The sequence below is a fragment of the Raphanus sativus genome, chromosome 9 (assembly GCF_000801105.2).
Source record: "Raphanus sativus cultivar WK10039 chromosome 9, ASM80110v3, whole genome shotgun sequence".
NCBI lineage: Eukaryota > Viridiplantae > Streptophyta > Magnoliopsida > Brassicales > Brassicaceae > Raphanus > Raphanus sativus.
This window is the reverse complement of record NC_079519.1, coordinates 10,176,265-10,320,443: the sequence shown is the minus strand read 5'-3', so window position 1 is coordinate 10,320,443 and position 144,179 is coordinate 10,176,265. Positions and strand designations below refer to the sequence as shown.

At 35.4% G+C, this 144,179-nt stretch overlaps 11 protein-coding genes and 2 non-coding genes across 25 annotated transcripts in view; 9 read left to right on the top strand and 4 right to left on the bottom strand.

Moving 5' to 3' along the window:
• The window catches only part of LOC108823328 (transcription factor TRY), a 1,320-nt gene extending 224 nt beyond the window's left edge, over positions 1–1,096 (top strand). Inside the window, exons 1-3 of the mRNA XM_018596506.2 lie at positions 1–32; positions 314–401; positions 814–1,096. The exon at positions 1–32 is cut by the window's left edge and continues 224 nt beyond it. Coding sequence (XP_018452008.1) covers positions 1–32; positions 314–401; positions 814–985 — 292 coding nt within the window. The 3' untranslated portion in view covers positions 986–1,096. The remainder of the gene's footprint in view (positions 33–313; positions 402–813) is intronic.
• A 23,258-nt stretch (positions 1,097–24,354) lies between these two features.
• On the bottom strand, positions 24,355–27,634 carry LOC108826171 (transcription factor SPEECHLESS). The gene is made up of 3 exons (XM_018599554.2): positions 26,846–27,634; positions 25,966–26,559; positions 24,355–24,749 (listed from the first exon to the last, which is right to left on the bottom strand). Exons 1-3 carry the CDS (start codon positions 27,251–27,253, stop codon positions 24,684–24,686), a joined length of 1,068 nt encoding a protein of 355 aa, XP_018455056.2. The 5' UTR covers positions 27,254–27,634; the 3' UTR covers positions 24,355–24,683.
• A 37,277-nt stretch (positions 27,635–64,911) lies between these two features.
• On the top strand, positions 64,912–65,502 carry LOC130500034 (uncharacterized). Its single transcript, XM_056994732.1, has one exon. It carries the CDS (start codon positions 64,912–64,914, stop codon positions 65,500–65,502), a length of 591 nt encoding a protein of 196 aa, XP_056850712.1.
• A 449-nt stretch (positions 65,503–65,951) lies between these two features.
• On the top strand, positions 65,952–69,788 carry LOC108824724 (uncharacterized). The gene has a single exon (XM_056994731.1). The coding sequence runs from the start codon at positions 65,952–65,954 to the stop codon at positions 69,786–69,788; it is 3,837 nt and encodes a 1,278-aa protein (XP_056850711.1).
• Positions 69,789–85,965: 16,177 nt separating this feature from the next.
• On the top strand, positions 85,966–86,604 carry LOC130499645 (uncharacterized). Its single transcript, XM_056993929.1, has one exon. The coding sequence runs from the start codon at positions 86,005–86,007 to the stop codon at positions 86,521–86,523; it is 519 nt and encodes a 172-aa protein (XP_056849909.1). The 5' UTR covers positions 85,966–86,004; the 3' UTR covers positions 86,524–86,604.
• Positions 86,605–88,674: 2,070 nt separating this feature from the next.
• Positions 88,675–91,296, top strand: LOC108827205 (probable disease resistance protein At4g33300). 12 transcript variants are annotated; one of them, XR_008938586.1, is made up of 6 exons: positions 88,675–89,108; positions 89,552–89,607; positions 89,725–89,826; positions 90,038–90,555; positions 90,620–90,722; positions 90,824–91,296. XR_008938586.1 is itself a non-coding variant. In XM_018600565.2 (2 exons), exons 1-2 carry the CDS (start codon positions 88,871–88,873, stop codon positions 89,242–89,244), a joined length of 294 nt encoding a protein of 97 aa, XP_018456067.1. In that variant the 5' UTR covers positions 88,675–88,870; the 3' UTR covers positions 89,245–89,478. The 12 variants fall into 12 exon arrangements, 1 of the variants encoding a protein (XP_018456067.1); XR_008938585.1 differs by having other exon boundaries at positions 89,514–89,607; XR_008938587.1 differs by having other exon boundaries at positions 89,485–89,607; positions 89,725–89,790.
• A 1,507-nt stretch (positions 91,297–92,803) lies between these two features.
• On the top strand, positions 92,804–93,460 carry LOC108826274 (arabinogalactan protein 22). Its single transcript, XM_018599659.2, has 2 exons — positions 92,804–93,031; positions 93,166–93,460. The coding sequence occupies exons 1-2, from the start codon at positions 92,914–92,916 to the stop codon at positions 93,237–93,239; spliced, it is 192 nt and encodes a 63-aa protein (XP_018455161.1). The 5' UTR covers positions 92,804–92,913; the 3' UTR covers positions 93,240–93,460.
• Positions 93,461–98,244: 4,784 nt separating this feature from the next.
• Positions 98,245–99,703, top strand: LOC108824011 (plastid division protein PDV1). The gene is made up of 2 exons (XM_018597341.2): positions 98,245–98,638; positions 98,850–99,703. The coding sequence occupies exons 1-2, from the start codon at positions 98,324–98,326 to the stop codon at positions 99,336–99,338; spliced, it is 804 nt and encodes a 267-aa protein (XP_018452843.2). The 5' UTR covers positions 98,245–98,323; the 3' UTR covers positions 99,339–99,703.
• Positions 99,704–102,621: 2,918 nt separating this feature from the next.
• LOC108828725 (ubiquitin-conjugating enzyme E2 10) lies at positions 102,622–104,195 on the bottom strand. Of its 2 annotated transcripts, none has more exons than XM_018602489.2 (5): positions 104,044–104,195; positions 103,847–103,941; positions 103,475–103,602; positions 103,292–103,396; positions 102,622–102,995 (listed from the first exon to the last, which is right to left on the bottom strand). In XM_018602489.2, the coding sequence occupies exons 2-5, from the start codon at positions 103,914–103,916 to the stop codon at positions 102,852–102,854; spliced, it is 447 nt and encodes a 148-aa protein (XP_018457991.1). In that variant the 5' UTR covers positions 103,917–103,941; positions 104,044–104,195; the 3' UTR covers positions 102,622–102,851. The 2 variants fall into 2 exon arrangements, with proteins under 2 accessions (XP_018457991.1, XP_018457992.1); XM_018602490.2 differs by having other exon boundaries at positions 103,847–103,939; positions 104,041–104,190.
• Positions 104,196–107,906: 3,711 nt separating this feature from the next.
• Positions 107,907–107,996, top strand: LOC130500556 (small nucleolar RNA U31b). The gene has a single exon (XR_008939177.1). It is a non-coding gene; the product is annotated as a small nucleolar RNA U31b (small nucleolar RNA).
• A 66-nt stretch (positions 107,997–108,062) lies between these two features.
• LOC130500522 (small nucleolar RNA Z195/SNORD33/SNORD32 family) lies at positions 108,063–108,148 on the top strand. The gene has a single exon (XR_008939143.1). It is a non-coding gene; the product is annotated as a small nucleolar RNA Z195/SNORD33/SNORD32 family (small nucleolar RNA).
• A 10,365-nt stretch (positions 108,149–118,513) lies between these two features.
• Positions 118,514–121,253, bottom strand: LOC108824722 (probable inactive receptor kinase At5g53320). Its single transcript, XM_056994730.1, is given in 5 exon segments — positions 118,514–119,239; positions 119,333–119,759; positions 119,761–120,471; positions 120,474–120,632; positions 121,194–121,253. Coding segments are annotated over 5 exon segments (1,959 nt in total). The 3' UTR covers positions 118,514–118,637.
• Positions 121,254–132,913: 11,660 nt separating this feature from the next.
• On the bottom strand, positions 132,914–134,111 carry LOC108827296 (putative F-box protein At3g22650). The gene has a single exon (XM_018600671.2). The coding sequence runs from the start codon at positions 134,062–134,064 to the stop codon at positions 132,928–132,930; it is 1,137 nt and encodes a 378-aa protein (XP_018456173.1). The 5' UTR covers positions 134,065–134,111; the 3' UTR covers positions 132,914–132,927.
• Positions 134,112–144,179: the final 10,068 nt, after the last annotated feature.

The following is a 144,179-nucleotide window of genomic DNA, read 5'->3' as shown; positions in this document are numbered from 1 at the left end:
GCAACACAAAGTCACTCTCCATGACTCTGAAGGTTCCTCTAATTCCATATATTATTCTTACATGGTATTTTACTTGTTTGCATAATTGTTCATGGGTTACACATCTTGAAAGCACTATTTGCCATCGACCTCAAATTTTATCTTAGAGAGCATTTGTAGTAAACAACGCAAATGAACACATCGCGCCAAGTAACTGAAAAAACGTAGCAAGATTAAGTTTCCAGTTTTAACCAAAAACAAAAAGTAATTCCTTTTTTTTGTTAATATAATATTTGTTTTGAGTTTAATTGGTTGAATATAACTGCTCGTGCAGAAGTGAGCAGTATTGAATGGGAATTTATCAATATGACAGAACAAGAAGAAGATCTCATCTTTCGAATGCATAGACTTGTCGGTGATAGGTAGCAATTTCTTCTTCTTCTTCTTCTTCTTCTTCTTCTTCTTCTTCTTCTTTTTCTTTTTCTATCAATTTATCTCGGCCCAAAGAGAAACGGTATTCTATACAATGATAGGTAAATAATTTAATATGCTTGTATATTTCCAGGTTACATACGTTTATTTAGGCATGTACTTACGTTTTGTAGTTGTACAGTGTACGATATTCTAGAGGAAAGCACATGGCGTCCACTAATTTTCTTAAAACATTTAGTTTTAAAGCTATCACGTTCATTAAATTATATACATATATTATATATAAAGTCGAGAACCTAATATATACTTATGAATAAATGCTTGTCTAGCTACAAATAGAACCCGAATTGACAAAATAAATATATAAAAGTGTAATCAGGTGTGTTTATTTTTAAAATTTAGGTGGGATTTAATAGCAGGACGAGTGCCAGGAAGACAACCAGAAGAGATAGAGAGATACTGGATAATGAGAAACAGTGATGGCTTTGCTGAGAAACGACGCCAACTTCATCACTCCTCTTCTCACAAAAATACGAAACCTCATCGTCCACGTTTTTCTATTTATCCTTCTTAGTTTTGAATGTCATTATATTTTATTCTGTTTCTCCCCCACCACAAAAAGAAAACGAAAATGTATATTTGCAGTTTTATTTAGCATTATGAAATTGTTATGCTTTGTGTTGTGTTTTATATTTTAATATTATAGGTTCCAATGAGTAAATAACTAGTGATCAGTGTGGTTAAGGTTATAAATCCATTTACAATCAATATAAACAGCAACAGAAAGAAGCGATTTATTATTGAGTATATTAAAAATTGGAATGATTTAAACTTTGATGTTCGATCAAAAAAAAAAAAACTTTGATGAAATTGTAGAAGATTTTTGGTGAGTTGTTATGATTACTTTTAACAAAAAGCCTTCAAAGTGTCAGCTAAAACCAGAAGTTTTCTTTTATGCACTTTAATAACTTCAAAAAATAATCTAATTTCAATTCAAAGTGAGTGATTAGCTAGGATGCCTCGTTTTACAAAGTTGTCTTTGTCAACAGCGTGGGTTTTGGATAGTGACTACGAGTCTAGGACCATAACAACTTGAATCCTCAAATAATTTGAGAAATCATTCTTAATATAATGGTTAAAATATACATTCAGTTATGGCTCAACCAGAGTTTGAACTTGGCCCTTGTTTAAAGAAGCCTTTGCTGATTAACTTTTATTATGTTATAGCTAATTATTTGATATTCTTGGGTTCATCCCCTAGGGTGAACCTTTAGGTTCATCAACCAATAAAAACTTGTCATTTTAGATTCAATATCTTTTAATTAAGGAAACAAATAATTTGTCAAATTATATTATTTTTTCAAAATAAAATTTAAAAATAAATAAAAATAGTATATAAAAATGAATTAAAGAAATTAATGTTGTCAACAAAACACTAAACCCTAAACTCTAATACTACCTAAACTCTAATCATAAACCCTAAACCCTTGGGTAAACCATAAACCCTTGGAAAAAACACTAAACATGTTGTCAACAAAACACTAAACCCTAAACTCTAATCCTAAACCCTAAACCCTTGGGTAAACTCTAAACCCTTGGGTAAACCCTAACCCTTGGAAAAACACTAAACATTTGCATAAATTCTAAACTATAAATCTTAAACACTAAACTCCAAATCTTATAAATAAATATTTTTTTAAAATAATCTTTATTGAGAACTATTGTTATTTTTATTTATTTAATCTTTTTATTTATTTTAAAAGCATAATATAATTTGGCAAGTTATTTTTATTTCCTTAATTAAAAGATATTAGATTTAAAATAACAACTTTCTATTGGTTGGTGAACCTAAAGGTTCACCCTAGGGGTGAACCCAAGAAAAAGTCTTGATTATTACAATCGGGTAACAAAAAATCATAAGAACAACTGAAAGCAAAAATAAGGTTTTAGATTGTATCTATTTCATTAGTTTTTCACATTTTATAACAATTGAATTTATTAAAAGCATCGTTCAAAACTATCTTATGAACCTTTTTTACAATGCCTCATGCCTCTGTAAATCCTCGCACAAAATTGTCGCGACACATCGGTGACAATAACGTAAAACACTAACCTACATGTAGTGTTTTGAAACCCGACCCGGACCTGTGGTTGAACCGGTAAATCCGGTGACCCAAAATAAATCCGGGTTGGGTTTTGTGAAAAACCCAAAATTTAAAAACCCGCTAAAACCCACTAAAACCCAAAACCCGGTACCGGTTGAACCACCGGTTGAACCAATATATAACTTTTTTAGTTGTTAATTATATTTTTAATTGTGTTTTATATTCTAAATTTGCAACTAAAAATATAAGTTTTTATTGCCGTCTTCTTTTTCCTCTTCGTCTCCTTACCTCTACTGGTTCATTTACAATTTATTACAATTTGTTTTACTTTTAGTTTATTTTGGATTTGAAGTTTAATTTATTATTCACATTAGACATAAATATTTATGAATTTTATTCTTGATTTTTTAGATGTCATAATTCTTAACTAGTTACATGTAGTAAACTATTTTTGATATTTTGTATATCAAATAAAAATAAAAATATAAAAGTTAAGTTAAGTATTCTAAATGTTTATTTAACATAAAATATATAAATATCCAAACTATTATTTTATGTTTTAAAGATATTTAGAAAGTAATAACTTTAGTTTCGATATTTTTATTTTTACTTATTAGCTAATATATTATTATATAATAAAACTAATTCATTTATTAATTCACGGTTCATCCGCGGTTCATCCGCGGTCGACCCAGTGATCCGGTGGCCCAGTAGTCGTCCGGTTCAGTGTTCTGGTCGGTTTTCAAAACATTGCCTACATGCATAATATGATTTACAAATATACATTCCCAACGCCTTTCAAAAGGTCGTCGCATTCCAGCTTGATCTCCCTCTCATATTATTTTTTACCAAGTGTTATTTGTAAACGATAGAGAAACTTCGAAGGGTGCATTAAAAAAAAAAAAAAAACGCTGAAGAAGAAAGTTTTTTCTTATTTTCTTAACTTTTCAATTTACCTTTTTTTAATATCAAACGGTTGTTCTATTACTCAAACAAGAGGTGGTATGTATAACCAGACTGAAATAGAACAACCAATAAAACATAATTCTCTATGAAAAGACCTCGTAGTCCTAGCTAAAGAGTCCGTAATCCGATTTTGCGCTCGTGGAATATGGGTGATCTTGAAGTCCGGAAAGCATATCTGCAGAGTCGCAATCCTCTCTAGTACTGTTGCGAAGCTTCGCCAGGCGTTTGGCTCCTTGATCATGGCAATCAGGTCCTTGGTCCTTACAATCTGTTCTGAAACTCTGATATGTCAAGTGAGGAACATGTTCTCCATCGCCCACTGTAGTGATCCCAATTCTGAATGCAAGACACTCTTGATTTATTAAGTTTCGAGTCCCCATGAGCTGTACCTTTCCTATGATATTACATCTTATCTTTATCATCTAGTAAACCTTAGCACATAATCTAAGGCAATATAATTTATTCGTTGTGGTCATACAATGAGCCGACATTTGAGTCATTGCAGTAGTAAGTGTAACATTGAACACATTTATCATGAGCAGAGGAGAGTAAGCTGGGATGAGATTGGAATCTCAAGTTGGATTCAACGTTTGATCACATGCTTTGTTTTGAGATCCATTAAGATTTAAGTTGGAGCAGACGACTTCAGCTTTCTTTTGTTAATATGCCCCTTCAAACTTGGAATCAGAGGTAATGAGATACCAATTTTTTCATGCAATTTAAAATGGATCCTGAGAAAAAAATTAGTAAAGACACAACAGGCTGTAAAGAGGCTGAAATAAGTTTAACCTGCAAACCCTTAAGAGTCACTCTATCATGACTATAATGATAGTCCACATCATAATGTTTTGTATTTTTGTGGAACATGAAGTTCACAGACAAGCAAACATCAGACATGTTATCACATAGAAGCATATGTGTAACCTGTTGTTGTAATTCCATTAATTTTAACAAATTTTATAACCATGTAATTTCAGAGACATCAAGAGATATCGTTAGTCTGTTTCGGTTGATGACTTGGACACAATTTCATATCTTTTAAATGACCATGAGATTAATTTGGAACTCAGTAGAGTACATAAACCACATGTGGAACGTCTTGTTTTCTTACACCCAGCCCAGTCAAAATAGCACAAAAGAGTGGAATCAGTGTTATCCTTGATACTTATACCCATCTCCAATGTTTCTTTAATATAACAAAGAATGCGGTTCAGTATGTGAGAGTCGGACTGTGTAGGAGAATGCATTTGTTGGCATATATAGTTGACAGAGAACTGAAGACCTGGTCTTGTGATTTTAAGGCACTGCAGCTTCTCTGCCAAACTCCAGAAGTAAGATGGCTCAGGAAAATATTCATTGTGTATGGCAACCTGATCAAGTTTTAAAAGTATTGGGGTTGAAATTAGGGCACATTCTTCCATTCCAGCTATACAAAGAAGATCATGAGCGTATTTGGCTTGGTTTAGGAAGCGACCTTTAGCATGTTGATGGACTTGAATTCCAAAGTGAACATATCTTTCATCTTGATGTCTTTGTTGAGACTGAGCAGCAGTTGATCAAGCAGTGTGCTGTTATTGCCTGTCAATATTATATCGTTAACATACATAAGTAGATTATGTAACTGTAGTGATAGACAAATAGCGAAGGATCCAAGAAGTTGTATTGGAATCCAAAATCAGGAAGAAATGTATTGAACTTGTCAAACCACAAACTTGGAGCCTATTTCAAACCATATATAGCTTTCTTAAGCTTACATACATAGTCTGGCCTGTTAGGATTTTTGAAACTAAGAGATTGAGTCATGAATACAATTTCTTTTAAATCCCCATGAAGAAACACATGCTGGATATCAGGTTGTTTTAGAGGCCAATGCTTGATGACTACAAAACAAAGAACTATTTGAATGGTAGATGTACTATCACACATCAAACACTCAATTAAAAAATTAAAAAATAAACATTCATCTTTTCATCGTTGTTAACTTTGTAAATTACTGTTTTAACCACAAATATATATGAAACTATAAAGCAAATTTCAGAAAAACAAAACTAAAATAAAAACAAATAAATAAGTAAAGAAAATAAAGATAACTCAGGAAAAAAAATAAAGAAAAACGAATTGGGATAATAATATATATATATTTTTAAAACAATCGTCTAAATTACGTAACCGGTTCAGAGAACCAAACCGGTGCAGTAAAATCAACATAAAGCATAACTGAATAAGAACTCTTCGCACCGCATGCAAACTTGTCCGCCAAAGTATTTTGTACTTTTGGAATATGTTTGATTCGGAAGTTAGGGAAGAAAGTCTTACTGCGGCTGAATTCTTCCATATGTGTAAAAAAACCTGGCCATTTTCGGGCATCGACACCATCTTCACTAATTGAGAATAATCCGTCGTAAAAACTACATCTGAATTATAACTTATTCATGCACTCCATTGCACAAATTAATGCTTCAGGAAAATGTGGACACAAAGTTATTTTATTATAACTTATTTCTTTATAAAAAAGGTAATGATCACAATCATCAGATCTATCTATACAATTATTTGTAAAGTGATTTTTCGGATTCGAACTCTCAGGTTAAAGCTATACTTGTTAGTGTAATTTTTACACTAAATGAATTTTGTATGTAATTTATTATATAATTAAAAACGAATTTATATTAAAATTAGATTTATATCTTATATTAGATAATTTTTTATAGATAATATATATATATATATATATATTATTTTATCTGAAAATAATATTATATCATATAAATCAAAGAAGTTAAGATATTAATCGCTTTATAATTAAATATAAATCAATGAAAAAATAGTATAAAGATATTTTCTAAAATATTTCTACTAAGTGAATGATTTAAATTTTAACATAATATAAAGCTATATATTTTGATGAAATTTTATCATATATATATAATTTGATGTTTTGTGAAACCATAAATAATAATTTATGCTGATTTTTAAATTAGTAAAACATAAACTAATAAATGTTCGTAAGAAAATTATGCATGCATGTGTGGAAAAAAACACAAGTAATATCAAACATCACTAAACTATCAAATAAAAATTATTATCATACATATTTTCCTTTTCGTTTGACAATTTTTAAGTTTATTATTAATTTATTGTTAAATTATAATAGTTTATTAAGGGTATTAAAAACATTAACAGTTCTAAATTTTAAGGTTTTGATATATTATAATTTATTAATATTAGATAATAAAATGTAATTACAAAATATATGTTAGATCCATCCAAATATTGGCTAAATGTATAGTGTAACAAAATCATTACGTAATATAATTTTTGGCCAATCTACAAAAAATTAAAACATCACTTTTAAATATAAAGAGGAATATCAGTTAAGATTAAAGTATTAGTTTACAGTTTATTAGTGTTATAAACATTTTTAATCTCTTAACAATTTTATTATCTTTAATCAATAATCAATAATTTTTTCTTTGGATCAAATACGGAAAAAACCATATCTGCTGTGCGTAGCCACATGTGACTTAATATAGAGTGATCACCAGTTTTCTTGGATGGGTGTTTTCGGCAGGTTCTCTGCGGGGCACGCTAGTCGGATTCTCTCGAGATATCCGGATACCAAAATCATAAAAAAAAGAATCAATAAATTTTTAATAAAAATAAAAATTAAATATAAATTATTCATTAAAAATGACATAGACTTTAACCACTTCAAACATCAACGTAAGTACTCAAAATACAAATAACAAACCGTCCAAAATGCATAGATTAAATAATTTATTATTATTCTTCATATATATTCAAATCTAATGTACACAAATTTATAATTATTTATTTTACTTCAATTAGTAGGATATACATGTGGGACAGGGAAATGAAACAAAATATCCGCATTAACCTATAATTTTAAATTTAAATTTATATTAAATTATCTTCCATCCAAACCAAATAAAATTATAAATAAAGATATATATATATATATATATATATATTAGTTTTCTTTGGCATCAAACGGTTATTCTATTAGTCAAACTTGAGGTGTTCTAGGTAACTAGACCGGAATAAAACAACCAAAGTAACACAAAGATCTATGGAAAGTACGAGTAGTCCTAACTAATGAATCAGCTATCATATTTTCTGTTCTTGGAATGTAGTAGATCTTGAAGCCCGAATAGCACATCTTGAGAGTTTGAATCATTTCCAATTCAGTTGAGAAGCTTAGCCAGACTTGTGGTTCCGTCAACATTGTAATTAGGTCTTTGCAGTCTGTACTAAATCGCTGACAATCTGAGAGTTGCAACATTGTTTCTATTGTCCATTTTAAAGTTTCCAATTCCGAGTGTAAAGCTGACTCTCTCCTCCTCAAGTTTCTCGTCCGTAGTAGTTGGATATTTCCCCTGCTATCCTTCAAAACCCATCCAATTTCACTAAACTGATCCGTAGAGGTCCAAGAACCATCTATCATGCATATGTCAACCAAGCTTAAGGCTTGAGACTTTTGAATAACTTGATTCGTATTCATGTTCTCCTTGGCATTGTGCCAAGCTTAGCGTTCACTCTCTGCATGCCTGACTAGTTTCATAGGATCCCTGAATAGCTTATCTTTTTTAGCCTTCCATATGTACCAAATAATCCATGGATATGGATCCCTATCATTTTCTGGCTCCATTATGCTATTCTTCCTCCAATACAAATAATCCATATTATTGTATATGCTCGAGGTAGGGAATATTTGTGGACTGGATGGTGTTGATGATAACGCCCATGTTTTTTGAGGTGATGGACATTCAAAGATTACATGAGAAACGGTTTCTTCTGGTTCTCCACATCATGGGCAGTATTTATCACAGCGTATGTTTCTTCGTACTATGTTCCTGGTAACCGCTACTTGTCCTGTAATCAATTGCCACATAAGATGGCAAATCTTTTGTGGAGCATTAACTTTCCATGTAAAGGCTTGGAGTTTAGTTATGCTGGGTTCCAGAACTTATTTTTCCCCGTCATCCTTCAATATGTTTGTGGCTATCCAATATCCAGATTTTACTGTGTATTGACCATTTTTGTTATAGTTTCAGCAGAACTTATCCGGTCGATGAGTTGGGCTTATAGCCAAACTCTGTATATTTGGTAAGTCCTCATGATGAACATACTGTTCCAGCATTCGTATATCCCACTCTTTTGTCTCAAAGTTAATAAGACTACTAACTGTCATTTTCGGATGTACCACTGGGGCACTAGGTCGAGCTGATATTGCTGGCAATGATGGGATCCATGGATCCTGCCATACCTTAATCTCATATCCTGAATGTACTTTATTTCGGATACCCAACAACAATAGCTTCCTTGCCGCTATGATACTTGTCCACACATAAGATGTAGTATCTACTGAACATATTTGCAACGACGAACTCAGTCGATAGTATTTGCCTCGTAATATCCTTGCCACTAATGAGTCTGGAAACTGAACAAGACGCCACAGCTGTTTAGCTAAAAGGGATAAGTTGAATTCATGGATCATACGGAAACCAATTCCTCCTTCATCTCTAGGTGCACACATCTTATCACATCTAGCCCAGTGAATCTCTCTTTTTGGTGGATTTGAGCTCTACCAAAATAGTGCAATGGCATTTGCGAGGTTCACGCAGATCTCGAGAGGGAGTAAGAAGTTAGACATCACATACGTCGGGAGAGCCAGTAAGATAGACTTAATCACTACTTCCTTTCCTCCTTTTTATAACCATCTACCAGTCCATCCATTCACTATGTGTAACAGCTTCTCCTTTAGGAACGCAAATAGCTTGCATTTAGACGCACTGATATCCTCTGGTATGCCTAAATTCCTCCTTCGTTTTGGATGCTCAGTGTGTCTTTGATATGTTGACGTTCATTTGCTGGTATCCTCTTGCCAAAGAGTAAATAATACTTTTCAAAATTTATGCATTGTCCAGATGCATGCCTATATTTCCTGAATACTTTCATAACTTCTTCACATTCACGGGGCTCCGCCTTACAGAATAAAAAGCTATCGTCAGCAAAAAAAGGTGGGATACCGAGGGGCTAACGGGTGTGACTCGCACCCCCGTTATCTTCCCTTGATTCTCTACTTGACTAAGAAGGCTAACGAGCACTTCCATACATAGAATAAATATGAAAGGAGACAAATGATCTCCTTGACGTAAACCTCTCTCTGGAATTATATGTCCCCTGGGTTCTCCATTTATCAAAACTTGGTACTTGACCGAGGTGACACATCTCATAATCCATTTAATCCATACCTCGGAGAAGTCCATCTTTCTCATGACTGCCTCTATAAAAGACCATTCCATTCTTCATTCTTTCGTAAACTTTACTCATGTATGTCTTAATGTTCATTCTCTTAGCTCGTCCTACTGGCTTGGTTTGCAAAGCATGGAAAATTTCATGTGCTATCATGACATTATCTGTAATCTGTCTCCCTACCACAAAAATTGACTGAGTTTCAGAAATCAATTGTGGGAGAACCTGCTTCAATCTTTGGCATAAGACCTTAGATATTATTTTATAGCTGACGTTTCATAGACTGATCGGTCTAAACTTTGTCATCTTGTTCAGCTGTGTTGTCTTCTATGTATGAGACAAATATTTGTGTCATTTAACCCCTGCGCCATTGTACATTGAAAGAGAAATTGATTAACCATATGAGTTAAATCATCTTTCACAATGTCCCAAAACTTTTGATAGAATATAGCTGTCATCCCATCTGGTATAGGAGTCTTTTCTGGATGCATAGCAAAAAGCGCTTGTTTAACCTCCCATTCTGATACTGGCGCTATGAGATCTTCATTTATTTATCCAGTAATAGTCATCTTAACCTCCGTAAGTGCTTCTGCTATATCCTCTGGGTTGGATGATTCAAAATTTTGCCTTAAATAACTAGTAGCAATGGCTACCAGTCCTTCTTCATCTTCGACCATGTTTCCATTTTCATCTAAGAGTTGTGTAGTCCTACTCTTTGCTCTCCTCTGTTTCACTAGTTGATAGAAAAAATTTGCATTTCAATCTCCCTCCCTTAAATATAGTACTCTGCTCTTTTGCCTTCAGAACATTTCTTCTGCCTTAAGAGCGGTAGATAGTTCCTTTAGAACGACAGCTATTTCTTCAGATGTAGCATTATCATCTGAGTACAACTACATTCTCTTTGAGTTCCTCTACTAACTTTTATGAATTCACGTTATTCTCTCTCCTCCATTGGTTCAAAGCTTTCCGACAGCTAACAATATGATCCATAATACTTGCTTCAGGCGGTAATTCCTCTGACTTCCATCCTTCAAGAATGACTTGCCTTAGCTCCTCAATATCTAGCCATCTTTTATAAAATTTGAATTTCTTTTTCCTCCTCACTGGTCTTTTCCTCCTCACTGGTCTTTTGAGAATATCTGTTAGGACATGACGATGATCCGAGCCCCAAAGCCTGAGGTATCTTGCTGCTGTGTGCGGAAACTTCTCATGCCAATCTTCATTTACCACTGCTCTATCTAGACGGCATCTTATTGTTGTTCCTCCAGATATTTTTTCCCACCCATGAAAGCTTATTTCCAGTGAATGGGAACTCTAGCATGCCACAATTACTTAGCATATGTGTGAATGGCAAAAAGGAGCTATCAGAGCGTCGTCTGCCTCCTTCCTTCTCACTATGATCAATTATTTCATTAAAGTCACCAATCATAAACCAAGGTCCATTTCTAGTTGTTGCAAAGCGCGTAAAACGCTCCCAAACCTGATCCCTACGTTCTAAAACACGGTCTCCATAAACAAATGTCATATAGACTTTTATTCCATCAATGACTGCCTCAATATCAATTATGTTATTCGAAAATAAAACATTAACTTGAAAATCATCCATAAATAAAAGAGCTAAACCTCCGCTGAGACCAAGTGGCTCAACAGTAAACAAACTATCAAATCCTAAGTCGGCCTGAATGTTTTACAACATCAGCCTCCTATTCTTCGTCTTAGATAGAAACACTAGTCCTGGGCGATGCTTCTGACACATCTCTGTAAGGCGTCGAACTGTGAGGTTGTTCCCAATCCCTCTACAGTTCCAACTGAGTGTCTTCATGGATGACCTCTGGAGGTGATATTGGACCTGATATATGGTGTTTTATACATCATTATATATATGTTTTCTAATTGATTTTCAAGTCTTTATCGAGTCTTTCTAGTCCTTTTCGAGTCATTACAGGTCTGGAGTTGCACTGGATGGGAGATGGACCTGCTGGAACAAAAGAGACAGAAAACAGTGCAGTTTGGTGATTTTCACGCAGAACAGTCTGATGATTGTTCCTGATCGAGCGGAACAACCCGAGTGATTGTTCCAGCGGCAGAGATTTTTATGGAAACCACTATTATTTCGGGATTTGCCCTAATTATCCTCTTTTTCTCTCCCAGCCGCCTGTGGCTTTGATATATCATATTTTCTGTTTTTCTCATTATCATTCTACGCTATTTTAGACACAAGAAACCATTGGAGACTTTTAGATTATTGGATTTGCTTATTGTAAAGGGAGAAGGCTCCATCTCTCTCTCCATAGAGAAGATTATCCTGAACCCTCTCTTTGTTTCTGTTATTTTTATGAAGTATTATTCAGTATCCATGTCTTTGATCTCTTGTGTCATGGCTGAGTAGTCGGCTAGCTTGTCTAGGGTTCTAGGGTGTTGATTTCGTGAGCTAAACATAGATAAGTGAATCCATTGATTGTCTTCATTCATAACTGTTCTTATTGCTTGCATTAAACTGGCCGCTTAATGTTAGATCATAGGTTTAACCTGTTCATTAACCGTGTAATAGGTTGCTAGATTTGTTTTGAATGAGCATTGCATCCCTAATCAGCGAAAGTAGATATTAGGGTGTTTTGTGAACCTATCGGACCTGATCTCTATTGCTTTCGATCGCTTCTCACCTCAACGACAGTTAGACGGTGAGATCGATCAGCGTAAGGAGCATTGCTACGACAGTGGACTGTTCTACTTGAGTGATCCGAGTTCTAGACTGTTCTTATTAGCACTTGAATAATTGTTTGGCTCACAAGTATTAGCACCCGATGAAGTAACCCTAGGCTGGCTTTTCTTTAATCTGAATTCACATTTATTTTATTTTATTTGCTGCTTTGCACGTTACAACCAAATCAAAAACCCCATATTGTCTTAGCTTAATTTTGATCCCATAGAAATAAAGTGTAATAGTTGGTCTCTGTGGATTCGATCCTAAAGTGCTACATCGACATACCATTCGATTGTGGTAGTGTGCACATTAGGTTAATTGGTGTGCGTTTCAGGACCCCTCCAAACCATTACCCTTAGAAGAACTTGATTTCGATGCCTTTGAATTATGACGACGATGAACAGATCGATTAGAGCCCCTTGACGAACCTGATCTTTGTTTTGGAGATCCCCGACGAATGAACTCAGCTTTCTTAATTGGCAGACCCAAAGGGATCACATACGTTCCCCCTCCCTTCGCCTTTTCTTTTACCGGCTGGTCAGCTACTGTCTCCACCACCGGAGCTGAAAGTAACCTTCCCTTTTCCAGCTCCATCAGATCCTGTCCAAGCAAATCATCAAAATCCATCATAATCTCCTTTCCATCATCCATCTTATTATCTACGCCAAGCTCCATCTCTCCTAGAGCATCTATCATTTGAGCATTTTGTGGAAGGACTTCCTCCGTAGGAGAGAAAGTAATAGATCGAGCAAGTGATTTACTGCGTTTTGTGACGTTGTCATCTTGTTCCATTAGCTGTCTTGAGGAGTAATAATCACACTTGCTATCTTCTGTCCACTTGAAACTGGTGGCGCACTCTCAGCTGCATTCTCCATCAGTGATGATGAAGGCCCAATGTGAAACTGTTTATCTTGAGCATACGGCTCCCGAGTAATATTCATTGTCTCCGTAGTAGCATACTGCTGCCTAATAGCAGTAGTAGACACTGGTTCCCTTTGTGATACAGCTTTATCCTTTGGCATCCATGATTTATGTCCATTCTTATCATAAGGGGCATATCTTGAGCCATAACGCCTCATGACTGGTTTGTATCTATCTTTTCCACCATGGCCTACAAACCAATCTGATGTGTCCTCCTTGCGCGTATGGCCAACATAGCCTGACTTCTGATAGTCCTCTGAGATTCTCTGTGATGATTGTAGCCCACCACTACGATGATGTGAACTCTCCCTCTGATCATGACTACTAACCCGCTCATAAGACTTTTGTGCTCGCAATAAAGGCTGTCGAGCTGCATCGCAAATAGGTGGCTGAGCCCGTGAGAAAACATCCCTCTTCTCCTGTTGTCCTCGCGTCCCATGTTCTCTTGGACAGAGAGATAGCTCATGACTTAACATACCACAAGATGAACAGTGTTTAAAGAGAATTTCGTACTTTATCTGAATAGAAACTTTGTCTCCACCCGGTGATAAGATCTTCCTAGTGAATACAAGAGGCTTCCGAGTGTCAACTTCAATAACCATTCGACCTTCCGACTCTTGTATATTATCATCATAACCATGACCTAGCTGAGATCCTATCTTTTCAGATTCTTTGACGTCCAGAGATGTAAGGGAATACCAGTAACCTCAACCCAGAACGGTATAGTCCATGGGTAATCGTCATGGACGATTGGTTCCCAACAAAGAAGAACAAGCATGCAGAAGTTGTAATGAAAGGGCCCTTGCTTGAGTACAAACTGCAGATCTTGTTCGTTTTCAAAGTTAAATAGGAACTTTCCGTTATCTAGATCATTAGCCGTGATTCGATCTTGAAGGTTCCATTCTGTAGGCATATGCTGGATTAGCTTCACCAAGTTATGTTTCTTAGGATACAGAACTTTTCCTATCAATGAGAGATGATGATCTCGTAGTGCATGAGAATCATCTTGATCCGTTTAAGTGAATTGGCTCATCATCAATTTCATGGGAAATCCCCTTTCCTTTTCGGTCTGCCATATGAGCAGAGCCTAACTGAGCTGAGTGCTGATACATATGATCAAAACAGTGACGACGAGAGTCCGAGGTTGAACCCTAACCGAGATCAGAACAATCTTCAGAAGCTGTAGAACCGGAGACAACAACGAAACAGGATGAACCGGAGACGACTAAGTCTGTGACGACGATAGAAAAACAAACTCTAGGGTCGCAGATAGGAGACCGTCGAGGAACAGTAAAACCAGAGACAAGCGAAGACAACACTGAAGCCGTAGATGGACCGGAGACGACGAGTGAAAACGTGTAAACAGAAACCGGAGATAACGCCGAGATTGACAAAGATCAATCTAAAAGTGTCCACTGAACCACCAGATGGTGGTTTGAAGACCAGAGATGATGAGCGCACTAGAGTTTCTCCATTACCGCTGTCAAAACGTTGAAGGAGATGATGCCTTGGCTAATAAGAAACCTTTGAATCGAGTAAATAAGGAATCAAACCCTTCGTCAGATGACAAGGAAATCAATCTGAGAAAGAGTAATCGACCACCAAAGAGTGAATTGAAGCCTGGAGATCATGATCTCGCTAGCGCGATCTCCATTGTTGCCGTCAGAGAGAACTTTAGGGTTTTTCAACTAACCTGCAGGGGAAATACAAGTTACAGAAAAAAACATAACATTATGTATATTTTAGTTATCCAAACAGATGACGGGATAGCCAAATACTTATATATCTTCATATATGTTCAAAATCTAGTGTGATTTTAAATGTATAATTTTATTTATTTATTTATTTTTACCTCAACTAGTAGAATACATTTAAAAACATTTGGCACTGACCTCAAATTTAAAATGCTTAGTATGTATAGATTCGCCTCCAAACCATCCAAAAGTATATATGTATGGATTGTCCTATCTCAGGGGCTGATCTTAAATGCGAAGCCTACTCTCATGAGTCTTGCCATTTATTTCAGTTTAGTGTTTGCCAAATGTAGTCGGTATATGTCAATCATACGTTCCTTTATTTGCTTAGAGCAGTGCTGGATCTGAAAATAAGCAGGTCACAAACATTCTAAAGTTAATTTTAATAACTTGTTTTGGAGTTATATGATCTATGTAATCTATGTATAGTATTTCTTTGAAATTTAAGAGGCAATGCGAATGATTCATCCGGTTTGACCCAAAACCAGTCCTAGCTTAAAACGAAGTGTATTCTTTCTTTTTAGTGGTGATTATTTTTGTTTTAGCTACCGATTAAAATCATCGTAATGGTGTAGTAAGTAAACGGAGAAGTGAGTTTTTGTTTGGTGGTTAAGAGATCGGTTTGTTGCAATTTTTATCATGAGGTTCTCTTAGATTGATCGAGAGCTTAAGCTGGTTTGACACAATTGACATTTTCAAGTCTCTCTCGACCGTCATGCACCGGCCGCGGGAACCAAAATGGTTTAGGATTTTTTATACTAGCAAATGTTAATGATTTCAGTACCACGACTTGATGATTCGCAAATGATCAATGTCCTAATAAAATTAATCTCAAAGCATTGTGACAACGCCCTAGTATTAAAAATTAAGCAGCTTTGGTTTTTGTGACAAAAAAAAAAGCAGCTTTGGTTTATCGATCGGATTGTAGTTTTGCATATCATTATTGATTAAAACTGCAATCTGATTACAGGATGGCTGGTGCGCAAGTCAAGAAAAGTCCCCTCTGAAAACAATTTTGTAAAGACATAAATTATTTGCAGTTCATAAGGTTTGTGATACTGTGATCATTGATATTTACTGTAATATATAATAGTTTTAATAATTTATTTTCAAGAAATTACTAAAGTATTAAACTAGAAATTTCAAAACAAAAATCAGATATATCAAAATCTATATTAGACGTTGTCCTAGTCTCTTTGAGAATGATATTGTTACGACATCAATTATTTGTGGTTCATCAAATTGTGGTACTTATTACGGATAGTTAATTTAGGAAGAAAAAGCTCTAGATTAGCATGATGCTGATCTCTTGTTTTTCATTTTCGTCTTCTGAGTCAGATGATTCCTACTTCTCCGAGTAAAAAATGAACTTTCAGATAAATATGAATATTTACATATTTCATGATATGATTGAATCTCTCCAAATCTAAGGGGAAATTAAAGATTTATATTATCTAGCGATATTTAAGAAAAAATAAATATTATGTTATCTAATGATATATATCTATATATATATATATATTATAATTCTAAAGTATGCACGATTTCTACTATAAATATAAGTTTGTTCAACTCTAAAGAAAGGAGTTCAATTCGTCCAACTCAAGAGGTTATCTATTCAGCCACCAAGGCAGGAAAATGGATCCAGATTACCATTTTCAACGACATGTCCATATTAGGCTGATCGCCGTGATTACTACCAACCATACCAAAGTATCTACTAAGCATATCACGTCCACAATTTTACTTACTGGCTCATGCCTTCATAGGGGCTCAAAAGCAAAACAACACCATGCTCATAAAGTACATCGTCAAATCTACCATCTGGTCCAGCCATGTGCCTTTTAAATCAGATGACTCCTATCAACTCTACAAGACCACATGCCCATAAGTCCATGTGCCCACAATAGCATGAACTACAACTTGTTTGATCTCGAGTGGGACCAGCACCAAGGCTAATGAGGCAAACCCCACGTTGAGTGCAACTATAAACCCAAACACATTCCATGGTGACATGATGTCTCTTGATTTTGCATTCTTCTGTCCATCATTTTGATTCTCATTTTGGTGAATTTAGAGTTCATTTAGGTGCATATCGTTTGTATTTATCAGGTGTTGTAGTTATTTCTTCTTGAATTTGGAGGTGACTGATGCATTTTAGAGAAAAAAGAGTGAGGAATGAAGCGCAGAGGGATTTTTTGACTAAGTGTAACAGTGGTAAGGGCGTAGAGACGTTGAGAGGTCCCTATATACGAAGTTTGATCCACAAAAGGAAGTCGTAGTGACATGGCAAGGTTGCTACGAGAAGGAAGCCCAGAAACAAAGAAGTTTTGTAGCGACCAGAGCGTAGCAACATCAACAGATCGCTACAGAGATGGGAAATTGGACACGACTGAGTCCCATAGTGACCAGTGTATAACGGTTTGATGGAGCTGCTAATTTTGGAGTGCGACTCAGCCTTAGCGACATCATTAGGTCGCTAAGAGACAAAAAAACATGGGAGAAGCCAAGTACCATATCGGCCAACTCGCAGCGGGCAAACAAAGTCTCCACCAACCTAACGACCACCCATAGCGGCTTTGTGTGCTCACCATGGGAAAAAGATCTCACCCTTTTATACTTTATTTTGGGTTGAACCAACTAATTTTTAGAAGACCTATATATACTTTTAGAGGCCAAAATTAACCATATAGTTTCTCTTGTTTTGTCTTTAAACACTTGACACTAACTCTATCTTTAATATATTCTCATCTTTGATTATTTTGTTTATTGAGTTATTCTTGCTATCTACTGTGATTAGTCTTAAACTTAGCATGTGTTTAAGGTTCCTCATGATATGATTAGTGAGTAGGCTTCTTTTGAGTCTATGGGCTTTGTTAGATTAGGATGATTAAGTGACGATCTAGGATATGTAGTGTTATATCCTTCTTGTTATATTCTTTACTAGATATAAGCCCCTTGCATTGCAATGGGATTTTTGATGTTTTAATTTAATAACGAACATAAAGTAATAATAATTTTATTATAATTTTATGATTGATTTGTATATGTTGTGTGAGATTTATTTTATAATTAAAATTTTTACATAAGTTCAAGTTAAAATTTTTATTTTATAATCATGATACATAAATGAATTTTATTTATTTATTTAACAGAAATAGTTTTTATTCATGATTTTTATTAAATAATTTATTATATTGTTGAATTTTATAATTTAATTTTGTTGAATATTTTTTTTTAAGTTTCTTGGTTCTTCAAAGTTGATAATTAATATGATGGCAATTATATATTTAAAATGTGACTTGTTCTAATATATCTCATAATTAAAATAATATATACTAAGATAATAACCAAAACAAAATTTTTAGAAAGTAATTATTAATATTATTTAATAGTAATTTTCCATTTTTGAAACCCTAACCAAATATAATTGCAAAAGATTATTTGATAACAATTTGTTTTCTAATATTGTGACATGTGTTTTAAATATGTAATGATTAAAAATATATGTACCATGAAAATAAAAAACGAAGTTTGAAACAACTAATTTTAAAAATTATTTAATGTTAAAAACACTTTAAAAACAGATTTGAAAAATAATTTATTTAATACTAATTTGTTTTTTCTAAAATCTTAATGAAATCTTATCATAAAATACTAATATTGCGCCTAGTTTTTCAAAATTAATAGGTAACATGATTGTGACACATGACAATTATATATTTAAAAATGTGATATGAGCTAAACTATCTCATAAATAAATAAATATATACTAAGATATCAAAAATGATTTCTGTTAATAGTTTATCATAAATATTATTTGAGAGTAATTTCTATTTTTAAAATTTTAAACAAAATATAATTGCAAAATAATATTTGATTATATTTTTATTTTAAATATTGTGAAATTTGTTAGAATATTTTATGGTTAAAAATATATATACTACGAAACTATAAATTAATTTCTAAAAAAATATTTTTAAAATTATTAATATTATATTTAGATTTTAAATTATTTAGTAGTAATTTTAAGATAAATTATAGTTTTAAAATATTTATAAAATAGTTTATTTAATAATAAATTATTTTTTAAAAAATATTATTTTTCTATTTACTCTAGTTTTTAATGCACATTTATCCTAAATTTTGTTAAAGATTTAGAGTTGAGAGATAGAGTAATGTTAAGGGTTTAGGTCTAATATTTTTACATATATAAAATTATATATGAAGTCTTTAAGATAATAATAATTATTTTAAGAAACAACATTTGCATTAATAAACAAATATTTTTATAGAGTGACAACTATTACTGTACAAACGCCTAATCATTATTGTGGCAATAATTTACGTAGGCAGCATGACAATAATAACAAAGAAATCGACATGAGTTTGTAAGAAGAAAAGAACATGCGAATAATTGACATGTGTCGTGATCGTACTAATTACTAACTTTGAAGTTTGAAGAACCAAACTTTATTATAATAAGTAATTTTTTTTGTTTAGGATTCTGAAAAAAGGAAAAATTCTGAAACAATTAATATTAAATGAATTTTAACTATTAAATAATTTTTACAATTAGATTATTCAAAATTCGTATTTATTATAAAAGTATATATATATTAGTCATTATATATTTGAACACATGTAAAAATATTAGAAAAAATTATTATCAAATAATCTTATATTTTTTTGTTTCAAAAAAATAATCTTCTATATATATATTTAATTATGAGATATTTTAACAAATATCAAAATTTTAAATAATAATTGTCATGTGTCACAATCTTGTTAATTAATAATTTTGACATGTGTTTTAAACTAAAATCAGTTTCTACAATATTATCTTTTGTTTAGAATTTTAAAAATGGAAAATTACTATTAATAATATTTATAATAAAGTTTTTTATTATGAGATAGATTAACACATGTCACAATCTTAAAGAAGGAAAAATTCTGAAAAATGATATTAAATAGTTTTAACTATTAAAAATATTTACAATTAGATTATTCAAAATTCGTTTTTATTATATAAGTACATATATTTTTAATCACTATATATTTAAATACATGTAAAAATATTAGAAAAAAATTATCTAGTAAAAACATATTTCACAATTATCTTTTGTTTAGAATTTTCAAAATGGAAAATTACTAATAATAATATTTATAATAAAGTTTTTAATTATGAGATAGACTAACACATGTCACAATCTTAAATATTTTGTATAGAATTTCATAAATGGAAAATTACTATTAATAATATTTATAATAAGGTTTTTAATTATGAGATAGATTAACACATGTCACAATCTTAAAGTTTTAATTGCCATGTGTCGCGATCATGTTAATTAGTAACTTTGAAAAACCAAGCTTTATATAATAAGATAAATATTTTGTTTAGAATTTCATAAATGGAAAACTACTATTAATAATATTTATAATAAGGTTTTTTAATTATGAGATAGATTAACACATATCACAATCTTAAAGTTTTAACTGTTATGTGTCGCGATCATGTTAATTAGTAACTTTGAAGAACCAAGCTTTATATAATAAGATCTTGTGATCCCAATGCTATTTTAGGTTTGATCTCCCTAATCTGAATTCCAAGCATTTTATGACCGAAATGTGTTTGATGAAATACTTGAATATCTTTATATATTGTTCTTTGGTTGTTTGACCAATGAAGATTGATGTTACAGAAGCTTAGAAAGTTAAAATACTTATCAATCATGCATACTTTATTGTATTAAACCAGTGGGAGTTGACGTTTAGTGTTTAATTAGTGTAGGGATTAGTACTATAGAAGTGGATTAGTCTATTGCTTGTGCCTAACATTTTAGAGTATGGGTGATTGTTTGCCTGAGCACTCTATATAGGATTTTGATTATCTAAAAATTGGTGCCTTTGACCGTGGGTTCATATAACCTCATTGATTGACAACTTGTCTATTTTCTTTGTTCACTTGAATTTGAAACATATTTTGAATCTTGTTATTTAATTACATTTTCATTGCACACTTAGATTAAGCATTTACTTAGATTCTCATTGCTTGGAATCTCTTTAGGATTGGATTAATACCTATTATACTACATTGATTAGAGGAGTAAAATTAAATGATATCATGACACGAATCAGTACACAAAAGACATCCTTGATAGCAGGAACCATCAACTACAGCAGGAAGACCACACTGTCTTAACCAACAAAAAAGCAACCATGAGCCATAGTATTTATATCTCATTTTGCTATCAAGACAACTAATGACATATATTAGCACATACTCATATGGTAATAGAGTAAAGACAAGACCTTCTTGTTTGTGAGAAAGAAATATGATAGTTTGTTTCCTTCTTCCTATCATTACGTAGAACTGAGCATGATTTGCTTGTATCGAAATTATCTACTGTACTGAGATTATTATTATTTACTATAGTAAAGGGACACAATCTTTAATAAAGGGACACAAACTTTTTGAACTTTCCATCTGAAGATGAAACTAAACTAAAATAGAGAAAACCATTAAAAACTAAAACAAAAAAATAAACTTTATTTAAGTCATTTTAATTTTCAATTTTCAAAAAAGATATGTTTTAATATAAATTTATATTTGAAGATACATCATGTGATGTAAAAATATACACAACAATATATTTTTATCGTGGGATGCTTCCACGAACTGAGGAGGAATAGCTTGGATCCTAAGCGGGGTCCAACCTCTATACCAACGATCGAGGTCCCAAACCATCAATTGTGTCTCCCCTTTTATGGCTGAAACCCTAGTTTTTCCAAAAAAAATCGAAAGGGCAGTAGAGATGGAAATCTCCAGCATCACCGTCTTCTCCGATTGTTCAATGCTCATTAAAGCAATTAACAGCAACATACAGATTAAAGAAATCTATGGTGTCCTCAAAGACATCAATTGTATCTCCTCTGTTTTTGTATCCACTTCTTTCAGCATATACCTAATTCTGAGAACAGAGAGACTTATTTCTTAGGTAAGAAGGCCCTTAGGGAAAAGTCTTTCTCAACCCCAACTATTCGTATCATGACTAACAGCCCATTAGTCAAACATTATTTTTAAGTAATGATTTTTTTAAGAAAAAATATGTGCTTGGTAGGATCGAACCTTGGTCTCACAGATATAATACAGATTTATTTACTATTGTGTTACAACACTTCTACAATTCATTTATTAGATTTAAAATATAAGTAGGTTTTTGATAATATATTCTAAGGAAAAGAATTTGTTTACAAATTTTATTTAATAAAAGTTATAATTGCATTAATAATTAATGTTTAAAGTTTTTTTACAATTTTGCATATGTAATAAAACTAAAGTGACATTTGATAAATAATTCAATCTAATTTTAAGATGATATTTATCAAATATTTATCTAATTTTAAATATTTAAAATTTAAAAGCTACATATAACAATGATTATATTTTTTCTTAAAATCAAAACTTAACTTTTAAAATAAACAATGTTCACAAATCTAAATAAAATTATAAAATATTAAAATACATAGATTAGAGATGTAATTATAATTCATAATAAATAAAAATTGCAACCAAAATTAAGTTTAAGTTTTATATAATAATTACATCTATAGTCTATGTATTTTAAGTTTTATATAATTTTATTTAGATTTGTGTACATTGTTTATTTTAAATTTTAAGTTCTTACTTTGACAAAAAAATTATAATCACTGTTATATAAAGATTTTTAAAATTTTAAATTTTAAAATTAGATAAATATTTGAGAAATGTCATCTTAAAATTAGATTGAATAGTTTATGAAATGTATTTTTAGTTTTACTACATGTGTACAACTGTAAAACAACTATATATATATATATATATAAATTATTGATGCAATTAAATAAATTTGTAAACAAAAATAATTTTGTTTAGAATATATAGATCAAAATCTAATAAATGAATGATAGAAGTGCTGTAGCATAGTGGTAAACAATTCAGTGTTTTATCTGTGGGCCAAAGATTTGATTCCTACTAAGTGCACATTTTTAAAAAAAATCTACTATTACAGAACGACGTTGTTTTGTTTGAAAAACGATTGACTAATGGGATTTAGTCGCCGGGTCAGCCTTAGTCTAGTGGCTAAATGGCACCCAAGGCACCGGGGGGTTCGACTCCACCTTCAGGGATTCCTGGGTGTGAAATTTCCCCAAGTGACAAAAAAAAAAAAAAGGGATTTAGTCAAAGTAGGTTTTATGTACCCGGTTAATATTTCATGTCTATAATTCAAATTTGTTTTTATTTTAGGTCGTATTTAGCACTTATTTTTTGTTTGAGTCTAAAAAGGCGCAGTACAAATTGTTGGAGTCGGAAAAGACACTTTTCTCCATGCCCTTGAGGCCCACTTTGTTTTTTCTGAACCCTCTCTGAGCTTGCCCCTCGACTAAACTCTTCCTAAGTTTTTAATATAATTTCAGTTGCTTAAAAAAACAATGTGAAACCAGAGATTTATGTATGTACGGCATAGTATACATTTACATAATTTAAGTTCGAGCCACGATAATCCATACTCCCTCTGTTTTTTAAAGATCCATGTTGTAGAAAAAAAAATTGTTTTAAAAAGATATATTTTTTACTTTTTCAGTGTATTATTTAATGAAAATCTGTTAACTTCAAGAAAATTAATTGTGTTTATTGGATTTTTATTGGTTAAAGATTATGAAAAATTGTTATTCACAAAAATCAATGCATTTTTAATATGATTTCTTAATACTCCCTCTGTTTTTTAAAGATAGATGTTTTAGAAAAATAAATTGTTTCACAAAGATGTATTTTTTTATGTTTCCTATACAAAAATTGCAAATTTCAATAAAATTGATTGAATTTATTGAAAGACTATTGGTTAAAATGCATTGGAATTTGATAATTTCTAAAAATGATGTATAGTTAATGTGTTTTCTTAATATGTGTGAAAACACCAAAACATACATCTTTAAAAAACAGAGGGAGTATATGTGAAAAGTATAGAATATGTATCTTTAAAAAACAGAGGGAGTATTAATTAAGAAGTTAAGATATAACTTGTGTTTGCTCCAAAACTACATTATTGTGTTGATCTCTAGCTAGTTTTTGAGTTTCTTTGAACACGCAGTGTTGTCAATTTCGTTTGGTTCGTTTAGGAATACCCGATACTAACGAAGAAGAAAGAGATCAAGGAAAATCCACGAGAAACTCATACACCGTTGTTCATTCATAAGCAATTACAGCTACAACGCTTGATATAATAAAGCATAAAGTTACATGGTAGGAGTACTGTTACCTAATTCTACGCTTACAGAGAGAAAACATGCGAGGAAGGTGTTAAATATTAAGCTAGTTTGTTTAACCTCATTTATATTGGTTATACTTAATAATATTTGTTTAATTTTTAATCAACAATATTATTCAAAATGAATATATTTGTAGAAATATTTGGAGATAATTAAAAGGATGGTAAGGAGAGAAAGTGAGTCCGTACTGATCGCTTGTTAGAGTTTATGTTGAAGATGTATCTAATCCTTCATTTATTAGCAGAATGTTTGCTGAATTTGTTGAGCCAATTCTTCTGCACTTAGTTGGCACTCAATTCCAATCTATCACAAGAAAAACAATGAGATATATATATATATATATAGATCATTGTCATTCAATATGATATCATTTATCTAAATTCGATTTAAACTATCCTCTCTTCCCTGATGTATAAACTAAACAATAGCAAAAACAGTAATATCAGCTTGAAATATGACATTCTTTAACGTTGATAGAGAATATATTAACGAATGATTTTGTTAACAAACTATTGGAACAAAAGAAAAAATATGAGAACAAGTGTAGTTATACTTTAGGAATAAAAGTAAAAAATATATTACTAAAATTGTAAGTATAAAATAAATAAAACAAAGAACGGTCTAGCTATTTTGTATGCTTGTGAGCAATCTGACATACCCGGCCCTATGTTTGTGTGCATTTATGTGTAACACGATGTAGGTAAGATCTTACACTGATTTTCTTATATTTCTATAAACTATGTATGAATTTATGTGACTGAATGAATCTATCTTATTAAAACAGAAACATTCTGTTGGACCTAACATTTATTTTGTAAGTTTTTAAATTAAATACACATTTATACTTTACAGTTAAACCTACATTAAATCATTAGTGTTCTTTTCTTTATACTACTATCCATGTTTCCAAACAATATACTTATTTCTTACTACTATCAATGTTTCCAAACAATATATTTTATACTACTATCAATGTTTCCAAACAATACAATAATTAATCTTAATATTTTATATCTATCATTTTCTCTTTAAAATTTTGTAGAAACATCATAATTTCATAAATTGCAAAATAATGAACTTTAAAATTTGGATTATAAGATTACAAATTATGAAACTATTACAATTTAAATCAAATTAGATTACATATTGGTCATCCATCAGTTCAATCGGTTAGTCTCGAATTTTAGTGATTTTTGTTAATATGAATATTTTAAAAACCTAAATTGAATTGTGAGATCTCCGGATTAACCGGTATAATCACAATCGGGTTAAATTTAGAAACACTGATTTAAATGCAAAAATATTTTAAATACACTCTTTAAAAGTTACCAAAATATTTGTTAAGTTATTAGTAAAAATTTTCATCGAAAAATATTCCGCGCTTCTAAAGCGCGGGTCATAATCTAGTTATTATTATAACAATACCCACCCTACCATTTCACCCGCACATATATTAGACTCATTACAAGAGCAACAACAAAATCAGTGAAACTTAGTTAGGATGATTATTCGTGCGTACCTTGATGGTGAAAGAGTTAAGCATAGTTTCTTCGACGGTGTTAATGTTAACCTGAAGAATCTCGAGAGCCAAATCCTCAAGAGCAGCGATTATCTTCATAAGCTGTCCTGGGATCTTATGCGACACCGTATTGAGCAGCACATTAGCTCCTGAGAACTTCACTTCCACGTCAGCTAAAGCTGACTTTGAGTTAGCAACAAGCTCATTTATCAAACTACTCTCATGATTACTACTGACTGAAGGAGAGGAAGAAGATGAAGCTGGGGAGTATGGAGGTAGGTCCCCTAAGCTGTAAGAACGAGGAGGCTGTGGGATGAGTGGTAGTTGCGGAGGATGGGTCCCGTATGGGCTTGTGGGAAGAGGGGTTCGAGGGCTTATGGGAGGGAGAAGGAGATGATGGTGGCTGATACGAGGGCTAAGAGGCGGTTTTCGTGGGCTTAGAACAGGCGGTGAAGGACGAGGGCTTGGGACTAGTCTCGGGCTCAGGACTTCCGCGTAGGTCTTACGTTGTTTCTTGGCTTCTAAAGATTGAAGAACTTGCTGTAGCTCGCTTATGTATTCCACAACTCCACCTATAATCGATGCTTGGTCCCCCTTTTATTGTGATACAAGGAAAATAGCATAATAAGTCACTATGAACATTCTCTCACATTGCGACATGAAAGAAATAAAATAAAAGGAGATGACTAGTGGCACTAAATAATTGTCATTAATATTAAGAATGCATAGATATGATAGATTTGTTGTAATTGATGTTTTAGGTATACCAATAACATTGAAAGGCAAAACGTTATAATAGTAGTTAGGCTATGATATATATATGGCAACTCATACAGCAAAGTACTGACTAAGAAAATATTTGGATTTATTGAATATATACCCGTTTGACGTAGAAACAAGGCATAAGAGAACGTAAAACGGTCAAATGCTCGTTCATTTGCTTTCTCCTATTACGTTCCACGTTTACATGAGACATCTTTTGTTGCCCATCTTGCTTATTGTCTTCTTCTTCTCCTTCTCCATCCTCGTCTTCTTCATCTTCTTCTTCTTCTTCTTCTTTCCCAGTTTCTAGTCTTTTCCTCTTCTTTTTAGGAGATGAAGTTTCATAGTTTTGATTCTTTACTAACTCTTTGGAACTTGTGGTTCCATCTTTAGGTGTAGATGCAGCCATGGGAGATATCTCTCCAGCGCCTTCAAGACTCTCTAAGATAGCAAACAGATCATCTCCGGCTAGTGAAGTGTCCACAAATTCACATTCTTCAAGAAAATCCGGTATTGACTCCTGCATCGTGACCAGAAATATCTCTTCCTCTCTCTATCTCTTCCTCGTTTGTTGTTTTGGTATACAAAAATGTAAAGTAAAAGTAAGATTTAGAGAAAGAAAGAGACGCAGAGAGACATATCAAGTTGAGAGAGAGAAATTGAAAGAGTTAAAAGGAGTAAATATTAGGGATTCGCATTCATCGAGGACTAAACCATAGCTATCCAGTTTCAATATTTATTAGTATTATATTTTGATAGGGCTATTTATTGCAGTTGTGCCGTTGGATGAAGTTTGGGGAGAATCTAGGTTTTTTGGTGGAACAAAACTTTGGTTCACACTGAACCTTTAATTTCACTTTTATCTCTATAACCAATCAAAATGTCACACGGATAAAAAAATCTAAAATATTAAATTTTAAAAAATAATTAGAAAATGACGTCAATTTTAACGACACTAATATCGTCCTTCTAAACCCTAAATCTTAAATTTTAAATCTTAAATCCTAAACTGAAATTCTAAACCCTAAATTCAAACCATATACCCTAAATTCAATCTTATACCCTAAACCCAAACCGTAAATTTTAACCTAAATCCTAAACCATAAATCCAAACCATTAATCCTAAACCTAAACCGAATACTCTAAACCCAAATTCTAAATTCTAAACCGTAAACCTAAACCTAAATCCTATAGCATCTAAGTATAGGGTATGTGTTTAGGGTTTATGGTTTGGGTCTAAAACCAAAATCCAAACTCTATATCCTAAACTCAAATCCTAGACCCTAAACCCAAACCGTAAATCTAAACCTAAACCGAAATCATATAGCGTCTAAGTTTAGGATTTGTGTTTATGGTTTATAGTTTAGGGTGTAAACGTAAATCCAAACTCTATGTTATAAACCCAAATTCTAAACCGCAAACTCAAACCGTAAATCTAAACCTAAATCTTATAGCGTCTAGGGTTTGTATTTAAGGTTTATGGTTTAAATTTAGGATCTATAATTTTTGTTTAGGATTTAGGGTTTAAGGTTAGAAGGTGATGTTAACGTCGTTAAAATTGGCCTCATTTTTTTTTGTTATTTTTTAAAAATTTAATATTTTTTGTTTAAGATATAAATATACACATATATAGGGTACACTTATCGTATACTTTTTATTAGAGAGAAAAAGGTTCATATAAGCAAAGGGAAATTTACATAAATTCCATAGAAACCTATTTTATGGATTTTTTGGGTTAAAAGTTTTCATTAATCACGAGATTCGGTTTAATTGTTTTTTTAATTTTGGTCCACACAAATATGTAAGGCACACAAACACGGATATGTACGTTCTTTTGTATTTAATTTACATGTATATATGGGTTGCGAATGGTCCGACCATTCCCTGTTTTCGAGTAGACATATACAAGAAGGGAAGAAAAAAATATTTGAAATTCACTGAATTCACATTTATTTTAGCGCCCTCGCTCGTGAGACAATCAATTGAATGATATGTTTGTACATTCGTATTAATTATTCACAAAAACTAACTTACACAAAGTTAGACACTACAATTATTCCACTTAGCGGTCAGCACATACTTGGCCTTCACTAGTTTTAGCCTTTTAGCCAAGGTAACATTAATAAATATCGTAATCAAACTGACTTTTGGCAAATACCTTCTGACATGTTTGGTGTTTGTGCATACACCCTTTTAAAATTACTATGTTTTTATTATTTAACCTTTTAATTCGTACTCGCTTTCTCTACCTTTCACACTCAAACTTTTTTATTTTTGAATATTTTACTCAATTTCTTTCACTTTAAAATTATAATCATATTTTCTTCATTTTCTAAAAATCCATTTTCTTCCTCTTTGTTCCATCTTTTCAGTTCACTTAATACTCTATACGCTCTATTATTAGTTTGTTTTTTTTTCTATTTTCTACTTCCAAAATTTGAAAATCCCAATCGGTTTATATCAAAGTCGTGCCTCAATTTGTCTCTTCAATATCAAAATTGATTCTCGAGGAGCCACCCTTCATTTGAACTTTCCCTTTCAAAAATTGAAATATTTGTCCATTAGTATATGTAATTTTCAACGATAATAATCCAATTAAATGTTTTAGAAAATTAAATATTTTTAAGAAGATGGAGCCAAGAAAAAATCAGGTAGACGTTAGGTTTGAAGTTAATGTGTTGGCTGTCAGATATTGTTTACCTGACAATGTCTTTTTTAGTAAGAGGTCGATCTATTCTCCTTAATTATGGTTTGTTTCTAGCTCGATTAATAGAGATCAAGATATAAAAACAGAGTTCGATGATTGAAAGACAACATCAGTTAAGGAAGTAAGGGGGTGTTTCTTTTTAGTTGAGTGCTTATGCATGTATATCCATGAAAGAATGAAAACTACATCTTGTTTTTAATAACTAGATCGTATATATGCATCAAACCAAAACGAACACTAGAAACAGAAAAACTGGAAGAAGAGATGGTTCCTATAGTAAATGGCCAATTTTTTATATTAAACATAGTAATGTAACGAAATTTTAACTATGCATGTATGATATTAGTTTGAGATTTGATGCGGATCCAAGATGTTATCCCCTAGACTATATTTGAGAAGTGATTTTGCCACATGTCTTCTCTACAATCATTCTCACAAAATAAATATGACATGTCTAATAGAATTGATGACATGTCTTATAAATTAATATGACATGGACAATTATATTTAATGTTAATTTATATTTTTGGTAAACTTTTTAAAATATGGTAATAACTCATATAGTACATTTATTTTCGATTTATATCTTTAGACTTTTTTAAAATATGGTAATAACTCATAAATCTTCATTAAAATAAATATATTCAATTATGGCATTTCTAATTTCAAAATATCATTTAAATTAAAAATATTTCAAAATATTACATATTTTTAGAAAATTATAAAAATTAAATCATAAAATCAAATTAAAACGTATAATCATTAATTTCTTATATATATCTATAGATTTTATAAATATTTTTTAATTTTAATCTTTTGACAATTATGAAATTTTACATCCCCTAAACTATATTTGAAAAGTGATTTTGCCACATGTCTTCTCTACAATCATTTTCACAAAATAATATGACATGGCTACTAAAATTGATGACATGTCTTATAGATTAATATGACATGAAAAATTATATTTAATGTTAATTTATATTTTTGGTAAAATTTTTAAAATATGGTAATAACTCATATATTACATTTATTGTTGATTTATATTTTTGTACTTTTTTATGGTAATAACTCATAAATCATCATTAAAATAAATATATTCAATTATGGAATTTCAAATTTCAAAATATCATTTAAATTAAAAATATTTCAAAAATATATACATATTTTAGAAAATTATAAAAACTAAATCATAAAATCAAATTACATCATAAAATCAAATTAAATCGTAAAATCATTAGTTTCTTATATACATCTATAGATTTTATAAATGTTGTTTAATTTTAATTTTTGAAATTTATGAAATTTTACATATTTATTTAATATATTTAATTAAAATAAATAGATAGAAAAATCTATCTAAGATTATAATTTTAAATATATACATGCACATTCTTAAATATAATTCAAAATAAACAAAATTGTTTTTATCTTAATTTTAATATTCAGTTAAATCAAATTTATATTAAAATATTGATAAGAAAAAGAAAATTTATAATATTAATAAAAATTAAATATAATTTATATTTATCTGTTAAAAATATTTTAAAATTTTTTTACTGCACATGGTGCAGGAAAACACCTAGTTCATATATAAAAATATATCTATACTATTATTTATGAAGTAAATTTGCTTAGTTGTCATGTTCTCCATGATTTTAGGTAATTTTGTTTATTTGTCATATTCTTATTAAGTTTAAGCTAAATTATCATTGATGTATTATTTGTTTTGAGCTGTGTCACTAAATAATTAATTTAAATAATAGCCTTGATGAATATTCTATATAAATAAAAACAATTATTCTCCCCCTGCTTGATTGCATACTAAGCTAAAACAGATGCTTAGATGTCAAGCCTTACAGACAAACCCGTCTGCTACTCCATGCGAAATCATGATACAGCCTCTGCTGCAGCGGAATAGATTACACTTATTATTAAATATTAGTCAACATAAAAATATAAATATATTTTCTAAACTATCTCTAAGATATGAGTGTTTTAAAAAACTTTAACACAATAATAAGTATATATTTTGATTAAAAGTATTTGACATATATAAATATTTTGATGTTTGATTTAACTATTTAAAAACATAAATAATAATTTATTATGCTGATTTTATATTAATAAGACATAAACTAATAAGTATTTATAAAAAATTTATGCCTGCATGTGCGGGCAAAACACCTAGTATATATATATATATATATGGAGACTATGACATGCTTTTAATATTCGTACACTTTTGTCTTGCACTATTTATTTCGTAAATCAAAATCAATAATTCTATAATACTTTTGACATCAGTAAGACAAAAAGAAAATCGATGGAAATACATTTTTTTTTATTTTTATTTTTGACAAAAGGCTTTACATTTATTTTATTGTGATATGATATAACGAAACTTTGAGTATATTCTTCATGTAGTTTCAATTAAGAAGGCAAGAACTGGCGTCGATAACTGTTGATGTAAAGATGTCCGCCCCGAAGTAGTCGCTGACGTAGTTGCTGAAGCGGACGTTGTAGTGAGTGGTGAAGACCATGTGGAGTCGAGATGCTGAGCTGGAGTCGTGTAAACTTGGAGAGCAAGGGAGTATCTTGGAGAAAAGGCAAAGAGGAATAAACTTGGAGAGCAAGTTTATGACTTAAAGGAAGAGGAATAAATGCATTCCAAAAAAAGGAAAGTTGCATTTATTAATATGGAAGATGTCCATATTGTGATTCCTTGGAGACTAGGGTTTCGGGAACGTGGAGAACTATATAAGATAGCTATGGGTCGTCTGTAGAGAGACAGAGACACAGAGGCTGATCTTATAGAGAGAGAGAAGCGTTTGGAAGTGTTCTGGGTCGTGCTGAAGCAGGGGCTGAAGTACTTGACGGTGGAGAGACATAAGCATGTAGCTTAGGAATTGTTCAGTAGCAGCTGTTAGGGTGTTAACAGGCTAGCGAGGCTGATTAAGCAGAACTTGTAATTGAGTTGTACAAGGCGATTTCTAATAAAGCTATTGGGTGTGCTTGTGTAATTGTCTCTCTTGATTTACCTTCTGCATTACTTAATTGTGGTGTCATCTTTGCACTTACAATTGGTATCAGAGCGGGTCACCTAAGTTACTGGTGTGATCCTAGAGGTGAAGATGGACACGGTTATTTCTGTGCAGAAGGCAATCGTGTTGAAGGCGGACCAGTATGGTCATTGGAAGGCTCGCATGAAGCAGTTGATTCGAGGAATCAATGAAGATGCGTGGATAGCTGTGGAGACAGGTTGGGAGGAGCCTACCATAGTCACAGCAGATAGGAAGAAGCCTAAGCCAAAGGAGGATTGGTCAGAGGCAGAGCGCAATGCATCAAAGTTTAATGCAAAGGCGCTTTCGACGATTTTCGGAGCTGTTGAAGTAGAGCAGTTCCAGCTGATTCAGGGGAGTACTTCAGCTAAAGAGGCTTGGGAGATCCTGCTGAATTCGTTTGAAGGAGATGATAGTGTCAAGAGGACACGTCTGGATCATCTTGGGTCGCAGTTTGAGAATCTGAAGTGGTCAGATGCGGATACGGTGGCGAGCTTCAGTGCCAAACTCAGTGCTATGGCGCATGAAGCATGTGTACTTGGAAAGAAGTACAAGGAGAAGAAGCTGGTGAAGAAGTTGTTACGCTGTCTTCCAGCAAGGTTTGGAGCTCAGAAGGCGGTCCTAAATATGACTGCAAACACGGATGAGCTCAAGTTTGACAAGGTTGTGGGTATGCTGAAGGCGGAAGAGATGGAGACAGGCAGTGGCTCGGTGTCTACATCAGGAGGTACGCCAGGGAGTATAGTCCTTGTAGTTGACAAGGATGCAGAGAAAATTCAGAAGCTTGAAGATGCCGTGGGCATGTTGGCTAGGAATTTTGGCAAGAGGATGAATTTCTCAGGTGGGAGAAATCAGGTTGGTCGCCAGGAAGGTGATCGTGACAGTAGCAGAAGAAGAGAAGGTCTCAAGTGCTACGAGTGTGAAGGAGTTGGTCATATAAGGGCTAACTGTCCGTTGGTACAACGAAGAGAGCTCAAGTGCTCTGAGTGTAGAGGTGTTGGACACACACGGCGTGAATGTCCAAACTCAAGGAAGGATAAAAGAGTTTCATCGCAGCCGTCTGACGAGTCAGAGTCTGAAGAAGATGAAAAGGTAGTGAAGAATATGGTTGCGTTTGGTGCACGCAAGGAGGGATCTAGTGAATCCTCAGATTCAGATGTCATTACAGACTCTGAGGATTATCACGTGATGCTCAACAAGTGGTTGAATCTCAAGAACGAGAATCTGAGGTTGCAACACGATCTGGTGCAAAGCCGTGAGCAGTATGAAGATCTTGCTGAAGAACTTGCTGCTGTACATGAGAAGAATGAGTCTCTGGAGAAGGAGGTTAGCAACCTGAGAGAAGTTGCTTCTGGGGAACGAGATAGAGCAAGGATGCTGGAACGTGATTTGGCTGAGAATCGCAAACAGATCAGGATGCTCAATAGTGGATCCAAGGAGTTGGATAAGATACTCTCGATGAGACAACCAGCCATGGTGAACTGGGGTCTGGGATATCGAGGAGCTGAGGGTACTAAGGAAGTACAGAAGAGGCTGTCACATTTCGTGCATGGGAGCACATCAAAAAGTGGAGCCAAAGAAGCTTGCCAGAAAGTGCGTCGGGACGTACGACAAGAAGTGCGGCAGGAAGTTCTACAGCGCTTGGCTGTGAGTAACAAGCCGAAAGTGATACATCAGTGCAGCAACATGAAGGTCAGACAGGGGGTTCTGAAGCATGGGTGTGCAGCTGGTACGAGGAAGGAGGTTGATCGGTGCATCAACAACTGTGTCAGGCCAAAGAAGAATCAACATCAGATGTGCTGCTGGTTCTGTGGGAAGGTTGGACACAAGAAGGTGGAGTGTTTTGCTCGTGAGAAGAGCAGAAACATGACCAAGAGGGTGAACAAGACGTTCACTAAACCCAAGAGGGTTGAAGAGGTGTCTGTAGCCAAGAGTGGCTTACTTGATGAGATCAAGGAGAAGATATCAGAAGAAGGATGCAACTCTGGTAGGAGTGATCTTGAGGAAGATCAAGAAGCATCAAGTCTGGAGTTAGGACACAGAGTTGTCTGTAGCACAAAGGGGAAGGAGATCGAAGTGCGTCAGGAAGTGATGCGAGAGGATCTTCAGGAGGGTGATAGGGAAATCACTCCAAAGCTATAGCAACGAGTGCAGAGGGCACTCGGGGTGGTTGAGAAGAGGCTCATGGTCAAAGAGACGACGCATGAAGGAAGCCTGGTCCTCAACAGAAGTGGGTCGAGAGGTAGCTCGACAGGTGCGTCAGATCGTGATGCAGTAAGTGTAATCTATTCCGCTGCAGCAGAGGCTGTATCATGATTTCGCATGGAGTAGCAGACGGGTTTGTCTGTAAGGCTTGACATCTAAGCATCTGTTTTAGCTTAGTATGCAATCAAGCAGGGGGAGAATGATGACGTGGTCTAAGGAGTGCATATCTCGTGGGGGAGAAGAGCATAGTGATGGACGTCCTGAAGTAGATGATGCTTGTCTCGTGGGGGAGAAAAGCATGTTGTGGTGCACATCTCGTGGGGGAGAAGAGCACATTTGGCGTAGAAGTTTCCAGGTGGGGAACGTGGTTGTTGAACCAGAAGAAGGTTGGCTTTGATCGGCACACAAAGCTAAAAGGGGGAGATTGTTGATGTAAAGATGTCCGCCCTGAAGTAGTCGCTGACGTAGTTGCTGAAGCAGACGTCGTAGTGAGTGGTGAAGACCATGTGGAGTCGAGATGCTGAGCTGGAGTCGTGTAGACTTGGAGAGCAAGGGAGTATCTTGGAGAAAAGGCAAAGATGAATAAACTTGGAGAGCAAGTTTATGACTTAAAGGAAGAGGAATAAATGCATTCCAAGAAAAGGAAAGTTGCACTTATTAATATGGAAGATGTCCATATTGTGGTTCCTTGGAGACTAGGGTTTCGGGAACGTGGAGAACTATATAAGATAGCTATGGGTCGTCTGTAGAGAGACAGAGACACAGAGGTTGATCTTATAGAGAGAGAGAAGCGCTTGGAAGCGCTTGGAAGTACTTAACGGTGGAGAGACATAAGCGGGTAGCTTAGGAATTGTTCAGTAGCAGCTGTTAGGATGTTAACAGGCTAGCGAGGCTGATTAAGCAGAACTTGTAATTGAGTTGTAAAAGGCGATTTCTAATAAAGCTATTGGGTGTGCTTGTGTAATTGTCTCTCTTGATTTACCTTCTGCATTACTTAATTGTGGTGTCATTTTTGCACTTACAATAACTACTAATCAAAAACAAACAAACAACAGCTCGAGACTCTAAAGAAATGTATGTTTTTTAAACACAAAGGAATGTATAATTGGTCACTAAAGAAATGCATGTTTTTTAAACCAAAGGAATGTATAATTGGTGAAATTTATTACCCTTTTAAATATAATAATTGAGAATGAGAGAACAAAGAGAGTTAGTTCATGAAACAAAGTATCTGCAAGTTGAGCAGAGACCAGTACTTGAGAACCAACTATAATAAAGATGGCGGGCGGCTTTCAATGATCGGACACGCCTTCTCCGTGCCCGAGATTTACTTCTTCATCCATCCACATGCACACATTCATATACATATTTATCTTTTCACATTTACATAAATTTTGATTTAAAAAATATTATCTATTTGTGCAGTTTCATCTTTTCATTTACTATGTCGACCGTGGATTCTAGATGGTCTGGTTTTCTGGTTAATACCATGTATACATTGCGACCGCTCGAGAGTCCACTCCAATTTTTTTTACCTTTTTGATATATATTATAATAAATTTTAATTTATGTAGTATTAAAAATGTGAATATAAAAAAATTTACTTGACTTATGCAATTTTTTAAAAAATATTAGAAATTATAAAAAAAATTATTCCATTCGTTTCTAAATAAGTGTCACTTTGACATTTTTACACATATTAAGAAAATGACAGAAATATATGTAAATTGTTGTTAATTACACCTCTCTGACCAATAGTATTTGAGATAAATAAACTTACTTATAAAATCAATGCAGTTTACAATTAATTTTCAGTTCAAATTCAGTATAATTGTAAAGTGACACTTTTGTGTAAAAAATGTTAAAATAATAATTATGTGGTCAAAAAAATTTTTTGTATAACCAAAAGTCAAAAAAAAAAAAAAATTTGCCCAAAGGCCCTTAATTATGTTGAGTCGGTCCTGCTAAGAGTAATTATAACTTTTACAAATATATATATTGGAATATACGCGCGGGATGGTCATTTGTAAGACTAACTAGAATCTAATCCGTGTTAAAACGCAGATACTTTTTTGTTTTATGTTTATTTTATCAATTCAATACAAACAATTGCATGTTTTTGTTTTTATTAAAATCGGTTTAGAAATTTAGTTGAAGCAAGTTTAGGGTTGTTAATATGTATTATAATTTGATTAAATTAGATTATAAGATGTAAATGTTGATTGTGTAATACAAAAATTTAATATTTATCGGTTTAGTTACAATTATTTTAATCATTTTGTTTTATCGGTGAGATGATTAGAGTAATGAGGTTGTTATTATTATTGTTATAATATATGTCAATTTTAGTAGAATCATTTAAAGCTGAATGATAACATTTTATTAGTTTATTAAGTATGAAATCATGATTAATATAAATACAATATAACATGTTATAGAAATATTTAAATGAAATACGGTTGTTACAAAAATAGAATGTCAAATATAAACAAATGTCCTATATTGTAGGAGAAGCATTTTATCATTTACGTAAAAATATTTCTTTTATTACTTAATAGCCCACTATTTTAGTTCATAATATGTTTAAAATGTAAATTAGTATGTTAACCTAATAAAACATATTAATAATCAGATTTAGTCTAACATAGACTTCTGTATAGTAGATAAAAAGCAGGACTCTATTTTAATAGAGTAGCTATATTTTTAATAAATCTGATGGATAATAAACGCACAAATAAATAACGTTGAAGAATGTAATAATATTATTTTGTAACTAAATATCTTTTAATAAATATGATGGATAATGAACGAATGTGCAATACCGTTTTCGTCATCTCCGTAGTGGAATTGTAAGGCTTTTCGCCTATGAGAATAACCCTAATGACCTCAATGATAGTATTTTACCACTGAGTTCTGGAGTTATAATATTTGTGTATGTATAATGCCGAAAGGGTTAAAGACAATTATTGGAGATTGATTCTATTTAGAAGAGGGTTAAAGATTTCGTTTATTGAAGTGTAGGTAAAATGCCGAAAGGAGATAACAGAAAGAACTCGTTGTCAACTGACGAACTCAGAAAGACTTTAAAGCTATTTCTCTCTCTCGTCTCCCTTTCTCTCTCTCTATATGCTTGTTTTCCCCCACCCCCTCCTTTCTCATTGAATGCACTCCTCTTCTTATACTCATTTGGACGGGCCTTTTCCGTAATGGTCGTCTGTCAGAGAGTTGGTTCGGCGTCATCATCACCCTATCGCTTGTTTAGACTTCTTTCCTACGACCGGTGGTTGTCGCAGCCTATACCGTCTTAGCTTCCTGTTCTTTGTGTGTGCCGCAGAGGTCGTCCTTTTATTTGGGATGGGCTTTTATCGATTCCTTCCTTGGTTTCCAACTCGTGAATGGACCGTCCTCCAACATATACTAAAATTTTGGAAACTCAACCAATAATATCCAAATTTGGATATAACCAAGACTGCAATTTTGAAAATATTTGCTTAGCAAAAAATGTTTAAGAAAATATTTGTGACATTGTATATTATTTTTTCTCAACTATAGTACCAGATTCTAATTTTTTTTGCCCTCTAATTGGCTGGACCAATCGAGTTTAGGTGAAAAACAGCAAAACACATCAGATAACACATATGAATTTATATATATATATATATATATATATATATATATATATATATTTTGGGCCACATAATTATATATTTAAGAACGCATATTAAATTATTAATTAACACAATTTTGTATATATATAGAAAACGCGTAGGCGACAAAAAGAGAAAAGGAAAAAAGAGGAAAAAAAAGAAAAGTCTGCCCCCTTGCAACAGAATCGAAGCGGCAAATTGAGAAAGAAAGAACGAAAAGACCGGCGACCATTAATTCCGGTCGACGGTGTGGGTTTTCTCAGCCACCATCGGTCCGGCCTTGGTTCCAGAAAGCAATCGAGTCTCTCGCAAACTGTTTTACCGTCTGATACTGGCGTCGCATCCTCCTCGCGGTGGACGCTCGGTTTTTGTTCCCGGCGTCGCATCCTCTTTGCGGTGGGCATTCGGTTCGTGTCGCCGGTGTGGCTCCCTTCAGTTAAAGGAGAACGACCGGTTCTAGCTTCCGCGTCGTCTAGTCTTGTTGAAGGCGGTGGCGGCGTTATTAGGGTTTCAATTCCTCTTTTTCTTTTTTTCGGTTCGATGGTTCTATGAGTGGGGGAGAATCGCTTCCTCTCAAGATGAGCTCCCGGGATCTGATGGAGGCTCCTTGACGAAGGAAAGGGATTTGGGTCACTGCGGTGGAAGAAGTAGATCCACGGCGGGGTGACGACTTTCGAGGAAAGTGAGCTAGGGTTCTCGAATCGCGTGTCCTTGGGTTTGATGTGGTGCAAAGCCGGAGGAGATCTCGAAGTGCGATTGAACTTCCCGACGTGAAGACACGGCGGTGAAGAACGATGGTGGGTTCGCTGGAGGCTTGTCGGTTTCAGAGCTCCGGCGAATGAGGATGTCGGTGGTAGTGCTCCGACGGCGGTGCGACGGAAGCGGTCAAGTTGAAGCGATTCGGACGCGTGCCATGAAAATGGTGAAGATCTCTCCACGTGTCGGGTCAGCATCCTTGATCTGTGATCCGGCTAGGTCGTCAGGTTTCGGGTCGTGGGCCTTGGGCCTTTGTAGTTTGTTTTTGTGTTGAGCCCGTAGTCGTTTGGGCTTTTTGTTTCCTTTTGTTGTATTCGGGCTTCGGCCGGTTATTGGGCTTGGACTTTTATAATATTATTCCAATTTGTGAAAAAAAAAATAGAAAACGCGTATACATGCTTACATATCTATATGGTGACGACTCGTGTACGTATAGTTGTGAGTTTTGACAGTAGGAGTCTCAATGGGGACCAAATCATAGTATGCCCTCAATGGCTAAACGTTACAACTACGTCCTATGATTGATTCAGAGAAGGTAAAAGAACAAAACCCTACGACTGTAGCTTTGAACTAAAAGCAGCTCTTTAGCCCTAGCTCCGATTGAACATTTAATTGTTCTTTGAGATACATATATGATACAGAGAATCTGTATTGGAGAAGATGATGAATAATAACCTTGATTAGATGTTCATAAAACACCGAATCAACTCTCAAAGTGTGAAGAGTTTAGAAGAAGAAACCACTCTAGAACAACAATGAGGGATTTTCCTAGAAAATTCTTAAGAAAACCATATAGTAACCACAGAGTAAAGAAGAAGAAGACACAAATTTTCTGATATTGTTCTTGATGATGAAGAAGACGATGTCGATGCAGAGCTTCTTTTATCCGTAACAAACTTCTTCTTCCAATCTCACACAGACACGTGGCTGTTTTACCAATCATTCCTCCCATCCAATCCACTAATGCCACGTACACAAGACTCTATTTATCTGTAACAATATAAGGCTCATGTTTAGAGATGTAAGACCGGACGAATCCGCGTCCAAATAGCCCAACCAGTAGCAGGTCTTTTTTATCGGCCATGCGGGTTGACTCGCCGCGGGTTGCGGTTTAAATATATATGTCCAAACCTACCCCACATAACTAAGCTATTTTTCAGGTCAACCCGCGGGTTTCTCCTCGCTATATTTAAAATATGTTATGTAATTTTCATGCTATGAATGCCATTTTATAATGAATATAACTTATAGAAATTGAATCATGGAGTTTTTCTGTAGTAAATGATGTATATTAGATTAAAAAGCATCCATTTTATAAAAAGAAACGATAAAATAATCTTAAAAAGAACATAAACAAATATATTTTTATAGTACTCATATCATTTAATTTTTTGATATATAATATATTCATTTTTAAATATTGTCGAATACTTGTGTGTAAAAATTAACAAAGTTGAAGATAACGAATATACAATGAACTGAGGTACAAAAAGCAAAGATCATCTATAAGCCTACTATATCTGCTGATACAAATCAAATGAAGAATAAAATGTTGAGATAAATAATTACGAGATTCACTTCATTGTGCTTAACACTTTAATGTAATAATTAGATTTTGAAGTTTCTAGAAGAAATATTAGACCTAATTTATGATGTAATTATGAAATACGATTTTTGTAAATGTCTTCATGTTTTTCTTGTTACTTAATTTATATTTAAATGGTTAATTTATGGGATATCCATTATAAATTAACAAAATAACCATCTTTCGGGAACTATGTCAACATGTGACACAAATAGACAACGAACTCCTTTCTGTGTGCGTGTGTGTATAACATACAAAACAACAAAATACTATTCTATTTATTACATCGATATATAATATATTGTTTAGACAAAAATATAATTCAAGAAAATAATTTGAAATGGTTCACAGTTTTTTTATACATAATAAAATATTTAGGAAAAAATTGTATTTTAAATTATTCATAATCCTTATATTTCATCAAAATTCTTAATTTTTTTAAAAATTAGGCGTGCCAATCCCCGTCCAAGTAGCCCAACCGCCGTAGACTCAATTTTACTTTAGTCTGTGCGGACCGGCCGACTGCGGATTGCGGTTTGTACATATATGTCCAAACCTACATTGCTACTAGGCTACTTGGACACAACCCGCATATTGCAGTCCACTTTGATTTCTTTTACTCGCGTTGATAAGATTCTCGAGAGAAAATAACATAATTAATGAAGAACCATAATGATAAGAAAAGAAGAATAACAATCATCTATTTATATTATTATAACTGTTTGGATATATGGATAATATGATAAATGATAATTTTTTGGAAATATAGATAGCAGATTAAATATTTTTTATTTACATATTTAACCATTGTATTTACAATAAATTAAATATTTTTTTGTAATTTATTTTAATTTACAGATTATGCCACTATATTTAAAATCAATTTATATTAATTAATTATAATAGTTGTTGTTTGTTTGTGGTTAAAATGAAAACATAAACTGTTATATAGTATATATTGTATAAAACATATTTTAAATATATTATTACCTTATTTAGTTTAGTAAAATATAAAAAATTTGAGAGTTCAATTTTTTTTAAAAATATCATAAATTATTCATAGAAAACTAATGCAAAAAATTAAAATTTTTAGTATGTTATTTCATTTTAAAATAAATTAACAAAAAACAGGTTAATATATGAATAATACATTACATTAAATTGCATCAATTTATATTTTTAATATAATATTATGTAAAATATTATTATCAAAATATTATGTAAAATATTATTATCAAACATCTATATTATAAAATATAATATTTTATATTCTACTATATATATAAATTACAAAACATAAAAGGTATACATGGATTTTTTATAAACCGGTCGTTTATGAGTTTACGTTGAACATAAGTTAAATCAAACATTTTTTCGGGAACACGGATTAATTTCTAGTAATGCATTATAGATCATATACACAAATATATGTTAAATATTTCCGAGAAAAGAAGATTAACCTTGAAGTTTGAAGTAAATATATTAAGCATGAATTTCGGAGTCAACCGACCTTCTTCTTTTCTCTATCAACTTTTAGAAAACTACTATTACATAACCGTCTCTTTCTATTACATTTGCATGATAAACAACTAATTCCATGATTTCTGCCTGCATCCCACTTACCCTTACATGCAATGCGTACACGCCTCTCGTCTATGTAATTCGGCAGTCACTAGGGCACGGCTATATGGTCGTATATATAACTATGTGTATACCTCTGTGTTACATATCAATGGTAAAATGTGAATATATCCATAAACTGGCAAAGGTGTTGTACAATAGAAGAAGAATCTAAAGGGCTTCGAAGGATGACATTTCCGTTATATATGTTTATTTGGGTAAAGAAAAAAATCGATTCTAGTAGAAACAAAATTGTAGAAGTAGCTGAAGTGATGAATGAGATGGGTCCTACTCAAACTTTAATCACTACGAAGTTCTGAAATATCATGGCCCAAATATCATTTACTCTTACCACGAAATACATGAGCGACACTTTCTCTCTGCTCTCTCTCATCCAATGTGTCATGGTATGATTACATATTATGAGTTTCATCATCTATGAAAGACATATACCGTAGGTAATGATTATGTTCCTAATACGAATGTGTTTCCTGAAAAATAGCTTAGCTCATTTTGTTTTCTTTTTCGATTTACAGCAATTGACAGTAGTAGAACCATAATTAAAATGTGAAAAGAAAACACAATTCAAGAAAGTTAGATATGAACACAAGAGTACAAGATCAATAGCATAATAAATCCTCTTAGAGTATGTTTCTCCTGATTATTATGTTTCTCTGTATTTCCATGCTGCAAAAATATAAAAGATCAGTCAATAATTATATATATATATATAGCTATACTATTAAAGTAAAATACCTAATAGGTTTTTGCTATTGATTTTCCAACTTATTTACAGTAGTATGCCATTATTTTTTCTTGATTTTTAAATAAATTCAGCTAAAATATATGCAACCAATCAAAATCAAGTTGTTATAGTCAATTAAATTGTAACACCATCTAAATCGGAAACTGACTGAAAATGACTGTGTATTTTAATATTTTAGGATTAATTTATTATTAAATATGGAAAGTTATATGTTACCAATTAATATCATACCAAAATATGGAAAGTTATATGTATTTCTTTTCTTTCGTGGGAAAGTAATATGTTACCAACTAATATCATACCAAAATATGGAAAATTATAATAAAATAGAACCCAAAAGGATATACAGTGAAACCTCTATAAATTAATAATGTTGGGACTATACCAAAACTACAATTTTTATTAATTTATAGTGATTATTAATTTATCGATATACTAATTGAATTAAAAACTTAATTTGGGACTATAAAATTATATTAATTTATAGAGATTTTTAGTGTATATTGATTTATCGAGTATTAATTTAAGGGACAATTTCACAAATACACTTTCATTGGTACCATTAATCAACTATACCACCAAACAAATGATATTTTCAAAAATACCTAAATCATTAATAGGCAAAAGACAAAACTAACCCTCTCTTAATCCTAACCTAATTTCATCTCTTTCTCTCGAGAGAAAAATCTTTAACCGCGACGGCACTGAGATGAGATCGACGACAGCGATGGCGAAGAGATCGAGCGACGACGGCGACGAAATCGAACGATGACGGCGATGAAGGTGACGAGATCGAGCCAGTGCAACTAGATCGAGTGTATCCTCTCTCAAAAGCAAACGAGATCTAGCGACTACGGCGTTGAGCAGTGACGGCGACGAGATAGAGCGCACGACGCAGACGAGATCGAAACTCAAAACCTCAAAATGTTAAATCTCAGCAAGAATCACAACTTGTAAGTAATTTTCTTGGATTTTGTTGTCTTGATCTACGAGAAAGTGTTATCTGTTAATAGTCGGATTTAAGAAAAATATTTTTGATAGTGAACATTGAGTTTTTGAAAATTTATAACCCTTTGTAAATCTAAGTTATTTAGTAATGTAATTGACATGTTCAGTTCCCGACACTCATGGAAGAAGTGTGTGTTCAAGCTTATATGAGAGCCAACAACCCTGCCAACACACATTTGCTTCGATCTACAATGGTAATCACCATATTCATCATTGACTCTTGTTTTTTTATTAAGTCTTATTAACCAATCATTATAATTTTTTTTGTTTCTTCTTGTGTCTTAGACTGCAGAGTTTGTTCATGCTACAACGAAAGTGAAGGCTCCACCTCAGCTGCAGAAAACGGTGTGTTAAATAACTCAGTTTCTGTTGCTCTTTCTTGCATTTTTGTCTCATATGTCAGTTGTTTCCTATGATTTGATGAGTTTTTTTAAGAACTGCAAGTAAGTTACAAATTTGTTGCTTCTGCAGGTGCTTGTACATTACATTTGGGTCTTTGAGAAGTCTCTATTCCACACAAGAGCTTGATGGCGTCTCTGTGGCCGTAATGAATTTCTTTTAAAGGATATAATCCAACCTGCCCACTGATTTTTGTTTATTTTCCTGAGTCAGTATCTCTGTATAATTTGCATCTTCTAGTTTATGTTGCAGCTAAAGGGTGAATATTGTCTGATTAGGTTCTAGATAATTTTATAAACAATTTATACAGACTTATAAAAAAAATATAAAGTCTATAAGCAATTTATAAATGTTTATGAAAACAGTAAAGTTAATAAAAAAGTTATAAGGTCTATATAGGTTACGAATCAATTAGAAAGTCTCTAAATCATTCGTAACAATCTATAACCATTTAGAAAGGCTTATGAAAAAATTTATAAGAGTTTGTAACATAATTATAAGGGTTTACAAGAATATAAATAGTCAATAAGAGTTAATACATCTTTTGTAATATTTATAAAAAACAGTTTATAAAGTTTGTAAATCATTTATAAATGTTTATAAATTATTTGTAAGGGTATATAAACCATTTATAAATGCTTATAAAGAAGTTAATAAAGTCTATAAATAGTTTACAAATGTTTATAAGTTAGTGTAATCAACAATGTCAGGCTCAAACCCAGCTTCATTCATCTGAACCAAAACACGCTTAGCTTCCATCATCTTTCCTTCTCTACACCAACCATACAACAATGAAGAAAAATACCTATGATCCGTTGGAAAAAACTGTAACCTCATATCCTCGAAAATCTTTGCAGCATCCTTAGTGCAACCGTTCTTACACAAGGCATCAAGCAAACACGCGAACACATACTCGTCCGGTTCAGGCATTTTGTCTAGCACCTTGACGGCTTTCTTCACCATATTCGAACCCTCGAATCTCCTCGCGAGAACAACGAACAGCTCCGGCTCGATCAGGTGAGGATTCTCCTTCCTCATCTCCTTGATTAGACTCTAAACGGCTCCGAACCGCTGCAGCTTATAAAGGATTATAAAACAATTTATAAGGGTATGTAAAATTATTTGTAAGAGTATATAAATCATTTATAAAGGCATATAAAACAAGTTATAAAATATATAAACTATTTATAAATTTTTATAGGAAAGTTATGAAAGTTTATAAATAATTTATAAGGGGTATGTATACTATTAATAAGGGTTTATAAAAATGTTATGAAAGCTTATATTCAATTTATAAAGGGTGTTATAAGAGTTGTATAGTCTATAACCATATAAAGTTTGTAAATCATTATAAAGTTTGTAAAATATTTATAAATGTTTACAAATGATTTGTAATAGTATATACACCATTTATGAAGGCGTATAAAGAAGTTTATAATATAAACCGTTTATAAATGTTTATAAAAAAAATCAGTAAAAGGTCTTTAAATCCTTTATAAGAGTCTGTAACCATTTAAAAAGGCTTATAAGACAATTTATAAGGTTTGTTAAACAATTTTCAACGTTTATAAATTCTGCACAACTTTGAAGTTAACTGCGAGGTATTGTGATACTTCAACAGAGCCACCAGACAAGCCAAAAATGATCATCCAACGTTCAAAGCTGAATTATGTTGAAAATGATTTTTGCACTTTAGGTAATGAGGAATTTAGTGAAATAGAAAACTCACACCTTGCGGAAGTGTTTTAGAACTAGCTAGAAAGAATAACATTCAATTTTCAGGAAAGCCTTATGCAAATATGATTATTGATGAATGGGGGTAGATCATTGGTTCACTTTCTCAGATCAACCAATGGGGGTAGATCTATGATTATTGATGAATGTAAATAATTTATAAGGTTTTGTAAAAGAAATTTATAAACCAATCATAAAAGTTTATAAAAACATTATGAAAGCATATATTCAATTTATAAGGGGTATTATATGAGTTATATATGTTTATAAATCAACTAAAAGAGTCTATAACCATTTAGAAAGCTTTATAAAATAATTTATAATGGTTTGAATAATAGTTTATAAGTGTTTATAAGGGTTTATAAAGGTATGTAAATAATTTATAAGAGTTTATAAAAATAATTTATAAAGTTTATACACCATTATAAAGGATTATAAAATAATTTATAAGGGTATATAAAATTATTTGTAAGAGTCAATAAACCATTTATAAAATCATATAAGATTTGTAAGTCCGACAAACGAGGTTTCCTCGTTCGTGGAGCTGAAGGCGGTGGGGGTCTGAAGCGGTGGAGCACTGTTTGCTGTCCGCATGTGCCTCAAAATCTGCCACGTATCTTCATCTCTTTATAAAACATGCACGTGTTCTTTATTTTTATGAATTTAATCTTGTGTATCAAAGTGTTGGGCTTTAAGCCAAAAGATTTTTACCCATAATTTCAGCCCATGAGGCTTAAATGAAAAGAATGTTGACAAAAAAAGATTTATAAGGGTTTATACAAGATTGTAATTGGGTTTGAAGAGTTTGTATAGGGTTTACAAAAAAAAAATATAAAGATTTTATAAGACTTTATCAAAAGATTTATAAATAGTTTAGAGAGTCTTTTTAAGCTGTTAGAGAAATATCTATTCAGCTAGAATATATATCAGAAGAATCAGGTTAGTGGTATTTTAAAGTGTTACAACTTTTTATTTCGTGAAATCTGTTATAGAGTGTATGACAAAGCGTTGTAAGTACATTAAGAACTGAAACATTGTTAAAAGATAGTTTCTTGTTACTACTACTTCATCTGAAGGATGAATGCTTCTAGAGACATTAAGAAACAGACATTCAGAAAGAAGTCGTTATAGTCTTCTTTGAGTGTGACTTCAGCTGAATCAAACCACCAAGCAAGAGGAGTAGAAGGCATCATCATAGAGCCATGGCTGATTGGCGAGCACCAAAGTTGATGAGCTCTTCAAGCAATCAGTAGACTTGGGAGATGGAACATGAAACATGTACATTAGAAATCTGAATGCAATCCTCTCTAAAAAAACATGAAACATGTACATTAGAAAAAAGAATTTATAACAGATTATAATACTTTGGTTTAAGTATGTATACCTTATTGCTAACAAGACCACTTGAAGGAGAAATAAGATTATCTCTTATACGAGTATGTTGTATACTATATACTTCTTCAACTATCTGAATCTCGTTCCATTCAGTATCAAGGCATCTTTGTGTTCCTTTCTACAAAAATTAAACATGGATATATTTCCTTTTATAAAGCATTATAAAACAAAAATCTTTATTTTTTAATAAGTATGTAACAACCAACAATAACTCAAATAGGAGCCAATACTACGAAAAGTAATGAAATTAATGTAATACTCCATTAAGTCTAATTTCTAAAAAAATGAATACAACCTTATAATTATTAGTAAGAGTTTTGAAAAGTACCTCAAATGCATTACTAGTTCCAACAATAAGCGAATCATGAGTACATGAAATTTCATCTCATGACTGAACCATATTTGACATAATCTATTTGTGTTTCCCTCTGAAAATATAAGAACATAAGGCTAAAATGTGTATAATATCTTTTATGATTTCTTTTATAAGGCTTTATAAATATAAAAATTGTAATAAATACCTCAAGGGATAACTTTTTCCAGCAATAGGCAAATCTTGAGTGATTAAAACTTCATCTCGGGTCTGAATCATATTTGACACATTCATTGATGATAATTGATTTCTTTTCTGAAAAATTAAAATGAACATAAAGCTAGTAGCGAATTATCAAATGACATAATTATATTCATAAGGTCTTATAAATGTAAAAGTTGTAATAAGTACTGCTATGGCATACTTCCATCAATAAGCAAATCATGAGTACTACATACTATCTTGTAATATAACTAACTGATAACTCTTATAAACGAAAATGTTAACAAAGAGTTTCGTGTAGTTACCTTAATGGTTACATATAGATGAAGGCTTCCATTTTCTTAAAGCCACAAGATATTCACCAAATTAACCAACTTTCCACCATTTCTTTGCTTATTAAAGAACATCATTGGATAAACATAAACAAGAGACACATACTAAACTAAGAATTCATAAGCAACACACAGATAAAATCATCTCACTGTGAAAAATAATTATAAGGTTAATGCATAAACACTATGTTCTTCATAGATAAATAATTATAAGGTTTTATAAATTTGAATGTCAAAAATCACCTTTTTAATGCTTCCTTCTCAAAATATCTCGAAACCTTCGCTCATCTTCTTCCTCTGTTTTCTGGATCACGTCTAGATCTCGTCAAAGTCGCTAGATATCGCGACGTTCGCCAAATCTCGCCAGAAACTCGTCAGCTCTGTCAAATCTCGCCGGAAACTCGTCACCTTGTCAAATCTTGCCGGAAACTCGCAGGTTCATCAAATCTCGCCGGATAACTCGTCGGTTCGTCTCATTCGTGTTTCGCTGGAGAACTAATCAGCATCGTCAGGTTTCGCCGGAGAACTCGTCATCGTCGTCAAAGCTCGCCGGAAAACTCGTCAGAATCGCCGGATCTCGTCGGATTTGATTATCAGATGTCGTTTAATTTGGTGGATCTGAAATTTTAAGAAATCGTGGAGAAAAAGATAATAGCTTTAGGTTTAATTAGATAGGGGTATAATTGTATTTTTTCTATTAAAATTTTAATGGTAAAGTTGGTTAAGGTATAAATGAAAAGTGGTACCTTGAAAGTGGTATTAGTGACAATTTCTCTTAATTTAAAGAGGTTATACTGTATATTGTTCCTAATATTCACGTTAGTAGTATTTGATGCATAATAAATTTTAAAACAAAGAGGATAATTATATGAATATTATTCACAAAATAATAGTTAGTTCAATTTAATTTTAATGATTTTAGCATTATAAAAAAATTTAGTTATTAAAAAGTTATATATGAGAATATATTTGTAACATTTTAAATCATTTTCAACATCTATAGATATCTTTAAAACATAAAAATCAACAAAACTATAAGTATAGTATTAGATAATAAAATATTAGAACATCAATTAAAAACTATAGTTATATTATTAAATAATAAATATTAAATATACTTAATCCTATATTAATAAATATTTATCATTTTAAAATAATAAATCCCGCGCTTTCAAAGCGCGGGTCAAAATCTAGTATATATTTAAATTACAAGAAAGTTATATATGAACACAAGAGTACAAGATTAATAGCACAGTCATCTTACAATAATTTTCTCCTGACTATTATTTTTCTATGTATTGGCCATGAATTTTTGTATCAGACAAAAGATCCTCCTTGGAGTCTCATCACAATTGATTCTCAGCTATTAGTACTATTATCTTACATTAAATCTAGCAGTGTTTAAATTTAGAAGACACATTAATGACTTAGACAGCCCGCAAATTTTGTTTCATAAATGCAACGTACTATCTCTTGTGACCACGAATTATAGAGCAAGAAATCATACTCTTTATTCTAGAAGAATGGTTATGCGTGTTTAACTTGCTGCGGAACAGGTGTATAGATCGACCGATTTAAAAAAAAAAGATTAATTACGGTGTGTATCCGCAATTTTTTAATAAAAGAAATAATATAAAACAATGTACTTTATATGTATATATATATATTTCAAATAACTAATATATATTTTCAAATACTTTTAATACAAGAAATACTATCCGCTGATTCATGGTTTACTCGCAAATTGCTCGAGGCAAATACCGATTTAAGTTTTTTTCAGAGTTATGCGATCTGCAAGAAGGCTCTAGAATCAGACTCTATCTCGTATCTCTGAAAGTGGACTTGGTCGAACAGTTCTCCCGACTAGGCTTCAATGTTTCATAGTCTTTTTTGAACTCTTTTAGTATTTTATCTATGCAATTTATTAAGTCTTTTATGTTTTCATTGATCATACATGAGTAAACACCTTATTAGATTTAGAGATTTTTTTAGGGTTTACAAAGAATTGCTAATTGATTGAATGGTTAGGGGTGATCTAATTAAATTATTTATTATGATTGTTATTATTGCTTGTTTTTGGAGTAATCAATTACAAATTTGATCTTAGGATAGTTGATAGACAAAACAATGTGACTAATTTTTTGAAATGAATCTTGTTGAGCTAAATACTTATTCACAATGACAGTTGGTTTAGGGATTTAGGGGGGTGTATTCAATTTAACATTTGATGTGATTTGATTTTTAATGGAGTTTTAGATGATTTCAATAAGTTGCAGAGCTTTGAATGATTTTTGTTAAACTACTCTAGAATATCACCTAAAACCATGGGATTTGGATTCTATTTTTGTTTAACTAAGAAACTCCACCCAAACACCCTAAAATCATCTGAAAACTTTAAAACTCCACAACTTAAAATATTTTCAATAACAGTGGATTTCAGAGTACTTTACGAAATGTCAAGTTCAATAACAGTGGATTTTAAATGAACTTTTTAAATTTATGTTTGAATAACAGTGGATTTGTCATTTTAATACAAATCACCTAAAACTCTCAGTTGAATACACCCCCCTTAATGAACAAATATAATCTGGAATTAATGCTTGTCTGAATTGTTTGATTTTTTGAATTCGCATCGTAAAGAACGATGCCAACGTCAACATCTTTTAGGTTTAGGGTTTTAGATTTGATATTTAGGGTTTAGGGATTATGGTTTAGAGTTGTGCATTAGAGTTTAGAGTTCAGGAGTTAGTGTTATGGTTTAGAGTTTTGAATTAATGGTTTAGACGATTGGGTTTAGGGTTAGAATTTAGAATTTAGCGTTTTGCTAACGGTGTAAACACCATATCGTTGGCATTTATGTCAACATTATTCATTTTCCAGTTCTTTTGTAAATTTTAATATCATTTTTAATTAAGAGAAATTATTAGGTTCATCTAACCAATAGTAAATTACCAATTCATACTTTATTTTAGAAAAAATAAAAAATAAAAAGTAAAATTATCTACAGAATAACCCGTTACCTTCTTTTTCATCATCGATTGAAAAGAAAAGAAAAATATGTATTTGATAAGTTACAGCAAAAAGCAGATTCATGTTGTACCTTCGCCGTTAACTATAATAAAATCCTCCTGAAAACTTTAAATCTTAAATCCAACTTCTAAATCCTTGGGTTTAGGATTAATCTTTAGATTTAGGGTTTAAAATTTAAAATTTAGAATTCATGATTCACTTGACTTGATTGTTGTGATCTTAAGTGATCTATACAACCACCAATGTAGAAGTGTCCCCATCTTTTCCCGAGGAAAAGGATTGTATTGTACTGTCAAGTTTTTGGTTTTCGTTGGCTGGTCCAAGGTGAATTAGAAAGCAAAGAATTGGAGAAGAAAATCATAAACACAGACACTTTTGAATTGAAAAAGAGAGACACTTTGAATTTTCTATTGTCAATTTATGACTTTTCATACTTTCGTCATTTTTTTACTTGTTTTGCCCTTGGTTGATGAGAAAAATAGTAAACATAACTTTAAAATGTAAAAAAAATATGAAAAGTATTGGAAACATAGGTATGATAATTTATATGTTTAATTTTTTTTTTTTTAAAATAGGGAATCATATTTTATTTTCTCTTCTAGCCAAAATAGAATACACATTCCGTTAGTCTGCTTAATACAGAAAACCGAAACTAAGTTTAATACATAGATATATCTCGGGTATATAAAAGTAAACTAATGTTTCTTCATCCTATATCTGAGTTAGAATTAGTTACGTCACAATATAGCAGCATGTCTTCAGTGTACCAACAGATATATAATGATATATATCTTGAACTCTATGATGTACCTAAAATAGAAGTTGTGTCATAGGCTCTTATGCCTTTTATCTTATGTGACGCCTAAGGAAGAATAGGTGTTGCACGTGTTGTACTATATGCTGGGTTGGGTATATTACGTATTCTAGGCAAATCCGAAAAAATGGAAACTTTCATTTTCGGTTTTAGAAGTTTCCTAAATCTAGCTTAAAAATCTTGGAGAATATTTTCTTGATATCCCACATTTTCCTCCTCCTCCCAAGATTCCCTTTCTTGAAATTAGGGTTTGAAAAATCTCTTTTCCCCTTTTTGTCTTTTTTTACTATTTCTTAATTTTTACTATTTTCACTTAAGTTAAAAGAATTATTTTGATTTTAACTATTTTTATTTGGTAAATCATAAACGAAAATTATAAAAAATTATAATAATTTAACTTAATTGCTAAATGAAGGGTACTATGGTATTTATAAAAAATCAAAATCCTATTTCCCCCAAAAATGTTCCTAAAATCCTAGAGTAAAAAATCTAAGATGAATGTGTATCTTAAATCCAATTTTCCCTTTCTTTTATGTACCGGATAAATGAAAAAGAAGAGGCATTGAGTCCGTGAGTTCGACGGCTTTATAACGTTTACCTTTTTTTCCTCTAGATAATTATATTTCCACTTTTTTTTAATTCCAAACACTGAGTATGCGTTGGCAAGATTTTTCATTGGTTAGGTGAACCTAAAGATTTATCCTAAGGGTGAATCTAAGAATTTCTCTTTAATTAATCTTACTAGATTTTGACCCGCCCTTAAAAAGGGCGAGTATATTTTTTGTTGGAAAATTATTTTACGTAATAAAAATTATGATTTTTGATAAATTATATATTTTAACTTTTTATGAAATTTATCTTAATTTTATTTATATGACTTATTTTTATTATTTTCAATATGACTAAATTTTAGAAGACTCTAAATAATTCTAACCTGTACTATGATTTTATTTATTTAAGCCGAAGTTAAACTTATTTTACACTGATTTTTTTTAATTTAAATAAAATATTTTATATCTTCAAAACTCTTGTATTGAAAATTTCATTTGTGCGTTTCATTTTCTATAATTTTATTAAATTTAGTTTACGTGATTTAGTTTTTATTTTAAATGAAACTATTTTTAATGAGTTGAGATAATTCAGACCCGTATTATAATTTAATCATTTATGATTTTTGATAAATTATATATTTTAACGTTTTATGAAATTTATCTTAAATTTACTTATATGACTTGTTTTTGTTATTTTCAATATGACTAAATTTTAGAAGATTCTAAATAATTCTAACCCGTAATATGATTTTATTTATTTAAACTGAAGTTAAACTTATTTTACACTGATTTTCTAATTTAAACAAAATATTTTATATCTTCAACACTCTTGTATTGAAAAATTCATTTGTGTGTTTCAAAACATTTTCTATAATTTTATTAAATTAAATTTATGTGATTTAGTTTTTATTTTAAATGAAATTATTTTTTAAGGAGTTGAGATAATTTAGACCCGTATTATGATTTTGTTGATTTAATCATTTGTTATTTCAACTTGATTTATTTTGAGGTTTCATTTAATAAATGCTTTTAAATAATTAATAATATGAAAGATTTTTTGGAAAGATATGGTGCAAACATTTAGGAAATAAATTTTTCAAAAAGGCTAAGAATTGAATTTAATTAAATATCATTTAATTTAATTGCAAAATAATGACTTTTCATTGATGGCAAATGATGCTGGAAAAAGGTATAGGCAATTTTTATAATTACTTAGAAATTTCAAGGGCAGATTCATAAACAGTCATCTGCTTTAATAGTATAGATATAGTCTTTTGATTGGTTATAAGAGATAAGGTGAATTTGACTGTTCACCACCACCAATAAGTATTGTTCCTTCGACTCATTCAAATTTGTTTGGTGAGACAGAATATTATTTTAACAGTTTTGTCTTCTGAAAGAAATTCTAAGAAGAAACCAATCAATATTTCTTTGGCAAGAGAGAATATCCGTCTTAAAGTTTTTCTTGGTTCTGATAAAAAAAGGGGCAATTGGGCGTATACCCATATCTGAGACCCAAATAAGGGATCTACTCATGATGTGACAGAAGGCAACTGAATCATATCATTTGAGCATCTGGATGACGAAATTGCCCCTCCTTCTCTTTCTCTTCAACCTGCTGTTTCTTTCTTTCTGACATCCTCTTTCCTTTTCCTATCTGTTTTCCAGACTCGATTTCTTTTTTCTTACATATTTTTTTCCTATTCCACATTTGGTTTCAACTTGTTTTTTTCTTCTCTTTCATTTATCAATCAAGATTATAGATAAGAAAACAAAACTCAGTTTTAAAGATTGGTTTTCAATCATTTCGAATTAGATTCAAAAAAACTTGATGAAATTTTAATAACTTTTTTATTAAGATCTCAAAGAAAAACAACAACAGAAAAAACGAAAATTCAATGAAGAGAATAAGCTTGTGGTAATGAAATTATACAGAACGAAAACCTGGTAAATATTTTTCTGTTTATATAATTAACAACAAGAGAACTCATTGATGAATTGCCATCAAACACTTTACATTTTTTTTAGCTACTAAACATTTTTTACATGTTACAAATTTTGTTAACATGAAATACTATTTTGTACACGCTACGAATTTTGTTATCAAGTTATATTTATTTATAGAGATTTAAACAAATCATTAACTTAATAATAAACTATATAATTTAGTATTATTTATCAATTTAATAAATTATTTAATGGATAAAACATATAATTAACCAGCTAATATTAAAGTTAACGAGCAAAATTAAAAAATTACCATGTTATAAAACAAGTTAGCATGTCAACAATAATAGTATCCTATATAAAATATATTTACTTTTATATATATGTTTTAACATGCTAACATTAATGTTATTTTGAGAACACAAACAATGATAAAGATCAAAACAAAATTATTTAGAACCAGATGTGAACACACAAATAAAATTATCTGAGAAAAAAATTATGGTTGCTATACCGAATAATCGAAAGAACAGAACCGACAACAGAAGCAAAAAAACAAACAATCCAACCGATGAAAATGATCAAGAGGAAATCACCGAACATTTGTAACAAGATACAAAATATATTAGCGAGTTAACAAAATTTGTTAGCGAGTTAACCCAATTTGTAACAAGATACAAAATTTGTTAACATGTTACAAAGTATGTTAGTAAGTTAACAAATTTGTTAACATGATACAAAAATTTGTTAACATTAAAATATCATCAACTATAAACTGAAAAAACGTATTTCATTTAGACAATCAAAGTGAAAATTTTACCAGTCGTACAAGAATAGTCGTGAGTTTGTGTGATTTATACATTTAATTTCTAATTTGTACACACGAATCTAAAAGGATCATACCGAAGAAGATAAAAGAATAAAATTTAAATGAGACTAATAATAATAGACATAAAGAGGAAAGATGAAAAACAAAAAAAATGAAAGGAAAAACTGATCGAGAAAAACAAAAGGATCAGAAGAGAGGAGACTAAGAAAACGTAAAAGTAATATTTAAAAAAGAGAGGAGAGAGTGTGAATAGACTGACACATGCACAGAGCTGTAACAAAGGTTGCACAGACTGCAGTAGAGGTAAAACTGGAATCAAAATGTGTTCAATCCATTCATGGGTAATCTTCTAATATTAATAGCGCGTGGATGCATAGGAGCCGATTTTCTCATAAAAAAATAGTAACCAAAATTTGACCCAAAAGATAATTATTGGGCTGAGGCCTTTCGCAAGAATCACGAATCGGACATACGGCGGTGACGCGGCGCATGCATGTGGGTGGCTTGGTCTCTTCCCTCATGCACCATTTGAACTTGGACATGATTTCACTCCTTTATAAACTAGAGAAATGTTTCTAAACTTTAAAAATATAGTAAATTTTACAAGTTCCCACTAACAATCTACAACAATTGTATGACTCTTCATATGAGCCCAGAGTATCTTAATTTTAGGATTGCAAAATTTTATCAATAAGCTGAACTAAAATTAAACTGAACTAAAATTAATCTGAAACAAATTGAAACCAGACTAAAAATCACAAATACTCAAACGGATCTTATTTAATTAAATTTAAAATCAAAACTGAGATAGAACTGAACCGAAACCGAGTAAGTACCAATTATTTGCTTAATTGTTTTGTTATATTTAGTTTAAAATAACTAAATATCCAAAATTATAATGTGTAGACCAAATATTTATGTTTGTGAATATCTAATATTATAGAATATAACTGAATTACCAAAAAAAAACTGAATTACTTTAATAATGTTTAAACGCATTATATGAAATTATCCAAATTATCCGATACGTTATCTGAATATTCGAAATTGCTTAATTTGAATATCTGCAATTATCCAAAATTACTTGAAACTACCTATAAACCTCAAACCAAACTGATCTAAACCAGAATCGGACTAAATCCAAAAAAAAATAGTATTGCCCGATATGTTTAGAACCAAAGTGAAAACAAAAAAAGAATCAAAATGCACTAAAACTGAACCAAATCTAAACAAAACCGATTTCGAATCAAATTTTATAACTCCAACCAGTTCTCATATCTCTAAATCCAAAATAACCAAAATAGGAACAAGATCTGAGCAAAAAGAATCAAACAATCAAACCGGAACCAAACCAAAGATGAATGAATGTCCATGTCTACTTAATGGTCATCGATTTTGAAAAAGTAATTAAAAGTGACATATTTTACTTCATATATATTATTCACACATTTAAAAATAATAAGAGAACTTGTTTGACTTTAAAAAACAATGATATGTATCGTAGATCAGGGTCACTAATCGATCTTTTAAATATTTTAAATTTTTGAATAAAGCAAGCTTTGCAACTCAACCATCGAGTCTCTTCCTAATTTAAGTAAGCAATGCACATTGTAAATTATATTATTAAAAAATTGTTACACTCATTCATGTAACCAACATTGATTCATCGTACTCTATTATGTTCATGCACGTTTATGTCTCACGTACGAACATTACTAAGCTTGTTAGACAACAAATATTACCTCACCTCTGACATTGTAAAGTAACTTTCTTCTGGTTTTAAATGAAATAAATTATATAAAAACACTAACTCGTAGTTATGCAATATCGAACATGGATTATTGTTTAACAGTGTAAATTTTAACAAAATTAGATTTTTTTTTTAGTTCAATACCATTAAATTTATGAAGTACTAGGTAAAAGTAGTACTCGAACAGTAGTGAAGTAATGAAATTCGGATACTGAAAAATGTGATAACAATCTTTAGAAAACGTGCTACTTGTCATTGAGTTGGTATCCAACTGATCAATCTGTATTATTATTCTCTCTAAAATCTATTCATCTTTGCATGAGAAACATGCAAATAACATATTTTTTAAATGACATAATGTTTGTTTTTGTTGAAAGCTGAATATTAATAATCAACAAAAAAAGAATATTTATAGAAGTGATTAAAATCTGCTAGGAACAGTGCCGTGCCTACGTTTTCGTGGGCTCAAGGCGAGTTTGAAAATAAAAATATAATTTGAAAACAAATAATTAATATGAAACTGATAAAACTGAATAACTAATGAACTTTTTTGCTGTGAGAAAAAGAAATTTTTTTTTAATGGAACTCATGCATAAAAAATATACATAGTTCTAACAAAGACCTCAAAAAACATGAGCTACTCGAAGTTTTTTCTTTTGAAAAATGGGGCCCTAAATTTCAATGCTTAAATGTGGGGCCTGAGGCTCTTGCCTTTCTTGCACAAGGGTATGCACGGCTCTGTTTGAGAGAAGTTTTGGCATTATAAAGAAACCCCGACACTGTGGCGGTTGACCGAATGTAATTCAAGTACATGGCACGAAAAAGCAATTGGGGCAGCGTATATCGATAGTCACTCGCATGAGAAACCAAATTTGGGGTGACTGAAAAAAATATAAAATCAGATAGCATAAAACATATTTTGAAAGCTAAGTGAATTTTAACAAATACTAGTTTTTTTAGTTCAATACTGTTAAATTTATGAAGTACTGGGTAAAAATAGTACTCAAACACTAGTGAAGTAATGAAATTAGGATACTGAAAAATGTGAACAAATCTTTAGAAAACGTGCTACTTGCCATTGAGTTGGTATCGAACTGATCAATCTGTATTATTATTCTCTCTGAAATCTATTCATCTTTGCATGAGAAACATGCAAATAACATATTTTTTTAAATAACATAATGTTTGTTTTTGTTGAAAGCTGGATATTAATAAGACCTCGATTGGTACAGCAGATGAAGAAGTAGTAGCAGAATGCTGTAGAAGCAGTATGCTGCAGAAGCTGTATGCTCTCACTAAAATTTTAATAAAGTGATTGGTAGAGCAATAGCATTATACAATTTTATCATAAAAGTTAGTATATAATATATTTATTTTTAAATAATATATATTAATTTATAATATATATTAATAATATATTTATTATTAAAAATAATGAATCTTATTTAATTTTATAAATTAAATTAATTTTTAAATGTGAAATAGTGTTATTTAAAAAATAAAAAAACTATTTAAAAATAAAATTTATTTTTGGAAAAAATAATTTTGATATTATTAAATAAAATAAATAAATTTTAAAAAGTAATTTATATAAAATTATCATTATTTATTTATTGGTTGAGAAATAAATGATCCATATATAATATTATCATAAAAATAATCTATGACATATAATTTATTGATTTATAAATATAAATGTGTTTATTTATAATATATAAATATATATTATTTTATGCATTTTATTAAATATAATGAATGATATGTGTAATTATATAAATTTTATTGTATTTTAAATGTGAAATATTGTTATTTTAAAAAAAATAAAATAATTAATCACAAATTTTAGCTTTTTTAAATATAAATTTATTTTTGATTATAAGCATATTTTTTATATTATTAACCACACATAATTTATTTACATATAATTATTTTTGAATATATATAAATTCAAAATGCAAATGCTCTTTCAAAAGCTTCATATGAGAGCATTGAGCAAAGAGCATTTGGAGAGCATTAGCATCTTGTAAATGCTTTTCTAAATGCTTTTATGATCAATGTTGATTGGATAATAATGAGCATAATGCTAATGCTAATGCTCTGCCAATCAAGCCCTAATCAACGAAAAAGAATATTTATAGAAGTGATTAAAATCTGCTAGGAAATATTTGAGAGAAGTTTTGGCATTATAAAGAAACCCCGACACTGTGGCGGTTGACCGAATGTAATTCAAGTACGTGGCACGAAAAAGCAATTGGGGCAGCGTATATCGTTAGTCACTTGCATGAGAAATAAAATTCGGGGTGACTGAGAAAAATATAAAATCAGATAGCATAAAACATATTTGAGAGTTTTCATCATGTTATTTCCAAATATGCTTTATGTGTGTGTGTGAGAGAGAGAGAGAGAGAGAGAGAGAGAGAGAGAGAGAGAGAGAGAGAGAGAGAGAGAGAGAGAGAGAGAGAGAGAGAGAGAGAGAGAGAGAGAGAGAGAGAGAGAGAGAGAGAGAGAGAGAGAGAGAGAGAGAGAGAGAGAGAGAGAGAGAGAGAGAGAGAGAGAGAGAGAGAGAGAGAGAGAGAGAGAGAGAGAGAGAGAGAGAGAGACCATTTCGGCCTTAAGCCCATCAAGCTAGATACCATAAAAGACGCCTCGATACCACACGTCGAGAGATTAGCATGGACATGACACGTGTTGAAGCTCTCACCAACGAGGAACACGCGTCACAAGGCCGCCACATCTTGACAAACAAGTGATTCAACCCCGGAGACCTATTCGGCATTCCACCAGATCAACGCCAAAACCAGGAACCCGTTCAAAGATCTCCACAACGATCATAATTAGAGGAGAGTATACCACTCTTCACCTCCTCTTTGCCATCGTCCTCCATTCTCCAAATCGTGAAACATCAATCGGCTAACACTAAGAGCAAACCGGAACATCAGAGCCACCAACCAAGCAGATAAGTCTGGGTGATACCACTGTCGACACAAAAAGACAGAGCGATGCGGAACCCTGAGCCATCCTTTCACCTTCAAAGAATAGATGCAACGTCGGATTTAAAATCGAATCACATAAAGGAAAGTATGACGCCGGAAGAAAGCCAAAAAGGGCGGAGTTTCACTGGAAGACACCGGTTGAGGTTTCATCTCATCGACAAAAAAGGAGATAGAGATAAGAAAAAAATCCTGACTGATGACGTATCTTTGCAAACCCATTGTCGTGAGCCGGAAAATAGAGATCGGAGTAATCTAATTTTAGAGAGAAGATGCAGTTTTTCAACTGCTGTAAAGTTATACTCTGAACACTTTATCTTTGCTCTCAAAAAATTCTAAGTAAAAAAGAAACGAATAACATGTGTAAAATAACATTACCATTATATTATTTTGATTTTGTATTAGCAGTCCAATATTCACATATGTCTAACACACATATACATGTTATGTTATTAAAGGTTTTATAAGTTAGAAAGTTAGTAAATTTTACTATCTAATAATTATGAGTTTGTGTTTTGTTGGCAAAATTAATTTTCATAATCATTTTATAAACATGATGGATTCAAAGAAAAATATATAATGCTGCTGTCAGGGAAGAAATCTAGTGCTACTGTTTTGGAGACTGAAAGTGATTGAATTCTCTACAATTATGTTGTGTATAGCAGACGAGACGAGATAATCATCAAAGTGTCAGATAAGAAAACCGCTGCTAGTTTGTGGCAGAATTCAGAGAGTTTTTACATAACAAAATCTCTAACAAACAAGCTACTTCTGGAGCACTGCCCCTCCCCCCTGCATATGCAAGAAGGTATTGAGCTTTGCGACCATCATGACAAGTTTAATTTGATATTATTGAAGCTGTGTAACATCGATGTCAAAGTGGAGGATGAAGACGCTGCAGTAACTCTGTTGGTATCTTTGTCGAACTCCTTCGAGATATTCGTGCAATCGTTCATTGTTGGCAAAGATAAAGTGGTCTGAAGGAACATGGAAAAAGAAGGATTTCGAAAGATAGGAAGTCGTTCCAGAAGGATCCTAAACCTACTCATATTTGAAACTATATTTTTTCCAATAAAATAGTTATGATTTCGTGTAACCTAATTCTATCATTATTGTGTATTATTGTCGTAGCAGATTTATATGATTTGATTACAACAATATATTCGGAACTTTCTAAACTATATAGTAACATTCCTAAGAATATTTTGAATTTATTTTGTTAATCAACAATAATTTTTAAATATTAAAACCACATTTTAAAAAGTTTAGAAGTCTTTTTGATATATTATATATTTAACACTTAATGTGAAATATAAAAACCATATTTAAGTTGGTGTTTGAAATTGAGCTTTGTATTGTATTTTTCTCATGTATATATATTGAAAATATTTTTTTATAACAGCTATTGAAAAATATTTTAGGAAAAAATAATTATTGAATATATGTATATTTTGAATTAATTTTTGATATAAATCAAAATTTAAATTATTATTTTGATTTGAAATATGTATATAAAATTTAATTTTTATGAATATTTTATACAAAATAGGTTTTTAGGTAATTAGATTGGACAATTTCCATATATTTTAAAATTGGCCGAGATAGATAGTTTCTCATAATTTAATGAACTTCTATTTTTTCTTAATCATTCGTACATTAGTTCTGTTCTTAATATATTGTTATCCATGTTTCCAAACAACATTATATTTATTTTTATGTTGTTATCTATGTTTACAAACAAATCCCAAAGATAACTCATTTTTAATAATATAGATGTAGTAGGTTATCTCATACAAAATCCTTAATCTATTAACTAATTTTTATAGAATTAAAAAAAAAAAATATCTGCACTTTGAAATCTATAGGGCTGGGCAACTGGGGTACCATTCGGGTGTCGGTTCTATTTTAATCGGGTTCGGGTTTCCAAGGTTACCGAAAATCAGTCCCATTCGGATAATTTAAAACTTCGGTTCGGGATCGGTTCGGGTGCTCTTCGGTTGGGGTCGGGGTTGGTAAATTATTTTGGTATTGTTATAACCCGAAATACTATCGGGTTTAGGTTTCAAACGGACTTTCGGTTCTTGAGTATATAGTTTATACTAAATGTAACCAATACAAATTAAATCTAAATAAATCGTAACTTGCAATACAAGTAAGTAAGTAAAAGCATCAATTTTGTCACTAACCAAAGAAAACAATTATAAAATGACACAAATTTAAAACGAAAGCCAAACATCTTTATTGATATAAATAAAACAAAACAAATGAGAGAATTCAAAGAAAGCTAAAGCCAAAACCAAAATCAAATGAAAAACATATTATTTAATGAAATCAAAAACCAAAACTTAAATAAAACTTCTAAAAAAAGAAACATCAACCTTGATCATTCAAAATCAAACGAAAAAGTAAACATATCTATCGATAGAAATAAAATCAAATAAATGAAAGCATAAAACGAAAACCAATTTCTCATAAAATGAGAAGCATTGTTCAATGAACACAAAACCAAAATATAAAAACTTCAAACTTCAACCATAAACTTCCATGTTATAAAACCACCAATATTTATGTAATAGATAATAATTTAGATGTTTCATATATCTAAGTGTATTTTGGATACATATCAGAAATTAAAATCATGTTTGGTACAAGATTTTTTTGGGGTTTTGAATGTTTCGGGTTCTATCGGATATCTATTTAAATTTGAGTTCGGTTCAGATATTATCCATAACCCAAAATATCATAAAACAAAATCCATTTGGTATTTATGTCGGGTTCGGATCGGTTCTGATTCGTTTTTTATCGGATCGGATTCGGTTCGGATTTTCGGGTACGGTTAATTTTCCCAGCCGTAATCTATATGATGTCCAGTAAATTTTAAATTAGTTGGCATATATTTTGTAATATATTTGTGATAAAAATATTAAACTCTAATTTTTATTCATAAATTATAGTTCTATATGATTTATATTTGAATTCAAAGAGTGAACTATTGTCACCATTTGAAAAAAATAATAAAAAATTCCCTAAAACGTTGAACTCCACATGATTTCCCATATTTTGAATAAAAGTTTAATACCCTAGACATTATTTGCGAAGTGGTTTTAGGCACATGTCCTTTTACAATTACTTTCACTAAATAAATGTGACATAGCATACAAAAAATAATGACATAGTTTATATTTAATTGTAACATGGACAAATATATTTAACACTTATTTATATTTTTGGTAAACTTTTTAGAATATGGTAGTAAATTATATATCATTATTAATGTAAATATATTCAAATATGACATTAACTAATACAATAATTAAAATATAATAATATTTAACAATTTCAAAATAATTTTTATATTTTTATAATTATATAGTTTTTATTGCTAATGTATTTTCAATTTTTTTAGTTTTTCTAAAAGTTATAAATTTTTAATCGTAATATTATTGGCTTCTTTTACATATTAACAAATTTTAGAAATATTGCTTAGTTGTACATTTTGATAATTATACAAATTTTATATCAGTTTTTAATTAATTATGTATAAGTTTATTTAAAATATTTTATCCAAAAGAAATAGATAAAAATATATCTAAGATTATATATATGTATTCTTAAATAAAATTTAAAACAAACAAAATTATTTATTTATCTTAATTTTATGTTCAATTAAATCACAATTTATATTAAAATATTGGTAATAAAATAATAACTTTAAAACAATAATTAATTTTTTTTTAATACTCCCTCTGTCCCATTTTAAGTGGTGTGTTAGGATTTTCATTTTGTCCTATTTTAAGTGATGTTCTCACTAATCTAGATAGAATTTAATATGATTTGAATTTTATGACCAATTATAAAATACTGTACTTTTTTATTATTGGTTAAACTAGTTTTATTTAATATATTTTTATGTTACCAAGACAAACTACATAAAAATATGTGTTTTCTTAATCTATGTGTAATAATCTAAAACATCACATAATGTGGAACAGAGGGAGTATAATTTAAATTTTAAATTTTTTTATTGCACATTTTACAGGAAAACACCTAATAACATATATAAAACATGAAGTTATAAATATAAATATTGACTCATTCATATGAAATTTTCAAAAGAAAAATATATGCTCTTAAAAAATGCTGATCAAAATCGATTTTGATCCGTATTTTTTAATATTAAAATGTAAATTATATATTTAAAATGTTTATGACAATATCAAACCTGAATAGGGTTTTTGAGGGGAAGAGAGCTATCAAGAACTGGGTGAAGCCATGGCTGATATGTTAAACGGCTTCATCATCTTCCTGATTTTCAAAATTTTGTATAAATAAATGTTTAAAAGTCTGCCCGTCGAAATCAGAGAATATACAGTATATGGAAAAGTGCAGTTAATGAGAAAATTAGGGTTAATTTTTATGGAGATGGAAAACTTGGTGAGCAAGTCCCTTCATCTGTATTAATGTGAGCAATGAACATCACCAAATAAGCCATTAGGATTTCCTTTCTTTACTAAAACTATACATGTCTCTGATTCTCAACCAGCCCCCGAAGCTATGCTTGCGGAAACCAGTGTTGGTAAGATGCTCTCCTCATCACTCTGATGGTTCCTCATCTGCTTCATGGCTGCAATCGCAAACCCTTCCTTATTCCATCTTCTGCGCTGATCCTTGTAGACCACATCTCATAAGAGTGGTTTACAGGACGTGGGATGGTGACATGAAACCTCTTGAGTACGAGAGGCCTAGTAATTTTATGGAGGTAACGAATCTGATAGGATCATCCAATGGATGGATAACGGCTTTGGTGGACGGCATTGTGCGTATCCGGGAACACCCGCCTCCACCGGGGAAGCGTCTAAATGTCATTTCGTTACCTCCTCATGAAACTCTGCCTCTATGCCAAACCCAAATGGTCACCAACGTGGCAATGTCCTCATCTTCTCCAGAGGACGAGGACTGTGTTGTGGCTGTCAAGTTCTTGGGACCTCAACTAAGCATTTGTAAACCGGCTCAAAGTAACGCCGAGTGTGTAGGGGGACGGTTTGCACCTTCCTACAAGGCCCACCAAATAGCAGGATCCGGCCCATTACAACGTAAAGAGCTCAGCGAGTAAGTGAACACCAGTCCGTTAAGCGCTCGTGGTCGTCGCCTTGGACGAGTAGAGACGCTCGGACGACCTGTTAGGCCCAACGACAAAGGGGCCCAGATGACTGACTAAAGCCCACGAACAACGCTCTTAGTAGGGCGAACTAGAGAGTCCTATAAAAGGGGAGAGGAGGAGGACGAGGAAGGCATCCTGACTTTGAGATACTCACTAAGCGGCTAGATCTAGGGTTTATACTACTCTCTATCCGCTATTTTGTACTGTTTCCCGGCTAGCTCTCCGAGTACCGGCTAGTTCTTCTCCTTACTCTCTTCTTGTAACTCGGTTCTGATACGTTCACTTGAAAACGTCTTTGTTAGACCCACTGACGAGTTCTTCGTCTCCTTCACTAGTTTTGACCGAACTCGGTTCTAACAGTTGGCGCCCACCGTGGGGCTAGCAAAGTAACGTTAGCAAAGATGAGTCAGAACCTCGACGGTTCCACTTCCGGCGACGAACACGACGCGCCGGGTCCGACCCCAGTCACGGCTATCCCGATAGCCCCCGCTTTTGTTGATACCATTATGGAACGTTTTGCCCGGCAAGACGCCGCCCAGAAAGCAGCTACCGAGCAAATCGCCGCAATCGCCGCACTACTCGCTCCTCTCGCCGGCGCTCCAGACGCAGCCACCGATACCATTCGCAGACAACTGTTCGCTAGCGACACAACCGCCGGCCCGGCGAACCAAGGCGCTCCTCCCAGTACTCTCAACCCAGATGCTGCCCCGTTCACTCCTGCAAACCCAGATCTGCAAATGGTTCGCGAAGTCGCGGCACTCAAACAGTCGCTTCTGGACATCAACTCCAAGATCCACTGCGTTACCACCTCTGCACCACAGATAGAGCGCGTTCTGGCGAACACCCTCCGAACACCGTTTTCTCCAGCGATAACCAGCGTCAGACTACGACACATCGAGAAGCTCCGGCTGCCGATGTACGAAGGCCTTACCGACCCGACGACCCACATCACGTCTTTCAACATTGCAGTACGCCGTGCAAACTTCTCCGACGAAGAACGCGACGCCGGCTACTGTAAACTCTTCGTCGAAAGCTTGAAAGGATCAGCTCTTACATGGTTCACGGGCCTCGCTGAGAACTCTATTAAAGACTTCCACGACCTGTCGTCCGCCTTCCTCAAGAATTACATCATGTTCACTCAGGAAGACGCGACAGTATCTGATCTTTTCAACCTTGCTCAAGGGAAAGATCAAAGCTTGCGCAGCTTCATGGAGAAGTTCAAGGCCATAGTCTCGAAGGTCGTATTACCCGACAGCGTCGCGGTTGCAGCACTTAAGAACACGTTGTATGTCCACTCAGTCTTCCGTGATGACCTCTACAGGAATCCTACGACGTCTCTTTCCGACGCCATCGGACGTTCCCACAACTTTATCCGCATGGAAGAGGACACAAAGGCCCTCATCGCTAAGCTCAACGCGTCTAAAGCTGCAACAGCCGACAAAGCCGGAGTAAAGAACGCGGATAGTCGACATGAACCGCGACAGCACTCGTCGGGCGACAAAGCAGCCCAAAAGAAGAATTTCGTCTATGCAGTCGACGAAGAGAGTTCTCCAGCGTCAACGACTGTCGTGCGGGAGAAAGGCTGGAACGTTTATAATCGCGAAACCGACAGCAAACCCCCGGATTCCTCTGCAGCAGTAAGTTCTCGGCCCCCCGGAGCCGAGAAATGGTGCGACTACCACAACGCCAAATCGCATAACACCAGAGAATGTAAGACGCTTTTCGAGCAGTTCCTCTCCTCTGTCGAGAGCGGCAAACTCGAAATCGAACCTCCGAAACCCAGAGCCCGGGGACCCGCGAGCTGGAGCAAAAACAAGGATAGGAAAACCAACAAGTCGCAAGGCAAAGCTCCCCAACAAGAGGGGCGGACGACACCCGACGAAGCAACTCCAGCGTCACCAGAAAAGGGGACCTCATCGAGCGACGACGAATCGCCGAGGAATCGGCGGCGCGTCGAAACTGTTTTCGCAAGGTCTACCAAGGACCCCAACGATCGCGAACTCCCGAGAGCGAGAAGACGCATTAACGTTGTCCTGACGCAGCTAGAACCTTTAGTCGACGAACCTGAACAACTTTCTCCTCCCGACCTGCGCGACCAGCTAAGCCGCCCGCCACCTAGCGATCTACGGAACCTCCTCAAGCGAAAGGAAAAACCAGCAGCAGACGCAGTCAGTCAGGCCCCCGATCTCCGCGAAAAGATCAACTCTTCTAAGACTCGCCGATTGAATAACCCGAGTCCCATGAAACCCCGTCCCGTGGATCTGCGAGAAAAGCTCAATTCCAGGAAACCGGATTTGCGAAGTCAGCTCGATCGTCCTTTATACTCTGACCTTCGACAAAAGCTTGAAGCCTCTAGAACCCAGCATCCCAATCAGGAACAAAGCACCGTTATCAACGTTATTATGGGTGGCTCTCCGCCCTGCGGTGATTCTGTCAGGTCCATTAAAGATTACCGTCGTCGGGCAACATCCTCGCGCAAGTGGCCGACGAAACCCGAGAACGATCATCAAATCACCTTCTCGCCTGACGACGCCCTTGGCATCCACATGCCACACAACGACCCTCTCCTTGTTGAACTCGGAATCGGCGACTGCCAAGTCACCAAAATCCTGATCGACACTGGCAGTTCCGTCGATCTGATCTTTCGAGATACACTCGACAAGATGGGCGTCGACACGGGAAGTATGAAACCGTCGTCCCGCTCTCTTACAGGTTTCAATGGCTCGTCCGAAGTCTTGATCGGAACCATCCGCCTTCCCGTATACGCGTGTGGCATGACACGGACCGTTAAGTTCTCGGTCGTCGATTCGAAAGCCCCTTACAACGCGATCCTGGGCACCCCTTGGCTACATTCGATGCAGGCAATCCCGTCGACTTACCACCAATGCATTAAGTTTCCAGGGATAGACGGCAAGATCCGAACGCTACGGGGCGACCAGCAAGCCGCCAGAGACCTGTTAATCGCAACCATAAAGCTCCAGCGAGAAACATCGCATGTCAACACCATCTCAAACCCCTCGCAGAAGGCACTTCCCCAACAAGAGGAGGTCCTCGACGTACCTCTCGACGATGCTGATCCTAGCAAGGTGATCCGCATTGGAGCTTTCTTGTCGGACGAAATGCAGCAGCAACTCTCCGAGTTCCTCCGTCAGAACGTCTCCACCTTCGCCTGGACTACATCCGACATGAAAGGGATCGACCCAGCGATTACCTCGCATGAGCTAAACGTCGATCCCACCTTCAAGCCTATCCGCCAGAAGCGCAGAAAGCTTGGGCCGGAGCGATCAAAGGCAGTAAACGACGAGGTGGACCGTCTACTCACCGCTGACTCTATCATGGAAGTCAAATACCCTGACTGGCTCGCTAACCCTGTCGTCGTAAAAAAGAAGAACGGAAAATGGCGAGTCTGCGTCGATTTCACGGATCTGAACAAAGCTTGCCCAAAGGACAGTTTCCCTCTCCCACACATTGACCGTTTAGTCGAGTCAACCGCTGGAAACGCCCTATTGACGTTTATGGACGCATTCTCTGGATACAACCAAATAATGATGCACCCTGACGACCGCGAGAAGACGGCGTTCATAACAGACAGAGGAACCTACTGCTACAAGGTAATGCCATTCGGCCTTAAAAATGCGGGAGCCACCTATCAACGCCTTGTCAACCGCATGTTCGCCGACAAACTGGGCTCCACGATGGAAGTCTACATTGACGATATGCTGGTGAAGTCGCTCCGCGCTGAAGATCATCTCACGCACCTACGGGATTGCTTCGCAACGCTCAACGAGTACGGGATGAAACTTAACCCAGCTAAGTGCACGTTCGGCGTCACGTCCGGCGAATTCCTCGGGTACATCGTCACTCAGAGAGGTATCGAAGCCAATCCCAAACAGATATCGGCGATCCTTGACCTCCCCAGCCCCAAGAACAGCCGCGAAGTGCAACGCCTCACTGGCCGAATAGCAGCGCTTAACAGGTTCATTTCACGATCTACCGACAAGTGTCTCCCATTCTTCGAACTGTTGCGAGGAAATAAACGCTTTATTTGGGACGACAAATGCGAGGAAGCCTTTGGCCAGCTTAAGCAATACCTGACTACCCCTCCAGTCCTCTCGAAACCAGAAGCAGGTGACATTCTCACCCTCTATATTGCAGTCACGTCTATCGCCATCAGCAGCGTACTCATCCGCGAAGATCGGGGGAGCAAAAACCTATTTTCTATACGAGCAAGCGTATGACCGAAGCCGAAACACGCTATCCCACTCTCGAGAAAATGGCGCTTGCGGTGGTACACTCGGCGAGAAAACTCCGTCCGTACTTTCAGTCTCACACGGTCGAAGTTCTCTCCAATCAGCCCCTCCGAACAATCATGCAAAACGCCAACCACTCTCGGCGACTAACAAAATGGGCGATGGAGCTTAGCGAGCACGATATCGTCTACAAGAACCGAACAGCAGCCAAATCCCAGGTCCTCGCTGATTTTCTAATAGAGCTCACACCCGACCTCGAGCAGGATCTCGCCGTCTCTTCTCGCAATTGGATCCTGCACGTGGACGGCTCCTCAACGAACAAAGGATCTGGCGCCGGCGTTCAACTCCAATCTCCAACCGGTGAGCTAATAAGGCAATCTTTCAACCGAGTTCGGTCAAAACTAGTGAAGGAGACGAAGAACTCGTCAGTGGGTCTAACAAAGACGTTTTCAAGTGAACGTATCAGAACCGAGTTACAAGAAGAGAGTAAGGAGAAGAACTAGCCGGTACTCGGAGAGCTAGCCGGGAAACAGTACAAAATAGCGGATAGAGAGTAGTATAAACCCTAGATCTAGCCGCTTAGTGAGTATCTCAAAGTCAGGATGCCTTCCTCGTCCTCCTCCTCTCCCCTTTTATAGGACTCTCTAGTTCGCCCTACTAAGAGCGTTGTTCGTGGGCTTTAGTCAGTCATCTGGGCCCCTTTGTCGTTGGGCCTAACAGGTCGTCCGAGCGTCTCTACTCGTCCAAGGCGACGACCACGAGCGCTTAACGGACTGGTGTTCACTTACTCGCTGAGCTCTTTACGTTGTAATGGGCCGGATCCTGCTATTTGGTGGGCCTTGTAGGAAGGTGCAAACCGTCCCCCTACAGTAAGTCCCCCCTTGGTCCATTGACAAGCAGGGTCTCTTTGTCAATGGATTACAAGTATATCAGGTTCGGTAAATAGAGGATCCGTATCGTGGAAGCTCTCTGCTTGTTTGGGCGAGGCTCGGTTCGCAGTACGCTGTTGATCTCGCGCCTTCATTCATTATGTCGAGTGGCGAGACCTACGCGATTTTTTGAGGAGAGCTCTCGGAGAGCGATCCTGCTCGCCAAAGGCGGGAAGCGTCTCCCGAGAGCGTCTTGGCCCGCCAAAGACAGGAAGCTTCTCCGGGAGCGTTTCTGCTCGCCAAAGCGGACTTTCATCAGGATTTGCGGGCTTACTCGCCGAAGGAGGACTGGTCGAGGCGCGCTTACCTTTAACGATGGGGTCTTCGAAAGATGCGTTAGAGCTCGCCAAACAGGCGAACCGTCGTTCGATGTTCTTCGAAGGCGATTTTTCTCAAAGCGGCTTGATCAGTGGCGGCGATGAGATCCGTTGGGTCTAGTGAAAGGCTCTTGAGGAGTCGTTGTTGTTCGCCAAAATAGGATATAAGAGCAGATCGTTGGTCGTCTGGCTTCCCCAAAAGTCCGGTTTGATTGACTGATTCCGGTTTGGCTTGATTGATCCGGTTTTGTTTAATTGATCCGGTTTTGTACTTGTTCGGTTTCCGATCGGTTTGGCGAGAAGTGGGAAAGGCGCGGCTGACGTCTCTGGGCTTCTAGGCCCACCTAGGCGTCTCTAGGCCTCTTTAGGCGTAATTATTACGCTTCGAGAAGCGTGACCTATTTTTGCTATAAATAGGTATATTTCTGCTGTGGCCTCCATCTTCTCTGCATTCCTAAGGTAGCTTTCTCTCTCCCTTCTCTCTAGATTTACTTTCTCTCTCTAAGTCCGCCGTAGGGTATTTCTCTATTGATTCTTCATCGAGAATCATGCCTCCCAAGGGTCGACTATCTCGTGAGGAGAAAGGGAAAGCCGTCGCGTCTGGCGGCAGTCCCGATGGTGGTGTGACGGCGAACGGTAGCCCTTTGGACGAGTTCAGCTTGCTACATCGCGATGCGATGAGGGACACCGACAACATGACTTTAGCTCAAAGGCTCCTGGTCGCCGACGCGCATCGATTGTTTCGCGAAGAGGGAAGCCATCCCGTCGTCATTCGGGAAAAAGCGAACCCGGATCGAGAAGAAGCAAGTGTAGATCGGGAAGGTCCCGTCGATGAAGGGCCGAGTGAACCGCGCCCTCGGAAGAGGAAGAGGCTTGTTCAGTCGCGGCTCGTTCGGAATTGGCGTCCCGAGTTGCAAGATTGTAGGCCGTGGTGTTACCACGATGGGGGATTGGTTGAGGAGCTTCCTGCGCTTCCTCCTGAAGCTCTTCGCGATCCGTATGTCAAGGGGCAGGACTGGGATAAGATAGTCGGGACGTGCTCTACTCACAGCAGCGTCAGGAAAGTGCTGCAAGAAAGCGGGGGAGTTGGAGTGACTTACATTATCCCTTCGAGCCAGCAGAGACCATGGTCTCCTCCTGTCGGTTATCACTGCCTCTTTGAATCGTACTTTCAAGACGATACGAAGTTGTGGTTCCCGGTCCCGCGGCTGGTGACTTCCTATGCGTTTCGTCGCGACATTGCTATGTGCCAACTTGTGAATGGATCATACCGGATCGCCGTTGCTCTGCTGGTGATCGCTGCTGAGGTTAATCTCTCGCTTAGCGTGCGGGCATTTGAAGAGTTGACCACAGTGAGAGTTCTGCGACCTGGGTTGTTCTCTTTGAGGATGCGTTCCAGCTACAATATCCTGACGGGTCATCCAAACAAGACGAAACGTTAGCGACGCTCTTACTTTTATGTTAAATCAGATGAATTCGCTTTTGCAGAGCCACCGAAGGAGGATTTTCGTGTGCTCTGGAATTATAGACTTGGTAGATAGCAATCTGCCTCGCTGAGGTCTTCATTCTTACTCGCCTTTCTGATGTTGTGTTGTTTTTTTTTGTTTTGCAGTCAGTCATCCCAACACGATCGCGTACCCTGAGAACTTTTTCGAGGACGCACAGGTTCTTGCAACGCTGAGCCACCGACGTTGGCCTGATCTTAGTCGTGATTGGGTTCGCCGCTTCCAAGATCGAGTGTTAAGAGGTAGTTTCTCCTTTCACAGCTTGCTTAAGCTAAGTACAAATCTAATGCTCTTTTCTTTTCCTGCAGAGGCTCGTTGGTTGTCTGACCAGGTTCCGATCGTCGTTCCAAAGAGAAGACGTCTTTCGTTATTCACAAGGAAGCAACAAGGACTTCTCAACAGAGCCAGGAAGATGAATGGTGTGGCGGATTTGAGCGCTCTCCTGAAAGGTAAGCTGGAGCTCTTGGCGGCGAGAGGGAACGTCGCGTCTGGGGAACCCCCTTCGGATGCGCAGCCAACTGATCCTTCCAAAGGGACCTCCGATCCCATGGTGGCGACGGAGCCTTCGAAGAAGAAGAAAGGGAAGAAATCGGGGAAGAAAAGATCCCGTAGCGAGGTCTCTGGGAATGAGGCTGGCAAGTCGGCCGAGTCCTTGAACGGAGCCTCCGATGCTCCTTCCGACTGTACGGTCCATGAGGAATCTCTGAGAAAGAAGAAGAAGGAGGCGAGATCTAACGTCGAAAGTCCTCCTCGCGATATTGAAGAGACTGATACGCCCTTGACTAACACCGCAGCGTCTCCTCCACTCGATCGTCAGGAGGAGGCGGGGGAGAAATCTGTAGAGGACAGTGCTGTTGCCGAGGTTCCGGAGTCGTCGAAAGAGACTTCCTCGAAGAAAAAGAAGAAGAAAGCCGCTGAGAAACAACCTGGAGTCTCGATGAGCGCCCCATCTGCAGGCGATTCGGGGAGGAACCCTTCATTCAGGAGGGTTACGCCGGGTTTCCGTGATCGAGTAAGTTTTTCGTATGACGAGAAGACTCCTCTCATCTTTAATCCTCCAAAGTGTGCTGAGTTGACGAGTCAGATCAAGGGGTCCCCATCCAGTTTCCCGCCGGTTGATGAGCTCGCCTTTAAGGAGCTTTACGCTGAAAACAAGCAGGGTCTCTTTGTCAATGGATTACAAGTATATCAGGTTCGGTAAATAGAGGATCCGTATCGTGGAAGCTCTCTGCTTGTTTGGGCGAGGCTCGGTTCGCAGTACGCTGTTGATCTCGCGCCTTCATTCATTATGTCGAGTGGCGAGACCTACGCGATTTTTTGAGGAGAGCTCTCGGAGAGCGATCCTGCTCGCCAAAGGCGGGAAGCGTCTCCCGAGAGCGTCTTGGCCCGCCAAAGACAGGAAGCTTCTCCGGGAGCGTTTCTGCTCGCCAAAGCGGACTTTCATCAGGATTTGCGGGCTTACTCGCCGAAGGAGGACTGGTCGAGGCGCGCTTACCTTTAACGATGGGGTCTTCGAAAGATGCGTTAGAGCTCGCCAAACAGGCGAACCGTCGTTCGATGTTCTTCGAAGGCGATTTTTCTCAAAGCGGCTTGATCAGTGGCGGCGATGAGATCCGTTGGGTCTAGTGAAAGGCTCTTGAGGAGTCGTTGTTGTTCGCCAAAATAGGATATAAGAGCAGATCGTTGGTCGTCTGGCTTCCCCAAAAGTCCGGTTTGATTGACTGATTCCGGTTTGGCTTGATTGATCCGGTTTTGTTTAATTGATCCGGTTTTGTACTTGTTCGGTTTCCGATCGGTTTGGCGAGAAGTGGGAAAGGCGCGGCTGACGTCTCTGGGCTTCTAGGCCCACCTAGGCGTCTCTAGGCCTCTTTAGGCGTAATTATTACGCTTCGAGAAGCGTGACCTATTTTTGCTATAAATAGGTATATTTCTGCTGTGGCCTCCATCTTCTCTGCATTCCTAAGGTAGCTTTCTCTCTCCCTTCTCTCTAGATTTACTTTCTCTCTCTAAGTCCGCCGTAGGGTATTTCTCTATTGATTCTTCATCGAGAATCATGCCTCCCAAGGGTCGACTATCTCGTGAGGAGAAAGGGAAAGCCGTCGCGTCTGGCGGCAGTCCCGATGGTGGTGTGACGGCGAACGGTAGCCCTTTGGACGAGTTCAGCTTGCTACATCGCGATGCGATGAGGGACACCGACAACATGACTTTAGCTCAAAGGCTCCTGGTCGCCGACGCGCATCGATTGTTTCGCGAAGAGGGAAGCCATCCCGTCGTCATTCGGGAAAAAGCGAACCCGGATCGAGAAGAAGCAAGTGTAGATCGGGAAGGTCCCGTCGATGAAGGGCCGAGTGAACCGCGCCCTCGGAAGAGGAAGAGGCTTGTTCAGTCGCGGCTCGTTCGGAATTGGCGTCCCGAGTTGCAAGATTGTAGGCCGTGGTGTTACCACGATGGGGGATTGGTTGAGGAGCTTCCTGCGCTTCCTCCTGAAGCTCTTCGCGATCCGTATGTCAAGGGGCAGGACTGGGATAAGATAGTCGGGACGTGCTCTACTCACAGCAGCGTCAGGAAAGTGCTGCAAGAAAGCGGGGGAGTTGGAGTGACTTACATTATCCCTTCGAGCCAGCAGAGACCATGGTCTCCTCCTGTCGGTTATCACTGCCTCTTTGAATCGTACTTTCAAGACGATACGAAGTTGTGGTTCCCGGTCCCGCGGCTGGTGACTTCCTATGCGTTTCGTCGCGACATTGCTATGTGCCAACTTGTGAATGGATCATACCGGATCGCCGTTGCTCTGCTGGTGATCGCTGCTGAGGTTAATCTCTCGCTTAGCGTGCGGGCATTTGAAGAGTTGACCACAGTGAGAGTTCTGCGACCTGGGTTGTTCTCTTTGAGGATGCGTTCCAGCTACAATATCCTGACGGGTCATCCAAACAAGACGAAACGTTGGCGACGCTCTTACTTTTATGTTAAATCAGATGAATTCGCTTTTGCAGAGCCACCGAAGGAGGATTTTCGTGTGCTCTGGAATTATAGACTTGGTAGATAGCAATCTGCCTCGCTGAGGTCTTCATTCTTACTCGCCTTTCTGATGTTGTGTTGTTTTTTTTTGTTTTGCAGTCAGTCATCCCAACACGATCGCGTACCCTGAGAACTTTTTCGAGGACGCACAGGTTCTTGCAACGCTGAGCCACCGACGTTGGCCTGATCTTAGTCGTGATTGGGTTCGCCGCTTCCAAGATCGAGTGTTAAGAGGTAGTTTCTCCTTTCACAGCTTGCTTAAGCTAAGTACAAATCTAATGCTCTTTTCTTTTCCTGCAGAGGCTCGTTGGTTGTCTGACCAGGTTCCGATCGTCGTTCCAAAGAGAAGACGTCTTTCGTTATTCACAAGGAAGCAACAAGGACTTCTCAACAGAGCCAGGAAGATGAATGGTGTGGCGGATTTGAGCGCTCTCCTGAAAGGTAAGCTGGAGCTCTTGGCGGCGAGAGGGAACGTCGCGTCTGGGGAACCCCCTTCGGATGCGCAGCCAACTGATCCTTCCAAAGGGACCTCCGATCCCATGGTGGCGACGGAGCCTTCGAAGAAGAAGAAAGGGAAGAAATCGGGGAAGAAAAGATCCCGTAGCGAGGTCTCTGGGAATGAGGCTGGCAAGTCGGCCGAGTCCTTGAACGGAGCCTCCGATGCTCCTTCCGACTGTACGGTCCATGAGGAATCTCTGAGAAAGAAGAAGAAGGAGGCGAGATCTAACGTCGAAAGTCCTCCTCGCGATATTGAAGAGACTGATACGCCCTTGACTAACACCGCAACGTCTCCTCCACTCGATCGTCAGGAGGAGGCGGGGGAGAAATCTGTAGAGGACAGTGCTGTTGCCGAGGTTCCGGAGTCGTCGAAAGAGACTTCCTCGAAGAAAAAGAAGAAGAAAGCCGCTGAGAAACAACCTGGAGTCTCGATGAGCGCCCCATCTGCAGGCGATTCGGGGAGGAACCCTTCATTCAGGAGGGTTACGCCGGGTTTCCGTGATCGAGTAAGTTTTTCGTATGACGAGAAGACTCCTCTCATCTTTAATCCTCCAAAGTGTGCTGAGTTGACGAGTCAGATCAAGGGGTCCCCATCCAGTTTCCCGCCGGTTGATGAGCTCGCCTTTAAGGAGCTTTACGCTGAGGCTGCGTGCGCTACCAAGAGGGTAATGAGGCTTTTCCTCCATTTTTGTTAGTTTGCCATCGCCTTGGTTTCTTTTATCGGGTTGTTTAAGTATGGATTCATTCGTTGGTGCAGAATGAGGCGAGCATGAACATGCTTGTTGGGGCGTATGAGTTCGAGCTGAGACGCACAGTTGTTCAACTGGCTGCAGCCGAGAAGCTTGCCAGGATGCGCGACCTTGCGATAGATCGCGTGAGGGGGGAACTCAAAGAGGCCAAAGACAAAGCTCTTGAGGAGAAGGAAATCCTTCGCGAGCAATTCGAGAAGCTAGAGGAAATGCTGAAATCCTCTCAGTCCGCGAGGAAGAAGTTGAGAGAGGAGAACAAGGCCTTGAAAGTGAGAGTAGCGTCTCTGGAGGAGGAAAGCGCCGCGGAGGGCAAGAGGCTCCGAGATTCCAGAGTTTATGAGGTGACTCAGGAGAGGATCAGGGTCTTGAACGCTATGATAGCCAAAGCCAACACTCGCTTCAATAACATACGAGACCGTGAGTCCCGCCGTGTCGAGTTTGATACTGTGCGGAACCTCTACGGGCAGGCGATGGGGACAAAGAACTGCATCGAGATGATTTTGAACAGCGGCGCTCAACTCACGCAGGCGCACGTTGATATGTTCGCCGAGCAGGAGAAGCTGTACTCCGATGCAGTTACTCGACTTGCAGTGGGATCCATTCCGGAGACGGATCTCTCGCTTTCTCCTTTGGTCCTTCCATCTCAGTACGTTGATGAAGGTGCTCTAGCGTCGCTGGACTTGTTTGGATCGAATATGAGCGTGATTGACGCGGAAACTGCGGCTTGCCTCCAACGCTCTGACCACGAGGCCGTTCTTCCAGTGGCGATCACTGAGCCGTCGACCAAGGTCTCCGATGGTGCTGTTTTGGAGGATGACCCTCCACTCGAGATTTCTGATGGGTCGTCAAGCGAGGAGGAAGGCGAGATAGGCGATTCACCTTCTCCACTCCTTGTTAATCAAGGGGAGAAGTTTGGAGAAACGACGGAGGTTGCGGAGGTTGCTGTCGGGAGTGAGGTCGTTACTTGTCCTGAATCTTCCAAGGCGAAGGATTCGACGACTGTGGATGCACGTTCCGAGGACCGCGAACCTTAGTTTCCCTTGTGTGTTGTATTTCTATTTACTTTTCCCATTAGGGACTTTGTTGTTGTAACGTATCACGAACCTTATTGACTCGGGTGTTGTTTGCTTGTTTTTCTTCGGAACTAATCACGGAGCTTTGGCTTCCGTTTAGACTTATTCTCTTTGAGTAAGGGTAACTTGGAGACTGTTCGACTTCGGTCCTTGTTTCTTTAGTAAAGAGGTGATTCTGCTCGCCAAAGGCAGGAGACTTCTCTGGAAGCGATTCTGCTCGCCGAAGGCAAAAAGCTTCTCTGGAATCGTTTCGATTCGCTAAAGGAAGGGAGCTTCTAGGGGCGATTTTGCTCGCCAAGGACAGGAAGCTTCTCCGGGAGCGTTTCTGCTCGCCAAAGCTAACCTTCTCCTGGGGCTAATCTGCTCGCCAAAGGCAGGAAGCTTCTCTAAAAGTGATTCTGTTCGCTGAAGGAAGAGAGTTTCTCTGGAGGCCATTCTGCTCGCCAAGGGCCAGAGACTTTCCGCAAGAGTGATTCTGCTCGCTAAGGGCGACATATTTATATTTTTTTTTTTTGGGTTATGGCTGCGCCGGTAAAGGTTGCCTACGTACCTCCGAGGAGGATCAAGCCATTCGTAGTTCGTAGGAGTCGAGTAAGAGTGACGCGGAGGGTGCACTTACTCGACTCTCTTTTTTTTTTTTTTTTTTTTTTTTTTTTTTTTTTTTTTAACATAGTCGTGTAAGAGTGGCCCGGAAGGCGCACTTACTTAACTATGTGGTCGGTGAAGTGCGAAATTATGGAGAGTATCGCTTTAGATGCATGGAATTCCAGGCTCGCGGAACTGCTTCTCCGGTTGACGTTTCCAGGCGATAGACTCCGGGTTTGACCACTTGTGTGATTTTGTAAGGCCCCTCCCAATTAGTTCCAAGCTTGCCAGCCTTCCACTCCTTAGTGTTCTCGAAGACTTTTCGGAGGACGAGCTCTAGCCCTTAAAGTTCGAAGTCAAGGCTTCTATTGGCCCACACTAAACACAGACTGCGAATCCTACGCCAAACGCTGTGATAAATGCCAAAGACATGCGCCCACGATCCACTGCCCCACCGAGCAATTGCGCACTCTTACGGCACCATACCCGTTTATGCGTTGGGCAATGGACATCATCGGGCCCATGCCGAATTCGCGAGGAAAGCGTTTCGTCCTTGTCCTGACTGATTACTTCACCAAATGGATCGAAGCGGAAGCCTTCGCCAGCATCACTGACAAGGAAGTTCAGAAGTTCGTCTGGCGCAACATCATTTGTCGTCACGGTCTTCCTTACGAGATCGTGACAGACAACGGATCACAGTTCGTCTCGCATCAGTTTCGCGATTTCTGCGACAAGTGGAGAATCCGTTTGAATACCGCAACGCCGCGATACCCGCAGAGTAACGGCCAGGCAGAATCGTCCAACCGCACGATCATCGACGGCTTAAAGAAACGACTAGACTTAAAAAAAGGCTGCTGGGCCGACGAGCTAGACGGTGTCCTTTGGTCTCACCGCACCACGCCTCGTTCCGCGACTAAGTGCACCCCGTTCTCCATGGCCTATGGCGTTGAAGCGATGGCTCCCGCCGAAGTTAATGTAACCAGTCTCCGAAGATCACGAATGCCTCAGCACGTTGCGCTCAATCAGAGTATGCTCCTCGACGCACTTGACGCAATCGAAGAACATCGCGATCAAGCCCTGCTCCGAATCCAGAATTACCAACATCAAATCGAGAGCTACTATAACAAGAAGGTCAAGTCGCGCCCTCTGGAACAAGGCGATCTCGTCCTTCGAAAAGTCTTCGAGAACACTAAGGAGTGGAAGGCTGGCAAGCTTGGAACTAATTGGGAGGGGCCTTACAAAATCACACAAGTGGTCAAACCCGGAGTCTATCGCCTGGAAACGTCAACCGGAGAAGCAGTTCCGCGAGCCTGGAATTCCATGCATCTAAAGCGATACTCTCCATAATTTCGCACTGACAAGGAAGTTCAGAAGTTCGTCTGGCGCAACATCATTTGTCGTCACGGTCTTCCTTACGAGATCGTGACAGACAACGGATCACAGTTCGTCTCGCATCAGTTTCGCGATTTCTGCGACAAGTGGAGAATCCGTTTGAATACCGCAACGCCGCGATACCCGCAGAGTAACGGCCAGGCAGAATCGTCCAACCGCACGATCATCGACGGCTTAAAGAAACGACTAGACTTAAAAAAAGGCTGCTGGGCCGACGAGCTAGACGGTGTCCTTTGGTCTCACCGCACCACGCCTCGTTCCGCGACTAAGTGCACCCCGTTCTCCATGGCCTATGGCGTTGAAGCGATGGCTCCCGCCGAAGTTAATGTAACCAGTCTCCGAAGATCACGAATGCCTCAGCACGTTGCGCTCAATCAGAGTATGCTCCTCGACGCACTTGACGCAATCGAAGAACATCGCGATCAAGCCCTGCTCCGAATCCAGAATTACCAACATCAAATCGAGAGCTACTATAACAAGAAGGTCAAGTCGCGCCCTCTGGAACAAGGCGATCTCGTCCTTCGAAAAGTCTTCGAGAACACTAAGGAGTGGAAGGCTGGCAAGCTTGGAACTAATTGGGAGGGGCCTTACAAAATCACACAAGTGGTCAAACCCGGAGTCTATCGCCTGGAAACGTCAACCGGAGAAGCAGTTCCGCGAGCCTGGAATTCCATGCATCTAAAGCGATACTCTCCATAATTTCGCACTTCACCGACCACATAGTTAAGTAAGTGCGCCTTCCGGGCCACTCTTACACGACTATGTTAAAAAAAAAAAAAAAAAAAAAAAAAAAAAAGAGAGTCGAGTAAGTGCACCCTCCGCGTCACTCTTACTCGACTCCTACGAACTACGAATGGCTTGATCCTCCTCGGAGGTACGTAGGCAACCTTTACCGGCGCAGCCATAACCCAAAAAAAAAAAATATAAATATATCGCCCTTAGCGAGCAGAATCACTCTTGCGGAAAGTCTCTGGCCCTTGGCGAGCAGAATGGCCTCCAGAGAAACTCTCTTCCTTCAGCGAACAGAATCACTTTTAGAGAAGCTTCCTGCCTTTGGCGAGCAGATTAGCCCCAGGAGAAGGTTAGCTTTGGCGAGCAGAAACGCTCCCGGAGAAGCTTCCTGTCCTTGGCGAGCAAAATCGCCCCTAGAAGCTCCCTTCCTTTAGCGAATCGAAACGATTCCAGAGAAGCTTTTTGCCTTCGGCGAGCAGAATCGCTTCCAGAGAAGTCTCCTGCCTTTGGCGAGCAGAATCACCTCTTTACTAAAGAAACAAGGACCGAAGTCGAACAGTCTCCAAGTTACCCTTACTCAAAGAGAATAAGTCTAAACGGAAGCCAAAGCTCCGTGATTAGTTCCGAAGAAAAACAAGCAAACAACACCCGAGTCAATAAGGTTCGTGATACGTTACAACAACAAAGTCCCTAATGGGAAAAGTAAATAGAAATACAACACACAAGGGAAACTAAGGTTCGCGGTCCTCGGAACGTGCATCCACAGTCGTCGAATCCTTCGCCTTGGAAGATTCAGGACAAGTAACGACCTCACTCCCGACAGCAACCTCCGCAACCTCCGTCGTTTCTCCAAACTTCTCCCCTTGATTAACAAGGAGTGGAGAAGGTGAATCGCCTATCTCGCCTTCCTCCTCGCTTGACGACCCATCAGAAATCTCGAGTGGAGGGTAATCCTCCAAAACAGCACCATCGGAGACCTTGGTCGACGGCTCAGTGATCGCCACTGGAAGAACGGCCTCGTGGTCAGAGCGTTGGAGGCAAGCCGCAGTTTCCGCGTCAATCACGCTCATATTCGATCCAAACAAGTCCAGCGACGCTAGAGCACCTTCATCAACGTACTGAGATGGAAGGACCAAAGGAGAAAGCGAGAGATCCGTCTCCGGAATGGATCCCACTGCAAGTCGAGTAACTGCATCGGAGTACAGCTTCTCCTGCTCGGCGAACATATCAACGTGCGCCTGCGTGAGTTGAGCGCCGCTGTTCAAAATCATCTCGATGCAGTTCTTTGTCCCCATCGCCTGCCCGTAGAGGTTCCGCACAGTATCAAACTCGACACGGCGGGACTCACGGTCTCGTATGTTATTGAAGCGAGTGTTGGCTTTGGCTATCATAGCGTTCAAGACCCTGATCCTCTCCTGAGTCACCTCATAAACTCTGGAATCTCGGAGCCTCTTGCCCTCCGCGGCGCTTTCCTCCTCCAGAGACGCTACTCTCACTTTCAAGGCCTTGTTCTCCTCTCTCAACTTCTTCCTCGCGGACTGAGAGGATTTCAGCATTTCCTCTAGCTTCTCGAATTGCTCGCGAAGGATTTCCTTCTCCTCAAGAGCTTTGTCTTTGGCCTCTTTGAGTTCCCCCCTCACGCGATCTATCGCAAGGTCGCGCATCCTGGCAAGCTTCTCGGCTGCAGCCAGTTGAACAACTGTGCGTCTCAGCTCGAACTCATACGCCCCAACAAGCATGTTCATGCTCGCCTCATTCTGCACCAACGAATGAATCCATACTTAAACAACCCGATAAAAGAAACCAAGGCGATGGCAAACTAACAAAAATGGAGGAAAAGCCTCATTACCCTCTTGGTAGCGCACGCAGCCTCAGCGTAAAGCTCCTTAAAGGCGAGCTCATCAACCGGCGGGAAACTGGATGGGGACCCCTTGATCTGACTCGTCAACTCAGCACACTTTGGAGGATTAAAGATGAGAGGAGTCTTCTCGTCATACGAAAAACTTACTCGATCACGGAAACCCGGCGTAACCCTCCTGAATGAAGGGTTCCTCCCCGAATCGCCTGCAGATGGGGCGCTCATCGAGACTCCAGGTTGTTTCTCAGCGGCTTTCTTCTTCTTTTTCTTCGAGGAAGTCTCTTTCGACGACTCCGGAACCTCGGCAACAGCACTGTCCTCTACAGATTTCTCCCCCGCCTCCTCCTGACGATCGAGTGGAGGAGACGCTGCGGTGTTAGTCAAGGGCGTATCAGTCTCTTCAATATCGCGAGGAGGACTTTCGACGTTAGATCTCGCCTCCTTCTTCTTCTTTCTCAGAGATTCCTCATGGACCGTACAGTCGGAAGGAGCATCGGAGGCTCCGTTCAAGGACTCGGCCGACTTGCCAGCCTCATTCCCAGAGACCTCGCTACGGGATCTTTTCTTCCCCGATTTCTTCCCTTTCTTCTTCTTCGAAGGCTCCGTCGCTACCATGGGATCGGAGGTCCCTTTGGAAGGATCAGTTGGCTGCGCATCCGAAGGGGGTTCCCCAGACGCGACGTTCCCTCTCGCCGCCAAGAGCTCCAGCTTACCTTTCAGGAGAGCGCTCAAATCCGCCACACCATTCATCTTCCTGGCTCTGTTGAGAAGTCCTTGTTGCTTCCTTGTGAATAACGAAAGACGTCTTCTCTTTGGAACGACGATCGGAACCTGGTCAGACAACCAACGAGCCTCTGCAGGAAAAGAAAAGAGCATTAGATTTGTACTTAGCTTAAGCAAGCTGTGAAAGGAGAAACTACCTCTTAACACTCGATCTTGGAAGCGGCGAACCCAATCACGACTAAGATCAGGCCAACGTCGGTGGCTCAGCGTTGCAAGAACCTGTGCGTCCTCGAAAAAGTTCTCAGGGTACGCGATCGTGTTGGGATGACTGACTGCAAAACAAAAAAAAACAACACAACATCAGAAAGGCGAGTAAGAATGAAGACCTCAGCGAGGCAGATTGCTATCTACCAAGTCTATAATTCCAGAGCACACGAAAATCCTCCTTCGGTGGCTCTGCAAAAGCGAATTCATCTGATTTAACATAAAAGTAAGAGCGTCGCCAACGTTTCGTCTTGTTTGGATGACCCGTCAGGATATTGTAGCTGGAACGCATCCTCAAAGAGAACAACCCAGGTCGCAGAACTCTCACTGTGGTCAACTCTTCAAATGCCCGCACGCTAAGCGAGAGATTAACCTCAGCAGCGATCACCAGCAGAGCAACGGCGATCCGGTATGATCCATTCACAAGTTGGCACATAGCAATGTCGCGACGAAACGCATAGGAAGTCACCAGCCGCGGGACCGGGAACCACAACTTCGTATCGTCTTGAAAGTACGATTCAAAGAGGCAGTGATAACCGACAGGAGGAGACCATGGTCTCTGCTGGCTCGAAGGGATAATGTAAGTCACTCCAACTCCCCCGCTTTCTTGCAGCACTTTCCTGACGCTGCTGTGAGTAGAGCACGTCCCGACTATCTTATCCCAGTCCTGCCCCTTGCCATACGGATCGCGAAGAGCTTCAGGAGGAAGCGCAGGAAGCTCCTCAACCAATCCCCCATCGTGGTAACACCACGGCCTACAATCTTGCAACTCGGGACGCCAATTCCGAACGAGCCGCGACTGAACAAGCCTCTTCCTCTTCCGAGGGCGCGGTTCACTCGGCCCTTCATCGACGGGACCTTCCCGATCTACACTTGCTTCTTCTCGATCCGGGTTCGCTTTTTCCCGAATGACGACGGGATGGCTTCCCTCTTCGCGAAACAATCGATGCGCGTCGGCGACCAGGAGCCTTTGAGCTAAAGTCATGTTGTCGGTGTCCCTCATCGCATCGCGATGTAGCAAGCTGAACTCGTCCAAAGGGCTACCGTTCGCCGTCACACCACCATCGGGACTGCCGCCAGACGCGACGGCTTTCCCTTTCTCCTCACGAGATAGTCGACCCTTGGGAGGCATGATTCTCGATGAAGAATCAATAGAGAAATACCCTACGGCGGACTTAGAGAGAGAAAGTAAATCTAGAGAGAAGGGAGAGAGAAAGCTACCTTAGGAATGCAGAGAAGATGGAGGCCACAGCAGAAATATACCTATTTATAGCAAAAATAGGTCACGCTTCTCGAAGCGTAATAATTACGCCTAAAGAGGCCTAGAGACGCCTAGGTGGGCCTAGAAGCCCAGAGACGTCAGCCGCGCCTTTCCCACTTCTCGCCAAACCGATCGGAAACCGAACAAGTACAAAACCGGATCAATTAAACAAAACCGGATCAATCAAGCCAAACCGGAATCAGTCAATCAAACCGGACTTTTGGGGAAGCCAGACGACCAACGATCTGCTCTTATATCCTATTTTGGCGAACAACAACGACTCCTCAAGAGCCTTTCACTAGACCCAACGGATCTCATCGCCGCCACTGATCAAGCCGCTTTGAGAAAAATCGCCTTCGAAGAACATCGAACGACGGTTCGCCTGTTTGGCGAGCTCTAACGCATCTTTCGAAGACCCCATCGTTAAAGGTAAGCGCGCCTCGACCAGTCCTCCTTCGGCGAGTAAGCCCGCAAATCCTGATGAAAGTCCGCTTTGGCGAGCAGAAACGCTCCCGGAGAAGCTTCATGTCTTTGGCGGGCCAAGACGCTCTCGGGAGACGCTTCCCGCCTTTGGCGAGCAGGATCGCTCTCCGAGAGCTCTCCTCAAAAAATCGCGTAGGTCTCGCCACTCGACATAATGAATGAAGGCGCGAGATCAACAGCGTACTGCGAACCGAGCCTCGCCCAAACAAGCAGAGAGCTTCCACGATACGGATCCTCTATTTACCGAACCTGATATACTTGTAATCCATTGACAAAGAGACCCTGCTTGTCAATGGACCAAGGGGGGACTTACTGTAGGGGGACGGTTTGCACCTTCCTACAAGGCCCACCAAATAGCAGGATCCGGCCCATTACAACGTAAAGAGCTCAGCGAGTAAGTGAACACCAGTCCGTTAAGCGCTCGTGGTCGTCGCCTTGGACGAGTAGAGACGCTCGGACGACCTGTTAGGCCCAACGACAAAGGGGCCCAGATGACTGACTAAAGCCCACGAACAACGCTCTTAGTAGGGCGAACTAGAGAGTCCTATAAAAGGGGAGAGGAGGAGGACGAGGAAGGCATCCTGACTTTGAGATACTCACTAAGCGGCTAGATCTAGGGTTTATACTACTCTCTATCCGCTATTTTGTACTGTTTCCCGGCTAGCTCTCCGAGTACCGGCTAGTTCTTCTCCTTACTCTCTTCTTGTAACTCGGTTCTGATACGTTCACTTGAAAACGTCTTTGTTAGACCCACTGACGAGTTCTTCGTCTCCTTCACTAGTTTTGACCGAACTCGGTTCTAACAGAGTGGATCAACATGAGAATCTCAAACCCTTGTTTCTTCTCCTCCTCTGTCATGTATTCGGAGAAAGAGGACATGTTCCGCATTGTCGGATCTGGAGGCCACCTTATCGGATCATGGGATCTCCGCAAACACAAGTACACACCAACGATTCAGAGACTTCAATTTCAAAACCTTCCGGAGCTGAGCAAGGCCAAACGGGAGCTTCTGCATTCGTGTCACACAAGCGAGCACTTGGTGGAGTCAAGAACCACCGGTGAAACTTTCATGCTTAAATGGTACAAAAGGACGGCCAAGACCATCTACCGTACAGAGAGAATGGAAACAGAAGCTTTAATGGTCTTCAAGATAGACGACGAAGGTGGTAACGCTGTTTACACTCAAGATATTGGTGATCTCTGCATTTTCCTCACAAGGTCTGAATCTTTCTGTGTCCCTGCTTGCTCTGTTCGTCGCATGCGTCGTAACCGAGTCAAAATTATGGATGTCGACGAAATCACTGTTGTCGATCTGGCTGCTCAAAGTTGGAAATGATAAGAATAGTACTTTGGAGTCCAAAGCCTTGTCTTTTCTCTTGAAACATTTTACCTATCAAATCTATTTATCATAGCTATTATCTGTGAGATTGTTATCATTAAAATAACAATTTGGTTATGTTTAAGCTATATTCAGTGTATTCTTTGTGTTGTGACTTTATATTGGAAAGCTATCTATGCATTGTGGTTTGATTCAAGTAGCATTGCTTATTTGCTTTGGTGATTTTAACAAAATATTTGCGTCACTAGAATATTCCCAAGAGTCTCTGCGAGTTATGTATACGTTCAGGTTTTACCGTGGTTTCAATAAAGCGGAATATAAGCAGCCCTTTACTTACACGCTGAGAGTCTGAAGCGTTCTAGTTACCCTTGCTGAGGTTGTTCTTTAGGTGTTACAAGGCATGTTTCATGTTGTTGTTAGGAATCTTTGAAAGTAAGAAAGAAAGGAAAGGCTTCTGTTGGAGGATAAGCACCAGTTGTATATTTCTGAAGCAGAACTGCAAAAGTGTCATCTCATTCTGTGTGTTGTACAAAACAGTTAATATTTAAGAGAAGCCTATAGCAGACGATGTCAGATATGTGAAATGAAAAAGTTTTTACTTTTAATTACTCTAAATATTTCAAAAATGTTGAAACTCTTTGAAAACCTATACTCACTCATAGAATTAGTTCCACAGAATCAATTGCTTCTATCCATTTTTGAGAAAACAGAGTATGATGAACATACCTTTTGATTCCTTCCTTTTGCAGTGTGCAAAAAATTAATATAGAGATGTATTTGAATTTGTCACTCTTTTAGTTCAGTCCTTAGAATAAAACACACACATTTTAGTTCAGTCATAGGAGAAAACTAGAGTATGATGCACACATCTTTCGGCTCAATCCTTTTTTATTCATGTTTTCCATATTCAGCTAAGCCTATCATATGAGATTTCTCGGTCGTCAATTTCCTTGTTATGCATAGACTTGTGAGTCTATTTTGTACATATTTAGAGGCAGCATCAGATCAGATTACTCACTTGCAGGCTCATCATCATTAACAATAAAACACTCCAACCTCTTGATCTCAACTCTCTCTACACAATATAAAAAATATTGTATTCTTTGCTGAGATGTTTTTATATATCACACTCTTCCCTAGTCATGCAAGAGATCATTTGCTAACTCTAAACCTTTTTCACTATTAGATTCAAGCTATGAGTACAACATTATAAACTTCTTATCTCATAACAAACCACTCGCACTTATCATTTGAAGTTGTCTTTTAAAATTCTCTGCATACATGATACACTATCATTGTTGCTACATAACTATCCAAAATAACAGAGAACACTTTAGTATAAACCATTTTCTGATTTATGTTTTTGAATGATGTAACTAGAGGCACGGTGCATAGGAAAATTTCAGACAGATGAAGATCCCTCGGGTGATTTGAAGAAATCATTGAAACACAGAGAAGTTTCATTCTTCGTTGTTCCTCCATCTTCATTACCATTACTTTAGATGTAAATATCATTGTGGACATGTTTGTTTGGTGCACAAGTCAAAATCTAGTTTATGTTAATGAATTTTGTAAGTTGTGGGCCTGTTCGAGATCAAGACCAGAGATTAACCATCTATTGATCGAAAAGGATTCTTGGTTTTCGAGGTTGAGTGGAATTAGGAATTAAATCATCTTTTATTTCTTTCTTTTGGCTGTAAATGGAAGGATGATCTGGACATATGATGACGTCTTAGGTGATTTATTATAATGAATTTCGAAATAAAATAAAGTTTCGACTTACCATTTCTAACTTTAGCTAAAACATGCTGTTGTTAGAATAAAAATATACAAAAGCACAAATGTTTGGTACAATGATATCTACTATCTAGTTGTTTGGGAATCTAATTAAAATAAGTAAATTTTATTTATTAAAAATGTACTTTAGCATCATAAAATATGTATATATATATATATAACACTACTAAAATGAGAATACCAAGCTTTATGGAACTGTCCACGTGTTTAATTAAATCAGCCAATAGGAATGCAGAGTTTTCGCCACGTCAGAGAGCTCTAAGTAACTGGGCCGCGTGTGGTAAGCCCATTTTTTTATGTCGTAAACCCGTGACATCTATCGATCTCTTCTTTCTTACGCTGAGATGCAGACCTTAATTTTGCAAACTCGATTGTGAGACTTTTCCTCTTCCTTATCTTCGTTTGCTTTCGTTCTTACGAACATTCGATTCTCTCCCCACTCCTGATTGCTCTTTAATCATGGAGTTAATGGAATCTCTTCGCTTTCTCCCTCTGAGTTCTATGGATCTTTTCGGTTTGATATATCAAAACTGCCAGCTTCGACGAGATGATTGAGCAGTTACGTTCAATGAATATCGGAGGAGGAGGGATGATAAGAGATGCGATGGAGACTGAGACGAGCGAGGACTATGAGAAGTTTGGGGTTGGTTTGGAGATTGGTAAGAGGAAGGTGAAGAAGATGATGTTCAACGCTGAAGAAGGTGGGCTTTTTTGGATTAGTGGTATGGGGGGCGTCGGTAAAACCACTCTTGCTAGAGACCTTGAACGTGACGATGAAGTCCGATGTAAGTATTCTTCTCGTGTCCTGTCTCTGGCTAAAGTTTCCGACTTTTTTTGTCAAAGCACTGCCTTTTTTTTTTGTCAGGTTATTTCGAGAACATGATTTTGTTTCTGACTGTTATCACAATATCCGATTTTTGATGAGCTGAGAACACATATATGCGGTTTTTTTTACTGGTTATGAAGGTGTAAATCATGTTCCAGACTGGAATTTACAGTATGATTGTGGGTTAAAACAAAGAAGCTGATTTTTGAGTTTGGCTTTTAATATATTCATCTTTGAACTTCATCAGTTTCCTTCCTTTTTTTTCTAATTTCCAGCAACTTAGCTTACTGCTTCCCTAATGGTTTCATTGTGCATTCAAAATATTTTCATTTAAGGTATATGATTGCTGTGGCATGTAATTTAGAGAATTGGCCAGTTTGTATTGGAAAGATGTATTTGCAGCCACAAGGGTCTGACGGACTCCATTTACCCCACATGGAAACCAGAGCTACATAGAGGTCCTAAAGCTAAGTTGCTTATTTCATTGTCCCAAGTTTTTCAACTTTTCTCTGATTATAGTGTTATGAAGTCCCTTTTTTGCCATCTTTCATCTCTCACTCCCTCTGTTTTCACAGCTTGCTCAACAAAAGGGAAAATGCAGTTGTAAGTGTTGTAAATATATTTCTGGTGGTATATTCAAGGTGCTTATTCATCTTGACCATTAATAAGTCTTCTCGGTGAGTTGCTCTGTTTTCATGATCCGAGAAGTTCTGATTTTGTTTTTTTTTCTTTCAATCTTTGTTCTTTGGCTGAATATATTGTTCAGAAGTTGTGTGTGAAATGCGCTTCTTTCTCTGTTTGTAGTTTATTCTCATGATTTTTCGTTTCTGTATATATATACAAACATGTATGAGTCAGACATAACAAATTCTTGATGTTTTACTTCAGGTCAGAATCTCTATTTCGAGTGGGAAATATTGAATGGGGGTATCATTCTAATGTCCCTTTGCTGAGCAAGATGACGTGGAGGCTGCTCCAGCTCCTGGTTATCAGATCTGTCAGTTTCGACAACACAAATTTAGAGCCCACGATCTTGAAGTCTATGGGATTTTGTGGTAAAATGGTTGTTGAGGAATCTATTCGCTTCAAATCGATGCAACCGGAGAGAATGATCTCGCTTTGAGCTACACATTGTCGGGATTGTTAGATAAATCTCAGTTTTTGATCCGAGGAACCCCCAAACACGAAGCTGCTATTAAGTTACATAATTTTTCAAAAGATTTCGTACCGGGTAAAGCTCGCAGGCTGTGCAGTGCTTGTGGAGCAAAGCTGTTACAATAGGTGTTATTGTGTTGTCGTGTTATTGTGCAGATCTCAAAACTTCTGGTGTTATTGTGTTGTCGTGATCTTATGTTGTATGATGTATCCCCTTTGTTTCCATCACAGGCAGAAACTCTTTGATTAAGGTGAGTTAAAGAGAAGTTATATATCATTCTTTGATATTGAGAAACATGAAACTGTGAATTTCAGGTGGGATCGAGAGCTTGGACAAGAGCATATAAGGTTGGTAGAGGTTTGTGACCTTTGACATCGGTATGGACAAAACCTTCCACTGCCAGAGACCCTTCTACTGGTAACTACTTCTCACAGACTCTTTTTCTCCTATTTATGTCAAAAGGTTTGTGCCAATCAAGAAAAATAAACTTAGATGTGTGTTTAATTGAAATGTTACAGGTTTGATATTGGCTAGGGGAAAGAAGTGAACCTTGTGGAGAAGTGTCTCGATTGAAACTTCAGTAACAATGCATTAAGTACCTTGGTCTGGTTAGTATCTATTTGTTGTCATGATTATGCTTTGTATATATGGCAAGGCAAGCTTCTGAGGTTTTTGTGAAAAAACGGGAAATTCTTCTACAAGAACAGTGGAGAAATGCTTCAAACTTCTTCTATGAAAGATAGTGATCCACAAGTATTTTGGTGCTCAGCACATCAAAAGTGTTATATGTTGGGAAGAAGGGTACGTTTTAACATTCAAGCTTCTTAGCTGGAGGAGCTATTGTTGCTGCATGAAGATTTGTTGTTTATGATGGTGTTGCTATTTGGCCATGGTTCCATGCTTGGTAGCAATTTTTAATTTTATTATATAAGATCGTATAAAAATAGATTGAAATTTTCACCCTGTTGTGAGTATTGTTATTCGCATTGAATCCAGTTTCCATGGTGACGCCTCCGTTTCTTTCATCTCAAATCTGTAAATATAAGCAGGTTGAGAGTACGATGGATGTTGAGATCCTAGAAGAGACAAAAAGTTTGAACAACACACATAATCAATCTCCTCGACAAAAAACGTTCAAAACAAATGTTTTGTACTATTACTTTTAAATAATCTCCACTCGAAGGAGAATATTTTTGTATTGCATAAGGGAATTTGTAAATTTCAAAAAGCTACTGGGTCCACGTGTTTTTGTAATATTTAAAATCTTAAAAGTTCAAACTTTGGTTGGAATCATGAGACTTTAAATTATACTCATAAAACTGTATGTTTTAGTGGAAAAAATGTTTCAAAAGATATATTTTATATTTTCAATATATTTTATCAACTAATAATGATAAATTTTAAATTTTAAAATATTAATTTCATTTCTTAAATTCTTATTGGTTTAGAATTATAAGAAATATAAAATCACAAAATTATTTTTAATAACTAAGATTAAATATATTTTATTAATATGTGTCAAAATTGTAAAAAAAATATATTATTTGAAATAGGAGGAGTAGTATATTAGAGCTTTAGATTAGTAGTTGGTGTAAAAATAACTCCAATGTCAATTCCTCATATTTATCATATTAATCGTCTTAAGCATTATTGGTTTCATATAATAGCTAACCTATTATACAACAAAATAAACGAATTTAATAAGAATTATTTTCATATATACAATAAATAAAGCATAAACTCAACTGCAACTTCACTTATTCAACGAAACAAAAACATAAATCAAAGCTATAGAGAAAAAGAAAACTCCAACCTCTTTCAAGCACCAAGTAATGTATTATGCTTCGACTTTAATAAGTGCACCCAAATCTATTTTCTATTTCTTCACAAATTTTATATATCCAACTATGAAAAACATTATAAAAATGTCAACATCCAATCAAAACTTAATTAAACTTACCAATTAAATTCTTAATATTATTATAATATTTCAATCCCAAATATAATTTGTTTAAACCTATTTTCCGCGCGTAGCGCGGATAACGAATCTAGTATATATAATATGTGGATTCGGAAACATTAGGAAAAAGAAGAACATACAATTTTTTTTAAACATGGATTAGAATTCTTGTCACTGAATGAATGTTTGATTTGGTTTAGCCCTGAACCTGATTATTACAATTCGCAAAATGAAGTAGGGACCGATACAGTAAACCTTCCTGAAAAGGAGAACTGCAAAAGCAGCAAAGTATGAGAGAAACAGGCTGGAGATACTTCCTTTTTTATTTGATTCTTCTCAAACACAGCTTAAGAACAGAGCATAATTAACCGTTTCTCTCGTTAAACCTCTAATTTATATAATTAAATTAAAAAGACAACGCATCCACCAACAAGTGTTTAGACAGAGAGGATCTGTGCGCTAGGTGGGTCCAAGACGTGTGGGCCCTACATTCCTTGACGCATGTCTTTTACTCCTATTTAACCGAATCTTAGCCTTCACTTGTTCTTTCACCAATCGGCATTTTTCTTGATTTTTGGTGAGAGACTTCATTAAAGAGAAAAAAGGAGATTCCCTCACCGGAATAATCACCGGAGATAAAGAAAAAGAATGGCGTCCCTGAAATTTCCATTGGAGATTCTCGCCGTCTTCGTCATCATCTCCGTGATTCTCTTGCCGATTGCTCATGCGCAATCCCCTTCGCCTGCTCCTGCACCCACCAGCGATGGTATTATATTTATAAATTCTTCGATTAATTTTTTATTGTTTTGAAAAACTTATCTTCATTAATATTTCCATGGTAGATTTTGAAGAAATTAAAATGAAGATGTTCATTGATATTTGAAATTTGGGATATGGCAGGAACATCGATAGATCAGGGGGTAGCGTATGTTCTAATGATGGTTGCTTTGGCGTTGACTTATTTCATCCATTAAACATTTAAACTCATTGGATCATCCATTTTCTTCTTCCTTCACAGTTGTTTTGTGCTCTTAATTCTTTTGACCTTCTTTTGTTTATTTTTTGTTCTTGTGACGTGGGATTTGTAGAGAATGAAATGATAGCTAGGAGGACATCATGCTTTTGTTGTTTGGATGATTCGTTTAATTTATTTTCTCTTTCTTTAATAAAAACGTAACTATAATATTTTCTATCATCGCATATTTTGATCATCTACTTAATATACAAGATGGAATACATACACTGGCGGAACGAGCTTCTACTCCCTAAAAACATGTCTCAAGAAGAGAAACGAGAACTCAAACCCGAACAATCAAAGAAGAGACTGAAGCAACTTGAAATTAAATTAGAGACTAAAAATTAATTTTGGAATAGAAATGAAATAATGTTTGGAATAACTACAAACAGTCAGATGCTATCATGCTACCACGAGACAGCTAACCAAAACGAGGAAGACTCACTATCAATTGAACAACCGATATAATATGAAAAACTATACAACCCAAAAAAATAAAGAAGTAGGAAAGGCTACTTAACGAGTAAACCTTCCCTTTCATTCAAAAAAAAAAAACCTTCCCTCATAACTAAACTGTTTTCAAAACCACACGAGAATGGTGGAATGGTACGACAAACTTCGAAAGGTGTTAAACATTCCGGATTCGAAACCTACTAAATTCAGATTTATCCATTTTTGTGACCAGACGACATGGATATTTAATTCTCATTACGAACAACCGGATTTATTTGGCAGCGGTAGACAGATTCATGACATGGCTGTTTTCTTAAGAGAAGCAGGAAACAAAAAAAGGTATCAAAAAAAAAAACTAACCTGTTTTCTTAAGAGAAGCAGGAAACAAACCAAGTATCCATGACACAGCTTGCCATTGTTGACAAGGGGCATTTGAAATACAACTCCTGAAATAATACAAAAACGCTCGGACTACAACAGAGACATGACCAGTTGACCACCTGAGAACACAAAGCAAGCAGCGAACACCCAAAGTCAGGAAAAGACTACACAACAAGCCCAAAAAAGACAACCGAACAATAGACATTCTCCAAAACAAACGAATAAATCGAATTTGAATTAAGGCAAAACCTGAAGAGGCATAATAAAGCATTTGCACTACAGAATGTTGGAACTCAATTATAATTTTATAATATGTGTTAAAATTGAAGTTTGTTTAAATGAGAAATGTTTGTCTTAAGATTGTTGCTTTAATAGTACAAAATAGACAGTGTGGAGAAGTCTAACAAGTTTGCTAACTAAGGACGATTATAAATGTGAATTTATAGTAAACCGAGCTCGTGCACCAAGTTGAGTTAATGTAAACTCGGATTTGAGTTCGGTTTAGATAATTATTCGGGTATGTGAATCATGATCCAACAACCTATATTTTTATATCAAAGTTTATTTTATGTAATTGATCACTACATAAATGAAAATTTGATTAGAAAAATGAACAAGTCTTTTAGAGAATAAAACTTGGTCAAAACTCATTAATTATTATTAAGAATTAGTCTTGGTCACCAAGTTAAATAATCTCTTTAATTTTGTGTTTAATTTTGTGGTTAATACCAAAAATTAATGAAGCATTATCTCCACTAAGACCAAAAATGTTTTTTGCATTTTCTTAGCTATATAATGCTCTTTCTCATTCCACTAAGAAAGGTGGACAACAACAATCTCTTCATCTTCTTCTCTTTATTTTTTTTTCATTTGTCCATGAGAGTACACATAAAATGAATGTTTGCTAGACTTCTTATTCAAGTGATGTGAATAGAAGAAAAATGAAGTTTTATCCTATGATTCTTATCACCATACAACTGTCACACTACGGGGTGTTTTTTAGTTAAGGAAATAGATTCCTAAGTCTCGACTCTACAAAAACTCTTTGTCCAGTTCGTTTGATTCACGGTATTTCTATATATATTCAATGTTCTTTATAATCTAACTTAAATTTATTTAGATTGTGCTCTTTCGTGAATTAAGATCCTGCACAAAAAATATATATCGCCAAGTAATTATAATAGTAATTATTATTCCAAAAACAACACTCTAGTCATAGGTGAATTTGGTTACTTGGTAAATGAAAAAAATAATATACATTAAAGTAAAAGGTTATAAAATAACAAAAATACTGGAAAATCTAGAAAATGTAATATTATAATTTATAAAATAAATATTATTAAAATTTTACATAAAAAGAAATAGATATTATTCTAATGATTTTTATTTATGCACGAATGTACCAATATGTAATTTGTAAATAATAATAAAGAATATCGAACATAGTAGATTACAGAAATACCATAATATGTAATTTTAATATAGTTTTACTTTATTAAATTAATTAAATAATAATTAAATAGCATCATTGGAAAATAGTAAAGAAATTTTGGTCGGAAGTTGTCATACAAAATGTCAAAATTTCGGACAAATTTTTTGACTTCCGACTAAAAAAGGCTTATTAACATTTTTGTAAATTTATATTCAAAAATGACAAAAATAACCAGTGGATATTTAAACCTTTAATTATGCCATAAACTTTAAAGTCATGCAATAAAGTTTTATATATTTTAATTTAAAATAACACTTTATATCAAATATGATTTGAATCATGCTCGACTAGAAAAACCCAGAAAAAAATAAGCCCATCTAGATTCGCCCAAATCCACTCAGCCCGTCCAAATCGTGACGAAATAAACACACATACAATTTTCAAACTATATCAGAAATAAAAATATATATGCGGCATAAAAATTTAAGCAAATATACAACTATATGCTAATGTAAAGATATTTACAACTCTGAAATCTGTGAGATGTAGGAGCATTTCAAGCATTGCAAGAAAATATACACTAGATCTTAACGTCAAAATTGTCACTAACGAGTTTTTTTTACCAAAGTGTTAGGTAGCGTAGCAGTGCTCGCTCGGATTGTAGCTAGGCTGAAAAAAACAAAAATATTTTTGGACCAGTTGGGTTTTCCATGGAATCCAGACATCCAATTAATGTAAAAAAAATCTAATTTTCAATTTAAAAGATGCATGGATTCTAAATTTCATATATAACATCTTAAACTTCATATTTTACAAAAAAAAATATTAGACTTAAATTCCATGTTTTATAAAAAGGTACTTAAACTCAAAATTAAACTTCATATTTAACAAAAGATACATAAACTGAGGATCAAACTTCATGCTTCATTCCTCCACTTAACCATGCTTCATTCCTCCACTTAAGTTGTCTTCTTCTAACATAAATAAAAACATGTGAGCAAAATCATCACAAACAAATGAGATATTTAGTAACATAGACAAATGAAACAAGTCAATCCGCACAAGTCTATTTAGTTAAACATGTGCAAGCAAATAAGTAAAAAAATCATAGCAGCCAAGTAAAAGAGACATATCAACAATGCAGCCAAATAAAAAAAAACTGAAACGAGTTAGTTAGAGAGAAAAAGATGAAGTGAAAAAAACGAAAGAGGAAGATGAGAATATTTGGGCTTAAGCATGAGTTACGAGTAAGAGTTTTCTCGTGAAAAATATGAAATGAAAAAAGATCAGAATTGAGCTTTCTGAGTCTGACAGCCAAAAGAAAAAAAATTATGTGTTTCTTCCAAATACATTAGTTCTATATATTTTTTGTAATTGGGTCATCTAGTGTCCATCTGATTTTGTCCACTTAGACCATGGGTATATTTGGACATTTTCCATTTGGACAAAAATACTCCGGACGAATATGGACGTGTCCATATTAGCGCATATTAATTTGGAGATGGTTTACTATGGACAGTCCATCCATTTGACATCCCTAGTTTAGTGCAACCGAGGAGATGCAATAAATTATAAAGGTTATAAGACCGTAAATATCTAACAGGTGATAGGGTTTTTTATACAAATTAATTGCGAGTACGTAATATCGCAGAGAAGGTGATATGAACTGGAGTGATATGAATAACATGGTTAAAGGGAGAATGAGTGAGCTCAACCTGAGCCACTCCCACCGATTCTCCGCCTTCACTTGGTCTTTCGTCACTTTCAGATGACAGCTAAACATAGCTCGTACAACCCAACCAAGCTCCCCTCAACTTCACCAGAATAAGAGGCTGACTGGTTTTTCCGCTACCACCCGCAAACGCAGCTTTTTCGGTTCATAGCGGTTGTTGGCGTTTCGAAACAATCATAGAAAACGCTACAAATCGCTTCAAACTGTTCTGAACCTCTTAAAATCAAAAACTGGTTCCAGCTAGCGTTTGCGGTTGCAGGCGGTTGCGGAAGGGTAAATTTTTTTTCTTTAAAAACAGAATAAATAAAATAATACTAAAAATATCCAATAAAAATTTTCAATTGAAATAATAAAAATTTTAAAATGTATTCATATTATATTTCAATTTATATTATAAAAATTCAAAACTAAAATATTTTCTATAAATTTTTAAAATTGAATAATATGATTTTATAAATATAAATTTTATATTTATCATATTATTATGATTTTTAATATTTTTATAATTACCTAAACTGTAAATATTGTTAAATTATTATTTAACAGATGTTGTGTTTGGTAGTTTACCAGTCATAAGAATCCCGCAAACACAACAATTTCTAACAGCTGTACCAGTCGTACAAATCTCTAGAAAACGCTTAAAACCGCAATTACCTGCACCCGCAAACTCCCGCAACCGCAACCGCTGCGGTTACACTAGTCAGACCCTAAATCATATTTGAAACGTCGGCTTATAACATTGGACGTGTTCTGGGCCATTTGGTGGTTTGTGCGATAGAAACATTGGTGATGAGAGTTTTGGGCCTCTCTCATGGAACGCTAAAGAAGGCCAAACAAATTAACAAACTTGGAGAACACGTGGATAGTCCGTGCGGCCAGAGTAACCGTTTAAGCATTTCCGGGTCGGGTAGGTTCCGACCCGTTACCAAAAATCAAAATCACCGGAGCACTCAGTCCACAATTAAAGTTGGGAATTTAATTTCGCCGAAGAAGAAGAAAGTCCTTTATTTCTTGCTTTTTCCCTCTTTTTTTTTTCGGTAATGAAATGGGAGAGATGGAGATGGAAGAAATCGAAGCAGTCCTCGAGAAAATCTGGGATCTGCACGACAAGCTCAGCGACGAGATTCACTTGATTTCCCGCTCTCACTTCCTCAAATCCGTCAAACCACCTCCTAGATCCGAGGAGAAGAAGAAGAGGAACAGCCACCACTCCGCCGAAGAGAAGCCACAGCAGGGATACGTCTTCATCAAGGGCTTCCCCGTTAACGACAACAACGATTCAGCGATTCAAGAGGCCAAGAGTCTTAACGCGATTCGAACCGCGCTTGAGCACCTCGAAGACCAGCTCGAGTTCTTCCATGTGAGTTTCCTTTTCTCCGATTGTGAAATCAGGAGTATCAGCTAGGGTTTAGTTTAGGTTTCGAACAATGGCACATTGATTACGATATATGGTTCTTGGCTTTAATTGGTTTATGAATACTTGCGTTTTGGTCATTTATTCTAGATCAAGAAAACAAAGCAGAGCATTTTCTTGTGTATGATTATTATACTCTTTTCTCTTTGCTCTGCAGACTATATACACACAGCAACGAACAGAGAGAGATGTAGCGGTTTCCCGGCTTGAACAGAGCAGGATGTTACTAGCAAAGAGATTGGCTGAACACCACGGGAAGAGCTACGGAGTTCTAGATGAAGCTCTTGCCTTCGTTGGGACCATTAAAACCGCTACACATCAAGTTTACAACTCCTCTCCAAACCCAGCCGGGGCTAACTCTACTCCAAAGTCGTCGAACTTTGTAGTCAACGCCTTTGCGTGGACTTTCGGGTTTTCCAAAAGAGCACTTGGATTCAACCATGTGAGAGGCGTTCTAGGAAACGCTGCTATATTCGCTATAAGCATGGTCGCTATGCTACATCTTCAGCAAGTGGCGTCTAGTGAACATCATCGTCTAGGAGGGAAGAAAGAAGAGAGATACCAACTGAGGAAAGCATACAGAGGAGAGATGTCTTCGTCTGACATAAGCTTGGACCACTTGGACGTGATGATGGCTCGTGGTTAAAAGAGTAGAGACCAGATTTCCAACTTGTCTACACGTGATATACTCAGACCTGCAGCAATGGAAATATAAGACAAAAAAAATGTGAAAAACAAGAAGAGAAGAGATAGTTCCTTTCTTCTCGATATAATGAGCGAAAGGATAAGAACTTGGAGGCGAAGTATTGGAATTTTCTGAGCTGAGCTAATCATTCTTTTTCTTTCATCAGATGCAAATAATTTTCCTTTCTTCTCGTTTTCTTAATTTCAGTTACTGTGTTTTTAAGTTTTGCTGGTTGTTAGCTTGCGTGTTTTATTTTGTTTGATTACAAGTGTGGTAAGTTTTTTGTAATCACAGGTTTCTGAGTCGAGATCTCTTGGGTTGCTCTGTGTATGTCTCCTCTGTGGTGGGTAAATTCTCTTGTTAAGGCATAGTGATGATTGACGAACTTATTGGGCCACTTGTAAGTTGTAAGTTTAACAGAACCATATCCACTCCAAGTTTGCTCCACCTTAGGCCCATTTAATTTGATGCACATCACTCACTCAATCCTAACACTGAGGTTTTGGCATTGCCAATGTACATAAATTACCAAAAGATTATTGGGGTGTTAGCAGAAGTTAGATTTATTTACAGAGTTTAGTCTTATTAATTTACATGTTCTTATATTTTTGCTAAATTTAATGTTATTGATTTAGTGATTTTATAAATATTAAAATTAGTGTTAATGAAAATTATACTCTTAACTATTTAATGTTGCCATCGACGTATTTTGCTGGAAAACCGTAGTCGTCGGACGAATGATTTTCTTGATGAAACTTCTTTCCAAAACTTTTTACATTTCTTTCTCTTTTCTTCTCAAAAAAAAAAGAAAGAAAAGGGAATGTAATCCATTTTTTTAACTGAAATGGAATCCATTTTTTCAAAAGAGTAAATCTATATAATATTATTTGAGAAATCATTTTCCTAATATCGCACTCACATTAATTCCCACGGTGGTTGATTAATATGATACCCTTAATGAATCAAATATATCTAACTATTATTATTAAATATTTATTTTATATTATTTTATTTTTCCTTTTTAATTAAGTTTCCTTTTTCAAATAACCTATTTAATAAAGAAAATTATATATTTTAAAAACAAAAATATCTTTTATATATAGTGTAATTCATAATAAGGAAAGTTCACAAAATAATATTGATTTTAAAGTAAACAAATAATCTTCCCTTTTAAAATATAATCCTAAACAACACAATATATATTTTAAAAGTATTAAGCATTTTTATTTAAATCAATCTATTTCTCAAATTATTACAAAATAACTTTAAAACATAAACTAAGATTTTTAACGAATAAAATTTAATTTAATCTTTCCTTTTTATTTAAGTTCCCTTTTATATTTTTCAAATAACATATATGATACATAAAATGTTTATAAAACTTAAAAGGAAAATATTATTTTTAATATATAAAATGATTTCATAAAAAAGAAATTTTAGAAAAATAATATTGATATTAAAGTAAAGAATTAATCTTCCCTTTTAAATTTGTCGGTTATGTTTTTATGCAAGTTTGTATCTATCATCACTTTATTTTTGTAATTTTATTTTTGAAAATAAACATATACCAAATTACTAAGAAATCAAAAATAAAATTGCATATCTAAGATAAAAACCAAACTAATACAATAAATACAGTTAATATGATTTGGTTGAATTAGATTAGAAATAATTATACCTAATTTGATGGAATGTATATAACACAATATACCAACAAAATGAAGAACTAGACCAATCCAAATTTTTATACAAGTAAAAAAATAAATAAAAATAATAGATTTTATTTATAATAATATTTTCATACATATAAATTATATAACGACTCAAAATATTACTAAATAAATATGAAATTCTCAAATAATACTGACATGAATAATTTTTGTAATTAAGATGTTTCTAACCAATTTGAAAAACTTATAAAGAAATCTGATTTAACCAACATGATTTACGGAATTGTCTTTAATTTTTTTATGATTTTGAGATATCAAAATAAAATTTATTTTTTATCAAAACATATGTTATAATTATAAGAGAATTTTTTATATATTTTATATTAAATCTATTTCCCTTTTGATATTAGATTACTTGATATATATGTATATATAAGAGTGAATTGGTTTAAAACCCTAAAAGAATGATGAAATTAAGAAAATACCTATGATGTGACAAGTTTATGTCTATAGAGGAAGTATCATTGTGTGGGATTTAGGGTATTGGTTTAATTAGAGCAAAATTTTAGTGTATGGGTGCAATTTCTCTATATAATAATTCGTTATTCTTGAATTATATTTTTTAAATGTAAAAACTTGATTAATTTTATATTAATACTATTTTCATATTCTATTCCTTTTATTTATATAAATTCTTCTTAATTTTTTTGTCATCAAATTCTTCTTAATCAAATTACATGCTTTAAATATAAAAATTCATATATAGTTATATTTAATTTAAGGTATTTCCTTAAATTGATATATAGTTATATTTACTTCTCAAATAATGTTATCAAGATTCTACACAAAAACCAAAAACTTTGTTTTTAGATTTGTGGCCAAAAATAATTATATATATATATATATATATATATATATATTTTCTTTTATATTTATTCCATGCATACTCCTTTCTGAACTCCCACACATTTGTTTCTCTGTCTTGTTATCAATTAAAGTATTAAACTATGCAGTAAAGTACTAAAATGAAAGAAATTAAAAATAAAATAAAAGATTATTCAAAATGACTAATGGTGGATGATTATATTCATGTAGTTTTGAGTTCCACAGTAACAGTCTTCTTTAAAAATTAAGTTATTCAAGTTTTGTTTAGGTAAATTAGTTTATAATTATTCAATTAATATATTTTATACTATAACATTTATGATCTTACTAAAAATGTTAGTTATAACTATTATACATCTATTAAAAGTCATTTAATTATTTTTTTTTGTTAATTTAGGTTTAAATTGAGAAAATTACTAATGTTATCTTTCTTTCAAACTGATTTAAGATTAATGGACAGACAAACAGATCCGGCCCAAAGAAAGTTGGCCGCCATGGCCCGAATATTATTTTTACAATACAAATAAAAGGGATCCAAATTTTGAAACAAAAATTAAGATCAACAAGCTCAACATCAGTTATTTTCTTTCAACAGAACCACTAAAGTTTAGAAAATATATACATTTTAAAATTTATAGCTTATGCCCTATATTATTGGGATTAGTTGAATAATTGATAGGCTCATCAAATCAGAAAGATAAAACATCAAATCACAATTCACCCACAAGACCAAACACCAGTTTCTAGTTTCACAAAGATGAAGTTTTCTTTTAAACAAGACCCACATCATTTGGTCCAGTTTTTCAGAAATTTTAAAAAGGACACGAGAGATTTGTCTACTGAATCATACATAGAACTTAGGGAAATACTTTTTTTTTTCTTCATAAAGAGATAGTTTTGTAGATTGGGGGTTTCCATTTCAGCCCATAGCATACTTCTGAGTCCAGCTCCGTGCGGTGGACTCATACTTGTTCTTGTCGGTCTTGTACATATGAGCTATCTCAGGCACCAAAGGATCATCAGGGTTTGGATCGGTTAACAAAGAACAGATCGATAACAACACCTGTTAAGAAATTTAAATAAAACCATTTGTCATTCTCAGCGAGATCAAAGCTCGAAGGACTTGAGAGACACAGCTACTAATCATCAAGGTTATCACTTCTTATGATATGAGAGCAAAAGAGGAGCAGATAATAAAAACAAACCCTTTCCATACAAAATAAATCAAAGCCTTACGAATAAAGAGACTCGTGAGAAAAGAGGAGAAGATAAATGAAAGGAAAAGCAAGTTTGACATGGGTAGAGAATATGCAGTGGGTTCTAATGGTTATAGCTAAGAAAACAAAATAAAAGCGGAACCTTGGAGATGGTGAGTGCAGGACTCCATTGCTCCTTCAAGATGTCGAGGCAAATACTTCCATTGCTGTTGATGTTGGGATGGAACACCTTCGTCCTAAAGGCAACCTATATGAACGAAAACAATGAGACAAGGAAGCAAACGACAACATGAATGGCTATCATAAAAAAAAAAAGTCACCAAACCTTAGGAGGTTTGAAAGGGTAATCTGGAGGGAAATGAATGGTAACAAGGAAAACACCACCAGCGTAGGGACTGTCTGAAGGACCCATTATGGTTGCCTGCCAATGAAACATGTCTTCAGCAACAGGTCCTGTCAAAAAAACAAACAACCAAGAACATATATTAAAGACAAGAAGGTCTTTGAAACAAAAAGAGATGGACTTTCTTTGTTCACAAGCATGAACACAACGAACAAGACTTAGATCCAAACAATCGCATAACGAAACATACCAAATCAAAACCTAATTGTAAACCTAGCTAGAGATCGAAGCCAAACATCACATTCAAACAAGATCCATCATCAACATTATATCTGAAAGCAAACAAAAGAAGACCTGCGCTACATGAGGTGGGTGGATCCTTCTGAAGATCCTTGAGTTCCTTCAAGATCCGCTTCGACGCCATATCCAAAACCTACGATACGATCTCTAAACACCAAGGCAAAGATTTTCCAAACGGAGACTGAGAATCCGTAAGGATTTGTTTAAAATCGATAGATCTAAAGGATTAACATATATAATATTAATACCTTTTGGTTTTGCGTGTATCAGACTTGGCGAGGTTTTCGCCTTCTTCTTCGCGTAATTAGGAGAGGCGGAGAAGAAGAAGAAGCCAAGACTTGAAGAAAGGGTGGTGGACGTAAGAGGAATTAGTAATTGTTCTCTGTGGTCGCGTCCACCATCAATAGGGTGAGGATATTTTACTTTACTGGACTTGGTGGATGGATGTTCGGATGCACTTCCGACTTGGTTCGGATATTTTGAGCTTGTTGGATGTTCGCTTCATATGGTAGGGACCGATTTAGATTTGCCAAATTTGACTCTACAACAAAAAAAATATTTTAATTCATAATTCATTAAATGATGATATCAATTTAATTGGTAGGGTAAAATAGATTATGTATACAAGGTCAGTTCTAAGATTTGTAAAACTAGAATCAAGACCAAAAGATTTGGCTGACTTTTTGGAGAAATAAAGGACTAAGAAGTTTTCTCTCCACTCGATATTTTACTCTATTTTTTTGTCGTCTGCCCATCTATGCTAGATCAAGTGGAGAACAGACGATCCGATTTTCCGAGGAGCATCTCCATCTGTCTGAGTCTTATCTATATGGGAAAAAGTATAGCCTACGATCCCCGTTTCTTTTGTTAATGCGTCTGCTTGACCATTCCTAATACGAGGAATATAAGACAGACTCACATCCTCGAAGTTTCCCGTAATCTCTGGAACACCTCAATATTTGTCGCAAATGATGGCTACTCGGCCGGATTAGTAGTCATCTCCACTAAGTCTGAGCAGTCTGTCTCGAACCGTATGGATGTTATCCTCATGTCTCTCGTACATGAGGCTGCAAAAAATAAACCTTCCAACTCAACATGCACAGCTGAGAGACTTCTGTTACACGCCCGTAATCTAAAGTACTCTTAACCCGTTTGATCCTTACGACTCCACCCTAGGCCACTGACGCTGCCATTATTGAGCCATGATGCATCAATTTGACAGGTAGGGTTTTGGGGTATCCAAGGGGGCTCTGTCTCGAACTATGTAATAGGGGGTCGTCTTGATCTTCATTTACTTCTTCCTTTTCGTTAGCCTTTTTCCAACATTCTGCCCCAAGAGATGCATGTTGGAGAGTGTCGATGAGGGATACGACTTTCCCGTTAAAGAGTTTGTCGTTCCTCGCCTTCCAAATGTACCAACAGATCTATGGGAAGGTATCGAATTGTAGTCTCAAGGGAGCCACCTCTTTTCTCTTCCAAAACAGAAAGTTCATGTTTTGGTATATGGATGTACTCGGGAAGTAACCCGGAAAGGATGGATAGTCCGATAAGGTCCAAACCTGGAGGGCATGAAGGCATATTTTATTCTATTTATAGAGTAAATAGAGTAAAATATGGAGTGTGGATGAAGATGCCCTAAAAGACAAAATGATATAAGATGTATTCAAATTCTAGTGGTCTGGAAAAATAAATTTTAATACTGGACATAATTTTTTTAAAAAAATGAACGAACCCGATAAAAGAAGAAGAAATTTGAGTATGTAATTCCTTCAGGTACTTAAAGGATTGGCAGACTGGTCAAAAGAAAAAGAAAATTCACAAACCATCATATTCTAGGTTAAACTCTACTAAAACAAGTAACAAATTCTGTGAATCCGAAGAAAATTAGAGAAAATGTATTTTTAAAGAAAAAGACTTTCTAGAGGAATTGTGGTTATAAAGAATATAGATTTTGCCAAAGATGAATATGTGTTCACAAACTCATTTATTGTGCGAAATCAAATATTTGTTGTGCGCTAAGGGGGTATAAATGTCTATTTATCGCTTTAATAAACTATTTTGGTCATTTCAACCTTTCAGGACTATATTTATGATAAAAATATTTTTATGATCATCGTAAAAAAATTCTCTATTTTTAAAACCTAATTAAATATCTAAAATTCTTGATTATATTTATTTTGATAAAATATCTAAAACACTTATAACCAAAAAAATATACAACCCAATCTGAAAGCTACAAAAGAGCTTTTGACATGAATTACCAAATATATTTGGATCCAAAGTATTATTAACATAACCTGATCTAGATTAGAATAATATCTTAATGAAGATTGGTAGGTTGAACTCAGAAAAATGAAAATTCAAAAAAAAATCGAGAAAGTATCTCAAATGATCTCTTATTTACATCAATAAATATCGGCTATTTGATTCTTGATATTAAATTGTATGTCACACATCTCTAAACTTGAAAAGATACAAGTAACATCTCTATATATCAACAATATAAATTAATTATATTATACAATTTATATTGTTAAATAAATAACTAATTATTTAACCATAATCTACTTTATTAAAACAGAAGTACACATATGGATTAACCCTTAGTTTTCAGTGTTATTTACACTTCCATGCCAATGACATTAAATATTATTTCCTATTTTAGTACTGTCTTTTCCACTTTGATTAATGTGTTTTCCAAAATTAAATTTGAATTAGATACACAATTAAATAATACTTCTTATTTTAATGTTTTGTCTTTTCCACTTACATTAATGTGTTTCTAAAATTAAATTTGAATTAAATACACATATGGATTAACCCTTAGTTTTCAGTGTTATTTACAGTTTCATGCCACTGACATTAAATATTGTTTCCTATTTTAATATTGTCTTTTCCACTTTATTTAATGTGTTTTCTAAAATTAAATTTGAATTAAATACACAATTAAATAATACTTCATATTTTAATTCTTTGTCTTTTCCACTTACATTAATGTGTTTTCTAAAATTAAATCCCCTATACATTAAAAGAGAAGTCACTTTAGTGATTTCTGCTTAGGTGGCACTCATATAGAGCTTCTAGGATTAATTTTCTTAATCTTATTGGTTGAATTTTTGATAATTTATTTTTCATTTTTTTATCATCGACCAAACATTACCAAAAACAGAATCCATATAATTAATACGGTCTTAGTAATATAGTATATTTGAAGAGGAGAAATATAATATATTAATAATGACATATTTTATGGGCAAGACATTCATATTATAGTTCATACTATATGTGTTTAAATAATTTTTTATTCTAAAAATAAAATTTATGATTAATTTATTTTTATATTTAAAACTAAAATGAAACATCATTTTAAAAAAACTATATAAACAACTTTAATAATTTATATTATAAATACAAATATAGATATATAATACATATTTATTTATTTTATTTTATTTTAAATATTTATTAATTCAAAATAATAATAAGTTATTATTTATGTTATTAAAAATAAATTAAACATTAAAATTTTATGTATGAAAAAGTGTTCACAAAAATATATACATTTATTATTGTGTTGGAATTTTAAAAACAGTCATATATCTGAAATATTTTAGAAAATAAATTTATGCAAATGTTATTACATTAAATATAACTTGCGCAAGAATGTTAATAAATATGTGTATTAATGAGTTTCCTTATTGCAAATATGGTAAACCATTCACTCTTGATGTCGACCATTTATTACATTGCTTAATGACATTTAACGATTTGTATCTAATTAGGAAATTTATTTTTATTAACTTACCTTATTAATATTGATTACTTGTGCAAGTTAAAATCATATCATATGCATATCCTTTATGACAATACAAATTTAATATCTTTCGACACATGCCATATTGGAATGACGCCGTTTATGCTTCATAGTAAAACCCTAGACTCGAGTAGCTTTGTGTGACTTGACTATATATACAACGGCCAGACTTGGCTTCGAAACAAAATAACATGCGTCGTCAGCTCTATTCTCTGAAGTTAATTGCTTTATGATCTTCTTCTGTTTTTGTTGTTCTGTTGCTATGTTATCTTTTTGTTGTTCTTGATGGTGGTAGTGGTGGAATGTGATGATACGTAAATGTCGCCCCAGTCTTATTTGCATTCATTACGATGGATGTAACATGGTGATTGACTTTTCATTATCTGATTTCATCAAATGGTTTTCTTGATACAATAGTTTCAATATTTCATTTTGGTTTATTTGATCTTTTAGAAGAAGAGGAATGAGGATAATTTATCCAACGTCTATTAAGTCTGAACAATAGGGTTGAACCAATAACATGCACTACCATCTCACCTCTTCGTTATCTAAATTAATTTAGTAAAATCTTTTTTATTTTTTCCTTCGTTTTCATTAATTAATGTTTGGTTGAATGAATAAATGCCTAGATGTATCTGATGTAACAAAGTTATAAAAGTAGTTGGATTTCGTAATTCAAGGCGTAGATTGAATATTAAAATAGGTTTTGTGACACTGATTGCTTTCTCTTGATAAGCTCTCTGTTACTGTACCCCTGTTTATATCTTCCCACTTATGTATTCTTTGTTTTGTTTTTACTATGTTTTGGTTAAACATGTTGGTGTGCCTTCAAGAAACTATTATTTCCTAATAACTCTGGTTAGCTAGAATCCGGAAAGTCCCAAAAATAATAACAAGAGACCGAGGTATTACAATAGACTCCTGAAAATAAGATTTGTCCGTCGACGGAAATCAATATACAGTTCCAAGTACGGTTACACTGTTTCAAAAAGATGAAAAGAAATACATTGATGAATGAGCAATCTTGAAGAAGACACTTTGTTTTCACACAAAGAATCTTTGGTGTCAACGAGGTACTTATTAACCAAACCCACTTTGTTTGTTTCATTTTTTTATAGAGCTTGATCTCTGGTTTCCATTAGATCTATGTTATATTCACTTTTTGATAAGTAAGCTATGGATGTTTGTAAAAGGTGACAATCATCATTGATTTTCTTGTCTTGAAATGCTTTAGTTATTTAGCTCTTTTTATTTATTTTAGAAGTTTGGGTTTCGGTATTTACTATCTACCTATGCTTCTTGTTAGGTTCTAACTCTTGCCGAGCTCCGCCGTGTTCCCATTCCGAGCTTCAAGGTCAAAGATTTGACACTTGAGACAATGATCTCTCAATATGCAATTCCTGGTATAGTCAGGGTGCTACAAAACTCACATGAATTGAAGAAGCTATCAACAATACACAAAATGGAATTCGGCACCGTACCAGTATTTTTCCATAAGCCTATTTTATTTTCTAAGTTTCCTCGACCATTCTAACTATTAGCGAGTTTAAATATAGTCGTAGAACCATGCATGTCCTCTCACTTTGGGTTTGTAGAACCTGAAATATTGACTATCAGTGTGCATAACGGAAAACCTTTTCTGTTGTACAGGAGGAGTATATTGACACGTAGTTGGATTTGCAAAGCTTGAATCGGGATCAGCGTTGGAGCTTGGAAGCGAGGATCTTTGAGAAACTGAGTCTACAAGAATGTAGAGTCGAGACACGTGGCTTCCTTCATGGAACTTATGTTAAAAAAAACAAAGACATTAGAGAAGATGGTCGTTTGGTTTTATAGTTAGCTTAAAGAGCAAACTTTTGAAGAGTTGCCTGAGATGGTTCCAATGCTTGCTGACAAGAACAATATCTCCATAGTGCTCCATCTATTCAAGCCGAATCACAGGGTTTTTTAGTCTTGGATCTTTTTTCTTTTACCAAAGTAGTCTTGGATCTTATGATAATATCTGACATTCCTTATTGAATTAAAAATTTGAACGTGAATTTGAACCCTAATTTACATTTTCTTAAAAAGATTTTTCTTTAAACTTTAAAACGAAAAACTACATAAACCACAACTTTGTGCCATGATTCATTAGAATTTTTTTTTAAACGTTTATTCATGATCTTGAAAGTACTATTTGTTGTAAAAAAACTTACATAAAATATTTATAATGGTTCAATTAAAATGTGTAGTGCAAATAAAATTAATGAATTTACTTTTTATGTATGTTCACAATAAAGAAGAAAAATATTATTTTAATGATTTTATGTTATTTTTTAAGGGAGAGAGAGAAAGAAGTATTTAGGCTTCAAATGGGGACGAACCGCCATGCACCGCTGTGAATAGTAACAAAATCTCTCCATATACCTAAATATCTCTATGTTTTGTTACTATTACAACTTCACTGTACTCGTCCCGCAGTTGTCCCGCACGTTACCATTCCGAGCCTTAGAAATAGAGAGATAGAGAACGAGACTGAAAGGGAGACTGAGATACATATATATATATATATATATATATATATATATATATAGGTGAAATAGAGAAAAATTAAAGATTATGATAGAGAAAGACAGAGGGAGGCTGAGAGAGAGACCCAAAGAGATATAAAATAGATGAAACAAGTGAATTAGAGAGAGAGAGAGAGAGAGAGATTTAGTGTTTAGGGTATACCCAAGGGTTTACAGTTTAGTGTTTAGGATTTACCTAAGGGTTTAGGGTATATCCAAGAAGAGAGAGACCCAAAGAGATATAAAATAGATGAAACAAGTGAATTAGAGAGAGAGAGAGAGAGAGAGAGAGAGAGATTTAGTGTTTAGGGTATACCCAAGGGTTTACAGTTTAGTGTTTAGGATTTACCTAAGGGTTTAGGGTATATCCAAGAATTTTAGGTTTAGTGTTTGGATTTTTACCCAAGAGTTTAAGCTTTGTCCAAGGATTTAGGTATAGTGTTTAGTGTTTATGATTTACTCTTTTGTGACTGTTTAAAAATTGTTAAAAAAAATCATCTTTTGGCAACTACTAATATTTTTTCATTTATTTTAAAAACTTAACACAAATTATTATTATTTTATTTATTATCTTTAAAGAAAATTGTACATTAATTGGCAAACTATGATTAGTTGGTAATTCAGCCAAGAAAAATTCATGATAAAATAATCTTTTTTCTTTTACCAAAGTAGTCTTGGATCTTATGATAATATCTGAAATTCCTTATTGAATTAAAAATTTGAACGTGAATTTGAACCCTAATTTACATTTTCTTAAAAAGATTTTTCTTTAAACTTTAAAACGAAAAACTACATAAACCACAACTTTGTGCCATGATTCATTAGAATTTTTTTTAAACGTTTATTCATGATCTTGAAAGTACTATTTGTTGTAAAAAAACTTACATAAAATATTTATAATGGTTCAATTAAAATGTGTAGTGCAAATAAAATTAATGAATTTACTTTTTATGTATGTTCACAATAAAGAAGAAAAATATTATTTTAATGATTTTATGTTATTTTTTAAGGGAGAGAGAGAAAGAAGTATTTAGGCTTCAAATGGTGACGAACCGCCATGCACCGCTGTGAATAGTAACAAAATCTCTCCATATACCTAAATATCTCTATGTTTTTGTTACTATTACAACTTCACTGTACTCGTCCCGCAAATGTCCCGCACGTTACCATTCCGAGCCTTAGAAATAAAGAGATAGAGAGCGAGACTGAAAGGGAGACTGAGATACATATATATATATATATATAGGTGAAATAGAGAAAATTAAAGATTATGATAGAGAAAGACAGAGGGAGGCTGAGAGAGAGACCCAAAAAGATATAAAATAGATGAAACAAGTGAAATAGAGAGAGAGAGAGAGAGAGAGAGAGAGAGAGAGAGAGAGAGAGAGAGAGAGAGAGAGAGAGAGAGAGAGGAGAGAGAGAGAGAGAGAGAGAGAGAGAGAGAGAGAGAGAGAGAGAGAGAGAGAGAGAGAGAGAGAGAGAGAGAGAGAGAGAGAGAGAGAGAGAAATAGAAAGAGAGAGATTTAGTGTTTATGGTATACCCAAAGGTTTACAGTTTAATGTTTAAGATTTACCTAAGGGTTTAGGGTATATCCAAGAATTTAGGGTTTAGTGTTTGGATTTTTACCCAAGGGTTTAAGCTTTGTCCAAGGGTTTAGAGTATAGTGTTTAGTGTTTATGATTTACTCTTTTGTGACTGTTTAAAAATTGTTAAAAAAATTCATCTTTTGGCAACTACTAATATTTTTCATTTATTTTAAAAACTTAACACAAATTATTATTATTTTATTTATTATCTTTAAAGAAAAATTGTACATTAATTGGCAAACTATGATTAGTTGGTAATTCAGCAAGAAAAATTCATGATAAAATATTAAACTAGGAAACAATCCCATATAAATCAAAATTGTGGTAGTTAAAGATAATCGATGAATTAAAAGAATGTTTACATTTTTATATTTTTCAAAAAAAAAAGGTTTACGATGAGAGAGAGAGAGAGAGAGAGAGAGAGAAAAGAGAGAGAGAGAGAGAGAGAGAGAGAGAGAGAGAGAGAGAGAGAGAGAGAGAGAGAGAGAGAGAGAGAGAGAGAGAGAGAGAGAGAGAGAGAGAGAGGAGAGAGAGAGAGAGAGAGAGACAGAGAGAGAGAGAGAGAGAGAGAGAGACAGAGAGAGAGAGAGAGAGAGAGAGAGAGAGAGAGACTAATATGTGGAGAAACCTAAATGAGTAAGATACAAAGATACAACGAGAGTGAAATATAATTACGTTCCACTTATGCACTAATAATAATAGCTATACATGAAATATATAAATCATATCGATGCCTGCACATGCATGATTTATTTATTTCATATTTCAAAGTATATGATAATAATTTAAACATCAAAGTAGATTGAATTAAGTAATGTCTAAAAGACTTATAGTTTTGAATCACAAAGACTGAATGAAGAACAAATTTAGTTTTAATAATACATAAAACATATGAATCGTATTTGAATAATACATATTTATATGAATAATACATAAAACATATGAAGAACAAATTTAGTTTTAATAATACATAAAACATTTGATTATATATTAATAATAATTATACATAAAACATAAGAACCGTATAAATGCCCACACATGAGATTGCTCGCTGGTCTTACTGATGATGCATCAAAAGAGCTTCAATCCTTCTCAAAATGGATTTTGGATATTGGAGATGGAAAAATAAATGTGCCTAACGACGGTCAAGTTGAGATTGACATCCCTTCTGATTTGCTGATAAAAATAGTGGAGAAGATTCTATTGAGACTATGGCAAAAGAGGTTTATGGACAAGCTTTTCAAACCTCAACAGATAAGGATTTGTATACACATCGAGTCATTCTCACTCCCACAAATGATGAAATGGATAAAATAAATGATTACATGCTTTCGCAGTTGCCAGATAACATGTTTTGTGTTTACTCTTATGTTCCAGTGACTTTTTACATGTCACTAAAGTAAAGGATTTACATATGCTTTCAGGTGAAGAGAAGGTTTACCTTAGCTCTGACAGTATTATCCCATCCGATGTTGACGTAGAAGAAAATGTAGTATATCCTGCAGAGTTTTTGAACAGTGTTAAAGTGGTTGGACTGCTTAGACATTATTTGAAGCTAAAGGTTGGTGCTCCTATTATGTGTCTCTGTAACATGGATCTTGCAGATGAATTATGCAATGGTACTAGGCTAATTGTTACTCAGTTACTGCTCATGTGATAAAAGGTAGAATTATAACTGGAAACACTATTGCTGGAGATAAAGTCTAGATTCCTAGAATGTATGTCACCCCACCGACACAAAGTTTTTCTTCAGAATGCGTCGAAGACAGTTTCCTGTTACATTGGCTTTCGCGATGACCATCAACAAAAGCCAAGGTCAAACACTAGAAAGTGTTGATTTGTTTCAGCCTAGGCCAGTGTTCTCTCATGGTCACCTCTACGTTGCACTTTCAAGAGTTAAGTCGAGAGCTGGATTAAAAATTCTAATAACTGGTAAAGAAAGGAAGCCGGAGACAAAAACATTGAATGTTGTATACAAACAAGTTTTTCAGAAATTCCATAGGGAGGGTACGTAATTGTTATCTACTTTTTTCCAATATTTTTTTTAAAATAAATAAATTGTTACAATTATTTATTTTTTTATATTTGCTAGATGGGTAGTGATGAGTATGAAGATCGATAGTATTTCATTACCAATCAGTTTTCTGACTATTCCGATCATGGTATGTCAATTTAATATTCTTTTATGTTCAATAAAATTTACAAATTTATAAATCTTTCAAATTATGTTAACCCGTCCACTTGCTTACAAAATTAAATTTATTTTTGCCGGGTTTCTAATGGAAGTTTTTTTCTTTATCGAGAATTGTACTTCATACTTTATATAATTTATGGATAATATTTTTAATTTTATTATATTTTCTTTTAATATGTCTACATAAATTTTTACGAGTAAAATTATGCATAAAATATTTTTCACCTAAAATAAAGAATTACAACACATATACAATACAATTCTAATTAGTGATAATCTAAAATATGTTACTTCTCAAACTATACACTACACTATTAATTCCAGATTTGGAAAATAAAATATCTTCTTAAACACATAAATTATTTTGGGACGTTGCAATTATACGTAAACACAATAACTACCTCTTGATACCGAAGTTACTTTGTTCCATCTCGTCTTTTTAAAATATTGAATACCAGCATTTTTCCTGTGTCTGATGTTTTATCCCAAAGATGGTGGTCTTATGATTTAAAATCCGTTACTTCCAAACCTGAGCACTATTTTATCCATAATTTGAAACTGTACAATGCCCGCACAGGGTGCGGGCCGATCACCTAGTTTGAATTAAATACACTTCATTAACTTCTCAATTAAATCAGTATCAAATTCAATAAAATATATTTTTATTGGACAAACAATTCATGGAAATTATAATATCAACTCTTCATTGAACAAATCTAAACGAAAAAAGTATTACCAAATTTGAACCGAAACTAGATAATATCCAAACGGATTTACCATTTTGGTATCTAGAGAACCATAACTAAATCTTATCTGAACGAAATATTTCGGATATTCGAATGTATTTAAATCATATTTATATACTTCAATATGTTGGCTATTTTTCGAGTTAATATCCAAGATATAAGTTATTTTAAGTTGTTTAAATATTTGAAATATAAAAATAGTCAAAAGTAAACATCTAAAGTAGATAAAAAATAATCAAAACACCAAAAATACTTAAAATATATATTTATTTTTCATCCAAATATTCAAGTTATACCTATTTTAATTTTTAATTTAGGTACTTTAGCTTACATTACTCAAATTTACATGTTATATTTTTTTTAGATTTAAAGATATTTAAAGATATATAAATTTAAAAAATTTAAAAATAGTTTAAACGGGTTATCAAACCCGCAAAAATCCAAATCAAACCGGAACCAAAGTTTATAAATACCCGAATAGAGTTAAAGTTTTTAAACTCAAAATCTCAAACCCGAATAGATTTAACCGAATTTGAGTGGATACCAAAATACTCATCCCTAACTTAGTCAATATAAAACGATCAAATATTATAAATATACTATTTAGTATAAATAAATAAAAACTAAAACTGAAAATTAATACCCGTGCGGTCGCACGGGTCAAGATCTAGTTTCACTTAAGAGTAGAGACATGAATTTTATTTACTTATATTTTTTTAACGTCAAACTCAAAATACCTCTCCAGCAGAAAGTGTTCTTTTTTGTTATATATATTTTTTTAAAAGTTGTTTTTTTACTCTCTTTATTAATGTTTATCTTTACTCTCTCATATATAAAAATGATTTTCTATTACCAATATGTCTTTTCTTATATATTAACCAATTTTAATTATAAAAAAAATTAATTTTGTAATTTACATGTAAACTTTAAAAACTATATATATATGATATGTTTTGAAAATTGTAATAGACATATATTTTTATAAATTGCAGTTATGCAATGTTATATTTAAAATTATTCTATATATAAAATTAAGACTATTACTAAATATAATGTCACATTAATAACTAATTTAAATTGTGTTGAATCTAGGTTATACATTATTTCATTATTGTTATTTTCTTCTCTTCCACATTTATTACCGTTAATTATACTTATATTTCACAAGTTTTTCTTTGCTGCTATCATCACCATCTACCGTCTATTCACTTCTTCCCACTATCCATCATCTGCTCATCTCTTCCCACTGTTTATTTATTTATTTTATTTTTTGATAATCCAGGTATCCGGACTTCTCACTTACTCCGACTATCCCACCGCGTCCAACCGGATATGGCGAGGAAGATCCTGGAGGCCAAACGGAAACCATGTTAAATCCGTTGTAGCCGGGACTCGAACTCGTGATGGCGGACACCTCAGCCGAGATTCCTTTACCACCAGACCACGAAGCCCGGTCTTCCACTGTTTATTAGGGCAAGCGCATTAATGAACCCCTCGGTTGGGGTCATAATTTGAGTTATTTTTTTTTTTCGTTTGATTTTTTTTTTAAAAAAATACTGACCAATAGCAAGCCGCCACGTGGCGTGGGGCCCGCTAAACAGTAACGATCCGGGTTCACGCGGAAGGAGGACGCCGACACGAAGTCTTCACTGTTTTATATTATAATCATTTTTTTTTCTCGATTCGCGTGTGAACCTCAACTAACACACCTCAATGCGGATGACCTTATCGTCCTCTAATAACAACATCTCTTATTTCTCCTCTTCATCTACTCCCATTATCTTTTTTTTTCTCCATTTCTTTGTACCAACAATAACATCTCTTTTTCTATAACTGATTTTCCTTTTTGCATTCGTATGCATCATATGTTGTGCTCTCGTATTTTTCTACTATTCTTCTTATCCTCCATTTCATATACTAACAACAATATCTTTTCCTTCTTTTTTTTTTCTTCGGTCTCATCTCCTTCCACTGTCTTTTTTCACCTTTTGTACCAACAATAACATTTTTTCTTCATCTTTCACTACTGTATTTTCATTGTAGTCATCATCTTGTCTTCTATTTTTGTTGATATCTGTTGTGCCATCACCTTCTCTCACAGTCTCTTCTTCTTTCCATCTCATATACCAACAACAATATTTTTTCCTTATCTTCCTTTGACGGTATCTTCTTCTCCACCTCTTATGCTAACAACGACATGTCTTCCTTTTCTTCTTCTCCCTCATCTCTTCATACTGTTTTTATCTAATCTACCTCGTATATCATCAACGTCAACTCATATTCCTATTTGTCACCACCAATTATTTTTTATTGCCATTGTTTTTTGTTCCATCTTTGTTGTTTCCTTACTTTTTCTCCCATTTCTTCTTCTCCATCACCTCTTGTCATCATATACATCTTCTCATTTAGCATTGGTAGTAACTAAAGATAATTAAAAAGTAAACAATTTACTGTTTCTATGTTCTATTCTATTAAAATAGAAATTTAACATAATATATATATATATATAGTTTATTTTCATGTTATTAGTTTGAACTGATTATTTTATATTATTTTTAATATATACAAAATAGTATAATTTGTCATATTATGCATCTCATGTTTGATTCACAGTCACGCAGTCATGCGCACAATGTTTTTTTGTCTGATGTAATATAAAGTTTTCTTATATAAAATATACTTTATTACATGATTAAATTTCCAATTCTCTTTCTAACATGTTTATCTCCTATTTCACCTTTTCATTTTTCCATTAATTTATTCGGGATATTCATTAGATGTTAAAGAATATAAATTTCAAAAACTTAAAATAAAATTTAACAAACAACATATAAATTTTGAAAATTATATAGTCAAAATCAACACATTGATACAAAGCTATATATATATATTAACGTCTGGTTAATTATGCTATTAAATATATATTAGATAAACAATTTGACAACAGACAATTTTACTATCTTATGAGAATTTACATCTGATTACACCGAGCCGAGTTGTCAATGAGATCCGAGTTTAACGGTATGATTTACACCATGGTAAAAATCTCTTGTGACTATTTTTATATAATCTGCAAAATTGTAATTTTGGAATTTGAACTTCAAACTTTTTAGTGTAAAATATTTAATAACCCTTAGTAAATCATTGAATTTAAAGGGTTTACCAAAAAAACTAAATATTTAAAATTTCTTTTTAGTTTTTGAATATTCATTTTGGATAGTCATTCAAAAGTTTTAGGTAGTTATGTATTAAAAAAAAAAATTACTCAATGTCTGTTAAGATTTGGTTGAGAGTACTTGAGGTTATTAATATCATGAGTTCTGGTTTAAGAATATAGATATTTGTACAAACTAGATCGAATGGAGATTCAGTATATGGTTCAGATTTCGGGTCAGAATTATATGTCCAGCTGTACACCAAAGTAACTTTTAGCTAGGTTATTGATTTATTCCCATTTGTTCATTCCAGGTTTGAGTACAATGCTTCTGATTCACTAGTAAAGGAGGTTTCATTTTGAGGAAACTGAAGGTTTGAATGAACATACACATTTTTGAATCTTTCTTTGTTTTCTTTCTTGGCTCATCAAGTACTACTATTTTTTTCAGAGGGTATCAAAGACCAGGGTTAAGTGGAAGTGATTACATCTCAATCTTCCTCACACTTTGAAGGCAGCACTAGAAACTGAATCAGGACTCGGTATGTTGTTCATTTTTTTTTTCAATTTCATATTGTTCTGCTCTTCCTTAGGTAAGAACTATGTAATTTTTTTTATGGATAAGTGTATATCAAAAATTCATGAGTTCCTTTCTAGTCTTGCTACAAAGTGTGACAGATCAATAAGGTCTTTTTTGATTAAGCTAGGTAGCTTTATGCCTCTTCATAGACTGAACTTAAATACTCTAAAACCCTTTTCTGAATGGTCAAATACATTAAAAGGAAAGATAACTAGTCTTTCTCACAGTATATATGGTGATCCTGATACACTTCCTATCGGAGTTGAGCCTGTGGAAACCTCTGATCTGTTTCCACTTACTAGCTTCTCCGGTCTTATCTCTTCCACCATTCTCACTACCTCATTCATATTTGGTCTCTTTTCTGGTAACTTCGCTGTGCAGACCATACCAATCTGAAGCATCACCACCATCTCTTCCTCTACTTGAGTACACCTCATAAGCTCTTCATCAAACACCTCTCCCGTCCATTCCTCCCTAACCACCGAGTTCACCCACCTCACCAGGTTTCCCACTTCTGATTTTCCTATCAGTACTTCAAATATCAAGACACCAAAACTATACACGTCCGATGGCTGAGTCCCCTTTCTTGTGTCTGTTATCTCTGGTGCACGATACCCAAACGCATTTCGGGGTAACGAATGCATCAGCGTGGCCATTCCTGCTCCAGAGATGCTCCCATATCCTTTCGCATTGAGGAAAACATTTGAGGACTTTATGTTCCCATGGACTAGTCTGCCTCCTCCGCTTTGTGAGTGGATATGAGCTACTCCTTTTGCTGTTCCATACACCATTTTCAATCTAGTTTCCCAATCACATCTCTGACCTGAATGGTAACATAATAATAGACTAAATTTAGTTTTGTATAAAGGTAATGAGATGTCCTACCTAAGGTTCAATGGTTGCAGTATCAACATACCGTGTAATAAACTTGAAAGACTTCCGTGTTCGCAGTAATCATAAACCACGAGCTTCTCATCCTTGGAGTAGAAGTATCCTCTCAAAGTGGCAACATTCTCATGCTTGATGTTGCCAAGATGTTCGATTTGCTGTTCGAATTCTCTCTGAGGCACACACACTTCCTTGATCCTTTTCACAACGATGGTCGTCGAGTCCTCGAGATCAACCTTGTAGGTTGTCCCAAATGGCCCCTTCCCTAGAACTTCAGCTGAAGCTCTCAACAAGTCTTCTAGATCAAAGACAAGATTCTTGCCTTGGAAAAACACAATCTTGTTATCTCCTCCACCCAGGTTTGGATCTGAATCTTTCCTCCTCTTGCTAGGCTTGTCCTCTGTAGATCTTCTTTGCATTTCTCTGTTACGGATGATCACCAATAAGATGGCAACACAAAGATAGGAGCGCAAAGCACGTGCTTAATGCTACGCCAAGAACTATATGATTGTGGTGGTGTTTCGTTTGTCTCCTTAATGATGATGAAGGAACGTGAGCCAGATTGTTTCCGACGAATGCTGAGAGTGGGAATCTCTGCAGTGACTTGGGTACGGTTCCTGTCAGATTGTTGTGAGCTATGTTCAGCAGCTTCAGACCCGGAATATGTAGATTCGGAATCTCACCCGAGAACTTGTTACTCGAAAGATTCAGAGAGTGTAACTGGGTTAGCTTCTCAAACGAAGATGGGATACTACCGTTAAACCGATTATGAGAGAGATCAAGAACTCGTAAATGCTCCCAAGAAGAGAAATCAGAAGGCAGAGGACCAGAAAACTCGTTGAGATCTAGTCTAAGCTCGGTCAAGTTCTTCAAAGCCTGTAAACTTGAAGGGAAAGGTCCAGAGATGTTGTTAGAACTGAGACTGAGAAACCGAAGATTAGTTAACCTGGCTATGGTGCTTAGCTCGAGATGCCCACGAAGATCCGTGGCTGCTAAATAAAGACCGATGACACTGGAATTATGGGAGTCACATTGAACACCGGTCCATTTGGTGCATATAGAAAGAGTTGGTGACCAGTTGAGTGAATGGGAGTGACTAATGTTGCTAACGAATTGAAGAAGAGTGTGTTTATCTTCTTTGATTGTCTCAGCTTCTATGCAGAAGAAAAAACTCCGATGAGTACTAAAACCAAGTTGATGACAACTTGGCTCTTCCTTTTCAGTGTTTGTTTATTTTTGGGTGGAGGAAAAACTGGTTTAAGGGTAAAGTGAAGAGGAAGAGATGCGTGTGTATATAATAAGGTTACAAAATTATAGACTTTTGTGGGCTGTATAGATAATATAGGTTAACATTATATGATTTAAATGTTATAATAACGAAAGTGGGTTGCTTTAGGTTAATGTTAGGTTCGGCGAGTTGTTGACTTGATCAGCCTAACAACTCTGTCTCTGTTTTTGTTTCTTGTTTGCCAGAGAAATAGCGGCGAAAGCAACGCTTATGACAAATTATAGAGTAGAAGACATTTTTTTATAATATAATTTTTTTGATAATATTTTTTTATTTGTACATAAAATTATATTAAAAATGAGATTTTCAAAAATAAGGATGTTATAACTATTTTTTTAATCAGTTTCAGCTTGGAGAATGATAGTTTGTGTAAAGGTCGCTTCTACTTTGACAAACGGATGTTTGGGAAGCAAGGCATTGAAGAAGCTATCCGCAAGGGATGGTGTGGTCTGGTACAAACTCTGGTGCTGTTTTGATGGATAGGATTGCAGGCTGTAGGCGTGAACTCTCTAGATGCAAGCTTGTCCAGATATATAGACTCCTTAGGATACTTGTGAATCACTTCTCTGCGTCCATCCTAAGCAAACACACACATACATACACAACAAGAAGGCACTTTTTTGAATGTTGAGAAAAAACAGTCACCGCTCAATATTGTCATCATTCGAAGCCCCCTATATAAAGAAGTATAGCCAGATCTTTATAAACTTCACTAGCTCTATTGAAATTTATACAAATACTTTTGTCTAATAATCCATATAGAAGTTGAAATCTGATCGAATAGGGAATAGAAAACCCTAGAAAGAAAAAAAGAAGGAAAAAAAAAGAAGCCTTGCATCATGCATGTACTGTGAGGGGTAAAACTCACACCTAGATTTTAGATCAGGTTTAATGTTTAGGAAATGTTAGGGAAAGATAAACGCGGGCTGAATCCCGTAAGAACTTGTAGAATGAACTTCAATTTGTATTGATTTAGTAGAAATAGGATGGTTACAAAGGGTGATCTTTGATGAATACAAAGATTATATGAATATTACAATAAGAATGTTTTGATGAATGTTGAGTAAAATATCAGTTGAGTCGGATCCCTTTCTTAGTTCTCCATCTTCTCTTTAAATAGCCTTGGACTTTTTTAGGTTGCCTCCAACTAATCTCCGAGATCGTCTCCGCTTAAGGTGGAACCCGCAACAGCTTCCCTTTGACCGGGTCCTGCGCTTCTCCTTGTCACAACATGAGCTTCCTCTTCCCCATGAGCTCCTTAGTTAGAGTCCTTAGCTTTCAGCATCCGGCTCCTTTTAGGCATCGAGCCTGCGACGGGCCTGTCCCGGCCCATTACCATCTTTTATTATTTGGAGATCAGCTACCGGGCCATATTCGGGCCCAACAGTTGCCCCTAGCTCTCGAGATTAGGTATCGTTATTCTCGGGAGCTAAACTTAGCCGCCCAAGCTAGATTCTCTTATTGAGATCATGATTACTACCTATCTCAACCATATTTACTTTTATCTGATCGAACGGCTGTAAATTTCTTTTGATTAAATCGATGGCTTAGATTAAAGCGAGTTTGAAATTTGATTTCCGATTTTCGAGATGTGACAAGATATAAAGCTGAGAGAATTAACTGCTTGTCTCTCCACTTCCTCCACGCCTCTCGACGGTTTCCAAGGTAATTCACCTCTTTTCCTTTATTTTACTGCGTTTTCTTATTATTTTTTTTTATCCGCTTCTTGATCGAACTAGTTCTTCATCTTTAACCTCTCCTTGAGATTTCGCCTTAGTCCAATTCCTCTCTTTTGCTTCCTATTTCCCTTTCCTTTTACTATCATGAGTCAAAAAGAAGGTTCCGGCGAGGTTCAACTCTCAGCCTCCGGTGCCCGCATTATGAAGGTCAAGCAGGAAGCCGGTGAAAAGATGACAGAAGCCAAGAAGAAGAAGGTTAAAGACTCGATCGGAGCAAGAGTCAAGAGGATGAAGAAGAAAGGTAGCAAGAGCGCCTCCTCCGGTCCTCACTTCCCTTCGATCTTAACGGGTCAGGACGTCATCAATCTTGCTGTTCAAGCTCACGGCAAGAGCGATCTAGTTAGAGCTTGTGTTGAAGATGAGACCCCCGAAACCGTTCCGGAGGGTTGGTTCTGCGTCCACGAGAAATATATCTCCAAGAGCCATCTTAGATTTCCTCTCCCCACCCTTTTGCTGGATCTCTTAGACCATTACCAGCTAGCCCTTCCTCAACTTTGCCCGTCGGTCATCAGAGTGATAAATGGGTTTATCACTAGGGCAAGGAGGAAGGGGTTATCGTAGGGTTGACCGAGTTAATGAGTCTCTTTTCTATAAAGGAGAGTACTTCCAAGGATGGTGGAAGTGGTACCTACTACCTCCCCTGTCGTCCAGGGTTAGGTATCTTTAAATTCACGGCCAGTGACAATGACTGGCGGAAGAAGTACTTTTATGTCAAGATTGATCCCTTGACGGTTTCTGTAGGCCGTGACCTCAGGAACTCGTGGTCTGACATTTCTGGTTAGGATTTTAGGGATATGTTTGCAATTGTATCTTTGCTTATCGTGATGTGCTAATCGTTTTTTTTTTAACTTTTTTACAGAAATTAAGGATCCTATCAAGTTGTCTGGTAAACTTACCAGAGCTCTTCACAGGAAGCTGCAGCACAGCTCTAATAATTGGGGAGCTTATACTACTTCGAGAGTTGGGTCAACTAGATTTCCTGATCGATACAAAGCGTCCTTCCCTGACTCAGTGACGGTTGCTGGTTTAGAAGGTACTCTTCTACTCTTAATTCATGATCTTTACTGTTTGAATTTGTCTCATGTGATTAATGAATCTTTTTCATGATTCAGTTTCTGAGGGTGATTCAGTTTTCGAAGTTTCATCCGGAGCAAGTACTTCCGAGAAGACTCAATCACAGAAGATGCCTATTCAGCCTTCCTTCCGTTCCAGGGGTAGATCGACCAAGGCTGCCAGCTCCTCTAGAGGAAGTGACAAGAACCAAGGGGGATCCTTCCTTGACTCTGTGAAGGAGGCTCTTGACGAAGGAGGCTCTGCTCCTGCTAAAGGTGTTGGCTCTTCGGAGCCTAAAGTGCAGGAAGTTGGCCTTCCCTCCGAGGTCCCGATGACTGAAGCTAACCCTCAAATGGCAAGGGATCCTCCTGAATTTGAGCCCCCGAGGAACAAGAGGTCCCGAACTGACCAGGTTGACAGACCTTCGAGGTCTTCCTCCTCCTTCTCTAGAGGAGGAACCATTAGCTGGAACTTTGCTCATTCGAAGCCTGGATTGGTTTTGGATGATTCGTGGGGTTTGGCTACTCTGATGAGGCATATGAAGAGTACCGGATGTTCCCTCCCCTCGATCTCCAATCTCACGCACAAGGATGAGTATGTTGATATTGCCCATCACATGGGTCAGGTATGAGGTCTATTTCAACTTTTAGCTTTATCTTTGGAAGATTTTCACTAAACCGTTTTTTGTTTTCTGTAGCTGGCTGGCGCTATTAACATGGCTCAGTTCAAGTTTGAGGACGCCGTACACAATGCCCCAGTACTGAGGAATTAGCTCATGTCACTGAACTGGTTAAGGCCAACAAGACTGAGCTCAATCAGACTCGGGCTCTGATCTCAGATCTCCAAGCTGAGGTGAAGAGACTTGGCTCCAAATGTGATGCTCAGCAAGGGACAATCGAGAGCCAGTTGATTGACCTCCAGGTAAAGAATAGGAAGATTGGGGATTTGGATGCTGCTCGGAAGATAGCCGAGCATCAGGTCAAGGAGCTGATTGCTTCAACCCAGAGCAGCCAGAAGAACAAGGAAGCTGAGGTCAGGCTGGCCGTCCGGAGAGGAAAGAAGGAGGTAGCTGAAGCCTACAACAAAGTTCTGGTTGTTGTCAAGGAGAAGTTCTCCAAGAAGAAGGACGAAGTCGATCTCCTGGTTCATGCTCAAGAGATTCAAGCCAACACCAAGCTCGTGAAAGACATTCTGGATGGCGAGATTAAGAGTACTCAAGACGAGTATGATCGCTTGGTGACGATAATGCCGGAGGCTGTCGCGGCGTACGAGAAGGCTCAGGTCTCGGATTTCTCGATCGGCAAGCTCCCTCTTCCCCAACTCTCCGAGAGCTCATGTACTTTAGAGATTAATATGTTTAATCTCTCCTTTTCTGGAGAGTTCGGTTCTAATTTGGAATTGATGGGTTCTTACTCAGCCCCAGTCGAAGCCGCCCTTGGAGGTAGCGACAAGGAGATGGAGGAGGAGGTTCCTGGGGAGGAAGATCCAGCTGGTAAGGGAGCTGAGAAGAGGTCGGATGACAAGGAAGTTTAAGAGCTGAAGCTCTTTCATGTTTTCTAGGATTTCTGCCCGATGGGCTTTGTTTCATTTGTTTCTAAGACTTATAGCCTGAGGAGGCTTTTAAACCTTTGTTTATGTTAAGGTCCTTGGAACCTTTGTTGGCCTGAGGAGGCCTTTAAATTTTTATCTATCAAAACTTGGTTTCCAGTTTCGTTTCGAGTTTTTCGATTTGACTTAGTCATTTTTTGGATGAGCTCGAATTTGGTTAAGAGTTTCGATAAAGACTGTGCTTTGGTTACTAATTAAGAGGGTTTAGTGAATCCTCAGAATTAGATCTCAGATTTTATGATAAGTCTGGAAGACTTGGATCGTTTTTAGTTCCTTAAGAGGAATTCTTGGAATATCGGGATTAGCTTAAGGTTTTTAGGAACCTAAGTTTAATTTGGACACCTTAGGTGGGGGTTCTTGGGAACCTGAATTCGTTTGTGGGATTTTAAGACCCGTTGAGACTTGCTTAGGATTTTAAGACCTTCTGAGGTTTGATAATGATTTTAAGACCTTTGTGATTTGATGAGGATTTTAAGACCTCGGAGATTTGATAAGGATTTTAAGACCTTGGAGATTTGATAAGGGTTTTAAGACCTTGGAGATTTGGTAAGGTTTTTAAGACCTTAGGTCCAGGTTCGTCGACACCTGATATTGCTTGAAGGATTTTAAGACCTTTTGTGGTTGTTAAGGATTTTAAGACCTTAGGTCCAAGTTTGTAGAGACCTGAGCTAATCCGAAGGGTTTTTAGGAACCTAGGTCCATGTTTGCAGGGATCTGTTTTGTTAAAGAGTTGAGATATCGAGAATAATTTCTTTATTGATAATTGGATACATTGTATCATAGTAATCATACAATTGCTGCGTGGGCTATGTGATTTTAATCAGACATATGCCCCTTTTGATTGTGGTGAACGAAGTGTTGGAATGAGGTTGGGGCTGCACTCATGACGGAGTTGCCTACGTACCCAGTCAAAGGATCAAGCCTAATGTAGTTCAGGAATTTTAGGTACCTAATGATAATATCTCTTAAGATTCGTGGCGTTCCACGATCTGATTTCAGGTACCCCGGTTCGCACCTTTCGGAGCTTGTAAACGCCAGGTCGTACCACGTGGATGATCTGGTAGGGACCTTCCCAGTTGGTTCCTAACTTCCCAGCATCTGGTTCCTTGGTTCCTTCGAAAACTTTCCTAAGTACTAGGTCACCTACAGCGAACTGTCGGAGCCTGACTTTGGAATTGTACTGTCGTGCCATTGCTTGTTGATAGTTCTGAATGCGAATCAGAGCTCGGTCCCGTCTTTCCTCGATTAGATCGAGGCTGTCAGTTAGGAGCTGATCGTTAGCTGCGGGATTGGACGTGCAGAGGTCCCGGCGAAGGCTACCAGCAATGGTTTCGGCTGGGACGACAGCTTCCATCCCGTAGGCTAAGGAGAAAGGGGTTTCTTCTGTAGCCTTTTGTGGGGTGGTTCGACATGCCCAAAGTACTTCAAGTAATTTTTCTGACCAGAATTCCTTCTGGGTTCCGAGGCGTTTCTTGAGGTTTGCTAATACTGATTTATTAGCAGCCTCCGCCTGTCCGTTTCCTTGAGGTCGGCGAGGTGATGAGAAGGTCAGGCGAATATTCCACTTGTCGCAAAATATTTTGAAATCGTGGGATATGAATTGTCCTCCATTGTCAGTTACGATTTCGTATGGGATGCCGTGTCTACACACGATTTCTTTCCACACAAATCGTTCGACCTCGACTCTGGTTACCTGCTGGAAAGCTTCAGCCTCTATCCATTTTGTGAAGTAGTCTGTTAGGACTAAGAGGAAGCGTAGCTTCTTCTTTCCACTTCCTGATGCTACTAGTGGTCCTACGATGTCCATGGACCATCTCATAAATGGGTAAGGGGCGGATATGTTGGACAGTTTTTCCGCAGGTTGCTGTATAATCGGTGCATGCCTCTGGCACTTGTCGCATGAAGAGGAATAGGCCTCACAGTCTGCAATAATGGTGGGCCAGAAATATCCTTGTCTTTTGATTCTGATGGCTAGAGCTCTTCCTCCAGAGTGGTTCCCGCAGGAACCATCATGCATTTCTTTCATGAGCCTCATAGCAACGAGGCCATGGACGCATTTTAGGTAAGGTCCGGAAATGCTTCGTTTGAGGAGGACAGATTCAGTTACGCAATATCTCGCGCTTAATGCTTTGAGCTTTCGAGCCTCCCATTTATCGGGTGGAGTCTTTCCCTCCAGGATGTATTGCGTGATTGGAATTCTCCAATCCTCTCTCCCTACAACTTTGCTATGAAGAGACGAAGGAGGTTCCTGTTCGGGACCTGGTGTCGTGGTGCCCCCGAAGGTATTTGTAGGATTGGGCTCAAAGGAGTCTGAATTCCGAGGAATACCTCCAATTCCTTCGTTATTGTCTGGGGTCTGGATGGTGCCCCCAGATGAATTTTGGAGGGCTGAACGGCTTCTAGTTTTAACTCTGCAGATGAGTGGGTCCGAGTTGGTGCCCCCGGAGGTATTCGTGAGATCAGGCTCCAAGGAGTCTGAATTTCGGGGAATACCTTCCGTGTTTTGGATTGTGTTTCCGGAGGTAAGCTTTTTAGAGCTACGTATTCTGGTTTTTGGGAACCAAAATGTTGTGAGAACCTGGGTAGCTACCGTTTCGGGACAGGTAACTTCAGGTTGTTCTGTTCGCTTGCCGTCTATCTCGGCTTTAGTAGCTATGTCGATGCTTGGTTTTTCGATTCCTTCTACGGGTATGATCCGTTTTACGAGGGGGTCTGACGTGGAAGCTAAAGCAGCCAATGCATCTGCTGAGGAGTTCTCTCCTCGTGGGATTCTTGTTAGCTCAAATTTGTCGAAATGCCTGGTCAGGTTCTGGACGACTTCGAGATATGCCCCCATTCTTTCGTCCCTCGTTTCATATTCTCCGTGAAACTGGCTAGCTACTAGCTGTGAATCACTATAAGCGTTTAGCTCTCGAATTCCGAGGCTTAGGGCGAGTTTCAACCCTGCGATTAGTGCTTCATATTCAGCTTCGTTGTTTGAGGCGCTGAATCCGAGCCTATATGACTGCTCAATGGTTTCTCCTGCTGAAGAAGTTAACCTTAGACCGACACCGGAGCCTTGTTTTGACGAGGCTCCGTCGACATACAGACTCCACTTCGGAGATTCTATTTCGGAGTCTAATTGCTCGGATGCTAGTTCAATGATAAATCGGCAAGGACATGAGCTTTCGCTGCTGCTCGAGGTCTATACTCAATATCATATTCACTGAGCTCTATGGCCCATTTGGCCAATCGCCCTGATTGGCTAGGGCTGTGCAATATCATTCGTAATGGTTGTGAGGTCATTACGACGATTGAGTGCGATTGGAAGTAAGGTCGCAATTTTCTGGCAGCTATCACAACTGCCAGAGCTAATTTTTCCATTGCAGGGTACCTTGTTTCGGCGTCTATCAAACTTTTACTGGTGTAATAGACAGGTCTTTGTTCGTTTTGTTCTTCTCGTACCAGCACGCCGCTAACTGCAGCAGTCGATACAGCGAGGTACAGGTATAGTGGCTCTCCTACTATAGGTTTGGATAGGATCGGAGGTTCGGAGAGGTATGCTTTCAATTGTTTGAAGGCTTCCTCACATTTCTCGTCCCATAGGAACTTCTTATTATTTCTTAGAAGTTTGTAGAATGGGAGGCACTTATCGGTGGACTTGGATATGAATCGATTTAACGCTGCGATTTGTCCGGTCAATCTCTGTACCTCTCTGGTTGTCTTCGGTGATGGCATTTCTAGGAAGGTTGCTATCTGCTGCGGGTTGGCTTCAATGCCTCTTTCGGTTACGAGATAGCCTAGGAACTCGCCTGAGGGTACCCCGAAAGTACATTTAGTGGGATTGAGCTTCATATCGTACTTGTTAAGGATGTCGAAGCATTCCCTTAAGTGGGAGATATGGTCTTCTCCAGCTGAGGATTTGACTAGCATATCGTCGATATAGACCTCCATGGTTTTTCCGAGTTGTCCAGCAAACATCTTGTTTACTAACCTCTGATAGGTAGCTCCTGCGTTTTTTAATCCGAATGGCATAACCTTGTAACAATATGTTCCTCGTTCGGTTATGAATGCGGTTTTCTCCTGGTCCTCAGGATCCATCATGATTTGGTTGTATCCTGAGAAAGCATCCATGAAGGATAGGAGTCGATGGCCAGCTGTTGCTTCAACCAAACGGTCGATGTGAGGTAACGGGAAGCTGTCTTTAGGACAAGCTTTGTTCAGGTCTGTGAAGTCTACACAGATTCTCCATTTCCCGTTTTTCTTCTTTACCACTACTGGGTTAGCTAACCAATCAGGGTAGTGTACCTCTCGAATGGACCCAGCTTTCGTAAGTCGGTCAACTTCGTCGTTAACAGCTTTAGCCTTTTCGAGGCCTAGCTTGCGACGCTTTTGTTTGATCGGTTTGAAAGTAGGGTCTACTCTTAGCTTATGGGTGGTGACATTCGGATCTATGCCTTTCATGTCGCTGGTGGACCATGCAAAGGTTTTGACATTGCCTTTCAAGAAATCAATGAGCTCCTTTTTGGTCTCGGGAGGTAGCTCGGATCCGATGCTCACCTGTCTTTCAGGATCTGAGTCGTCGATGCAAACCTTTTCGGTGAGGTTCTTGGGGGGACCTCGAATATTTTGTTGCATTTCGCGACCCTCCTGGATCTGTAATTGCTATTGGGGGGGGTTTTTTGAGGATTTCGAATCCTCCCAAATAGCAGATCCTGGATATCTTCTGGCTACCGTGTACGGTAGTTATTCCTTCGGGTGTTGGGAATTTTACGCATTGATGATACGTCGAGGCTACTGCCTTCATTTTGTGAATCCAGGGTCTTCCCAGGATCGCATGGAACGGGGAAGGTCTGTCGATGACTACTAAGTTGGTCATTTTCATTATTCCGCCAGCTATAACTGGGAGCTTGATAGTCCCCAATGAGGTAGCTGTTTCTCCGGAGAAGCCTACGAGGTTAGCTTTTTGGCCAATAATCTCGTAGTCGTCTATTTCCATCCCTTTTAGGGTGTTATAGAAAATAAGGTCGACAGAGCTTCCTGTGTCTATCATGAGTTTAGGGACCTCGTATCCTGCGATGTTCAGGGTGACAATCAACGCATCATCGTGAGGTCTGTCGAGGTTTGAGGTCTCGCTCTCCCAGAAAGAAATCTTAGTATTGGACTCGGGGTTAGGAGGCTTAGGTCCAGTGTTAGACACAGCCTTCCGTACGTGATTTTTAATGGAATTGACGGAGTCTTGACATATGTCTGATCCTCCAAGGATACAGTCCACCCTCGAGTCGGGGATCGATTGAGGGGACGATTTGCTCAAGAGAGCCTCGACTTGTAAACTTTTTCCTTGGGGGAATTTCCCAAGAATCATGTCAACTCTCTTCTCGGGAGTTGGAGGTGGCGAATCGGTCTCCTTCTCAGGTGACCTCTCGCGCTTTGGGGAGGTGTCTCTAGAACCTCTTTTCTGATAAGGTGATGGCTTTTTAAGGTTCATGCCCTTTATTTCTCCAGCTGCGAATTTAGCTGCCAGTTGTCGTTGGAGGTCCCAACACTCCTCAGTTGAGTGCCCTTCTCGATCGTGATAAGAGCAATGTTTGTTTTTATCAAAGCTTTTTGACCAGGGAGTTTTGTTCGCTGCGGCGATAGGTTTCTCTTCCTTGTCTTCCTCGATTGCGTAGGAATGTTCTCCCTGAGTTTGGTTGTTTCGGGGGTTTCCCCTTTTGTGAGGTCCTTTTGCCTCAGAGGATTCACCTTTTGAGTGATTCGGAGGCTTCTTGTGGAGTTTATCCAATGCGGCTGTTTCCTCCTCCAAAGTGATGTATCTGGTGGCTTTATGAAGAGCATCATCGATAGTTGGAGGAGTATTGAGCGTTAATTCTGACCAGAATTTCCATTTATAGAATAGACCTCTCCTAAGAGCCTCGATGGCGACTAGGTCGTTAGGATTCGAGAGCTTAGTTCTTATTGCCCTGAATTTCTCGATGTAAACTCGTAGTGAGTCTCCCATTCCTTGTCTGACCTTCCAAAGGTCGGCTTCAGAAGCTTGTTTCAGGATATGAGTCGAGTACTGTTTCATGAAGGCGTTAGTTAGCTGATCGAAACTATCTATCGAGGCTGGTTCGAGACCAGAGAACCACTCTGTTCCGACCAAATTTTCGGCGAATGTCCTGCAGTAACCTGCTTCGCATTCTTCCTGTGTAAAATGGGCTTTAACGATTGCCAGTCGGAAAGCTCTCAAATAGGCCTTTGGGTCAGAAGTCCCGTCATACTCGGGAATTCTGATTTTTCGGGTATCCCTTATGTAGGAGCTGGCAATCCTGTCAGTGAATGGAGTTCCACGTGTTTCGATCAAACTATCGATTTCGGGGGCTGAGCTCGTAGCTTTATGGACTTGAGCTCCCAATTTTTTGAGAGCTGCATGAGTTCGTTCCATATACCTACGGATAGCTTCAGGTCCTTCCATAGGTAGGACATTCGGGTCGTTGTTAGGTACCCGACGGGCAGGTTCCTGACGGAATCGTGTGGGCTCATCCTCCCATGCAGTTGGGGGGCTAAATCGCTCACCAGCTCTCGGGTTATCGGAATCTATCCGTTGATACCGGCCCCCATTTGGGGTTGAGCTTCTGGTTTGATAAACCGGAGCAGCTGTCCTACCTTCGGATGGGAGGGATCTTCCTGCCCCGGATCTAAATTCAGTCGGCGGAGGAGGTAGACGAGAGCTCCGATCAGCGACCTGACCAGATGCGGAACTGGTTGTTGCCACGTTGCTTCCCATAGCACTGGTGATAGGCGGGTTAAACACGGGAGCTGTCCCAGTATGAGGTGTCTGGAAAGCCGATCCCTGTCATGCAGGAGCAGTGCTATCAGGGGAAAAATCTAAACGTCCTCGGGGAAATGAGGGATCAGTCAATCGATCTCGGAAAGTGACCCCCAGAGTTTGACGTCGAGGTGGCTGGGTTGTTGTGTCTAGAGATCTTGTTATCTCTTCGAATCGTTGCTGTCGAACAGCTAGCTGATGCATCGTACGCTCACTTTCCTGAGCTTTGTCTACTAGTTGCATCATCATCTGACGAATCTCAGAAAGCTGAGCCTCCGTTTGATTCGGAGCGGCTGACTGCTGAGGATTCTCGGTGATTGGAAGCCCGGGGGCGGTTCCACTTGGCGATCTCTGGTTAGTAGCTCCGGTTATATTCTGGCTCGTTCGAGCGTTAATAGGAAGCTGCTGCCCGGACCGGTGGTCGCCATGTCGAGGTTCCGAGGTTACAAGGGTAGAGCCTCCGTCGTTCGGTGAGCCATCGCTCGGAATCGGGAGGTTAAGATCAGACGGATTTGTTGTCTGGTCGGTAGGATTCGTCCTCAAGTTAGAGTAAGGGATTCGATTATTTCTTCCCCACAGACGGCGCCAACTGTGAGGGGTAAAACTCACACCTAGATTTTAGATCAGGTTTAATGTTTAGGAAAGGTTAGGGAAAGATAAACGCGGGCTGAATCCCGTAAGAACTTGTAGAATGAACTTCGATTTGTATTGATTTAGTAGAAATAGGATGGTTACAAAGGGTGATCTTTGATGAATACAAAGATTATATGAATATTACAATAAGAATGTTTTGATGAATGTTGAGTAAAATATCAGTTGAGTCGGATCCCTTTCTTAGTTCTCCATCTTCTCTTTAAATAGCCTTGGACTTCTTTAGGTTGCCTCCAACTAATCTCCGAGATCGTCTCCGCTTAAGGTGGAATCCGCAACAGCTTCCCTTTGACCGGGTCCTGCGCTTCTCCTTGTCACAACGTGAGCTTCCTCTTCCCCGTGAGCTCCTTAGTTAGAGTCCTTAGCTTTCAGCCTCCGGCTCCTTTTAGGCATCGAGCCTGCGACGGGCCTGTCCCGGCCCATTACCATCTTTTATTATTTGGAGATCAGCTACCGGGCCATATTCGGGCCCAACATGTACTATAGTCTCTTTCTTATTCTGGAAGATGAACAAGACTTGGAACATATACATAGCAAAGGTTATGACAGCGATAACCCAACCTATGTCCTCCTGCCTTGATAGTTTTTTTTTTAATCTTACCATCGCTTATTTCGTAAACGTTGATGTCAATATATTCCTTAGTGGAATTGAATTCCCCGCACCATGCAATGATAGTACTGGTCTTCTGGTCGATGAAGTATGTCGGAAAATTGTAAAATTCCGGATAATGTAATTTCGGAAGGTCAGGGCCAGTAACATTTAAATACTTGCTCCAACAAACAACCTCATCAGTCACCTTGTTTGTAATCCACACCTCAATCTTCACACGTCTATGTTGATATAATAAAGAAAGCCTATCTCCTCCGAAACTTGACAGGATTAATGTACTAGCACCACGCAGACAGGTACACTCAGTTTCGAAAGGAACACCACAGCCTATGTCTTTGAATATCTCTGCAGTGAAATCAAAACTTTGGACTAAGATCTCCGTTTCGTTGTTACCCTTCGTCCTATGAGCAATCCAGTACATGTTTCCATTCATGGATAAAGCTTGATAATCAGGAAACCAAAGCTTCACACGTGAATCAAGAGCAGCATCAATACTTCTCCAGACTTTGGACTTGCACTCATATATTTCCATATCAGAATTTTTCCTAACATTAAACCTCATGATCTTATAGTTTCCACGAGATACATTGTCGTATCCAAAACCATGGATGATATCGAGCCTTAGGTAAAATTTCAAGGAACGTTCAATCCAACAGAATCGCCTTAAAACCGGATTCCAAACTGCGAGCTTACTAGTATCTCTTTCAATACATTGACATAGCAATAAACCGTCGCAGTGAATCATTCTATGAATTTCAGGTGGGCCTTGCAAGCATGAGGGGGCTTGAGTCTCAAGATTAAAGAGGTTAACTGATTTATTGTGGTGGGCCAGTTGTATGAATTGTTCCCGGGAGAGATCGAAGTGTTTGTAGATGAATCTTTTGCCGTTTAAAAGAACGTACCATTGTTTGCATATGGATTTGAATCGTACCAAAGATCGAAGTGGAATCCTGTAAAGTATCTCTTCTACTAACTCAAAAGGTAGCAAGGATGAACGCTTTGACGACTTTGAAGCAGACATGGAAAATTTTCTGGAAAACTATTTTTTCAAAGGGAGTCGACGATTAAACCTAGTATAGGAATTAGGTTTTGTGAATTTTTAATTTCTTAATATATAAGCGTATAGCCTTTTCCATTTAAATTTCTATAAACCCTTATTTTTAATAATCTAGCTAAAGTCGTTATTACCCTTAATAAACAATTCTATAGATTTATTTAAAAAATATAACTATACCTTTGATTATAAATAACCAGGGTCGGCCTCGATTACATCCGAGTTTTTGTTTAAATTTTAATTTTGTTATATATTTTGTACGTATGTTTATTTTGATATATAAATATTGTAATATATTATAAAATATAAGTTGACAGAAAATTATAAAATTATTTCATTTATTTACTTTCTATCTTACAAATTTCAAAGTTTAATATCCAAATATCTGATATTTTGTTATTGGAAATTATATATAAGGTGATGAAGCAAAAAACACTGATTAAGTTTAGTTATGTGTTTGATTGGTTGGATTGTAAAAATGTTTCATTTCTTATTTTTTAAAATAAATTTGGTTTCCAATTATTCTTTTAGTAATTTAATTGACCCTCATCTTTAAATATTTTAAAATATATGTTTTCTTAAAACACTGGTTTAAAAATTGTAATATCTTTGTAAATTAAAAACTTACAACTACGTCACTAAAACTTAAAATCTACAAACTAAATTCTTACAACAAATTTTCTGACTTACAACCTAATTATTTTGACCCATAATCTAAATATTCATTTATCTTAATTATATAAGTTTTGATGCAAAACTTTTTTAAATGACAACCAATCATAATTTTATCTTAGTTTTAAAACCATTGAATTCATAACTTTCACATGCGTCTTTTCAAAAAAAATTTAATCAAACACAGGCCTTATTTGAGAAAGTTTTGCAAAGAGAAATGATCATAAATGTAACGTTTGTAGTCATGCCTTATTTGCAGCTAAGATATGAGGGAGTAATGGTGGGGGAATCGTCATTGGTAGACTTGAACTCATGCGACTCCTTGAAGTTCACTTCCGCTTCATAAAGCTTCTTCTTCCCAACCACAATTATCTCCAGGGTGAGATGATGCATTGTCTCTGCTACACCTTTTTCTTTCGAGTTCATCACCACACAAACTCGACCACTGCATTCTACGATTTTGAAAAACCAAGAACCCAAAATATTACTCAATGATCAGACCACTTCCAAAACGCAATCATCATCCCCCATAAATCAATTTCAAAGATCTACACTTATCACATTGATCATAGTGTAGCAGTAAGTAAAAGCAAGATGAATAATTAGAAATAACACTAAATCCCGTTCTGGATTAACCGAATATAAAAGCAGAAACATGAATCGATTAAAATTTTGGTTGGTTTAAGAATCGAAAATTACAACTTAAAACTAAAAACTTGAATCAACTCTTCCTGAAATAATGACCATGTGCATAAACTGATATACGATCTTAAAATCAATCCTTTCCATTGCTTTGTGAGCTTCGTGTACTTAAAGTTAACAAATGCAAAACCATGCGAATCATCAGTCTAAAACAACACCCATCAAAGAAGAGAAACAATAACTGATTGTGAATAGACATGAGACCATAGTTTCTCACTAACCTTCAATATCTGGGAATAAAGAAATCCACGACCTTTCCATATATATAAAGAATTAGGATCAATTCACTCATTGCCAATTGATTTTAAGTTGGAAACTCATAATTAATCTGAATCTAATTAACTCGCTCGACCGAGTATAACTGTCTTAAAAGTTCCGGGATTTCTGGCCGATAAGAGCCATTATCTCGAGGAGAGATATTGGGATATTACATCCCGCATCGAAAATTCCAATGGACATTAAGTAATATGTAAAGAATTAGGGTTAATCCACGCATTGCCAATTGATTTTAAGTTGGAAGCCCATAATTAATCTGAATCTAATACCATACACTAGGTGGTTTGCCCGCACAAACGGGCATAATTTTCTTTTAAATATTTATTGGTGTATATTTATTAATTCAAAAAGTGATCATAATAAATTATTATTTAAGTTTTTAAAAAATCTAAATTAAACATCAAATTTTTATATATGATAAAAAAATTTGATACTAATATATATTTATTATTGTGTTAGAATTTTTAAAACACTCACATATTTGAAATATTTTAGAAAATATATTCATACAAATGTTTTTAATTTATTAATATTTAATTGTAAATTGTTATATATCTTAACTTTTAACTTCTATAATTAAAAGATAATGTTTTCAGATAACAATACAATATATAAGAATTATCTTTTTTGACAATATTAATTTATAATCTAATATAACATATAAATATAATATTATTAAATTAAAATTTGTTTTTTTTTAATTTTAAAACTGAAAGATTTATTTTCAGATACAACACAATATATATAAGAATTATTATTTTTTATTTTGACAGTATTAATTTATAATGTAATATTACATACAAATATAATATTATTAACTTAAAATTCGTTTTGAACTTTTAAATTAAAAAATATTATTTTCAGATAACAACAAAATATATAAGAATTATCTTTTTATTTTTGACAAAATTAATTTATAATCCAATATAACATATAAATATGATATTATTAACTTAAAATTCGTTTTTAACTTTTAAATTTTATTAATATTTTTAGATAACAACAAAAATATATATATATAATTTTATTTTTGACAATTTTAATTTATAATCTAATAAAACATATAAATATAATATGATTGACTTAAATTTTGGTTTTTATTTTTTAAAATTAAAAAATATTATTTTCAGATAACAACAAAAAAATAATATATATATATATATATATAACTTTGTATTTTCGACAAATTTAATTTAATAATTTAATAAAACATATAAATATAAAGTTATTAACTTCAAATTCGTTTTTAATTATATAATAAATTATATATAAAATCATTAAGGATAAAATCGAGATTAGCCGCTCTAACTTTTAACTCGTTGCAAAAAATCACTTCGCAAATAATAGTATAGATTGGGTATATAGGATAAAGATCATTTGCAGTCGGACCTACACAACACATAACAAAACCCTAATCTCTCATAAACCTAAAAGGAGCTCAGGGGCGAAGTCACTCTATGTGTTAGGTGTGCATGTGCACCCACAGAAATACGAGTATTCAAATTTTTGGAAGTAAAATCACTATAATTCTAATAGATAGGTTAGATCAGCCTTGTGCACCCACTATTAACCCAGGTTTGACCCTCTAGAGTCTAGATAGTGTTTTTCAGTTTTAAATTAATTGTGCACACAGACAAAAACATTCGCCCCTGATAATGCTGGTCTGATTGTATGCCAATTTATTATATTCCAATGCTGGTTTTTTCAACGGAAATAAATATTTACAAAATAATCAAATTATAATAATATTTACATATTCAATTTCCTTGTTTATAACTTGTAAGTAATTTTATAATTTATATTTATGATAGATAAAAAATTATATTAATTATCATTATGTTCTCATGCAAAAATATAAATATTTATATGTTTATATATAAGTTTGAAGTCATTTTAATTTATATTATGAAAATAATATAATATTAAGATAATTATATATGTTCTCATGAACAGATATAAATATTTATAAATTTATTTATAAGTTTTAAGTCATTTTAAATTTATATTATGAAAATAATATCATACTCTTGTGAATTTTTTGTAAATATTTTTTTTATACATAAACCTTTATATATTTGAAATTTCTTGATATTTACTTTTTATTTATGTTGTTTAAGGAAAATATATTGTAGAAAAATAAATTTCGTTTAATAATATAAAATCTATAAAATTTATTAAAGTTTCCCTTTTTATTATATATGTTTTTGGGAAAAATGAAAAAGTAAACTAAATAAAAATCTAATTAACAAAACTACTAAATAAAAAGGAAAATACTTTTTTGTCGTCGACTTGTACATACTCAAGAGACTCTATAAACCAAACTGATAGTTCTGCATCCATATACACGACAAAGAACGGTTGTTTCCTAACACATCGCGTTAGACTGTTGGCCTTCAAATTCTGCGTGCGTGGGATATGAATAATTTCTGAGCTGTGAAAGTTGTCTTTCAAGGTCGCTATATCTGCCAGATAAGTTGCAAAAGCAGGTTATTCTTCTGGTTTCGACACCATCTTTACTAATTGAGAACAATATGTTGCAAAGATAACCTAAAATTGACGTAGATTCCGCATATAGACCCAAAGTAATGTTTCCATCTTAAAACGGAGAAGAGAAAGAGAAGCCCTAACATTTCGTACTTTCATTAAGCCATCATAACTTTCAAGAGTACTATACCATTCCTGATCTGAAAACACCTCATCATCTTTCTAGGACCCTTCTATAAAATACCACCGTCCTGGAATAGATGGTAGACTCGAATGCTGTTAGGCTGATTCGATAAAACATCAAAACCAATAAAAAAACATATGTGCAATGATTCCAAAATACCATATATCAATCGTACACAAAGTAAACTGACATGATATTATATTTTTCAGTATAAAATTAACTTGATTTTATTCATTTTTATTTTAGTTATTAAGCGGTAGAACCGTAGTTAAAAAGTTCAGATAACTTAACCTTTTGCCGTACAATCCTTTGTATTTCGCATATCCATACCATTTTATCAAATCATGTAGTATTTTTTGACAAATGACTAAATTGCATACAATTTTCCAAATATATTACATATGAACAGAAAAGTATTTTCTTCTTCTTCTCAAAACCGCATGTGTCACTAAACGCATTTTGAGAAAGAAAAAAAAGAGAGAGACACATATATATTCTTATACATCTCTCCACTCTTCTTCCTCTTCTACACTCCACCTCCATCAACATTTTCAGCTTCAACAAGTCAACAACTCAAGTATTTCTAACATTCCAGCACCTGTGCGGAGCTCCGCTCCTAGTATTCAAAAACGAGAGTTTTTTTAGGTTTCCTTGGTTTTTGAAAATACTTACAGCAATGCCACTCCTATATTAATGGTAACTAGATTTTGATCCACTGAATAGATGTCAATTTTCATTTTTGTACTAAATATTATACATGATTTGCAATGTATATAATAATATAACATTTTAAGAAATAATAATATGCTTAATTACATCAAAGAATTTTTTTGCGTTCTACAGTAAATGATATGACCGATATTTATTTGACCTCATATAAGGAAATCCAAAATTTCTATATTTAGATTTATGTATAAAATATCTAGAAAATAAATTTCTGCAAATATGAGTTAGTATGGTATTAAAAATTGATAGATTGGTTATATCATTTGTAAGAAAATAAAAATATTGTAGGCAATTTATTTCATAAAATATTCGATTTTTATAGTTGTATCCATAATTTTCAAAATAGAAAAGATGCATGTATTGTGAAACTATTTTTATAAATCAAGTTTAGAAGGATCATAACTACGTTGGCCAATTGTACATGTCAACTTAATTGATTTATGAGTATAATGTTTTATTTTAATTGCTTTTTAGTTAACTTTCTAAATACTATTATTGTAGTAAAGATTATGAAGATACTAAATATATGGATTTAAACTTGCTAAGCAATAATTTTTTTTTTTAAATATAGTTTTTTTTGAAAATTTTAATTAGCTCAAGTAGCTAGGAGCACTACAAAAAAAGAGAGGTTTAACATCATTTAATTTCAATTTTTGCATTACTTATAAGTGATGTAAAAGAAATTTACATCATTTAAATAAATGACTCTGAATGTGGTGATTCAAATAATATACATCATTTTTCTAATAACTGATGTAAAAATACTAAATATTTTCATCAATTATTATAAGTGATGTCAAGATATATCAGTTGTAAAAATGATTTTAACAATTAAATCAGTTCTTTAAAGTGATATTAATATTAACATCACTACAAATAATTGATTTAAATGTTTGTATCATTTAATGATAACTGAAGTAAAGTTATTATTTTTAAAAGTAATTTTAATAATTATTTCGTTTACAGTTATTAATTGAAAATATTAATATTATTTTTTAATTAATTTTAAATTATTATCGATCTATACATTTATGTCAATAAATAAATAAATTAAAAGATTTTTCATTATTTTTTTTCTTTTTTCTTCATTTTAATGAAGATACAATATGGAAAATATAGAAAGCCTCCAAAAACATGAATAGGATGAATTCAGCAAAAGAAAATGATAAAAAGTTAAAGTCTCCACATGAGAATTCTTCAGTCAATATTTTTCTTCTCCTTCAATGTATGTTCTTCCGTTGATGGTGTTCTTAAATTGATAACTGCTTCTGAAACAAAAACAAAAAGAGAAGATCAGATGATCTGATAAGAATCACTACTAAATAAAAAAAATGATTTAAAATTGTAAATGGAGAAAGAAGAAATACTTGTATTAGTACAATGGAGTGGTGGGGGTAGTAGACAGTGCGGAGTCAAATGTGGAATCACATAGTTTCAGAATTGTAAGGTGTCATCGTTTGCTTTTGCATATATAGAAGACATGAGGCTGTGAAATTGAAAAAGAACTTTTTGTCTTAAATGGTCATTTAATTTTTGACTTATAAGAAATATAGGAATATGAAAACAAGAAGAACACTTAGAAATTGTTACACTGGGAGATGAACGAGGGGTTTGAAAAAAGAAGAAGAAGAAAAAGAAGATTTGTTGAGATTATAAAAGAAAAACTTTTTTTTAGCAAAACAGTTATAAATAAGATCCACTAAGTTAAAGAAACAAAACAAAAAAATCGTAACTTCTTTTCCTAATTTTGGGTTCTTTGAAATTTCAGTTAATTTGTATTGATTTAAATTAAGTAAATATTATATAATTGTTCTATCTGATATAAATTCAGATAAAATAACATCACTTTTATTAAACTGATGTTAAACAAAAATATGGTTATATAATTTTTATTAGCATCAGTTTTTTATTGATGTAAATTTTATATCATCTTCATAAGTGATGTTAACCAAAGTAATAAAGGCATCAATTATTTAACTGATATAATTTATAGAATAAAATCATTTTTGTCTAAATGATATAAACTAATAAATATTACATCATTTTACTGAAGTGATGTAAAATTGATTAATATTAACATCATTTACAAATAAGTAATTTAAAATTATATCACTTATTTTTGTGATACAATTTAATTGATGCAATTCAATTGTTTTTTTGTAGTGGAGTGTGATCTAAATTTTTAATAAGTATTTATTTGTATAAGTGATATAATATTTATTTTTAAAATTTATCCGATTAAATAGTTGTTTAATATGACATTTTAAACACAATAACTTATAGTTTATTTTGAATAATTTTATTTTGTCTTGTAAACCATCAATTGTATCAATACTTTTTAGAATATGACTCGTATATCCGAACAAATGTATGTTAACTTTTTTGTGGATCAAAATTTTATGATAATGTATAATAAGACTGTTTTATATTTTATTTTAAATATACTGTGCTATATATTTTATATTTTCAAAATTTTTCATACTGAACTTACATTGAGTATATTATATGAAAATATATGTAACATAATATACTTATATACTATATAAATGACTTTTTAATGTGACTTTTATTTTTATTTATTACTAATAAATAATGAAAATGTTATTAATGAAATTAAAAACAATAATGTTTATTAACTATTTAAAGCTAAGTTTATTAATTATTTCACAACACACACATAAATAATAAATTAGGAAAAACCAATGAATACTATATTTTATGTTTATTAATTGTTGTTGCCATATTTTTTTAGTTAGAATTCAATTTTGAAAATGCATTAGTTAAACATAAAAGACAAGAATCCTAAAATATAAATTAATTAATAACTTCAGTGTTATACTATTGTAAATAATTATGAAAACTTAGAGGAAGTTTATATTTGTACTTCCATTATAATAGATTAGATTTTAATAGATTAGATATTACTTCTAAATCATTTATTAAAAACCCATTAAACCATAAAACTATTAAAAGCAAGATTGTGTTTGTAACTTTAAAGTTTAAACATAATATTATACGTAATCAAAATTTTAACTATGAAAATTAAGTCAAATGATTTGAATCAAATAATAGCTGTACTTTAGACAAAGAAATTTGTCGAATATTAGTCTAACAAACAAAATATGCTGCTTTAATTTATAATCATATTTGAACACGTTATCCAAATATACTATATCATAGTATTAAAAAGTTGACAAGTTCAAGAGTTATTCTTAGCTTCACCTATGTAGGTTCATCAACCAATAAAAATTTTATAATCGATATTTTAAAAAAAACAATAAAATATTATCAAATTATATTTTAAAAAATAGTAGTTACAAACAAAAAGAACTTTTCAAAACTGTTTTTAACATCGTCAAAAAAACACTAAATCTTAAACTCTTTGGTATACCCTAAATCCTTTGATAATTCTAAACTCCAAACTCTAAATCTTAGTATATGAAAAAATTAATATTTTAATGCCGTCATCAAAATACTAAACCCTAATTCTAAAACCTAAACCCTTGAATAAACACTAGATAATCTTCAACTCCAAATCAAAAAATACTGAACACTAAAATTGTAAATTTTAAAAATACTAAACATTTAATCTTAATCCCTAAAATACATAAGTTTTACTATAAGTTATAAAATGTATAAACTATTAAATTATTTTTAAATCAAAAAATAGTCTTACGATTTAAACAGTATAGATGTATATATACAATTATTTATGAAAGTGGATTTTTTTATGTGTCAGCTTCTTCATACTATTAGAAGATTTTGCTTATTTGTCATATTTTTCATAGTTTAAGGTAATTTGCTTATTTATTATGTTTTTAATAATTTTAGTTTTTCTTATTTTTCATATTCTATTTAGTTCAACTTCTGTATTTATTTGTCATATTCCTAATAATTTTAATTGGTAGTTTTTTTTATTGTAAATATTTTTATATGGTAATTTTACCAATCAAAAATATGAATTCAAATAATACAATCTCTCGCGGTTAAAAATTAAAAATCTAGCTTTTACTAAACATATATAATTTATTATTTTGGTTTATAAAATTTTAGTTAAATAAAAGTATTTTTTAATTATTATATATTTTGTTAATATGTATCACTGTGAACTCTAATGAAAATAAATTTATATAAAATACAATAAATACTTTGATGAAAAGGGGTTTGATTTCATAGGTTTTGTAGATTTATCTTTTGTGTGTGTTTTTAAAGTATTAATAAAACTATAATGGGTTATTATGATGATACTTTGATACTTCTTACATTTGTGGTTTGTTGATAGAATAAATAAAATATTTTCAGTATCAAACTATTATCTGTTTACGTTGTAATAAATAGATAAATTATATTTTGGATTAATTTAATATTTAAAATTAATTAAACAATTTTATTAAAATTTAAAACTATGACAAAATTTAAATTAGTTGGATATAAAATAATCCGCACATGTGCGGGTACTAGTTCTCTTCTTTATAATGATTAAACATAAAAATTAATATTATATTTTATTCAAATAAAAATTATTGTGATAGTATTCTAATGTATTTCATTGATCACAAACTGGTAGATTTAGGTATGGGCATTCGGAATCCCAATCAGTTTCGGTTTTATCTAATCGGGTTTTAGTTTTTGGATTTATCAAAATCAGCCACATTCGGATTATTTGAAAATTTGGTTCGAGATCGGTTCGGGTTTTATTGGGCTCGGTCGGGGTTAGTAAATCTTCAAAGAACCGGTACAACTCAAATGTATTTCCAGGTTCGAATCTCAATCAGTTCTTCGGTTTTAAAGTATCTGATTTGTACCTACTTTATAACCAAAACATAAGTAAAATTGGTTTGTTTTGTTTTCAAATACCTAATTTGTACATTTTTGTTGATAAAAAAATAGATAAATTATATATTGGATTAATTTAATATTTAAAATTAATTAAATAATTTTATTAAAATTTAAAACTATGACAAAATTTAAACTAGTTGGATATAAATTAATCCGCACATCTGCGGGTACTAGTTCTCTTCTTTATAATGATTAAACA

Excerpts from the sequence above, each read along its gene's own strand:
- LOC130499645 (XM_056993929.1), top strand. The coding sequence starts at position 86,005 with ATGAGAATCTCAAACCCTTGTTTCTTCTCCTCCTCTGTCATGTATTCG.
- LOC108824011 (XM_018597341.2), top strand. The coding sequence starts at position 98,324 with ATGGGAGAGATGGAGATGGAAGAAATCGAAGCAGTCCTCGAGAAAATC. Across the intron at positions 98,639-98,849 it reads ACCAGCTCGAGTTCTTCCAT|ACTATATACACACAGCAACG; the intron begins GTGAGTTTCCTT and ends TTTGCTCTGCAG.
- LOC108828725 (XM_018602489.2), bottom strand. The coding sequence starts at position 103,916 with ATGGCGTCGAAGCGGATCTTGAAGGAACTCAAGGATCTTCAGAAGGAT. Across the intron at positions 103,397-103,474 it reads ACCCTTTCAAACCTCCTAAG|GTTGCCTTTAGGACGAAGGT; the intron begins GTTTGGTGACTT and ends TCGTTCATATAG. Across the intron at positions 102,996-103,291 it reads CTGCACTCACCATCTCCAAG|GTGTTGTTATCGATCTGTTC; the intron begins GTTCCGCTTTTA and ends ATTTCTTAACAG.
- LOC108826274 (XM_018599659.2), top strand. The coding sequence starts at position 92,914 with ATGGCGTCCCTGAAATTTCCATTGGAGATTCTCGCCGTCTTCGTCATC. Across the intron at positions 93,032-93,165 it reads TCCTGCACCCACCAGCGATG|GAACATCGATAGATCAGGGG; the intron begins GTATTATATTTA and ends GGGATATGGCAG.
- LOC108827296 (XM_018600671.2), bottom strand. The coding sequence starts at position 134,064 with ATGTCTGCTTCAAAGTCGTCAAAGCGTTCATCCTTGCTACCTTTTGAG.
- LOC108827205 (XM_018600565.2), top strand. The coding sequence starts at position 88,871 with ATGATTGAGCAGTTACGTTCAATGAATATCGGAGGAGGAGGGATGATA. Across the intron at positions 89,109-89,188 it reads ACGTGACGATGAAGTCCGAT|GTTATTTCGAGAACATGATT; the intron begins GTAAGTATTCTT and ends TTTTTTTGTCAG.
- LOC108824724 (XM_056994731.1), top strand. The coding sequence starts at position 65,952 with ATGAGTCAGAACCTCGACGGTTCCACTTCCGGCGACGAACACGACGCG.
- LOC130500034 (XM_056994732.1), top strand. The coding sequence starts at position 64,912 with ATGTCTCTGATTCTCAACCAGCCCCCGAAGCTATGCTTGCGGAAACCA.
- LOC108826171 (XM_018599554.2), bottom strand. The coding sequence starts at position 27,253 with ATGCAGGAGTCAATACCGGATTTTCTTGAAGAATGTGAATTTGTGGAC. Across the intron at positions 26,560-26,845 it reads CTTGTTTCTACGTCAAACGG|GGGGACCAAGCATCGATTAT; the intron begins GTATATATTCAA and ends TCACAATAAAAG. Across the intron at positions 24,750-25,965 it reads TTAACTCTTTCACCATCAAG|ATTGGAATTGAGTGCCAACT; the intron begins GTACGCACGAAT and ends TTCTTGTGATAG.